Source organism: Cherax quadricarinatus, chromosome 73, assembly GCF_038502225.1.
Source record: "Cherax quadricarinatus isolate ZL_2023a chromosome 73, ASM3850222v1, whole genome shotgun sequence".
NCBI classification, from domain to species: Eukaryota; Metazoa; Arthropoda; class Malacostraca; order Decapoda; family Parastacidae; genus Cherax; species Cherax quadricarinatus.
In genome coordinates, this window is record NC_091364.1 from 21,749,358 (window position 1) to 21,893,536 (window position 144,179).

A 144,179-nucleotide genomic window follows, 5' to 3' on the forward strand; every position below is an offset into this window, starting at 1 on the left:
AGATTTATTGAGTCCATTTTAATATTTTTTTTTGATTGATTTATCATTTTGTTGTGTATTTTCCTGTTGCATTGAAAGTAAAGACAACTCACTGTGCCATTCATTCAATTTAAAGTAAAAGTTGAACAAATCAGTTTTGAGTAAAGTACAAGTTCTCTTGATTTTCAAAATGTTGTTTGTTAAGTTGCATATTTTTCTTGTGTGAGTTTCTTTACTTACTGTGTGACCTGTCAATTTTTAATTACTTATGCAGAATCGTTAAGCATTTTCTTCCCGTTTAAGCTTATTGTGTCATTCTCTCCATTTTTCTTGTCTTTATGTCCTTCAGTAAGTTCACTGAGATGTCCCAGTCACTTTTGAACATTCACTTAGTGTATCATTCCAGTCAAAGTCAATATGAATCAGTCCACAGTACCAACATATTTGGAGGATTTTGAGCACTTTTCACACAAACCTTTCTTTTTAGCTAATATACATGGATTTTCACACTTGAAATATATATTGACTCAATACTACACTAAAATGTCATATTTAAGTTACTTTCAGCATAAAATTCAATTCCATCAGCAATTCTGATAAAAAAGTTTGAAAATCCATGAATTTTTGCTAAAATATCAGGTTTGTCTGAAAAGTGTTCTAAATGCTAAAAATCGTCGAAATATGCAGTAAAACATCATTTTACCATATTTTTCGATTTTTTTAATGCTTTTGGTATTTTTAAAAAATATATGAAATATATGAAATGCTTGAAATATATGAAATAGCTGAAGCATTGAAAAAATCGAAAAATATGGTAAAATGATGTTTTACTGCATATTTCGACGATTTTTAGCATTTAGAACACTTTTCAGACAAACCTGATATTTTAGCTAAAATTCATGGATTTTCAAACTTTTTTATCAGAATTGCTGATGGAATTGAATTTTATGCTGTAAGTAACTTAAATATGAAATTTTAGTGTAGTATTGAGTCAAGTGTGAAAATCCATGTATTTTAGCTAAAAAGAAAGGTTTGTATGAAAAGTGCTCAAAATCTTTCAAATCGTCGAAATATGCAGTAAAACATCATTTTACCATATTTTTCGATTTTTTCAATGCTTCATGGTATTTCGTATATTTCAGGCATTTCATATATTTCATATATTTTTTAAAAATACCAAAAGCATTGAAAAAATCGAAAAATATGGTAAAATGATGTTTTACTGCATATTTCGACGATTTTTAGCATTTAGAACACTTTTCAGACAAACCTGATATTTTAGCTAAAATTCATGGATTTTCAAACTTTTTTATCAGAATTGCTGATGGAATTGAATTTTATGCTGAAAGTAACTTAAATATGACATTTTAGTGTAGTATTGAGTCAATATATACTTCAAGTGTGAAAATCCATGTATTTTAGCTAAAAAGAAAGGTTTGTGTGAAAAGTGCTCAAAATCCTCCAAATCGTCGAAATATGCAGTAAAACATCATTTTACCATATTTTTCGATTTTTTCAATGCTTTTGCTATTTTTAAAAAATATATGAAATATATGAAATGCTTGAAATATATGAAATAGCTGAAGCATTGAAAAAATCGAAAAATATGGTAAAATGATGTTTTACTGCATATTTCGACGATTTTTAGCATTTAGAACACTTTTCAGACAAACCTGATATTTTAGCTAAAATTCATGGATTTTCAAACTTTTTGATCAGAATTGCTAGAAGTGCTATTTCATATATTTCAAGCATTTCATATATTTCATATATTTTTTAAAAATACCAAAAGCATTGAAAAAATCGAAAAATATGGTAAAATGATGTTTTACTGCATATTTCGACGATTTCGAGCATTTAGAGCACTTCTAGCAATTCTGATAAAAAAGTTTGAAAATCCATGAATTTTAGCTAAAATATCAGATTTGTCTGAAAAGTGTTCTAAATGCTAAAAATCGTCGAAATATGCAGTAAAACATCATTTTACCATATTTTTCGATTTTTTCAATGCTTCAGCTATTTCATATATTTCAAGCATTTCATATATTTCATATATATTTTAAAAATACCAAAAGCATTGAAAAAAATCGAAAAATATAGTAAAATGATGTTTTACTGCATATTTCGACGATTTGGAGGATTTTGAGCACTTTTCACACAAACCTTTCTTTTTAGCTAAAATACATGGATTTTCACACTTGAAATATATATTGACTCAATACTACACTAAAATGTCATATTTAAGTTACTTTCAGCATAAAATTCAATTCCATCAGCAATTCTGATAAAAAAATTTGAAAATCCATGAATTTTAGCTAAAATATCAGATTTGTCTGAAAAGTGTTCTAAATGCTAAAAATCGTCGAAATATGCAGTAAAACATCATTTTACCATATTTTTCGATTTTTTCAATGCTTTTGGTATTTTTAAAAAATATATGAAATATATTAAATGCTTGAAATATATGAAATAGCTGAAGCATTGAAAAAATCGAAAAATATGGTAAAATGATGTTTTAATACATATTTCGACGATTTCGAGCATTTAGACCACATCTAGCAACTCTGATAAAAAAGTTTGAAAATCCATGAATTTTAGCTAAAATATCAGGTTTGTCTGTAAAGTGTTCTTAATGCTAAAAATCGTCGAAATATGCAGTAAAACATCATTTTACCATATTTTTCGATTTTTTCAATGCTTCAGCTATTTCATATATTTCAAGCATTTTATATATTTCATATATTTTTTAAAAATACCAAAAGCATTGAAAAAATCGAAAAATATGGTAAAATGATGTTTTACTGCATATTTCGACGATTTTTAGCATTTAGAACACTTTTCAGACAAACCTGATATTTTAGCTAAAATTCATGGATTTTCAAACTTTTTGATCAGAATTGCTAGAAGTGCTCTAAATGCTCGAAATCGTCGAAATATGCAGTAAAACATCATTTTACCATATTTTTCGATTTTTTCAATGCTTCAGGTATTTTTAAAAATAGCAAAAGCATTGAAAAAATCGAAAAATGTGGTAAAAATGATGTTTTACTGCATATTTCGAGGATTTGGAGCATTTTGTGCACTTTTCACACAAACCTTTCTTTTTAGCTAAAATGCATGGATTTTCACACTTGAAATATATATTGACTCCTGCCACTAACACCCTCTCACAACTTACCACCTGACTCCTTCCACTACTACCACCCTCTCACAACTTACCACCTGACTCCTGCCACTACTACCACCCTCTCACAACTTACCACCTGACTCCTGCCACAACTACCACCCTCTCACAACTTACCACCTGACTCGTGCCACTACTACCACCCTCTCACAACTTACCATCTGACTCCTGCCTCTACTTCCACCCTCACACAACTTACCACCTGACTCCTGCCACTACTACTACCACCCTCACACAACTTACCACCTGACTCCTGCCACTACTCCTACTACCACCCTAACACAACTTACCATCTGACTACTGTCACTACCACCCTCTTACAACTTACCACCTGACTCCTGCTACTACTACCACCTTCTCACAACTTAACACCTGACTCCTGCCTCTACTACCACCCTCTCACAACTTACCATCTGACTCCTGCTACTACTACCACCCTCTCACAACTTACCAACTGACTCCTGCCACTACTACCACCCCCTCACAACTTACCACCTGACTCCTGCCACTACTACCACCCTCTCTCAACTTACCATCTGACTCCTGCCACTACTACCACCCTCTCACAACTTACCACCAGACTCCTGCCACTACTACCTCCTTCTCACAACTTACCACCTGACTCCTGCCACTACTACCACCCTCTCACAACTTACCACCTGACTACTGCCACTAATACCACCCTCTCACAACTTACCACCTGTCTCCTGCCACTACTACTACCACCCTCTCACATCTTACCATCTGACTCCTGCCACTACTACCACCCTCTCACAACTTACCACCTGACTCCTGCCACTACTACCACCTTCTCACAACTTACCACCTGACTCCTGCTACTACTACCACCCTCTCACAACTTACCATCTGATGCCTGCCACTACTACCACCCTCTCACAACTTACCACTAGACTCCTGCCACTACTACCACACTCTCACAACTTACCATCTGATGCCTGTCACTACTACCACCCCTCTCACAACTTACCACCTGACTCCTGCCACTACTACCACCCTCTCACAACTTACCATCTGATGCCTGCCACTACTACCACCCTCTCACAACTTACCATCTGACTCCTGCCACTACTACCACCCTCTCACAACTTACCACCTGACTCCTGCTACTACTACTACTACCCTCTCACAACTTACCACCTGACTCCTGCCACTACTACCACCCTCTCACAACTTACCACCTGACTCCTGCTACTACTACCACCCTCTCACAACTTACCACCTGACTCCTGCCACTACTACCACCCTCTCACAACTTACCACCTGACTCCTGCTACTACTACTACTACCCTCTCACAACTTACCACCTGACTCCTGCCACTACTACCACCCTCTCACAACTTACCACCTGACTCCTGCCACTACTACTACTGTGGCATGCAAAGAGTACGTAACCTTTATTCGGCGCATGGACACACCCTCATTTACAGGTTATCTCCCCCAACCAGCGAACCAGGTTGCTAAGAGTTGATGATGGGGCCCCATCGTTCAACTAGTGACCAGGTTCTAGCCAATAAGAAGGTGGGATTGGCAATCGCAGAGGTTATGTGGATACCGCTCTCCTGTCTGCCCTTGTCATTCCCATTCTAGAGCTGGTTGAAGCACGGTCTGCTATCTTGTGGCTTCTATTTCTGCCTTGCTTACCGTGGAGTGCACTATATTTATCACTGTACATAGTGTACATATTGCTGTTCTAAATTGGTGAAGGATAATATAAGTCTAAACTTTTTCTACTGTGTTTATTTGCTCCCATTACACCTGGGATAACAGGCCATTTGAAATCCTAGGTTGTAATATGGGTAGCCTGTCCGAGAGCTGGACTTAGAGAAACGGTTGAGCTTAGGGTGAAGCTTGTAGCAGGAACATTGTGTAGCTTGCTGTTTCGCTTCGCTTTACAAATTTTGCGTGTCAGTTGCTTATGATCAGCCTTGCTATTGTGTGATCGTTCAGCAGCTCGCTACTAGCTTGTTCAGTGTGCTCGCTTCGCTACGGTCAATCTTGTGTGCAGTCGGCTTTGCTTGTATGCGTATTCTGCAATCGTACTGTGCATAGCTAAGCGTGTTCTGCAAATTAACGTGTTACGTTGGGGTATTCGTACTGTGCATAGCGAATAACTTATGCCACATAGACGAGTCAGACGCCTGGTGTCGGCATATACTTTGCATAACCTACCTAAATTGTCCCTACAGCGTTGTTGGCAAATGGCTCGTTCCATTGGCATTCCCTATAAACGCACTCTCACAGCTGCGCAACTGCGTTCACTTATTGCTGACAAACTTATTGAAGAAGAGATGGCACATCAAACTCCTCCCTCTACGGGAGCTGGGGCAAAAACTCTTATGTTCTCGCATGAGGAAGATGATACACCTACGGAGCAAAATGGTCAGTATGGTGCAGCTGGGTTGTCTCGAGGTGAATCAGCGTCGTTGGCACTTGAGCTGGCAAAAATCACGCTGGAGCAAACTAGGGAACAGAGAGCATTCGCAAGGGAAGAATTTGATAGGGAAAGAGAAAGGAGGCAGTTTTCGCATTCTGTAAACGATTTCAGTTTACAAAAAGCAGTACAGCTTGTTCCCCGCTTCAATGAGGCAGAACCAGAGCAATTTTTCGAAAGCTTCGAAAATCAGGCTCGAGCCTTCAGGTGGCCGGAACAGCACTGGGCAGCGTTGGTTCATACAGCATTATTGGGTAAGGCACAGGAATTTACGTCGGTATTAACTGACGCTGAATTCTCTGATTATCAAATAGTGAAGACCACAGTGTTGGGAGCATATACATGTATCCCAGCTAAATATCGTAAGACCTTCAAATTGAACAGGCGGCAGCTTGGTCAATCCCTGGTGGACTTTGTGAGACAGCAAACCAAAGCTTTTACCAGCTGGTATAAAGCGAGTGGTGTCTCTAACTTTGAGGAGCTGGTGCAGCTTATTCTGATTGATAACCTGCTGGAGTCTGTGGGACCAGAGGTTCGTGTCTTTCTGCAGGATCGTGACTTAACCACTGCATTGGAGGCGGCCAGGTTGGCTGATACCTTCGAAACGAACCGCTCCTTGTCCGAGCGGTCCCGTCTCTCTTTTCAACAGTCTGGCGTGAGCAGAGATCGACAACATTGGAGAATGAAGTGCCAGCCAGAGGGAGAGCGTCTACGTCATCCAACCAAGTCACCTGGTGAGCCACGCTTCTCAACATATGGTCCCCCTGCGGAGAGGCAAACTACTTATGGAGCATCTCGACAACAATATCCAGAGAGGCACCAGCCAGAACGACACCACTTGCAACGTCATCAGGGAGTAAAGGGCAAGCCTGTCGTCTGCTTCAGGTGTAATAAAGTAGGTCACATCAGTTCCAACTGCCCCCAAAAACCTCAACCCATCGGGAAAATCTCTAATATCCCTAGTAACATGTCCCCTAGAGAAGTAGAAAAAGGTATGGCCCCTTATTATTGCGAAAGTCTTATTTCCCTTCAGGAAAACTCAGAACCAACTAAAGTAAATACCTTTAGAGATACTGGAGCATATTGCTCACTTGTCAGAGAAGGAATATTACCCCTTTCAGAGAATACTTCCTTGAATTCCTCAGTTTTATTGGAAGCCTATGGAGGAGCTATATATTCTGTTCCTTTGCATAAAATTTATGTACAGTGCAAATATTACACTGGGTACTTGACTGTAGGTATCTCAAAAGGATTTCCCATGAAAAATGCCATGTTATTACTGGGTAATAACATTACTACTGTTACTTCGTGTCCTGAACCTATAATGATTAATGCTTCTCCAGTGTTGGCCATAACTCGGGCAACATCCCAAGGGTTGTCTGGGGAGAATGTTGACCTATCCTTGGACGACTCCGATCTCGGAATAGCCACGTTGTTTTATGAGACACACCGGCCGGAGTCTCGTAAATCAAGTGAACAGACCCCGATCAAGCCTTCCTATTCCCAGGTTGCAGGATTGCCAGATGTCTCTGTTTCCATGCCCGAGGGACTGTCCTTCCGGGAGGAACAACGAAAGGACCCTTCTTTAAAATTCGCTTTTCAGGCAGCCATGGGTAAATCCTCTTTGGGTCATCCAGTCAAGTATGAAGTTAAAAATGATTATTTGGTTTGCACTGAGACTGGTAAGGAGATAGAGGGCCGGCAATTATACGACAATTTAGTGGTTCCAACCAAGTATAGACCTCAGATATTAAATATAGCTCATAATACGTCATTAGGAGGTCACTTAGGAATTACAAAAACCTTGTATAGAATCACAAAAGAATTTTATTGGCCAAAATTAAAGAAAGATGTGAAGAATCATATTAGGTGTTGCCGAGAATGTCAGCAAGTTGGAAAACCTGGACATTCCATTAAACCTGCACCTCTCCAACCCATACCTGCTGATGGAGAACCTTTTGCAGATTTAATTATAGATTGTGTAGGTCCACTACCTAAGTCAAAGTCTGGAAATCAGTATTTATTTACAATTATGGATAAAGTAACCAGATATCCTGAAGCGATCCCAATGCGTAGTATCAATACTAAAGCTATTCTCAAAGCTTTAACAAAATTCATTTCTTGTTTTGGCATTCCTAAAACTATACAAAGTGATCAAGGTACTAACTTCACTGCCAAAGCATTTAGGAAAGTATTAACTAGGTTAGGGATAATTCACAACTTATCCACTGCCTATCACCCTCAGTCCCAAGGCGCCTTGGAAAGATTCCACCAAACATTAAAAACAATGATGAGAAGTTTTTGCATGCGCTTTCCGACAGATTGGGATGAATCTCTACCGTTGTTGCTGTTCTCAGTACGAGAAACGGTGCAAGAGTCTACAGGGTATAGTCCGTTTGAGCTGATCTTTGGGCACAATGTACGAGGTCCTCTTCGGGTGCTCAAAGAAGGATGGATGGGAGAAGACGTAAGCTCAGCACTCTACAACCCGTCTTCAAGGTTGCAGGTGGCACGTGAGTTAGCCACGGCTAACCTAAAGACAGCTCAAAGTAAGATGAAACAGAGGTATGACAGAAGTGCACAATTCCGCTCCTTCCATCCAGGAGACAAGGTGTTGGTGCAGGAACCTATACCTGGCCACACCTTGAAAGCTAGATTTACGGGACCTATGCAGATTGTAAGTAGATTATCTGATTTAAATTATGTGGTAGCTCCCATTGATAAGACCTCAAAAACAAAAACTTACCACATTAATCAAATCAAGGCCTTTCATACACCAGATAAAGTCCCAGTAATGACTCTGTCCTCTACCTCTGAGGACGACTCTGACTCTTTGCACTCTATCTCTGAAATTAATACTAAACTTTCAAATTCTGTCCTCCTCAAGGATCCTAGCCCGTTAATGGATGGATTATCTGAAATACAAGCAACAAATTTAACTGAGCTTCTACAGTCATATCCTAATATTTTTTCGGATGTGCCGAAAAAATGTACGTTAGGTTACCATGATGTAGATGTGGGAAAATCTAAACCAATTAAACTCTCCCCCTACAGAGCTAATCCTGAAAAGCAAAGGCTACTTCAGCAGGAAGTAGACTTCTTGTTAGAACATGGTTTAGTGGAGGAGTCATCTAGTCCATGGGCTTCACCGTGCATCCTAGTAAAAAAGGCTGATGGAGGGTTTCGTATGTGCACAGACTACCGTAAAGTGAACGAGGTCACAATTACAGATGCTTACCCTCTTCCTCGTCTGGATGACGTAATTGACTTTGTGGGTAAGGCTACTTTTGTGTCCAAATTAGATCTCCTTAAAGGTTACTATCAGGTACCTTTGACAGATAAGGCGAAGGAAATCTCTGCCTTCGTAATTCCAGGAGGTCATTATCAGTATACAGTTACCCCCTTCGGAATGAAAAATTCCCCCTCTTCATTCCAGAAACTCATCCATCAGGCTATTAAAGGACTTGAAGGCACGGCAGCATACCTAGATGATATTGTTGTGGTGTCTGATACTTGGGATCAACACTTACTTAGACTTAAAGCTCTGTTTGAGACCTTTAAGAATTCCCAATTAACAGTTAATTTATCTAAATCTTCCTTTGGCCAGGCCACTGTCACTTTTCTAGGCCATGAAGTAGGTAGTGGTAATGTTGCACCTAAACTTGCTAAAGTTCTTTCGATTAAAGAATATCCAGTTCCTCATGATAGGAAATCTCTTCAACGTTTCCTAGGCATGATAGGATTTTACAGAAGATTCTGTAAGAATTTCTCAGATATTGTAGCCCCTCTTACCTCTCTTACCAGTCATAAAGTTCCCTTTAATTGGACGTCAGATTGTAACACTGCTTTTAATAAAGCAAAAAGATTATTGTGCTCTGCACCCATTCTCCTGTCTCCAGACTTCTCCAAACCTTTTTCATTACAGGTTGATGCTTGTGAGTCTGGGGTTGGGGCGGTACTATTACAAATCGGGAACAAGGAGCTGCAGCCAATCGCATACTTTTCAGCTAAGTTCCAGCCACATCAGAGAGCTTACTCTACCATTGAAAAAGAAGCCCTCGCGCTGGTAATGGCTTTGGAGCATTTCGATGTTTATGTGGGCCAGACATCGCAGGTGGTCACAGTCTACAGTGATCACAACCCGTTAGTCTATCTCCAAGCCATGAAGAATCACAACACAAGGCTTATGCGTTGGACGCTCAGGCTGCAGCCCTACAATATAAAAATTAATTATATTGCCGGCAAAGAAAATGTGTTGGCAGACTCTTTGTCAAGAGTCTAGTTTAATATTTTATTTAGGTTAGGATGTATTTGTGGTAACCCCCCTTTCAAGCTCTTTTTTTTATCCCCTGATGTGGGGGTTTTTTTTAGTGAGGGGATACGGGCTACCGTCCGCTTGTATCTTGGACCTATGTTGGCCTATCTGACTGCTGTCTCACTCTGAGTTTAGGGTTTGGCTTTTGGTCACTAGGAAAGCTGAGCTCTATCTAAGAGTTGGATGGTGGAGAGGATAGGCGGTCCCATTATTTTGTGCCATGGCGGCACGGTTACCACTGGGAGGTGGCAGCCTAATCCTGAGCCTTCTCGGGGGTGGGGGTGTGGCATGCAAAGAGTACGTAACCTTTATTCAGCGCATGGACACACCCTCATTTACAGGTTATCTCCCCCAACCAGCGAACCAGGTTGCTAAGAGTTGATGATGGGGCCCCATCGTTCAACTAGTGACCAGGTTCTAGCCAATAAGAAGGTGGGATTGGCAATCGCAGAGGTTATGTGGATACCGCTCTCCTGTCTGCCCTTGTCATTCCCATTCTAGAGCTGGTTGAAGCACGGTCTGCTATCTTGTGGCTTCTATTTCTGCCTTGCTTACCGTGGAGTGCACTATATTTATCACTGTACATAGTGTACATATTGCTGTTCTAAATTGGTGAAGGATAATATAAGTCTAAACTTTTTCTACTGTGTTTATTTGCTCCCATTACACCTGGGATAACAGGCCATTTGAAATCCTAGGTTGTAATAACTACCCTCTCACAACTTACCACCTGACTCCTGCCACAACTACCACCCTCTCACAACTTACCACCTGACTCCTACCACTACTACCACCCTGTCACAACTTACCACCTGACTCCTGCCACTACTACTACCCTCTCACAACTTACCACCTGACTCCTGCCACAACTACCACCCTCTCACAACTTACCACCTGACTCCTGCCACTACTACCACCCTCTCACAACTTACCACCTGACTCCTGCCACTACTACCACCCTCTCACAACTTACCACCTGACTCCTGCCACTACTAGCACCCTCTCACAACTTACCACCTGACTCCTGCCACAACTACCACCCTCTCACAACTTACCACCTGACTCCTACCACTACTACCACCCTGTCACAACTTACCACCTGACTCCTGCCACTACTACTACCCTCTCACAACTTACCACCTGACTCCTGCCACAACTACCACCCTCTCACAACTTACCACCTGACTCCTGCCACTACTACCACCCTCTCACAACTTACCACCTGACTCCTGCCACTACTACCACCCTCTCACAACTTACCACCTGACTCCTGCCACTACTAGCACCCTCTCACAACTTACCACCTGACTCCTGCCACTACTACCACACTCTCACAACTTACCACCTGACTCCTGCCACTACTAGCACCCTCTCACAACTTACCACCTGACTCCTGCCACTACTACCACCCTCTCACAACTTACCACCTGACTCCTGCCACTACTACCACCCTCTCACAACTTACCACCTGACTCCTACCACTACTACCACCCTCTCACAACTTACCACCTGACTCCTGCCACTACTAGCACCCTCACACAACTTACCACCTGACTCCTACCACTACTACCACCCTCTCACAACTTACCACCTGACTCCTGCCACTACTAGCACCCTCACACAACTTACCACCTGACTCCTACCACTACTACCACCCTCTCACAACTTACCACCTGACTCCTGCCACTACTACCACCCTCTCACAACTTACCACCTGACTCCTGCCACTACTACCACCCTCTCACAACTTACCACCTGACTCCTGCCACTACTACCACCCTCTCACAACTTACCACCTGACTCCTGCCACTACAGATCACCACTGAAGAGCGAATATCACAGCCTGACTTCCTTTATTTTATGTGCCAGCTAATTAAGAAGTTTTAAACATGTTTATACTGTCATTTATTAAGTGCGCAATATTGCTGGGCCTAAAAAAAATACATAAGTAAAAATAATACAGTATTGTTTTACTTTACCTGTGTTTATCTTGACTGATGAATGACTGTTTTAGAAGGAGTAATTATGAGAGGAAGGATGAAGGAAATAGTGGAGCTGGTTGATCTAACACTCTCTCGGTATTCCACATAACTTTTTTACTATTTCTGAGCATTTCTAGCTATTGAAGTATAGTAAAACGATTCTGACTTCTTTTTTTCACTATCATTCCCCTTCGGGATCATTGTACTGTAATTAATAATTACATTAACAACAATAACACAAGCAAACAGTGTAAAAATTATCAGAATGTGACAATGAGACGTTGTTCACGAATGTCCCCTCAAGGAAGGTTCCTTAATGTTGGTGAGGGGCTCTTGATTTAGGGAATTGGATCTGTGCTCCAGTTCCCCGAATTAAGCCTGAATGCCTTCCACATCCCCCCCCAGGCGCTGTATAACCCTCCGGGTTTAGCGCTTCCCCTTGATTATAATAATAATAATGTTCACGAATGTCAACAGTTAGACTGAGCGAGGGTCACCTGATATGTACGTCAGTTGACGTGCGTGTCAGCTGACGTGCGTGTCAGTTGACGTGCGTGTCAGCTGACGTGCGTGTCAGCTGACGTGCGTGTCAGCTGACGTGCGTGTCAGCTGACGTGCGTGTCAGCTGACGTGCGTGTCAGTTGACGTGCGTGTCAGCTGACGTGCGTGTCAGTTGACGTGCGTGTCAGCTGACGTGCGTGTCAGCTGACGTGCGTGTCAGCTGACGTGCGTGTCAGCTGATGTGAGCCTCACCACAGGAACACTGCCCCAAATAATAATAATAATAATAATAATAATAATAATAATAATAATAATAATAATAATAATAACAATAATAATAATAATAATAATAATAATAATAATAATAATAATAATAATAATAATAATAATGATAATAATAATAATAATAATAATAATACCAATAATAATAATAATAATAATAATAATAATAATAACAATAATAATAATAATAATAATAATAATAATAATAATAATACCAATAATAATAATAATAATAATAATAATAATAATAACACCAATAATAATAATAATACCAATAATAATAATAATAATAATAATAATAATAATAATAATAATAACAATAATAATAATAATAATACCAATAATAATAATAATAATAATAATAATAATAATAATAATAATAATAATAATAATAATACCAATAATAATAATAATAATAATAATAATAATAATAATAATAATAATAATAATAATAATAACAATAATAATAACAATAATAATAATAATAATAATAATAATAATAATAATCATAATAATAATAATAATAATAATAATAATAATAATAATAATAATAATACCACCAATAATAATAATAATAATAATAATAATAATAATAATAATAATAATACCAATAATAATAATAATACCAATAATAATAATAATAATAATAATAATAATAATAATAATAACAATAATAATAATAATAATAATAATAACAATAATAATAATAATAATAATAATAATAATAATAATAAAAACAATAATAATAATAATAATAATAATAATAATAATAATAATAATAACAATAATAATAATAATAATAATAATAATAATAATAACAATAATAATAATAATAATAATAATAATAATAATAATAATAACAATAATAATAATAATAATAATAATAATAATAAAAATAATAATAATAATAATACCAATAATAATAATACCAATAATAATAATAATAATAATAACACCAATAATAATAATAATAATAATAATAATAATAATAATAATAATAATAATAATAATAACAATAATAATAATGATAATAATAATAACAATAATAATAATAATAATAATAATAATAATAATAATAACAATAATAATAATAATAATAATAATAATAATAATAATAATAATACCAATAATAATAATACCAATAATAATAATAATAATAATAACACCAATAATAATAATAATAATAATAATAATAATAATAATAATAATAATAATAATAACAATAATAATAATAATAATAATAATAATAATAATAATACCAATAATAATAATATTAATAATAATAATCAATAATAATAATAACAATAATAATAATAATAATAATAATAATACCAATAATAATAATAACAATAATAATAATAATAATAATAATAACAATAATAATAATAATAATAATAATAATAATAATAACAATAATAATAATAATAATAATAATAATAATAATAATAATAATAATAATAATAATAATAATAATAATAATAACAATAACAATAATAATAATAACAATAATAATAATAATAATAATAATAACAATAATAATAATAATAATAATAATAATAATAATAACAATAATAATAATAATAATAATAATAATAATAATAATAATAATAATAATAATAATAATAATACCAATAATAATAATAATAATAATAATAATAATAATAATAATAATAATAATAATAATAATAATAATAGTGGTAATAATCTACAAATACATGACACATACAGATCATAGCTGACATCAATGACATACTATAAAGTTCCTGGTTATAATTAACGTCCTTTTCCACATCTTGTCGGTATTATCGTACCATTTGTAGATTGTTTACTGTGCTCTGAGAAATTAAGTATATTAGAAGAAAGGACAAGCTCAGCAACAGGCCTATGGCCCATACTAGGCAGGTCTTTCTCAAACCAAAACCCAATAAAAAAATATATATGCCTAATCCATTATCAATTCATTATCAACTTCCTACTGCTTGAATTATTTCCATTAAATTTTCTAATAGATTCGTTTTTGATTTTTGTTCAGTGCCCATTATTAGCACGTACTCAAAATTTCAAGATTGAAGCCTTTCACCTCTGTGCCCAGACATACCTGGAGTCTACCTGGGGGGGTCATTCTGGGGGTCAACGCCCCCGAGGCCCGATCCATGACCAGGCCTCTTGGTGGATCAACCAGATTGTTATAAATGCCCTACCTGTGCGTTGCCATATAGTGGTAAATGTTTATGAAATGTTCGTATCATAAACATGAGCGTGATGAAGGAAAAACTGGAAAAATTAGTAGATGGATCTATAACTTTCTAACAAATAGAACACAAAGAATAACAGTAAACAGAGTGAAGTCTGAGGCAGCAACAGTGAAAAGTTGTGTTCCACAAGGCACAGTACTCCCTCCCATCCTGTTCCTCATCCTTATATCTGACATAGACAGAGATGTAAACCACAGCACTGTGTCTTCTTTGTAGATGACACCCGAATTTGCAGAGCGGTGTCATCCACTGATGATGACACTGCAAGACTCCAGGTGGACATCAACCAAATTTTTAAATGGGCCGCAGAAAACATCATGAAGTTCAATGAAGAGAAATTTCAGTTAACTCTATATGGAAAGCTCGAGGAAATTAATACTGTACCGGAGTATAAGACATATTCCAACCACACAATAGAGCGCAAAACTAATGTGAAGGACCTGGGAGTGATAATGTCAGAGGATCTCACTTTCAAAAGTCACAACAATGTATCTTCCACACCTGCTAGGAAAATGATAAGATGGATAATGAGAACCTTCAAAACTAGGGACGCCAAGCCCATGATGATTCTCTTCACATCACTTGTTCTCTCTAGGCTGGAATATTGCTGTACACTAATCTCCCCTTTCAAAGTAGGAAAAATTGCAGACTTAGAGAATGTACAGAGAACCTTCACGACACACATAAGTACAATAAGGCATCTAAATTACTGGGAACATTTGAAGTTCCTTGATTTGTATTCTTTGGAACGCATGCAAGAAAGGTACATGATAATATAGACTTGGAAAATCCTAGAGAGACTAGTCCCAAATTTGAACACGAAAATCACACCTTATGAAAGCAAAAGACTCGGAAAGAGATGCAACATTTTCCCAGTAAAAAGCAGGGGCACCACGATTACATAAAAGACAACACAATAAGTGTCAGGGCCCCAAGACTGTTCAACTGCCTCCCAGCATACATAAGGGGGATTACGAATAGACCCCTGGTTACCTCCAAGAAGGCACTGGACAGGCACCTCAAGTCAGTACCTGACCAGCCGGGCTGTGGTTCGTCAGTTTACGTGTGGCCAGCAGCAACAACCTGGTTGATCAGGCCCTGATCCACCTTGAGGCCTGGTCACGGACCGAGCCGCGGAGGCGTTGACCCCCGAACCCCCCTCAAGGTATACAGTGTGTGAGCTCTGTTCTCTGTCTTCCTGAAGCAGTGACTTGGTCTTACAATAACCGTTATTTAAAAATAAACTCCATTAAGTGTTGCAACCACTGTTTTAAGCAGGATGTTTGGTAGGATGTTTGGTGAGATGTAAGGAGGATGGATGTAGGTAGGATTTTTTGAGGAGACAGGCACTCTTGGTACCTAGTTTACCACATTTGTACAAGGTAACACTAACCACCTGATACATGCAGACGAACACCAGCACTAACAACAAACTGGGAGTGTGATATACACAGAGTATTCTTAATACTGTATACATCACACCCACACATCATACATCACACCCACACATCATACAGCACACCCACACATCATACATCACACCCACACATCATACATCACACCCACACATCATACATCACACCCACACATCATACATCACACCCACACATCATACATCACACCCACACATCATACATCACACCCACACATCATACAGCACACCCACACATCATACATCACACCCACACATCATACATCATACCCACACATCATACAGCACACCCACACATCATACATCACACCCACACATCATACATCACACCCACACATCATACATCACACCCACACATCATACATCACACCCACACATCATACAGCACACCCACACATCATACAGCACACCCACACATCATACATCACACCCACACATCATACATCACATCCACACATCATACATCACACCCACACGTCATACAGCACACCCACACATCATACATCACACCCACACATCATACATCACACACAAACATCATACATCACACCCACACATCATACATCACACCCACACATCATACAGCACACCCACACATCATACATCACACCCACACATCATACATCATACCCACACATCATACAGCACACCCACACATCATACATCACACCCACACATCATACATCACACCCACACATCATACATCACACCCACACATCATACATCACACCCACACATCATACAGCACACCCACACATCATACAGCACACCCACACATCATACATCACACCCACACATCATACATCACATCCACACATCATACATCACACCCACACGTCATACAGCACACCCACACATCATACATCACACCCACACATCATACATCACACACACACATCATACATCACACCCACACATCATACATCACACCCACACATCATACAGCACACCCACACATCATACATCACACACCACATACATCATACATCACACCCACACATCATACATCACACCCACACATCATACATCACACTCACACATCATACATCACACCCACACATCATACATCACACCCACACATCATACATCACACCCACACATCATACATCACACCCACACATCATACATCACACCCACACATCATACATCACACCCACACATCATACATCACACCCACACATCATACATCACACCCACACATCATACATCACACCCACACATCATACATCACACCCACACATCATACATCACACCCACACATCATACATCACACCCACACATCATACATCACACCCACACATCATACATCACACCCACACATCATACATCACACCCACACATCATACATCACACCCACACATCATACAGCACACCCACACATCATACATCACACCCACACATCATACATCACACCCACACATCATACATCACACCCACACATCATACATCACACCCACACATCATACATCACACCCACACATCATACATCACACCCACACATCATACAGCACACCCACACATCATACATCACACCCACACATCATACAGCACACCCACACATCATACATCACACCCACACATCATACATCACACCCACACATCATACATCACACCCACACATCATACATCACACCCACACATCATACATCACACCCACACATCATACATCACACCCACACATCATACATCACACCCACACATCATACATCACACCCACACATCATACATCACACCCACACATCATACATCACACCCACACATCATACATCACACCCACACATCATACATCACACCCACACATCATACATCACACCCACACATCATACATCACACCCACACATCATACATCACACCCACACATCATACATCACACCCACACATCATACATCACACCCACACATCATACATCACACCCACACATCATACATCACACCCACACATACATCACACCCACACATCATACATCACACCCACACATCATACAGCACACCCACACATCATACAGCACACCCACACATCATACATCACACCCACACATCATACAGCACACCCACACATCATACATACAGCACACCCACACCCACACATCATACATCACACCCACACATCATACATCACATCCACACATCATACATCACACCCACACATCATACAGCACACCCACACATCATACATCACACCCTCACATCATACAGCACACCCACACATCATACAGCACACACACACATCATACATACAGCACACCCACACATCATACATCACACCACACACATCATACATCACACCCACACATCATACATCACACACACACATCATACATAACACCCACACATCATACATCACACCCACACATCATACATCACACCCACACATCATACATCACACCCACACATACATACATCACACCCACACATCATACATCACACCCACACATCATACATCACAACCACACATCATACATACAGCACACCCACACATCATACATCACACCCACACATCATACAGCACACCCACACATCATACATCACACCCACACATCATACATCACATCCACAACATCATACATCACACCCACACATCATACAGCACACCCACACATCATACATCACACCCACACATCATACATCACATCCACACATCATACATCACACCCACACATCATACAGCACACCCACACATCATACATCACACCCACACATCATACATCACACACACACATCATACATCACACCCACACATCATACATCATACCCACACATCATACAGCACACCCACACATCATACATCACACCCACACATCATACATCACACCCACACATCATACATCACACCCACACATCATACATCACACCCACACATCATACATCACACCCACACATCATACATCACACCCACACATCATACATCACACCCACACATCATACAGCACACCCACACATCATACAGCACGCCCACACATCATACATCACACCCACACATCATACATCACACCCACACATCATACATCACACCCACACATCATACATCACACCCACACATCATACATCACACCCACACATCATACAGCACACCCACACATCATACATCACACCCACACATCATACAGCACACCCACACATCATACATCACACCCACACATCATACATCATACCCACACATCATACAGCACACCCACACATCATACATCACACCCACACATCATACATCACACCCACACATCATACATCACACCCACACATCATACATCACACCCACACATCATACATCACACCCACACATCATACATCACACCCACACATCATACATCACACCCACACATCATACAGCACACCCACACATCATACATCACACCCACACATCATACAGCACACCCACACATCATACATCACACCCACACATCATACATCATACCTACACATCATACAGCACACCCACACATCATACATCACACCCACACATCATACATCACTCCCACACATCATACATCACACCCACACATCATACATCACACCCACACATCATAAAGCACACCCACACATCATACATCACACCCACACATCATACATCACACCCACACATCATACATCACATCCACACATCATACATCACACCCACACATCATACAGCACACCCACACATCATACATCACACCCACACATCATACATCACACACACACATCATACATAACACCCACACATCATACATCACACCAAACACATCATACATCACACCCACACATCATACATCACACACACACATCATACATAACACCCACACATCATACATCACACCCACACATCATACATCACACCCACACATCATAGATCACACCCACACATCATACGTCACACCCACACATCATACATCACACCCACACATCATACATCACACCCACACATCATACATCACACCCACACATCATACATCACACCCACACATCAGACATCACACCCACACATCATACATCACATCCACACATCATACATCACACCCACACATCATACAGCACACCCACACATCATCCATCACACCCACACATCATACATCACACACACACATAATACATAACACCCACACATCATACATCACACCCACACATCATACATCACACACACACATCATACATCACACCCACACATCATATATCACACCCACACATCATACAGCACACCCACACATCATACATCACACCCACACATCATACATCACACCGACACATCGTACATCACACCCACACATCATACCTCACATCCACACATCATACATCACACACACACATCATACAGCACACCCACACATCATACATCACACCCACACATCATACATCACACACACACATCATACATAACACCCACACATCATACATCACACCCACACATCATACATCACACCCACACATCATACATCACACACACACATCATACATCACACCCACACATCATACATCACACGCACACATCATACAGCACACCCACACATCATACATCACACCCACACATCATACATCACACCCACACATCATACATCACATCCACACATCATACATCACACCCACACATCATACAGCACACCCACACATCATACATCACACCCACACATCATACATCACACACACACATCATACATAACACCCACACATCATACATCACACAGACACATCATACATAACACACACACATCATACATCACACCCACACATCATACATCACACCCACACATCATACAGCACACCCACACATCATACATCACACCCACACATCACACATCACACACACACATCATACATAACACCCACACATCATACATCACACCCACACATCATACATCACACACACACATCATACATCACACCCACACATCATACATCACACCCACACATCATACAGCACACCCACACATCATACATCACACCCACACATCATACATCACACCCACACATCATACATCACACCCACACATCATACATCACATCCACACATCATACATCACACCCACACATCATACAGCACACCCACACATCATGCATCACACCCACACATCATACATCACACACACACATCATACATAACACCCACACATCATACATCACACCAAACGCATCATACATCACACCCACACATCATACATCACACCCACACATCATACATCACACACACACATCATACATCACACCCACACATCATACAGCACACCCACACATCATACATCACACCCACACATAACACATCATACCCACACATCATACAGCACACCCACACATCATACATCACATCCACACATCATACATCACACCCACACATCATACATCACACCCACACATCATACATCACACCCACACATCATACAGCACACCCACACATCATACAGCACACCCACACATCATACATCACACCCACACGTCATACATCACATCCACACATCATACATCACACACACACATCATACATAACACCCACACATCATACATCACACCCACACATCATACATCACACCCACACATCATACATCACACCCACACATCATACATCACACCCACACATCATACATCACACCCACACATCATACATCACACCCACACATCATACATCACACCCACACATCATACATCACACCCACACATCACACATCACACCCACAAATCATACATCACATACACACATCATACATCACATACACACATCATACATCACATACACACATCATACATCACATACACACATCATACATCACATACACACATCATACATCACATACACACATCATACATCACATACACACATCATACATCACATACACACATCATGCATCACACCCACACATCATACATCACACCAAACACATCATACATCACATCCACACATCATACATCACATACACACATCATACATAACACCCACACATCATTCATCACACCCACACATCATACATCACACCCACACATCATACATCACACCCACACATCATACATCACACCCACACATCATACATCACACCCACACATCATATATCACACCCACACATCATACATCACACCCACACATCATACATCACACCCACACATCACACATCACACACACACATCATACATAACACCCACACATCATACATCACACCCACACATCATACATCACACACACACATCATACATCACACCCACACATCATACATCACACCCACACATCATACAGCACACCCACACATCATACATCACACCCACACATCATACATCACACCCACACATCATACATCACACCCACACATCATACATCACATCCACACATCATACATCACACCCACACATCATACAGCACACCCACACATCATGCATCACACCCACACATCATACGTCACACACACACATCATACATAACACCCACACATCATACATCACACCAAACGCATCATACATCACACCCACACATCATACATCACACCCACACATCATACATCACACACACACATCATACATCACACCCACACATCATACAGCACACCCACACATCATACATCACACCCACACATCACACATCATACCCACACATCATACAGCACACCCACACATCATACATCACACCCACACATCATACATCACAACCACACATCATACATCACAACCACACATCATACATCACACCCACACATCATACAGCACACCCACACATCATACAGCACACCCACGCATCATACATCACACCCACACATCATACATCACATCCACCCATCATACATCACACCCACACATCATACAGCACACCCACACATCATATATCACACCCACACATCATACATCACACACACACATCATACATAACACCCACACATCATACATCACACCCACACATCATACATCACACACACACATCATACATCCCACCCACACATCATACATCACACCCACACATCATACATCACACCCACACATCATACATCACACCCACACATCATATATCACACCCACACATCATACATCACACCCACACATCATACATCACACCCACACATCATACATCACACCCACAAATCATACATCACACCCACACATCATACATCACACCCACACATCATACATCACACCCACGCAACATCCAGCACACCCACACATCATACATCACACCCACACATCATACATCACACCCACACATCATACATCACACCCACACATCATACATCACACCCACACATCATACATCACACCCACTCATCATACAGCACACCCACACATCATACAGCACACCCACACATCATACATCACACCCACCCATCATACATCACACCCACACATCATACATCACACCCACACATCATACAGCACACCCACACATCATACAGCACACCCACACATCATACAGCACACCCACACATCATACATCACACCCACACATCATACATCACACCCACACATCATACATCACACCCACACATCATACAGCACACCCACACATCATACATCACACCCACACATCATACAGCACACCCACATCATACATCACACCCACACATCATACAGCACACCCACACATCATACAGCACACCCACACATCATACATCACACCCACACATCATACAGCACACCCACACATCATACAGCACACCCACACATCATACATCACACCCACACATCATACAGCACACCCACACATCATACAGCACACCCACACATCATACATCACACCCACACATCATACAGCACACCCACACATCATACAGCACACCCACACATCATACAGCACACCCACACATCATACATCACACCCACACATCATACAGCACACCCACACATCATACAGCACAACCACACATCATACATCACACCCACACATCATACAGCACACCCACACATCATACAGCACACCCACACATCATACGTCACACCCACACATCATACAGCACACCCACACATCATACATCACACCCACACATCATACAGCACACCCACACATCATACAGCACACCCACACATCATACAGCACACCCACACATCATACAGCACACCCACACATCATACAGCACACGCACACATCATACAGCACACCCACACATCATACAGCACACCCACACATCATACATCACACCCACACATCATACAGCACACCCACACATCATACAGCACACCCACACATCATACAGCACACCCACACATCATACATCACACCCACACATTATACAGCACACCCACACATCATACATCACACCCACACATCATACGTCACACCCACACATCATACAGCACACCCACACATCATACAGCACACCCACACATCATACAGCACACCCACACATCATACATCACACCCACACATCATACATCACACCCACACATCATACAGCACACCCACACATCATACATCACACCCACACATCATACAGCACACCCACACACTAGTAGAAAGTCAGCCACAGTGATGCAATATCTAACAACTTACAATTATTATTATTATAATCATGGGGAAGCGCTAAACCCGTAGGATATTACAGCGCCTGTGGAGGGGGGGGCGGAAGGTATTCAGGCTTATTTCAGGGAACTGGAGCACAGATCCAACTCCCTGGATCAAGAACCATACACCAGCATCAAGGAATCTCCCTTGAGGGATAACTTACAAGCAGGAGTTAAGTTCTTATGTTATTTAAGTTTAAAACTATTTTTAGGAAATTTTAATAGTTAACTTAGATTTTACACAACTTTAGAACAGTAATTATTCTCGCTCAACACTGATTTAATTCTAAAATTAAAATATTTTTTTTACGTGTTTAAAACTCCTTTTTTTTTTTAATTATTGCAACTTTGTGTCTCACAGTAATTATCCTAAAGTTTACTTGCACTAAAATTACCAGATATTCAGTAGCACAAGGAATAATATGGATGCTGTTCCACTTGTTCTGTACATTCCCGAATAATTCTCAGCAACACAAGATACCTGGAGTATACCTGCAGGGGATTTCGGGGGTCAACGCCCCCCCATGGCTCGGTCTGAGACCAGCCCTCCTGGTGGAGACAATATTGAGTCTACTTCACTTGTTTTATGCGATCAACTTGACGAAATTAAATGTTCTCTAAATAATTAACTTGGATCCCACGTTTTATCATTCGTCAGGCTTAATAAACCTGAGTCTGACCTCCTCTCTCACCTTCATATACATCAAACTATTGGATATCACCAATAAATCCCAAGTTTAACATATTAAAACTTTATTATACAAATATATAAAATACATATATACAAATGACTAGTAAAATATAACGTGACTGTGGTCATGTGACGTAACTGACCAACACTTTTTGGCACCACAGGACTATTTATGTATAGTAGGGCCCCACTTATACGGCAGGCAGGGTCCAGGCTACCGCCGTAAAGCGGGGCCCTGCTGTATATCACATATTAAGTTCCTGGGTCGCTGTGCCCTCAGACCAGTCTGAGGCCAGGCATTCTAAGAGATGAAGTTTTTCAATAGACGTTTGTAAAATTTATCTGTCATTTTTCATGATCAGGAGGAAGACAAGACTAGAAATCCTGCCAGAGTGCAAAATGTTTAAGTAGCTTCTGTTTTGCTTTCACAAGATATAGGGTTTTACCTGTCAGTATGGATATACTGCAGTAACAGTGTGTGCTGGAGTATGCTAGTGTGTGCTGGAGTATGTTGATGTATACTGGAGTATCTTGGTGTATACTGGAGTATATTTGTAAATACTGGTATGTACTGGAGAATGTTGGTGTGTTTTGGCATATACTGGAGTGTGTTGGTGTGAGCTGGTATGTACTAGAGTATGTTGGCATGTACTGGAGTATGTTAGTGTATACTGGAGTATGCTGGTGTATACTGGAGTACGCTGGTGTACACTGGAGTATGTTGGTTTGTACTGGAGTATACTGGTGTATACTGGAGTATATTGGTGTGAGCTGGTGACTACTGGAGCATGTTTGTGTGCACCAGAGTATGTTGGTGTATACTGGAGTATGTTGGTGTGTACTGGTGTGTGTTGGTGTGTATTGGATATGTTGATGTATTCTGGTGTGTACTGGAGTATGTTGATGTGTGCTGGTGTGTACTGTAGTACATTGGTGTGTACTGGAATATGTTGGTGTGTACTGGAATATGTTGGTGTGTACTGGAATATGTTGGTGTGTGCTGGAGTATGTTGGTGTGTACTGGAATATGTTGGTGTGTGCTGGTGTGTACTGGAGTATGTTGGTGTGTACTGGAATATGTTGGTGTATGCTGGTGTGTACTGGAGTATGTTGATGTGTGCTGGTATGTACTGGAGTATGTTGGTGTGTACTGGAATATGTTGGTGTATGCTGGTGTGTACTGGCATGAACTGGCAAACCTCTGATTGCTTTTTATAGTTATTCTAAGTACAAACGTCCTTGTTACTGTCTGATCATACAGACTGTTGCTGCCAGTGGAACAGTTTTGCAATTTACAATTATACAAACACTGAGAGTGTAAGTGTATCACTGTATTGTGTTTGAGGGTTTTCATGTAGTGTACCATTATAACTCTTTGGACGCTTACAGTGTACCATTAAATTGTGGTGGATAATCATAATGTACCAGTACAGAGTCGAGGTAGCTGCAGTCGCAGCAAGCAGCAAGGCTGCTCCTATATCTTGCCGTCCCCTGGGCCTATCCGAGCTCCAGTGATGGCCAAATTGCAAGTACTGCTGCAACAACATGCAAGGAGCCTATAGTGACATGAAAACTGACGGTGATGACAATGAAATGGACTAAATATGACAAAAGAGGAACCGGCATTCAAGTACCAGACCTGCTGCCAGACGTGAACCAGACATGAGACGTTTTCCACTACAATGAAATAACTGACCTCCATATCAACTGCACCAGTGTTCAACGGGAAGACAACATGGCAGAAAACCTGATCAACAAAACTCCAAGGAAATGACAGGTCTGTAGGATTTTTTTCCTCAGTGCCAAGCGAGGGAAAGAATTGAGCATTAAACATGGTTGACCAGCATCCAAACAGCCGCTACTGCCAGACGTACAACTAGCGAAGTGAAATTCTCATCTTTACTGACGTTCATCTGTACTGACAGTAGCATCATATCTGTACCACCATCATATCACCTGTACCAGTGCTAACAAGAGGGAAATACAGGAAACATCGTCAAATCAACAAAGAAAACTCCAAGGTTATAGGACGGTTATCCCTCAGTGACAGTCGTGGGAAAGAAGTGAATAGTTAAACAGTCAAGGTTAATGTTTTAGTAGCTGACCTATATTCAGCTGACCAGTGTACAGTGAGAGAATCATAGCAGAAAATGCCAAATATATCTATAAACTCAAGGAAAGTCAGGTTGTAGGTGGCATTTACTTCCCTCAGTGTTTTAAAAATGGCTGAGTCAGCAGAACAGGTCAGGCGATCAACACGACACAACCCCTGATAAATGGAATTGAGGGGGATTTGGAAGGATAAAACCATTGATTAAACTTTTCTGGTCTACCAAAATGGAAAGGAGTTAGAAGTTAATAGGTGAAACTGGACTGTGTAGTGAGGCGGGAAGGGGAGTGTGCAATAAGGGGTTAACTGAAAGGGGCATGTGAAGTTAAGGGAAAAGTGAGCAGTGAAGAGGGTTTTGAAGAAGAAAATTTACTAGTACTTCAGTGGTGATTGCTAAAGCAGATACTAGGATGTACTAGGTGACTGGAAAAGAGAAATAAATATTATTGTATATGAGTAAAAGAGGGAAGAGTGAAAATGGCAGGCATTAGGGGGGTACAGGCTGCCATAATTAAATTTATCTTTCTTCTTCAATTCCATGAAGAAAGAAATCAGTCATGGGGGCTGGAAAAGGTGAATGGAGTAACAGCACCCTGGACAGTAAAAGCCCAACAGTTGCCATCCTACCAGAAAAGTAAATGTCACTATCGCCGCAAGGTATGGCAACACTGCATACCCAAACAAAAACAGTGGCACACAGCTCTTATTGTAGCGCTCTTAAGTGGTGATATCCAAATTAATCCAGGACCTCAAACTATTGTGCAGAGGCAAAACAGACAGATAAATGACGGTGATAATGACGGTATAGTAGCTAGGAATGATAACCTTAACTCCATATGTAATGCATACATAGGTCAATGTGAGACAATACAGCCATTATTATCTCAAACACTAACAAACAGGTGCATACACTGTACTAAAGTACGCATGAAAAACAGAAAAGACACCTTATGTAAAATGTGTAAGCGGTGGGTGCATGATGGATGGATGTACAATTATAGTAACGGTGCCAGAATTCACTTTGTGTGTAACAAATGCACTTTGGCACAGTTACCCTTTAGCAGTGATGACATTGATTTACCTAATTTTAATACATATGACCCATTGCCATATATTGATGATTATAATTGTTTTATGAAAACAGGCTTCACTTTATTCATGTCAACGCAAGATCACTTCTTCCTAAATTAGCAGAGATTAGGATTCTAGCTAACAAAATTAGGGCGGCAGTTATAACCATCTCTGAATCCTGGTTGAATATGGTGACTGACGACGAGGTCAAAATAGAAGGTTACAATATAAAACGCTTAGATAGGAACAGAAAGGGTGGTGGAGTATGTGCCTACATTAGAAATAACTTAAATTACAACCCAAGACTTGATTTAAATAACAATAAACTGGAGATTCTATGGTTTGAAGTGCTGCTTCCCAAGACCAAACCCATCTTGGTAGGAACTAGTTACCGCCCTCCCACCCAGGACCAGTTCTTAGAAGACTTTTCCAAAGTCTTGTCCGGAGTTGAAAACAATTGCGAGACAATAATACTGGGAGACTTCAATATCTGTTTTCAGCAGCAAAATAACGGGCTATGCAAAAGGTATAAGCAAATTCAAGGTTTAAATAGTTACACTCAACTAATTAATACACCAATCCGGATCACACAGTTCTCAGCCACCCTAAATGACCCCATACTTTGTAACCGTGCTGAGAACATTAGTCAGTCAGGCATCATTACCACAGGTCTTAGTGATCATTTCATCATTTGCTGCACTAGGAAAATCACTAGGGATAGGATAGGCCTACACAGGACAATAAAAATAAGGTCAACTAGAAACTACAGTAAAGAAACACTGGTAAACAGGCTACACAATTGTGACTGGACAGAAATAACAAGTTGCAAGGACAAAAACAATGCCTGGGAAAAATTCAAAACAATGTTCACTACCATCCTTGATAATATTGCACCAGTTAAAGAGGTTAGGATTAAATGAAGAACTGAACCCTGGATGACTACTGAGATATTAGATAATATGAAATTCAGAGACCAGCTGCTAAAAAGATTTAAAGCAAACAGACAGGATATTGCAGCACTAAATGAATTCCAAAGGGTGAGGAACAGAGTGCAGAGACTTACAAAAGGAGCAAAGGCAAAGCACTATTGCTCAAAAATTGAAGAGTATAAGCATAACCCCAGAAAGCTCTGGCAACAACTAAAACAGTTGGGGTATAGCCATAAGCCAGTAGATAGGTCTAACATAGTACTCACTATCAATAACGAGGTATGCCACGAAACATCTAAGGTGGCAAATTGCTTTAATTCCTTCTACACATCTGTTGCATCAACACTAGTAAGTAAACTACCAGCTGCATCAAATACCTTTAACACAGACTGATAAGTTTCAAACATACTATACCAATAAAGGGGTAACCCCAAACAGTTGTCAACTAGTAAGTGTATCTCATGACTTTATTCAAAAAGAACTAAGCAGGTTAAACCCAACTAAGAGCACAGGCCCTGATAACATCCCGTCTAAGTTCCTAAAAGATGGTGCTTCTGAACTGGCAATCCCTATTGCTCACATAATAAATCTATCAATCACCACTAATACCATACTGGAGGGGTTCAAGGAGGCCAGAGTTACTCCTATCTTCAAGAAAAATAGTAGGTCTGATGTAAACAAATATAGGCCTGTTAGTATACTCAATATAATATCCAAAATTCTAGAGAGGGCAGTGTACTCTCAAGTAGTTAAGAACCTTAATGACAACAACATTCTCCATAGCTATCAATCGGGCTTTAGAAGATCTTACTCAACAGACACCTCCCTAATTAATCTGATGGATTACCTGAGAACTGAAATGTCAAAGGGGAACCTCATAGGTATGGTAACCTTAGGCCTGCAAAAGGCCTTCGATACTGTCAACCACAATATATTGTGTAAGAAACTTCAAGCCATTGATATAGGTTCTGTAGACTGGTTTAAGTCCTACCTTAGCAACAGGAGACAAATTGTCAAAATCAACAAAACGGAATCAGAACCCCTGCTGATAGCATGTGGAGTTCCCCAAGGTAGTATTCTGGGTACCTTATTATTCTTATGTTAGGTCAATGACATGCCTATCAGTGTCAAGTGCAAACTCCTACTGTATGCAGTGACAGTGCTCTGTTAGTGTCAGGTAAAGACCCACAAGATATAGCTAATGTTTTTAACACTGGAACTGGAGTCCTGCAGCAAATGGTTAGTAGACAACAAACTATCATTACACCTCGAGAAAACTGAAGCCATTCTCTTTGGCACGAAACATAAACTGAGAAGGGTAAATAATTTTAATGTCCAGTGTAATGGGGAGCCCATCACTTTGGTTTCATCAGTAAAATATCTGGGAATCCCCTTTGACCCATGCATGTCAGGAGAATTGATAGGGAACAGTGTAGTAAAGAAAGCGAATGCCAGACTGAAGTTCCTGTATAGACAAGCACAGTGTCTACCTACTGAGGCTCGCAGGACCCTATGTCTAGCCCTTATACAATGCCATATGGATTATGCTTGCTCTTCATGGTACTCTGCCTTTACAAAAAAAAACTGAAAGATAGACTGCAAATCACCCAGAACAAAATCGTAAGATTCATCCTGGGGCTGGGACCAAGAGAACATGTAGGCCAGGATGAACTACAGCAGTTGGATATGCTGAATGTTGAAGACAGAGTAAAACAACTGAAGCTAAATCATGTTTATAAAATTTCTCACAGTGTCCAGAATATCTTACTGTCAATTTTGTCAAGGTTGGGAACCAAAGCAATCATAGTACTAGGGGGAGAGAGCACAACTTTGTAGTACCCACAGGCTTCAAACACCTTTAATTGTACAGCAATAAAGGAATGGAACAGACTACCTGGACATGTCAAAGCCAGCCATAGCATGAACAAGTTCAAGAAGAATGCCAAAAGGTGTCTGATGAATGTAGCTACAGAAAGGGAGGGAATGATTTTCTATTTTTTAGCTAACATACGTGTAAATTTTACCTTATTCCTAGTAATGACCCTCGTATTGTAGATAGTCTTAATGACCTTGGTGTAGTAGTCTTTTTAGTATAATAAGATGTTATCTTCATTATAGAATAATGAGAAAATATTATAACCTTTATATTATAATAATAAGGTAAAAGGACCCCAATGGAAATAAGTCACTCTCTCTGACTTTTTTGTGTTATCCCAGGTTCTCTACACATATGCTGCTATGTATGATAATTCTATGTAACTGTATTTGTGTATACCTGAATAAACTTACTTACTTAGGATGGTCAAAATGAATTAGTACAAGGTCATGGACTGGAACAGTGTACCAGTACAGGGTCGTGGATAGTCACAGTGTGTGTGTACAATATCATGGAGTGTAATATAATGCAGCAGAACAACATTATGGATGATCATAATGTTGCAGTACATGGTTGTGGACGGTCATGTTGTACAGTACAGGGTTGTGGGTGGTCATGTGTACCAGCACACGACCGTGGACGGTCATATTGTACAGTACAGGGTCGTGGATGGGTGACCATCCACAACCCTGTCGTGGATGGTCATTGTACTACTGCAAGATCGTACATGGTCATGGTGTACCATTTGAAAGTTGTGGAGGATAAAAGTGTGCTATTATGGGGTCATAGAGTGAGCCATTATGTGGTAGCAAAGGACGGATGTTTACAATTATACATTGGAGGAGTGTGTAAGTGTATCATTGTATTAGGGTGGAAACATACCATTTTATGGTTATAGAGGGCAAAAGTGCACCATTATATGGTTGAGTAGGGTGGGAGTGTACCATTTTATGGTCAGAGAGGATGGATGTTAACAATCGTACAGCAAAGAAGAGTTTAACTGTATCATTATATAATGGTACAAAGTTGATCTGTACCAGTATATAGCAGTACAAAGTACCTGGTTTCAGTGTATCATTATATAACTGGTTGCCAAACTGGGCTTCAGTAACACTGGGGTTATGAGGATATACGCAAAACGTGATGCAAAAAATTTAGACTTACATTCAAATAGTGGCAACAGAATCAATGTTTGTCAAACCTCATTATTTAATGATAACACTATACTGTAATGTACGAGTACATAATATATTTCTATTAAAAGTCACGACACTGAAATAAGGTTTCAGTGAATACTTGACACATGAGCAAAAAATGTCTTCAGTGAAAACATTAAGATTGGAAATTACTGTATGATATAAATGTTTGGTAATGTGTCTTTGTGTTCTGGAGGGTACCAGGGTTACCTGATATCAGGTTAAGTACCTGCAGTTTTCTTACAAGGCGAAAATTGAAGGCAAAAACACAATTTTCTTCCTCTCCCTCCCTTAGCAAAACCTGAGGGAGTTGAAGAAGTCTTTTATTTACATTAGTAAGTCTTGCTGACATTATTGCTGAAGCAGTGACACCTATTTGTGTAAGCTCTGTGAATGTTACTTTTACTAGCTAAGCCTGAGTGACTCATTCTGAACAGGAAACAATGGAAGATCCATCCTCCAGTCTGGGACTTTGAGACCAACAGATTTTACCCAATAAGCTCTTTGGAAAACAAGTCAGACATTCAGTAATCTGAGGGGAAGTAAGGCTGTGATCTGATTACCAGTCACAGACCAGAGGTAGTGTTTCTTGTGTGTGCTACTACACTCCTATAAACCGGCTTTAATGCAAGTTAGGTAAAAGGACACATGTGCAACTGATGTGGCATTTTATTGCAATGTTTTCCTCTCCAAGAGCAATGTTTTGCTCTCCAGGACACATAAGCAACAAGTGTGACATTTTATTGTTGCCACAATAAAATGTCACACTAGTTGCTTATGTGTCCTTTTACCTAACATATTGTTGATAATTCTATTTTTATTACTTGATGTGAGGTGCTGAACTGCAGGTGTGATAGCCTAGTGTTGTTGGAGGGAGTGGAGGGCCAGGAGAGAGCTTTTTGCTGTACTTTTTAATACATACACAGATAGATTTAAAGGCAACTATACTATAATTAGCCCTCTTGTGCGTTCTGTCTATCTTTCCCATGTACATGACGTGGCACTAGTGTGTGTTGTTATGTTGGGGTTTAGCGGATGGTGGAGGGTGATAGTCAGCAAGGACTTGACGGCGGTCTAATCGCGTACTGAAGGAGAGGGAACCATCCCTGCCCTCAGAGGAAGCCCCCTGGGTGTACTGATCATAAGCGTGTTCCAAGGCAGCATCACATGGACGTTCATACTGCTCTGATTTGCTCTTTTTGTAAATCTGTGCTGAGGAAAATACCCTTCGGTCTCTGTATACATTGCTACTACCAGTTGGATCACCCAGGTCAAGGTCAGGGGGAGGTGGGTAAGATGGGGGTGGTGGGAGGAAGGCATTCCAATTGACTTGTACACCAGAGTCATCACTACACTGCCAATGTGCACTGGTGTTAAGATGAGGCGAGGCTGTTGTTAACAATGATGTGGTGGCATATGGTTCTGTTGATGTTATACTGAGTCGCTGCTGTTGCATCATCCGGGGTTCTGCATACTCATTTACCAGTTGGTCTGGACGCAGGAGTCGCGTTGATGACAAACTGGAATCCATGTCACTCTCTGAGGCCCGCCATGATTTGCGTTCACTGTACATATTGATGGAGTGGTGGTCAGGATAGATGGATGGATCCTGGTACACATTTGGAGTGTGGACTGGGTTACAACCAGGCACTTTGCGACGTAGTCGCCTCACATACAACAAAGTTGTAGCGCACACCATCAATACCAGTGGTATTAGCAGGTACATCAGCCACTCAAGTTGTGGTGATGCATATATCACAGTGCCATCACTGTGAGTGTTGATCTGAATACTGTGGGCATCATTTGGCCCAGCATCCAGCAAGACTGGACCACTGAAGGGCCCAGAACCTGCTGCTGTAAGAGCTGCCACACGCACAGTGTAGAGGCGGCCAGGCAGGAGACCATGAGCTTCCAGCCAGGGACTCTCCACCATCTCTGTTGTCTGACTACCATTGTGACTTATTGTTACCTGGTAACCCACCAGCTGCCCTCTGGCTTCCTCAGCACTTATACTTGACCACTTGATGAGTACAGAACCTTCCTTAAGCACTGTCACATGCACGTCTCCAGGCGCAGATGAAGGAACTGTCAATAGGAAAAGAAAATTAATTTTTACTCCAAACCAGCTAGTTTGTGGTGTGGCGTATGTTCATCCAGTGAGCTGCAGCACTGAGTCTATTGTGAATTTAATATCCACCCAGAAGCAGGGTATTCTAGAGCTCATGATACACAAAAGACCTAGGTACTAAGAGAGTTTAATAAAGGATTTTATAAGAAAAGGACAAATGTTCCTCAAATGTAAAACACTGGTATGTGATATAATGCAATTTTTTACATAGCAATGTACACATCTTGACAATAAGAAATATTTTAAAAATAAAAAAGGCCAGCAGTACAAGAAAACGAACAGGAAAATCAGAAAATTAGTTGATAACCAACCATCTTCTGGTGTCATAAGCGAGTGAACATTGGAAGGCGTTCCCTCTATGCTGTGCCAGAAGGGGACAATGAAGAAGGTGTAGTGAGTGTTGGCACTCAGGTGGTGCATGAGGTGGGAGGAAGATGAGGCACCCAGGACAGTGGCCACTTGAACAGTGCCAGTCTTGGACACAGCATACACCAGCACACCTTCCACAGACACATCTGCTGGGGCCAGGAAGTCCCACCTAAGCAGCACACTGTGAGGAGCAGTGATGGCAGCATCACTGAGGGAGATGATGGGGCGAGAGAGGCGGCGGTGAGCCTGGCGTACCTGGTCCACAGTAAGGCTGGGGTCATGGGGAAGCTTGGTAGTGACTGGGTCTGACCAGGGGCTGGGGAACGATGCTCCCCTGTTGTTGACAGCACGGACCAGGAAGGTGTAAGTGTGCCCTGGAGTGAGGTGGCTCACCACACATGACTCCTGCATCATGGCAGCATCAGCTACCCGCCATTCATCCCAACCTTGTCTCCAGTACTCTATGCGATACCACTGACCTGGGTCTTCACCCATTTGAGAATTGGGAAGCCAGCTTAGTTTCACTGATGTTTGGTTCATGGCCATAAGACGTGGCTTGGTGGGAGGTGCCGGCAGCAGCAGTGGTTCAGCAATATTAGCACTGTGTTCTACTCGAAGTACTGCTGCTTGTTCCACTGTGCCTGTGTCTGCAGTAGCTCGACAGGTGTAGATCCCTGAGTCATCAAGTTGCACATTCTTGAGGATGAGGGCACCATTGTTTGGGAGAGAGAATCGGTGATCAGCAGTGTGTTGTGATAGTTGACGGGGTGGCAGGTGGATAGCTGGACAGTACCACCAGGAGATAGTGACTTGAGCTGCCTCACTCACTACCTCACAGTGAAATGTTGCAGTACTCCCTGGTGTGGCCTTAACATCTCTGGGACCGACACCCATCACTGGTGGTGGAAGAGCTGACACCACCATCACCTCTGCTCTTCCACTTACACCTCCACCACTACTAACACCCCAGCAGTAATATGTGCCACTGTCTTCTGTTGTTGCATGTTCTAACCACAGAGTACGACCATCATCTGACACAGAGATGTGGTCATTACTTTGTCCAGGGGCAAGAACAGCAGTTCTGTCTGGTGTGGCGAGGCGCCACAGTACATAAGGCTGTGGCTTACCTTCCACACAGCACGAGACTTGTACTGTGTCTCCTGTCATTACCTGAAGGCGCTGCTGTCTTTGTGTTAGAGTAGGAGCACCTACGACAGTGACAGTAGCTTGGGCTGTTACTCTTCCTCCTTCACTTTCTGCTTCACAGACATATACACCAGAGTCAATGGGTGCCACCTGCTCCAGCACTAGTCGTTGATGCTGGGTATCTATCCTGGTGCGTCCCTGTGGCATCTTGCCCTCTAGTCGCTGCCAGGATACTGAAGGCATGGGAGACCCCCGCACCAGACACCTCAACTCCACCGTCACTCCTGAAGGAGCAGTCACGTTCAATGGCCGCTCTTCAAACCACGGCACAGCTGAGAATACAGAACTATTGTAAAAGTGAGTTGCTTGAATTCTCCTAAAAAATGTTTTTGCCAAATGTAAGATAATGTATTATTATTATTATTATTATTATTATTATTATTATTATTATTAAATGTTGAGGATGAATCACTAACTTTACTGATATAAAAATTAAATAGTGGGAAAAGTTGATTTTTTATCATAAGTTTTTTAATTCCTGACTGTGTGATACCAACTCTAATATTTAGATTTAAACATGAGGTTCATGAGCAGCATGTTATATGAAAAGGTGAAGACAAACATGTTATACTCATGACAGTGAGTTGTGTGGGTGTGGACAAGAACTTACTCATGACAGTGAGTTGTGTGGGTGTGGACTCCCTGGTACCAGCAGCATTGCTGGCTCTACACACATAGGTTGCGGAGTCTTCCTGGATGACCTTGTTGATGACCAGGTCACCTGCCTGAGAGACACTAAGATGGCTGCTATTGGTCACCTGGCGACCATCTCTCAGCCAGGTCAGGTCTGGCAGAGGAATGCCCTTGGGTGGTTGGCAGGGTAGGCAGACAGAGTCCCCAACACGAGTCTTCACTATGGGTTCTGCTTGTCTCTGAAAGTCATAGGCGAGGGTTGCAACAGTCAGTGTGGCATTTTGAGAGCGTGTAGCACCATAGCTGTTGGAAGCCACACACCAGTATGTGCCAGTGTCACTATCCTTCCTGGTGGTAGTGACACGGAGGAAGAAGAGGGAGCCAGCAGGCAGGAGGACACGGTGAGAGCGAGGATCTTGTGTAGAGGTGACCACCTCCTCACCATCACAGAACCACCTGATGCGTGCAGCACCAGCTGCAGCACAGTTGAGGGTGACAGGGTCGTTACGACGAGCAACTACACTGCTGGGATGTTCCTTGATTACTGGTGGCCCTTCTGCAAGATGATAACCATGTTAGTAATGACCTTCCTGTTCTAATTACCCTCCTGTCAAATTACTTAACTAAACATCTTTCATGTGAAGAGACACGAGATCATACATTCAAACATTAATGAGGAAACATTTCGCCATGACTGTGGGAGCCAATCGTGTTTATTTAGGGACAGATACACATAAGTACAATTATTATACATAGTGTAAATTACCCACCAGGATAACCCAAAAAAAAAAGTGTGACATATTTCCATTTTGGTCCTTGTAATATCTTATTTAAATTTTTTCATCTTAAATGCCTTAATTTGTGCATACATGTTTCTTTAAGCAACTTTTCGGCACCAAAATTTCAGCCATAAGGTGAAGACGATGGCAAGAATCTAAAGATTGTGGAAAATGAAAAAAAAATGGTTGGGACCTTTATTTAAAGAACATTCAACCCATCACTGGGCGTTTGTCATATAGGTTGAGCAAAGCATTGTTCAAGTAATGGTTTCCATTGTATTTATATTTTTTTTTCACCAGTTCAGCTAAAAACCTGATAAATGTTTGTCCTGTTAAATGGTAGGCTTTTTTTTTCTGTATTATGAAAATGTAAGATGACAGGTAAACATTATCTTTAATTTGATATAACTCTGATGAGTTCTGGGAGTCTTTCTGCTCCTGGAGCCCGGCCATAGACCAGACTCATCTGGTGCTAGCTTGATCAACCAGGCAGTTGTTGCTAGTGGCCTGGTGACCCACATATTCATCACAGCCTGGTTGATCTAACACCTGGTGAAGATACTTGTCCAGTTTCCTCTTGAAGGCTTCCACACTTGTTCCAGCTGTGTTTCTGATACCTTCTGGTAAGATGTTGAATAGTCTGGGACCTCCCCACCGCACCCCTGCTCCTCACTGGGTTTATTTTACACTTCCTCCTATATCTCTCACTCCAGTAAGCTGTTATGGCAGTGTGCAGAGTTGGGACCAGAACCTCGAGTTCTTTCCAGGTATATACATTATCTCCTCCTCTCCAGTGAGTAAATATTTAAGATTTTAAGGCATTCTCAGTAATTTAAATGCCTGAACGGGGCTGTCAACACTGAAAAATATTCCAAATGAGGGAGCACTAGCGACTTGCAGTGTCACCACTGGTATTATTTCCCTGGTTTCGAAGGTTCTCATTACCCTCCCCGCCATCCTCCTGGCTGTCCTCACTTTTGTCTTATTAGTTTTTTGAAAGGTCAGATGACATAATTATTCCCAAGTCTTTCACTTGTTAAGATAAGATAAGATTTTCTTTGGATTTTTAACCCCGGAGGGTTAGCTACCCAGGATAACCCAAGAAAGTCAGTACATCATCGAGGACTGTCAGTCTTATTCCCACTGGGGTCCTCAATCTTGAGGATGAGGAACAGCAGAGGTACCAGGACAGTGCCTTGGGGCACTGAGCTTTTGACCTCGCTGATGCTGGATCTTGTCCTGTTCACTACTACTTTTTGTGTTCTGTGTGTTAGGAAACCGAAAATCCAAATGCCTACCTTCCCCGTAATGCCCTTGGCCTTCATTGTGTGCGCTATCACTCCATGATCGCATTTGTCAAACGCCTTTGCAAAATCTGTGTAAATCACATCTGCGTTTTGGTCGTCTTCCAGTGCCTCCGTAATTCTGTCATAATGGTTCAGCAGCTGTGACATACATGATCGTCCTGCTCTAAAACCATGATGGTTCAGGTTATGTTGGTTGTGCTGCTCTATGAAATTTGTAACCTGCTGTCTCATCACTCTTTCGAAGATTTTTATGATGTGAGAGGTTAGGGCTACTGGTCTGTAATTTTTAGCTAGTGCTCTACTACCTCCCTTGTGCAAAGGAGCTATGTCTGCACTCTTTAAGGCCTCCAGTATTTCACCTCGATCTAAGCTCTTTCTCCAAAGAATACTGAGGGCTCGTGCTAGTGGTACTTTGCACTTCTTTATAAATAGAGCATTCCATGAAGCTGGTCCAGGTGCTGAGTGAGTGGGCATGTTTTCCATTTCTTTTTCGAAATCTATGGGATTTGTACTAATGTCAGTTAGTTGGTCTGTGCGGCCATCTTCTGGAGTGAAAAATATTTCTGCAGTTTCTACCTTGCTGTCATTTAGTGGGTTGCTGAACACCGGCTCATACTGTTCTTTTAGGATTTCACTCATTTCCTGTTCATCGTCAGTATATGAGTCTCCTCTCAGTAGTGGTCCAATTCTACAGGTAGTTCTTAGCCTGGATTTTGCGTAGGAATAGAAATATTTTGGGTTTCTTGCAATATCCTGTATGGCCCTTTGTTCCCTTTGTACTTCTTCTGTGAGGTATGACATCCTAAGTTTTTGCTCTAATTCAGTGATCTCTTTGTTAAGTCTATCTTTCCTCTGTTGTAGCATATTTGTGCTTTTAAGCAGTTCATTAACCTGTTTTCTTCTTCTGTACCATCTCCTGCACTCTCTCTCTATATCTGATCTTCCTCTGGGTTTCCTCAATGGTACATGTTTCATACATACTTTGTATGCTTCTGTATTCAGCTTCTCTAGGCACTGGTGGGGATTTAGGTCGCTCATGTCTGCCTCCCAGGGTGTGCCTGATAGCTCTTGGTTTATTTTTTCCAAGTTAATTCTATGGTTGTTACAATTAAACTTACTGAACATCCCATCTCTAACTTTAGAGATGCAGTTTCCTACCCCAGAGTTAATACTAGTTTGAACCTCTATGATGTTATGGTAAATCATTTCACCAGATATTGTGAGTTAGTGCCTATTGCAGATAAGACTGCTGAGACACTAGCTAAAGCATTTAAAGAACACATTATATGCAGGCATACCACTCCTAAGTCCCTAGTAACAGATAATGGAGGTTAATTCTGTAATGAGGTTCTTGAAAATTTGTGTACCTTGTACAAGATCTCTAAATCTACCATTGTTCCTCACCATCCTGCCAGCAATGGGTTAGCAGAACGAACAAATAAAGTACTAGATGTCTTGAGAGCCACTATCAATCCCAATAGTGAAACTTGGGAAGAAGTTATTCCTGATGTCTCATGAAATCGTAATGACACGATTGCAAACAAGCCATACCACGGGCGGGGATAGAACCCGCGATCACAGCCTCAAAACTCCAGACCATCGCGTTAGCCACTGGGCCACTGTGGCTAGCTGGTCCAGTGGCTAACACGAAGGTCTGGAGTTTTGAGGCTCTCTGATCGTGGGTTCTATCCCTGCCCGTGGTATGGTTTATTCCTGATGTGCAGTGTGCTATAAATTCTGCTTACAATGTTTCTATAGGTGACACTCCACATTATGTATTGTAAGGTGTAGATAAGCATTTGCCTTATGAGTTGTTATATTCTAACCCAAAACCAGATTACAACCCTGATGATTTCATAGCAACTCGTACCAGCTTAGCTTAAAGTGTTTTTAGAAGAGTACATGAAACACTTTATAAATCAACAGTAGAATTTACAAGAGTCACTAGTAGCCGAGCAAAGCCGACAAAAATCAAAGTAGGTTTGAGAGTTATGCTGACTAACTTTAACAAAACATCTGCAGTGCCTAAACTTGATCAAAAGTTTGTTGGTCTTTATCGAGTAGTTGAACATATCAATGACAATAAGTATAAGGTTAGAGAAATTAGTACTGGTCAGTATAAAGAATCACATTTAGATCATATGAAGTTAGTATGTGATGATACTGATGCTCCAACCCAGACTAATGTGACAGACACTGACAATCCTCCTGATTCTGTACCCTCTACCTCTAATACTCAGACGATCAACCTGAATGTCGTTATTCCCAGCATACATGACAGGTATTGAGAAATCCTCAAGCATCATTTGTAACTATCAATTCAGGTCTGCCTCAACCACAGCATGAGTTTGTCAGTACAACAGAGTTTGATCCTCCCAGAGATGATACCAATTGTGCATATGTAAATCTCACCCTAGCAGAGTTGGGGTTAAATGTAAATGACCTGTATAGATGATTAATATAGTTTACAATGTGTTACTATTGCTTGCTACAATATCAACTTATTAATATTCAAGAATTTCTTTTGTGTTCACGTTCTCTCCGAATTCTGAAATTTAACAGTCTAGATTTGAGTGCACCAAATCTGCCTTTCTGTTAAACACTTCTTTCTTTGTATACATTCCTTCCTCAGAATTCGTAGATCACATGAATACAGATCGAGCGATCAATTTTTTTTTTCACTTCTATTGTGTAATCCTAATATTGAGCCTCATTCTATGAATTGCGATATCATACCTTGTAATGCATTACAATAAGTTCCGTTACATTAGTTTCCATCCCAATATTCTCCTTATGTATGTTATTATGTTCAATTGTTGTGTACTCTGACACTGTATAGAATCAGCCCAAGCCATACACCTGTTGCCTCTAGTTTGTATTAGCCGTATGTCGGGACACCATACGTTAGCGTTGCCGAGCTCTCAGTAGTACCAGTTAATAGTAACCAGTTACCAGTAGTGTCAGTAGTAATGACTCACTGTAGTGTCAGTAGCAATGACTCACTACCAACCGTCTGTGTGAATCACTGACTGTTATTCACTGACCATTACCGCTGACCTAGTATGCTTTGAATGCCGCTCACCCTAGCTCTCAGTAGTACCAGTTATCTCAGTAGTACCAGTTAATAGTAACCAGTTACCAGTAGTGTCAGTAGTAATGACTCACTGTAATGTCAGTAATAATGACTCACCACCCACCGTCTGTGTGAATCACTGACAGTTACCGCTGACCTAGTATGTTTTGAATGCCACTCACCCTCAAGGCACTCATGGGCAGTTGAAGTATAGACAGGAGAGACGGCAGGTCAGGCATTGGTGCTCCCAATATATTCTATCTAATATATGTACTTAGCATCCTAAGTGAATGTTTATTACTCAATCCACGTTTCGAAACCCCAAGTGACACACATAGCTGCTGCTACTGCCACCACATAGCTGCTGCTACTGCCACCACATAGCTGCTGCTACTGCCACCACATAGCTGCTGCTACTGCCACAATATAGCTGCTGCTACTGCCACCACATAGCTGCTGCTACTGCCACCACATAGCTGCTGCTACTGCCACAATATAGCTGCTGCTACTGCCACCACATAGCTGCTGCTACTGCCACCACATAGCTGCTGCTACTGCCACAATATAGCTGCTGCTACTGCCACCACATAGCTGCAGCTACTGCCACCACATAGCTGCTGCTACTGCCACAATATAGCTGCTGCTACTGCCACCACATAGCTGCTGCTACTGCCACCACATAGCTGCTGCTACTACCACAATATAGCTGCTGCTACTGCCACCACATAGCTGCTGCTACTGCCACAATATAGCTGCTGCTACTGCCACCACATAGCTGCTGCTACTGCCACAATATAGCTGCTGCTACTGCCACAATATAGCTGCTGCTACTGCCACCACATAGCTGCTGCTACTGCCATTACATAGCTGCTGCTACTGCCACCACATAGATGCTGCTACTACCACCACATAGCTGATGCTGCTGCCATCACATAGCTGCTGCTACTGCCATCACATAACTGCTGCTACTGCCACCACATAGCTGCTGCTACTGCCATCACATAGCTGCTGCTACTGCCACCACATAGCTGCTGCTACTGCCATCATATAGCTGATGCTACTGCCACCACATAGCTGATGCTACTGCCACCACATAGCTGCTGCTACTGCCACCACATAGCTGCTGCTACTGCCATCATATAGCTGATGCTACTGCCATCACATAGCTGCTGCTACTGCCACCACATAGCTGCTGCTACTGCCACCACATAGCTGCTGCTACTGCCATCATATAGCTGATGCTACTGCCACCACATAGCTGATGCTACTGCCATCACATAGCTGGTGCTACTGCCATCATATAGCTACTGCTGCTATTGCCATCACATAGCTGCTGCTACTGCCACCACATAGCTGATGCTACTACCATCACATAGCTGGTGCTTCTGCCATCACATAGCTGCTGCTGCTATTGCCATCACATAGCTGCTGCTGCTATTGCCATCACATAGCTGCTGCTACTGCCACCACATAGCTGATGCTACTGCCATCACAGAGCTGGTGCTACTGACATCACATAGCTGCTGCTGCTACATCCATCACATAGCTGCTGCTACTGCCATCACATAGCTGATGTTACTGCCATCACATAGCTGCTGCTACTGCCATCACATAGCTGCTGCTACTGCCACCACATAGCCGATGCTACTGTTATCACATAGCTCGTGCTACTGCCATCACATAGCTGCAGCTACTGCCATCACATAGCTGATGCTACTGCTATCACATAACTGCTGCTACTGCCATCACATAGCTGCTGCTACTGCCATCACACAACTGCTAATACTGCCATCACATAGCTGCTGCTACTACCATCACGTAGCTGCTGCTACTGCCATGACATAGCTGATGCTACTGCCATCACATAGCTGCTGCTACTGCCATTGCATAGCTGCTACTACTGCCACAACACAGCTGCTGCTACTGCCATCACATAGCTGCTGCTACTGCCACCACATACCTGCTGCTACTGCCATCACATAGCTGATGCTACTGCTATCACATAGCTGATGCTACTGACATCACATAGCTGCTGCTACTGCCATCACATAGCTGCTGCTACTGCCATCACATAGCTGCTGCTACTGCAATCACATGACTGCTACTACTGCCATCTAATAGCTGATGCTACTGTCATCACATAGCTGATGCTACTGCCATCACATAGCTGATGCTACTGCCATCACATAGCTGCTGCTACTGCCACCACATTGCTGCTACTGCCATCACATAGCTGCTGCTACTGCCATCACATAGCTGATGCTACTGCCATCACATAGCTGCTGCTACTGCCATCGCATAGCTGCTACTACTGCCACCACATAGCTGCTGCTACTGCCATCACATAGCTGCTGCTACTGCCATCACACAGCTGCTGCTACTGCCATCCCATAGCTGATGCTACTGCCATCACATAGCTGATGCTACTGCCATCACATAGCTGCTGCTACTGCCATCACATAGCTGCTGCTGCTGCTATTGCCTTCTCATAGCTGATGCTGCCATCACATAGCTGCTGCTACTGCCATCACATAGCTGGTGCTACTACCATCACATAACTGCTGCTACTGCCATCACATAGCGGATGCTACTGCCATCATATAGCTGATGGTACTGCCATCACATAGCTGATGCTACTGCCATCACATAGCTGCTGCTACTGCCATCACATAGCTGATGCTACTGACATCACATAGCTGATGCTACTGCCATCACATAGCTGCTGCTAGTGCCATCACATAGCTACTTCTATCACATAGCTGCTGCTACTGACATCACATAGCTGATGCAACTGCCATCACATAGCTGCTGCTAGTGCCATCACATAGCTGCTGCTACTACCATCACATAACTGCTGCTACTGCCATCACATAGCTGCTGCTACTGCCATCACATAACTGCTACTACTGCCATCACATAGCTGCTGCTACTGCCATCACATAGCTGCTGCTACTGCCATCACATAGCTGCTGCTACTGCCATCACATAGCTGCTGCCACTGCCATCACATAGCTACTGCTACTGCCATTACATAGCTGATGCTACTGCCATCACATAGCTGATGCTACTGCCGTCACATAGCTGATGCTACTGCCATCACATAGCTGCTGCTACTGCGATCACATAGCTGCTGCTACTGCCATCACATAACTGCAGCTACTGCCATCACATAGCTGCTGCTCCTGCCATCACATAGCTGCTGCTACTGTCATAACATTGCTGCTGCTGCTGCCATCACACAGCTGCTGCTAGTGCCATCGCATAGCTGCTACTGCTGCCACCACATAGCTGCTGCTCCTTCCATCACATAGCTGCTGCAACTGCCATCACATAGCTGCTGCTACTGCCATCACATAGCTGCTGATACTGCCATCACATAGCTGCTGCTACTGCCATTGCATAGCTGCTACTACTGCCACAACACAGCTGCTGCTACTGCCATCACATAGCTGCTGCTACTGCCACCACATACCTGCTGCTACTGCCATCACATAGCTGATGCTACTGCTATCACATAGCTGATGCTACTGACATCACATAGCTGCTGCTACTGCCATCACATAGCTGCTGCTACTGCCATCACATAGCTGCTGCTACTGCAATCACATGACTGCTACTACTGCCATCTAATAGCTGATGCTACTGTCATCACATAGCTGATGCTACTGCCATCACATAGCTGATGCTACTGCCATCACATAGCTGCTGCTACTGCCATCACACAGCTGCTGCTAGTGCCATCGCATAGCTGCTACTGCTGCCACCACATAGCTGCTGCTCCTTCCATCACATAGCTGCTGCAACTGCCATCACATAGCTGCTGCTACTGCCATCACATAGCTGCTGATACTGCCATCACATAGCTGCTGCTACTGCCATTGCATAGCTGCTGCTATCACACAGCTGCTGCTACTGCCATTGCTATAGCTAGCTATGCTACTGCATCACATAGCATGCTACTGCCATCACATAGCTGCTACTGCCATCACATAGCTGCTGCTACTGCCACCACATTGCTGCTACTGCCATCACATAGCTGCTGCTACTGCCATCACATAGCTGATGCTACTGCCATCACATAGCTGCTGCTACTGCCATGGCATAGCTGCTACTACTGCCACCACATAGCTGCTGCTACTGCCATCACATAGCTGCTGCTACTGCCATCACACAGCTGCTGCTACTGCCATCCCATAGCTGATGCTACTGCCATCACATAGCTGATGCTACTGCCATCACATAGCTGCTGCTACTGCCATCACATAGCTGCTGCTGCTGCTATTGCCATCTCATAGCTGATGCTACTGCCATCACATAGCTGATGCTACTGCCATCACATAGCTGCTGCAACTGCCATCACATAGCTGCTGCTACTGCCATCACATAGCTGCTGCTACTGCCATCACATAGCTGCTGCTACTGCCATCACATAGCTGATGTTACTGCCATCACATAGCTGATGCTACTGCCATCACATAGCTGCTGCTACTGCCATCACATAACTACAGCTACTGCCATCACATAGCTGCTGCTACTGCCATCACATAGCTGATGCTACTGCCATCACATAGCTGATGCTACTGCCATCACATAGCTGCTGCTACTGCCATCACATAGCTACTGCCATCACATAGCTGCTGCTACTGCCATCACATAGCTGACGCAACTGCCATCACATAGCTGCTGCTAGTGCCATTACATAGCTGCTGCTACTGCCATCACATAACTGCTGCTACTGCCATTACATAGCTGCTGCTACTGCCATCACATAGCTGCTGCTACTGCCATCACATAACTGCTACTACTGCCATCACATAGCTGCTGCTACTGCCATCACATAGCTGGTGCAACTGCTGCTACTGCCATCACATAGCTGATGCTACTGCCATAACATAGCTGCTGCTACTGACATCACATAGCTGCTGCTAGTGCCATCGCATAGCTGCTACTACTGCCACCACATAGCTGCTGCTCCTTCCATCACATAGCTGCTGCTACTGCCATCACATAGCTGCTGATACTGCCATCACATAGCTGCTGATACTGCCATCACATAGCTGCTGCTACTGTCATCACATAGCTGCTGCTACTGCCATCACATTGCTGCTACTTCTGCTGCTGCTGATACTGCCACCACATAGCTGATGCTACTGCCATCACATAGCTGATGCTACTGCCATCACATAGCTGCTTGTACTGCCATCACATAGCTGCTGCTAGTGCCATCGCATAGCTTATACTACTGCCACCACATAGCTGCTGATCCTTCCATCACATAGCTGCTGCTACTGCCATCACATAGCTGCTGCTACTGCATCACATAGCTGCTGATACTGCCATCACATAGCTGCTGCTACTGTCATCACATAGCTGCTGCTACTGCCATCACATTGCTGCTACTACTGCTGATACTGCCATCACATAGCTGATGCTACTGCCATCACATAGCTGATGCTACCGCCATTACATAGCTGCTGCTACTGCCATCACATAGCTACTGCCATCACATAGCTGCTGCTGCTGCTATTGCCATCTCATATCTGATGCTATTGCCATCACATAGCTGTTGCTAGTGCCATCACATAGCTGGTGCTCCTGCCATCACATAGCTGGTGCTACTGCCATCACATAACTGCTGCTACTGCCATCACATAGGTGATGCTACTGCCATCACATAGATTGTGATGTAGTTCAGCTGGGCTTGTGAGGTCTCTGGGGATACCTAATTTAACCAATTATATGGTCACACCTTGCCTTGGCAAACGTCTGTAGCCACGCCCACGTCTGAGGTCTTTTGTTCTTGACGGCGTCAGACCTAGGTGTCAGGTCGTACACGTGGTTGTGGAGGGTGCTTGGACCACCATAAAAGCCCAAGGAAGAGCATGATCAGGAGATTCGTGCGGAGCTGCTGCTGGGGTGCAGAGCTCCTGAGCAGAGACTTCAAGCAGAGCTGCTGCTGGGGTGCAGGGCTCGGGAGAAGGCTGCTGAAGTCTCTGGAGGAGACTGTTGGAGGCATTGGGCAGAGTACTGGCTTGGCGCAGTATTCGTGCTGTATTGGTCTTGGGACCTGTGGCATAGTTCCTGTAGTGAACTGTCCTCTGTGCTATATTGTAAGTTATATTCATTTTCGTCAAGTTGATTGTATTTCCCTGTCTCACTGCTTATGTGTACCACCCCATTTATCTAAACCCCAATGCTGTACTCCTGTTCCCTAATATATTATTGTACAAGGACTTAATAATAAACTGTGTTTGAGTAGAATAGTAATATTCACTGTCCCCGTTCTTTTTTCTTTTATTTTATTATGTTTTATATATGCGTGAAGAATGGGCGAGGCATATGTTAGTGAGTAGTGTAGAGTTAATGAGAGTGTCGTGGTGGTCACCACTGACCTGTCATTACCTACCTACCTCCGCTAATCATCTCACTCCTACCACCTCGCCTGCCTCTCCCATGCCTACATAATCCTCTTACCCCCATATTCCCCTAATCATTACCCCCCTACATGACAAGCTGATGCTACTGCCATCACATAGCTGATGCTACTGCCATCACATAGTTGCTGCTACTGCCATCACATAACTGCAGCTACTGCCATCACATATCTGCTGCTCCTGCCATCACATAGCTGCTGCTAATGCCATAACATAGCTGCTGCTACTGCCATCACATAGCTGCTGCTAGTGCCATCGCATAGCTGCTACTACTGCCACCAGGGGCTCTGGTGGCCTGGTGGTTAATGCTCTCGCTTCACACGGCGAGGGCCTGGGTTCGATTCCCAGCCAGAGTAGAAACATTGGACGTGTTTCTTTCCACCTGTTGTCTATGTTCCCCATCAGTAAAATGGGTACCTGGGTGTTAGTCGACTGGTGTGGGTCGCATCCTGGGACACTGACCTAAGGAGGCCTGGTCACAGACCGGGCCGCGGGGGCGTTGACCCCCGGAACTCTCTCCAGGTAAACTCCAGGTAAACATAGCTGCTGCTCCTGCCATCATATAGCTGCTGCTACTGCCATCACATAGCTGCTGCTACTGCCATCACATAGCTGCTGATACTGCCATCACATAGCTGCTGCTACTGTCATCACATAGCTGCTGCTACTGCCATCACATTGCTGCTACTACTGCTGCTGCTGCTACTGTCATCACTTAGCTGCTGCTGCTGCCATCACATAGCTGCTGCTACTGCCATCACCTAGCTGCTTCTATTGCCATCACATAGCTACTGCTGCTACTGCCATCACCTAGCTGCTGCTACTGCTGCTGCTGATACTGCCATCACATAGCTGCTGCTGCTGCTACTACTGCCATCACATAGCTGCTGCTCCTACTGCCACCACCTAGCTGCTGCTGCTGATACTGCCATCACATAGCTGCTGCTGCTAATGCCATCACCTAGCTGCTGCTACTGCTGCTGCTACTACTACCATCATATAGCTGCTGCTGCTGCTACTGCCATCATATAGCTGCTGCTGCTACTGCCATCACCTAGCTGCTGCTACTGCCATCACCTAGCTGCGGCTACTGCTGCTGCTGATACTGCCATCACATTGCTGTTGCTGCTACTGCTAACACATAGATGCTGTTACTACTGCCATCACATAGCTGTTGCTACTGCTGCTGCTGCTGCTGCTGCTGCCGCTAAAGTTGTTGCTGCCACTGCTGCTGCTGTCGCTGCTGGTGCTGTCGCTGCTGGTGCTGGTGCTGCTGGTGCTTCTGTCACTGACGTTGCTGCTGCCGCTGCTGCTGCTGCCGCTGCTGCTACTGCTGCTGCTGCTACTGTCGCTGCTACTGTCGCTGCTGCTGTCGCTGCTGCTGCTGCTGCCGCTAAAACTGCTGCTGCTGCTGCCGCTAGAGCTGCTGCTGCCACTGCTGCTGCTGTCGCTGCTGGTGCTGCTGGTGCTTCTGTCGCTGACGTTGCTGCTGCCGCTGCAGCCACTGCTGCTACCGATGATGCTACCTGTGTCTCTGACATGTATTGTGTGCAAAGTCATGGAGAAGATTATCAGGAGGAGAGTGGTCGAACACCTGGAAAGGAACAAGATTATAAATGAAAACCAGCATGGGTTCATGGAAGGTAAATCTTGTATCACAAACCTCCTGGAGTTTTATGACAAGGTAACAGAAGTAAGACACGAGAGAGAGGGGTGGGTAGATTGCGTTTTCCTAGACTGCAGGAAGGCTTCTGACACAGTTCCCCACAAGAGATTAGTGCAGAAGCTTGAGGATCAGGCGCATGTAAAAGGGAGGGCACTGCAATGGATAAGGGAATACCTGGCAGGGAGGCAGCAACGAGTCATGGTACGTGAAGAGGTATCACAGCCTGTTACGAGCGGGGTCCCACAGGGGTCAGTTCTAGGACCAGTGCTATTTTTGATATATGTGAACCACATGATGGAAGGAATAGACTCTGAAGTGTCCCTGTTCGCAGATGACGTGAAGTTGATGAGAAGAATTAAATCGGACGAGGATGAGGCAGGACTGCAAAGAGACCTGGACAGGCTGGACATGTGGCCCAGTAACTGGCTTCTCGAATTCAATCCAGCCAAATGCAAAGTCATGAAGATTGGGGAGGGACAAAGAAGACCGCAGACAGAGTATAGGCTAGGTGGACAAAGACTACAGACCTCACTCAGGGAGAAAGACCTTGGGGTGACCATAACACCGAGCACATCACCGGAGGCACACATCAACCAAATAACCGCTGCAGCATATGGGCGCCTGGCAAACCTGAGAATAGCTTTCTTATACCTTAATAAGGAATCGTTCAAGACACTGTACACTGTATATGTTAGGCGAATACTGGAGTATGCAGCACCAGTCTGGAACCCACACCTGGTCAAGCACGTCAAGAAGTTAGAGAAAGTACAAAGGTTTGCAACAACGCTAGTCCCAGAGCTCAAGGGAATGTCGTACGAGGAAAGGTTAAGGGAAATCGGACTGACGACACTGGAGGACAGAAGGGTCAGGGGAGACATGATAACGACATACAAGATACTGTGGGGAATAGACAAGGTGGACAGAGATAGGATGTTCCAGAGAGGGGACACAGGGACAAGGGGTCACAACTGGAAGCTGAAGACTCAGACGAGTCACAGGGACGTTAGGAAGTATTTCTTCAGTCATAGAGTTGTCAGGAAGTGGAATAGCCTAGCAAGTGAGGTAGTGGAGGCAGGAACCATACATAGTTTTAAGAAGAGGTATGACAAAGCTCAGGAAGCAGAGAGAGAGAGGACCCAGTAGCGATCAGTGAAGAGGCGGGGCCAGGAGCTGAGTATCGACCCCTGCAACCACAATTAGTTGAATACAATTAGGTGAGTACATACACACACACACACACACACACACACACACACACACACACACGCACACGCACACACACGCACACACACACGCACACAAACGCACACACACGCACACACACACACGCACACACACACACACACACACACACGCACACACACACACTCACACACTCACACACACACACACACACACACACACACACACACACACACACACACACACACACTACAAAGAGATCTGGACAGGCTACAAGCCTGGTCCAGCAACTGGCTCCTTGAGTTTAACCCTGCCAAATGCAAAGTCATGAAGATTGGGGAAGGGCAAAGAAGACCGCAGACACAATATAGTTTAGATGGCCAAAGACTGCAAACCTCACTCAAGGAAAAAGATCTGGGGGTGAGCATAACACCGAGCATATCTCCCGAGGCGCACATCAATCAGATAACTGCTGCAGCATACGGGCGCCTGGCAAACCTACGGATAGCTTTCCGATACCTCAGTAAGGATTCGTTCAAGAGTCTGTATACCATTTACGTCAGGTCCATACTGGAGTATGCAGCACCAGTTTGGAATCCACACCTAGTCAAGCACGTCAGGAAATTAGAGAAAGTACAAAGGTTTGCAACAAGACTAGTCCCAGAGCTACGGGGATTGTCCTACGAAGAAAGGTTGAGGGAAATCGGCCTGACGACACTGGAGGACAGGAGGGTCATGGGAAACATGATAACAACATATAAAATACTGCGCGGAATAGACAAGGTGGACAAAGACGGGATGTTCCAGAGAAGGGACACAGACACAAGAGGTAAGAATTGGAAGTTGAAGACTCAGATGAATCAAAGGGATGTTAGGAAGTATTTCTTCAGTCATAGAGTAGTCAGGCCATGGAATAGCCTAGAAAGTGACGTAGTGGAGGCGGGAACCATACATAGTTTTAAGGCTAAGTATGATAAAGCTCATGGGGCAGGGAGAGAGAGGACCTAGCAACCCAAACCATGATCCTGCAGGAGAAAGCACAGCTGAGAGGCAGGCAGGAGTTCATGAGTGTGTACCTCGATCGAGACAGAACACAGGAGGAAAGGAAGACAATGAAAGAGAGAGTTCAAAAACGAAAGGAGAAATGGGAGGAAATGAAAAAAGAGAGCAGATTAACCCAGGAACAAGTTGAAGGACAAGCACACCCACCAGAAACACCTGCAGAAGGACCCCAGCCACGACACTCCCAATGCAACTGAACAATCCAAACCAACCATCACTCACCGATCCCTCTGTTCCCACCCCCTGCACCACAGTTACAGTATTAGAACAGAAGTTGAAGGTTTGGTACACAAATGCAGATGGATTAACGAATAAACATGAGGAATGGCAAGAAAGAATCAATAGGAAGTCCCCAGACATTATAGCAGTTACAGAAACAAAATTCACAGAGACAATAACAGATGCAATCTTCCCACCAAGATACTAGATCATGAGGAAAGATAGAAGGGGCAGAGGAGTAGGTGGGGTTGCTCTGCTCGTAAAAAAACAGATGGAAATTTGAGAAAATGGAAGGCACAGATGAGACGGGAGAAAGAGACTACATAGTAGGTACACTTCAGTCTGGGGAACACAAGGTGGTCATTGCAGTGATGTATAATCCACCACAGAACTGCAGGAGGCCAAGAGAGGAATATGAAGAGAGCAACAAAGCAATTGTGGACACACTTGCTGAGGTGGCAAGAAGAGCTCACTCCAGCAGAGCAAAGTTGCTGGTTAAGGGGGATTTCAACCACAGGGAGATTGACTGGGAAAACCTGGAGCCACACGGGGGTCCCGAAACATGGAGAGCCAAGATGTTGGATGTGGTGCTGGAAAACTTCATGCACCAACATGTTAAGGACACTACCAGAGTGAGAGGTGAGGATGAACCACCAAGATTGGACCTTGTGTTCACCCTGGGCAGTTCAGACATTGAGGACATCATGTATGAGAGTCCCCTAGGAGCTAGCGACCACATGGTTCTATGCTTTGAATATATAGTATAGCTGCAAGTGGAGAGAGTAACGGGAGTTGAATGGGAAAAGCCAGACTACAAAAGAGGGGACTACATAGGGTTGAGGAACTTCCTGCCGGAGGTCCCGTGGGACAGACAACTGGCAGGAAAGCCAGTAAACGAAATGATGGAATATGTAACAACAAAATGCAAGGAGGCAATGGAAAGGTTTATTCCCAAGGGCAACAGAAACAACGGGAAGGCCAGAACAAGCCCCTGGTTTACCCGGCGGTGTAAGGAGGCAAAAACAAATTGCAATAGAGAATGGAAAAAGTACAGAAGGCAGAGAACACACGAAAATAGGGAGATCAGTCGCAGAGCCAGGAACGAGTATGCACAGATAAGGAGGGAGGCCCAGCGACAGTATGAAAATGACATAGCATCGAAAATCAAGACTGACCCGAAACTGTTGTATAGCCACATCAGGAGGAAGACAACAGTCAAAGACCAGGTGATCAGATTAAGGACAGAAGGGAGGGAACTCACAAGAAATGATCAGGAGGTATGTGAGGAGCTAAACAGGAGATTTAAGGAAGTTTTTACAGTAGAGACAGGAAGGGCTGTGGGAAGACAACACAGAAGGGAACATCAAGAGGGAATATACCAACAAGTGTTGGATGACATACGAACAACCGAGGAGGAGGTGAAGAAGCTGCTAAGTGACCTTGATACCTCAAAGGCGATGGGACTGGACATCTCCCCATGGGTCTTTAGAGAAGGAGCAGAGATGCTGTGCATGCCTCTAACCACAATCTTCAACACATCCCTTGAAACTGGGCAACTACCTGAGAAATGGAAGACAGCAAATGTAGTCCCCATATTTAAGAAAGGAAACAGAAACGAGGTGCTAAACTACAGACCTGTGTCTCTGACATGTATTGTGTGCAAAGTCATGGAGAAGATTATCAGGAGGAGAGTGGTCGAACACCTGGAATGGAACAAGATTATAAATGAAAACCAGCATGGGTTCATGGAAGGCAAATCTTGTATCACAAACCTCCTGGAGTTTTATGACAAGGTAACAGAAGTAAGACACGAGAGAGAGGGGTGGGTTGATTGTGTTTTCCTAGACTGCAGGAAGGCCTTTGACACAGTTCCCCACAAGAGATTAGTGCAGAAGCTGGAGGATCAGGCTCATATAACAGGGAGGGCACTGCAATGGATCAGGGAATACCTGACAGGGAGGCAGCAACGAGTCATGGTACGTGAAGAGATATCACAGTGGGCGCCTGTGACGAGCGGGGTCCCACAGGGGTCAGTTCTAGGACCAGTGCTATTTTTGATATATCCGAACGACATGATGTAAGGAATAGACTCTGAAGTGTCCCTATTCGCAGGTGATGTGAAGTTGATGAGAAGAATTAAATTGGATGATGATGAGGCAGAACTGCAAAGAGACCTGGACAGGCTGGACATGTGGTCCAGAAACTGGCTTCTCGAATTCAATCCTGCCAAATGCAAAGTCATGAAGATTGGGGAGGGGCAAAGAAGACTGCAGACAGAGTATAGGCTAGGTGGACAAAGACTACAGACCTCACTCAGGGAGAAAGACCTCGGGGTGACCATAACACAGAGCACGTCACCGGAGGCACACATAAACCAAATAACTGCTGCAGCATAAGGGCGCCTGGCAAACCTGAGAATAGCATTCTGATACCTTAATAAGGAATCGTTCAAGACACTGTACACTGTGTATGTTAGGCCCATACTGGAGTATACAGCACCAGTCTGGAACCCACACCTGGTCAAGCACGTCAAGAAGTTAGAGAAAGTACAAAGGTACAGAAGGGTCAGGGGAGACATGATAACGACATACAAGATACTGCGGGGAATTGACAAGGTGGACAGAGATAGGATGTTCCAGACAGGGGACACAGGGACAAGGGGTCACAACTGGAAGCTGAAGACTCAGACGAGTCACAGGGACGTTAGGAAGTATTTCTTCAGTCATAGAGTTGTCAGCAAGTGGAATAACCTAGCAAGTGAAGTAGTGGAGGCAGGAACCATACATAGTTTTAAGAAGAGGTATGACAAAGCTCAGGAAGCAGAGAGAGAGAGGATCCAGTAGCGATCAGTGAAGAGGCGGGGCAGGAGCTGAGTCTCGACCCCTGCAACCACAATTAGGTGAGTACAATTAGGTGAGTACACACACACACACACACACACACACACGCACACACACGCACACACACGCACATACACGCACACACACACACACACACACACACACACACACACACACGCACACACATGCACACACACACATGCACACACACACACGCACATACACGCACACACACACACGCACACACACGCACATACACACACACACACACACACACACACACACACACACACACACACACACACACACACGCACATACACACACACACACACACACACACACACACACACACACACACACACACACACACAGGGAGATACTATGCATGTGCTGTATGACAGAAACATAACTAACTTTAACGAATAATCCGCACATAGTGTGACTTTGTAAATGGTTCAAGTCGGATCGAAACGTCGTCGTAAGCTCCTCTCTTCTATGTGCGGGCTATTTGTGTATTGTTCATAACTAACTTTCCTGCCCATAATGTAACTCAAAACAGGTGGGTAGAAGCAGTCTGTGATATAATGTAACTCAGAACAGCTGGGTAGCAGCAGTCTGTGATATAATGTAACTCAGAACAGCTGGGTAGCAGCAGTCTGTGATATAATGTAACTCAGAACAGCTGGGTAGCAGCAGTCTGTGATATAATGTAACTCAGAACAGCTGGGTAGCAGCAGTCTGTGATATAATGTAACTCAGAACAGCTGGGTAGCAGCAGTCTGTGATATAATGTAACTCAGAACAGCTGGGTAGCAGCAGTCTGTGATATAATGTAACTCAGAACAGCTGGGTAGCAGGAGTCTGTGATATAATGTAACTCAGAACAGCTGGGTAGCAGCAGTCTGTGATATAATGTAACTCAGAACAGCTGGGTAGCAGCAGTCTGTGATATAATGTAACTCAGAACAGCTGGGTAGCAGGAGTCTGTGATATAATGTAACTCAGAACAGCTGGGTAGCAGCAGTCTGTGATATAATGTAACTCAGAACAGCTGGGTAGCAGCAGTCTGTGATATAATGTAACTCAGAACAGCTGGGTAGCAGCAGTCTGTGATATAATGTAACTCAAAACAGCTGGGTAGCAGCAGTCTGTGATATAATGTAACTCAGAACAGCTGGGTAGCAGCAGTCTGTGATATAATGTAACTCAGAACAGCTGGGTAGCAGCAGTCTGTGATATAATGTAACTCAGAACAGCTGGGTAGCAGCAGTCTGTGATATAATGTAACTCAGAACAGCTGGGTAGCAGGAGTCTGTGATATAATGTAACTCAGAACAGCTGGGTAGCAGCAGTCTGTGATATAATGTAACTCAGAACAGCTGGGTAGCAGCAGTCTGTGACATAATGTAACTCAGAACAGCTGGGTAGCAGCAGTCTGTGATATAATGTAACTCAAAACAGCTGGGTAGCAGCAGTCTGTGATATAATGTAACTCAGAACAGCTGGGTAGCAGCAGTCTGTGATATAATGTAACTCAGAACAGCTGGGTAGCAGCAGTCTGTGATATAATCAGTATCGGCCACTAAAAAAAAAAAAAAACAGAATCGCACTCATCCCGGAGACCCAACCTACTTCCTGCCCTCCATCCTCTACCACCAGGGCTACCCTGGACCAGCTGCTGGATGGGACCACCCTGGGGGTGCAGCCCTCCATCCTCTACCACCAGGGCTACCCTGGACCAGCTGCTGGATGGGACCACCCTGGGGGTGCAGCCCTCCATCCTCTACCACCAGGGCTACCCTGGACCAGCTGCTGGATGGGACCACCCTGGGGGTGCAGCCCTCCATCCTCTACCACCAGGGCTACCCTGGACCAGCTGCTGGATGGGACCACCCTGGGGGTGCAGCCCTCCATCCTCTACCAACAGGGCTACCCTGGACCAGCTGCTGGATGGGACCACCCTGGGGGTGCAGCCCTCCATCCTCTACCACCAGGGCTACCCTGGACCAGCTGCTGGATGGGACCACCCTGGGGGTGCAGCCCTCCATCCTCTACCACCAGGGCTACCCTGGACCAGCTGCTGGATAGGACCACCCTGGGGGTGCAGCCCTCCATCCTCTACCACCAGGGCTACCCTGGACCAGCTGCTGGATGGGACCACCCTGGGGGTGCAGCCCTCCATCCTCTACCACCAGGGCTACCCTGGACCAGCTGCTGGATGGGACCACCCTGGGGGTGCAGCCCTCCATCCTCTACCAACAGGGCTACCCTGGACCAGCTGCTGGATGGGACCACCCTGGGGGGTGCAGCCCTCCATCCTCTACCACCAGGGCTACCCTGGACCAGCTGCTGGATGGGACCACCCTGGGGGTGGCAGCTGGGTAAATAACAGATGGTAAATAACTGAAGCTACGCTGTTGGTTGTCACTTCATCGGTATTTGATACAGTTCGTTTTGTGATGTATTTCGTATCCTCTTTTTCTGAACGTTCTTTTTTAGACATCCTGTAGACGGTACTGACCAGACACATGCATGTGTGTGTGTGTGTGTGTGTGTGTATGTGTGTGTGTGTGTATGTGTGTGTGTGTGTGTGTGTGTGTGTGTGTGTGTGTGTGTGTGTACTCACCTAGTTGTGGTTGCAGGGGTCGAAATGTAGCTCCTGGCTGCTACTAGGTCACTCTTCCTCCTCCATGAGCTTTGTCATACCTCTTTTTAATGCTATGTATTGATCCTGCCTCCACTACATCACTTCCCAGATTATTCCACTTCCTGACAACTCTGCAATTGAAGAAATATTTCCCAAACATCGCTGTGATTCATCAGAGTCTTCAACTTCCAATTGTGTCCCCTTGTTGCTGTCCCATCTCTGGAACATCTTGTCTCTGTCCAACTTGTCAATTCCTCCTTTTTCCTTGAGTGAGATTTGCAGTCTTTGGCCACCTAGCCCATATTCTGTCTGCGGTCTTCTTTGCCCTTCCCCGATCTTCATGGGTTTACATTTGGCGGGATTAAATTCAGCGAGCCAGTTGTTGGACCAGGCTTTCAACCGATTTAAATCTCTTCATTAGTTTCACATCATCTGCAAACACGGACACTTCTGAGTCTATACTTTCCGTCATGTCATTCACATATACCAAAAACAGCATTGGTCCTAATAATGATGCCTGTGGGACCCCGCTCATCATAGGCGCCTACTCTGACACCTTGTCACATACCATGACTAGTTGTTGTTTCCCGGTCAGGTATTCTCTGATCCACTGCAGTAACCTTCCTGTAATGCGTGCCTGATACTCTAGCTCTTGCACTAATCTCTTGTGAGGAACTTTGCCGAAGACCTTCCTGCAGGCAAAGAAAATACAGTTTACCCAACCCTCTCTCTCCTGTCTTACTGCATTTACCTTCTCATAAAACTCCAGTAGGTTTGAGACACAGGATTTTCCTCCCCTGAATTCGTTGTCAGTATAGCTACTGAATCCCCTTACATGTGTTGTATAGCTTAGCTGAGTATTATAGTACCATCCATGTGCTTTATATAGAAGATCCTTATTAGGCCTAGTGACTGTATGACGTCAAGGGATGCGAATGAGTGAGTGGTACGCGCTACCTTGCTCTCACTCCACGCATAGACATACAGCAGGCAAGAAGGCAGGCTGGGCCCTTCCCTTACCACAGTCTGACAATATATAGCGTTACCATCCACAAGTGAACAACCATCATATCTCCTTCCGAACCCCCACGACAAATTGGTGACAGGAGGGCCTGTAATTCTGACAATTACAGCAATTTCTGGAGATAAATATCTACTGAGCTGCTAGGCCTGCCGAGAAGGGTAACTCTCGACAACCCCAAGCCAGCTACCCCAAGCAAGCTTTTACCAGCTCTCTACACTATTCACTGGTCAGTCTCTGTGTATTAGTGTTTTTCTGCTTATTTGCATGACTCCCGAGGGGTTGACCCGAGTTTGCAAAGTAAGCCAAGCTACTAGCCAGTCTGTGGTGGGGGAGTCAGTCAGAACAAGTCAGTCAGCCCAAGCCTTACACAATCCAACCTTGCCTGCCAAGCCAGCTTTCCACCCCTGCTGTGCTCATCGTTAGAAGTTATCAAGCCATTCTGTGTGAAGGGTTAAGCCAAGCCAGCCAGCAACTAACCCAGGTGACTAACCCAGTACTCAAGCAAGCCACATGGGTACAGTCTTCTTCGCTTTGTGCTTCAAGTTCTAGCCATTCTGAGTGCTTTATCATCCCTGTGGTGTTGTGGTATTTCGTGGGTTTGTTTTAAGCCAGCCCGGCTTAGAATATTTTTGTGCCTAGTGTGGGTGTCCCCAGTGAGGCTTATGCCGTTCATCCCATAGTCCCAGTCACCACACGGTGTGTCGCCACCGCCCTGCCTCACCCACTCACCCAACCACTACCACTGTTTTTGTACTCTTATTATGGGTTCTAGCACCATAGTTTAAGGACCACATAGGGGGTCAAGAGCCAGAGTGTGTTTTTTTGTCAGTGGCACCATCGTTAAAAGCCTCCTGTGTGGGTCCATCGTCGATTTAAGCGCAAATTCTATGATCGAGTGTGAAGAGAAGTCAGCGAACACAGCCAGTCACGAGACCATAGCCACCATCCTCCACCTCCATCCTCCATCCCACTTCAGTCAACAACGTCGCTACAGCAATAATATTTTTCATAGACACATTTGCTAGTGTTGAGACATTCTTTTTGTGTTTCCAGTGATTTCTTAGTGACATTCAGTGACTCGATTAGACTCAGTGTTTATTATATACTGCTTGTAATATTTTTTTTCTCTTCTTAATTCAGCATTAATTTTCGTGCATTATTTTATGTCTGTTGTGTTCTTTTTTTTTATACTTGAAGTACCTTAGTGTTTTTTCCTTGTTGTGTGCAACATAAGCAATATAGAATTTGTGTTACTCTTCACAATTATCTTGTGTTCACAGTATTGCAATGAAGTAATTCAGCAATTTATTACCTTGTATTCTGCATCACAACTCAATGTTGTCTGTTATATTTTTCTCCCAGTATTTGTGTATTCTTTTTTTTCATTCATTTGCTATTTTATTTTTCTCTGTGTTGAACATTCTTGTGTTAATTCTTTTCATTCAGCCAGTGTCTAATTTGTCTTATTTCCACAGACAATAGTGCAATTGTGCAAGCAAGAAATTATTTTCCAAATTTTCACACCTCAGGTTTCATTGCAAGAAAATTCTAGTATTGTGTTTATATTGATGTGTTGTGTTCTGCATCACTGTAAGTGTTCAAACCTTTTGTTCTGTGTTTTTGCACCTATTATTTTTCATGTTTCATTGAACAAATTCACTCTTAGTGCAATTTTTAAGTTGTTCATTTAAAGTAAATTGTTCTTTGTTTGTTCAGTAAGTGTTGCTTAAGCTGCAGTTAAGTGTTAAAGTGTTCAATCAGTTCATTCCTTGCTATATTTTCTTTTCTTGTAAACTGTATTTTCTTGTGTGTGTAAATTTTTATTATTGCACAGTGACTCATTTTGCAATAATTCTTGTGTAAACATTGTATTGCCATTAAAATTTTTCTTGCAGAAATTCTATAGTGTGCAGTACTTTTGATTAGCAATTATTTGCAATATTGCTACAGTTTATTTCAGTGCAGTTTCATATGCTCTTTTCTGTGCATAATATTTTATTCTTTGTGTGCCATTTTATTTTATTTTTAGTGAATTGTTTCCCAGTCTGTTTTAATTTTGCACAAGATTTGTTGATCCCATTTACCATTTTATTGTTGAATTCCCTTATTGCATTGAGAGTAAAGACAACTCACTGTGCTATTAACTCATTTTAAAGTAAAGTTGAGCAAATTAGATTTGACTAAAGTACAATTTCTCTTGATTTTCAAAGTGTTGCTTATTCAGTTGAGTATTTTCTTTTGCGAGTGTGAGTTTCCTTGCTTACAGTGTGACCTGTCAATTTTTATTTACTTATGCAGATTAGTTAAGCATTTTCTTCCCATTTAAGCTTACTGTGTTATATATTCTCTTTTTTCTTCTTGCCTTTATGTCCTTGAGTAAGTTCCCTGAGAAGATGTCCCAGTCACTTTTGAATGTTCACTTAGTGTATCATGCCAGTCAAAGTCAATATGAATCAGTCCACAGTACCAATATTCCCTTACTGATTGAAAGACAATACCTAGCCCTTGAGCAATGTGTTTGTTCTCACAGCTGGTATCTGAGATTTGTTAGTGCTGCGAAATGTGAAGCTCAGATTAAGCTCCTATAGATTCGTTCATTACTTATTAATGTAGCCGAGCAGCCAGGCACTAGTAAGACTGTCACTCCTGTCTGGACTCCAGCCACAATATCATGCATGCAGGATAGTGTACAGTTACCTTGGGTTTCAGAGGAACCTCAGACAACCCTGGGTGCTGAGACTACTATCCTTGCGATGGCGACTTGTTCAAGTATTCGTTCCTTCCCAGGGGACGCTTTGAGAAGAACTTTACTTGCAACGAGTTATGCCATCTCTTGCTGATGCCACAAGACGTTGCGGAAAGACGTTTCTGTGGCTAGTGTACTCACTTGAGTGTTATTATTGTCAGTGGAACGCCTTCCATCTGAACAAAGAACTAATGGAAAAATAAATAGATAAAGAAATGACTAGGAAAAATAAGAATGACGACTTTTGAGGATTTTACTTAAAATTTAAATATAATAAAAAAAATGGCCTTCGGTTCTTGTAGTTGGGCAGGAGTAGGTAAGGCCCTGGACAAATCTTCTGATATTAAAGATAATGTAGGTTATCCTGGGTGGATGGTGATAGTCCGATGTTTTGGAATCTCCTACCACTTGGTTGGAGCACCACAAGTAGAATAAATAAGGGCCTGTAGTAGTCTAATAATTGTTAATAAGTTCCATTAACAAATGTCTTGCTCCTTTATCTGGCGTCTACCCTGGATGACCTCACCAGGAACAGAGCTGATTAGGAGAAGAGTGGAGGTGAAGTCACTCTCCAAACTTCAACCCACACCAGGTAAGGCCAGTACTACCAAGAGTAGAAATTTGAACAAATCAGAAACCAAGAACTAGTTTCGCCCCAGCCCACCAGAGGGGGGGGGGGCACGACGTAACTCGCTAATGGTTCCTGGTTGCCTGAACAACCTTAACCCCACTCACGTCTACTTCTCCCTCACAATACCCCCTTCCAAAACTTATGGACGGAGTCAATACGTCAACGAACAGAGGGAAAAGAACTATGTACAACCTCGGCTCAGCCAATCCGAAAAGTGGTTTTCAGAGCCAGAAATGTATACGACTTTAAACTTATAGGGCTGAATAGCCAGAGCCCATCTGAAGAGTCTGCTATTTGACCCTTTAAAGTTCTCTAAGTACATCAGTGGCTTGTGATCTGTTTCAAGCACAAAGGGTTTTCCATATAGGTAATATTTGAATCTGCTTATACCCCATACTAATGCGTAACATTCTTTCTCCACAGTGGAGTATCTTTCTTCTTTGGGCAGCTGGACGCATAGTCAAAGTTAAAATATATTTATGACCTAATGAACAAGGAGTGATAGGATAAACTATATCTACTGCAACCCTTGCAAAAGGGACTGAGAAAATTGGCATCTTTACCATAGGAACTCTCCTTGTTCTTCCCTTTTGTGTGGAAAACTGACATACGTGACATGATCTACAGTACTTATAGATGTCGGAGGACATACTAGGCCAGAAATATAGGTCCTTGATCTTATTATAGGTTTTCCTATGTGAAAAATGGCCAGAGACTGGTAGGTCATGAGAAATCTTTAAAATAGTTTCCCAGCAATCCTGCGGAATGACTAACAGGCTTTGACCAACGTCATTGGGTTTGTCCGCAGACACTATAGTCTTGTATAAAAGATCGTGTTTGAACTCAAACTTGTAAAAAAATTTCTTTCTCTGTATCACATTGGCATTTAAAGCTAACTTCCGAGATTCCTCTAAGGAAGGACAAGTCTTTTGAAGACCCTCTAAATCTATGTGAGACAGCTCAATTGATTTTCCTTTGGAAAGAACTAATGGGTGGATAGGTTTTACCTTAGACTGTGCTCTGGTAAGGACGTTAATCGTGTCCTGTTGTTGAAAAGATTGTGCCACATGTAGTTTTCCACTGGTGTCTGTGTTGTCCAGTTTTAGTGACTGACTTACTAAAGGTGTTACCGGAGTTCCGTAAGTAACAGCTCTCTGATTTAAGTTATCCAACTGAATCTCTTCTGGAGCTATCTGTGAAGAAACAGAAGTATTAGGTTCTAACCCTTCCTTGGAAACTCCAAATTCCAAACAGCCCTTTTCAGATGGGAAAGTAGCCCCTTGTATGTTCCCAACTAAAACAGAACATGAGGTTATCGGGGCAACTACGGCATCTACCCATCCTGAGAACCATTTGCAGCTTATGAAACATCTGACTGTTGGAAAAGAATTGCTTCTTCCTAAATAGTCAGTTAATTTAGTGGACTTACAACGTGATGAATCTAGGTTAGGGAAAAGCTTACTTGAGATAACAATACAGGAACATTCAGTGTCTCTAAGAATGGTTGACACATTCATGCCATTGACTGTACCTTCACTAAAAGGTGCGTTTATGTTAGATTCAGTGAAACACTTACCGATATTTTCACCTTTTCTCTTAGGACAGTCGGGCCGTCTATGGCCCCATTCATTACAGTTGAAACACTTTATTGCGAAAGCCGTGGAATTCTTTGGTACGGAGGGTTTGGATCCCTCAGATTGCTTAGGCACAACAGACTTATATCTGCTACGCTCTTTAGGGTAGTTATTATGAGCACACACACATATATCAGCAGCTTGTGCCATTTCCGCAGCTGTATGAATGTTTCTTTCTTTAATGAATATTCGTAAATCAGAGTTTACAGAAGAAAGGAATTGATCTCTTACCATCAGGTCTCATAAAGATTCGAAATTGTGGCCGACCTCAGCACTATCAATCTACGAATCAAATAACCTGAAAAGTGTTGTTAAGAATTGCATATAATTTTGGTTTGGAGTTATTGTAATGTGTCTAAACTCCGACCTGTAATGATGAGTGTTTTTTTTTTTGAAAGCCTGAAGTATAGCTTTCTTCAGCAGGCTATAACTAGAAATAACATCAGAGGGTAGAGTGGAATAGACATTTAATGCTGAACCTGACAGTAGTAAGCCAAGCCTAGTAGCCCAAGAATCTGATGGCCAGTTACTCTCGAATCGAGTAATATATGCCGCTATGTCATCTTGTTCTGAAAAAGGTGGAATCTGTGGGATGCTAATATTTGGTTCTTGGGAAGGGTATTCTAGTACCCCTTCATCTATTTTCTGCTTAGATAGTTCTATCTTCTTGGCATCTAATTCCAACCTTGACTGTTCTAACTCCCTCTGCTTAGCCTGTTCTTCAATTTCCTTCATTTTGAAGGCTACCTCTCTCGCCTGAACTCTTTCTTCTCTAGCTATCCTTTCCTGTTCTAGTTTATCCTCTCGAGCTAGTCTTTCCTGTTCCTTTCTCTTCTCGAGCTAGTCTTTCCTGTTCCTTTTTCTCCTCTCGAGCTAGCCTTTCCTGTTCCTTTTTCTCTTCAATAGCCATTTTAGCAGTAATATAATTATCAAGGTTCTGTCCTGTAAATCCCATTTCCTTTCCAGCTTTCAACCAGAAATCTAAAGAATCCATCTTGAATAAAGAAATATTACGCACCCAACTTCAACTGTCTTAATTAAAACTAACAGGAACGTCTGTTACAAAAGAGGGATACAGTCCGCACACTTTAAACTTCCCAAGGTAGAAAATGAACTAAATATTTCACCCTGGAAGAATATACTTGTGGGCTCAATAGCCTTCACTAAGCAAAATACACACGGTTCACACAGGAGGGGTTATTATCAAAGTTCCCCAGGACCAACAAATAGGTAAACTTCTAAACTGAACCTTAGAACCAAACAACGGTAAGTCAACCAGACTATCAGTAATGACTTGACACCTCAACTAACTCACCCTTTTCTATCTTAAATGTTATACTCACAACCAGTTGAACCATCAGGACGATGTCGCTTCAAGAGTCGCATCCTGGCAAGGTCGCCATTGTCAGTGGAACGCCTTCCATCTGAACAGAAAACTAATGGAAAAATAAATAAAGAAACGACTAGGAAAAATAAGAATAATGACTTTTGAGGATTTTACTTAAAATTTAAATATAATAAAAAATGGCCTTCGGTTCTTGTAGTTGGGCAGGAGTAGGTAAGGCCCTGGACAAATCTTCTGATATTAAAGATAATGTAGGTTATCCTGGGTGGATGGTGATAGTCCGATGTTTTGGAATCTCCTACCACTTGGTTGGAACACCACAAGTAGAATAAATAAGGGCTGGTAGTAGTCTAATAATTGTTAATAAGTTCCATTAACAAATGTCTTGCTCCTTTATCTGGCATCTACCCAGGATGACCACACCAGGAACAGAGCTGATTAGGAGAAGAGTGGAGGTGAAGTCACTCTCCAAACTTCAACCCACACCAGGTAAGGCCAGTACTACCAAGAGTAGAAATTTGAACAAATCAGACACCAAGAACTAGTTTCGCCCCAGCCCGCCAGAGGAAGGGGGGGCGACGTAACTCGCTAATGGTTCCTGGTTGCCTGAACAACCTTAACCCCACTCACGCCTACTTTTCCCTCACAGTTATCCCTTGTGTTCCAGATGGTGATCCCATCCTAGTTGACAGTAATTCGTGCAATGTAAGAAGTTATTTCTCGAGTAACTTTCACATGTTATTAACGTTTGTAAGTGTAGTTTCTTTATACTTGATACCTCATGTCACTGTGTGTGACTCAGATTGAATATCTGTATTGTTGACCATGTTCATTTCTTTTCCCTTTGCTTGCAGTGAGAGATAGTAGATTCATTCTCCCTTCCTCATATTGCGTGTTATAGCGTTATTTTTTTCAACTGGGGAGAGTCATCCACTCCACCGAGTTTGTTCATTCCTCCAGTAAGAAAGAACCGATCCCTTGTGTTCTGGTGTGATTCGATTCCTGCTCCAGGAAGATCTTATTCTGACTGTGAAACCACCAGCAACCATTAGTGACTTTGTAATGAGCCAAGAATTACTGTATCGAACAGTCGAGTTGAATACTCCTAGCAGAAGAGTTAGTAATTCCACAGTCACTAGTGAATGTAGCTGTAACTTTTGTAGATACTCGTTCAGATTGTCCTCAGTCAAGGCATGTGTTAGCCATCACAGAATAGTTTGATCCACTCAAAGATGATATCCATTCTGCATACGTAAACCTTACCCTCGCAGAATTGGGTTTAAATGTAAACAGCCTGTATAATTAGATGTCCGAGATGAATAAAATTATCAACTGTGTGTTTCGTTATTAGCTGATCAGTTTGTCAGAATTTTTTGTGTTCACATTCCCTTCGAATTCTGAGAATTTAGCAATACTAATCTGTGTGCACCAGATTTTGCTGTTAATTACTTGCACTTTGTAAATGTATATTTATTCTTCCTCAGAATCCGTAGAGTGCATGAATACAGATCGATCAATCAATTCCATCCTATATTATACCATGATTTGTTCTTATAATTTGTAATGCATTACGTTAAAACTCATTACGTTAACACCCATTACGTTAAAACTCATGATGTTAACATCCATTATGATACCATCCATTAGTTCTAAGTTATATATGTCTTTGTTATTGTATAGAATCAGCCCAGAACCACCTGCCTGTTCAGCCTATAGCATAGTATTGTATGTCGAGATGACATACGTAACATGACTGAGCTGTCAGTATAGCTACTGAATCCCCTTACATGTGTTGTAGAGCTTAGCTGAGTATTACAGTACCATCCATGTGCTTTATATAGAAGATCCTTATTAGGCCTAGTGACTGATGTCACGGGATGCGCATGAGTGAGTGGTACGTGCTACCTCGCTCTCACTCCACGCTTAGACATACAGCAGGCAAGAAGGCAGGTTGGGCCCTTCCCTTACCACAGTCTGACAATATATAGCGTTACCATCCACAAGTGTGTTTATCTTCAACCATCATATCTCCTTCCAAACCCCCACGACACCGTTCTAGGTGCTCCACCACTCTCCTCTTGATAAGCTTCTACACGACTTTGCGTACTATACACGTCAGTGACACTTGTCTGTAGATTAGTGCCTAGTATCTCTCTCCTTTCTTAAAAATGGGGACAACATTTGCCTTTTTCCACACCTTAGATATTTGCCCAGTTGCAATGGATGTGTTGAAAATTGTTGTTAGTGGCACACACAGCCTCTCTGCTCCCTCTCTAAGGACCCGTGGAGAGATGTCCGGTCCCACCAACTTTGAGATATCAAGTTCGTTTATCAGCTTCACCTCCTCCTCCTCGGTTGTGTATATCTCATCCAGCACTTGTTGGCATATCCCTTGTTGGTGTACCCTCCTGTTGGTGTACCCTCCTGTTGGTGTACCCTCCTATTGGTGTACCCTCCTTTCTGTCTCCATTGTAAAGACTTCCTTAAATCTCACGCTGAGATCCTCGCATATTTCTTAGTCGTTTGTTGTGAGCTCCCCAGCTTCCATCCTCATCCTGATTACCTGTTCCTTGACTGTTGTCTTTCTCCTGATGTGGCTATACAACAGCTTCGCATAAACCAAGGGCTCGTTCTGGTCTTCTCATTATTTCTATTGCCCTTGGGAACAAACCTCTCCTCTGCCTCCTTGCATTTTGTTGTCACATAGTCCATCATTTCGTTTCCCGATTTTCCTGCCAATTCACTTTCCCACTAACCCTTCTGCAGGAAGTTCCTCATGCCTGTATAGTCCCCCCTTCTGTAGTTTGGCTTTTCCCATCCTTCTCCTGTTACCCTCTCCAACTGTAACTCTATGTATTCAGGGCTCAAAACCACGTGATCACAAGCTCCAATTGCCCTTTCATATATAGTGTCTTAAATGTCCGAGCTACTCAGGGTGAACATGAGGTCCAGTCTTGCTGGTTCATCCTCCCCTCTCTCTCTGGTAGTGTCCCTAACATGTTGATGCATGAGGTTGTGTATGGCTGTTTCTGTGTGTGGTGTGTGTACTCGCCTAATTCTCACCTAATTGTGGTTTCAGGAGGCATCATAGCTCATGGCCCTGCCTCTTCATTGATCGCCATTAGGTCCACTCTCTCCTTGCTCCATGAGCTTTATTATACCTCTTGTTAAAGCTATGTATGGTATCTACCTCCACTATGTCACTTTCCAGACACATGTTTCCATTTCCTGACAATTCTATAGCTGAAGAAATACTTCCCTGTGACTCATCTGAATCTTGAACTTCCAGTTGGGACACATTGTTACTGTGTCACATGTCAAACATTCTGTCCATAGAGACCTTGTCAATCCCTCTCAGTATTTTATATGTCCTTATCATGTCTCCCCTATTCCTCCTGTCTTCCAGTGTTGTCAGGATGAATTCCCTTAACCTCTCCTCGTAGGACTAACTCTTCAGCTCCAGGATTAGTCTCATTGCAAACCTTTGGACTTTCTCTAATTTCTTGACGTGCTAGAGAGTGTGGATTCCATACTGGTGTTGTATACTCCAATATAGGCCTGACGTACACGGTATACATTGTCATGGATGACCTTGTACTTGTACATGTACTTGTAGAAAAAAAATTATTATAATTATTATTATTATTATTATTATTATTATTATTAAAGATGTCAAAATACTATTCTCAGGTTTGCCAGGTACCCGTATGTTGCAGCTGTTATGTGGCTGTGTGTGTGTGTGTGTGTGTGTGTGTGTGTGTGTGTGTGTGTGTGTGTGTGTGTGTGTATGTGTGTGTGTGTATGTGTGTGTGTGTATGTATGTGTGTATGTGTGTGTGTGTGTGTGTATGTGAGTGTGTGTGTGTGTGTGTGTATGTGTGTGTGTGTGTGTGTGTGTGTGTGTATGTGTAATCACCTATTTGTAATCACCTATTTGTGGTTGCAGGGGTCGAGTCACAGCTCCTGGCCCCGCCTCTTCGCTGATTGTTACTAGGTCCTCTCTCTCCCTGCTCCATGAGCTTTATCATACCTCGCCTTAAAACTATGTATGGTTCCCGCCTCCACTACGTCACTTTCTAGGCTATTCCACGGCCTGACTACTCTATGACTGAAGAAATACTTCCTAACATCCCTTTGATTCATCTGTGTGTGTGTGTGTGTGTGTGTGTATGTGTGTGTGTGTGTGTGTGTGTGTATGTGTATGTGTGTGTGTGTGTGTGTGTGTGTGTGTGTATGTGTGTGTGTGTATGTGTATGTATGTGTGTGTATGTGTATGTGTATGTATGTGTGTGTATGTGTGTGTGTGTGTGTTTGTGTGTGTGTATGTATGTATGTGTGTGTGTGTGTGAGAGAGAGGGGTGGGTGGATTGCATATTCTTGGACTGCAAGAAGGCGTTTGACACAGTTCCACACAAGAGATTGGTGCAAAAACTGGAGGACCAAGCAGGGATAACAGGGAAGGCACTACAATGGATCAGGGAATACTTGTCAGGAAGACAGCAGCGAGTCATGGTACGTGGCGAGGTGTCAGAGTGGGCACCTGTGACCAGCGGGGTCCCACAGGGGTCAGTCCTAGGACCAGTGCTGTTTCTGGTATTTGTGAACGACATGACGGAAGGAATAGACTCTGAGGTGTCCCTGTTTGCAGATGACGTGAAGTTGATGAGAAGAATTCACTCGATCGAAGACCAGGCAGAACTACAAAGGGATCTGGACAGGCTGCAGACCTGGTCCAGCAATTGGCTCCTGGAGTTCAATCCCACCAAGTGCAAAGTCATGAAGATTGGGGAAGGGCAAAGAAGACCGCAGACGGAGTACAGTCTTGGGGGCCAGAGACTACAAACCTCACTCAAGGAAAAAGATCTTGGGGTGAGTATAACACCAGGCACATCTCCTGAAGCGCACATCAACCAAATAACTGCTGCAGCATATGGGCGCCTAGCAAACCTCATAACAGCATTCCGACATCTTAATAAGGAATCATTCAGGACCCTGTACACCATGTACGTTAGGCCCATATTGGAGTATGCGGCACCAGTTTGGAACCCACACCTAGCCACGCACGTAAAGAAACTAGAGAAAGTGCAAAGGTTTGCAACAAGACTAGTCCCAGAGCTAAGAGGTATGTCCTACGAGGAGAGGTTAAGGGAAATCAACCTGACGACACTGGAGGACAGGAGAGATAGGGGGGACATGATAACGACATACAAAATACTGAGAGGAATTGACAAGGTGGACAAAGACAGGATGTTCCAGAGACTGGACACAGTAACATGGTGACACAGTTGGAAGTTGAAGACGCAGATGAATCACAGGGATGTTAGGATGTATTTCTTCAGCCACAGAGTAGTCAGTAAGTGGAATAGTTTGGGAAGCGATGTAGTGGAGGCAGGATCCATACATAGCTTTAAGCAGAGGTATGATAAAGCTCACGGCTCAGGGAGAGTGACCTAGTAGCGATCAGTGAAGAGGCGGGGCCAGGAGCTCGGACTCGACCCCCGCAACCTCAACTAGGTGAGTCAACTAGGTGAGTACACACACACACACACACACACACACACACATATGCACGCACACACACACACACACATACACACACACACACACATACACACACACACACACATACATACACACACACATACATACACACACACACACACACACACACACACACACACACACACACACACACACATACGCGTGGGTCCGTGGGGTGCAGACGTGCATAACATGGCTCTGAGAACCCTAGTGTTTTTAAGGCATGCAGTAACTGCTAGCAGTAATCAGTGGTAGTGACATCATCAGTGAACAATAATACGAGTGATAACTAAAGTTATTAGTTAAAAATAGTCGAGAGGTAGCTGAAATTATCAATATTTCAAAGTGCCAAGCCATTGTGGGTCTACTAGACGCTGTTGCCACACAGATTCAAACATACAAAGATCAAAGTGAGTGTGGAAGCGGCTGTTCAAGAATTATCAGCGTTTGGCTAACAAGTGAAATGTGGGGTACCATACAGTGAGAGTGAAAAAGTTAATAAGCAAAAGGGGAAAGGAAAAATAAAATATATAACAAGGGAAGGTGGCAGCAGTAGGCCTGCTGAAGCAGTGACGTCACGACAAGTTGTGTGCCATTATACATATAAAGTGAAGTGTATATCATGTGAAGTGTATACTATCATAAGTGAAAAGTGAAATCGCGTGAGGAACGAGGGATGTATGAGCACGTGGTTATAATCAACATGGGTGAAGGATCTCCAAAATAGGGATTTAAGGCCTACGTACGACGGCTTTGTCATCAGCATCTGGCAACTTGTCACGACCATTGCCAGCGCAAGTATCACTCACCTATTTTGCGGTTTGCATGTTGCAGGCTTGTTCTGGCCTTGCATCACTGTTAGATACTGGTCACTCACTCCTGCAAGCTATTACAGTAGTTATTAGTAGTAAGAATACTTAGGAAGCTAGAAAGTCCTCTCTCAATGTGAACAAGGAATAGGATAATAACCAGCAATAATTGATACTTAAATCCAGAAAGGGCAATAAGTGGAGAGAGTAGCATTTCTAGGAAAGACAGTTGGAACAGAGAGGTATAACGGATCTTTAAACCACACCATCTACACCCCCTAACCATCCCTCCGTCACACACACACACACACACACACAAGGGCAGACACTCATAGAAGCTTTAGACCCTAGTAGCAATTTCCACTTTTTATAACCCAGAATTACTGGTATGCATTAACAGTATCTCCCCCTCATACCTCCCCCATACACACGAACACACACATATACACACATACACACACAGCTTTTAAGGGCAACATTGTAAGTAGGTGGGGTCAAGTCCCAGGTGGGTGGGGGTCAGGTCACAAGAAGTTGCGGCCAGTCAAGGACCACTGACACACACACACACACACACACACACAACACACACATACAACACACACACACAACACACACACACACACACACACGACACACACACAACACACACACAATGCACACACACAATGCACACACACACACACACACACACACACAAACACACACACACAACACACACACAACACACACATCACACACAACACACAACACACACATCACACACACACACACAACACACACACACACACACACACACACACACACACACAACACACTCACAACACACACTCACAACATACACACACAACACACACACATTGCCAGACTCACACATACACTCCCCCCTCCCCCACCGACATCTCACTCCTTCACCTGATCCCTCCCCTCCCTCTTTCACCCTCCCCCTCCCCACCTCTCCCTCCTTCCCCCTCTCCCTCTCCCACTCACCCACTTGCTTCTCTCTCCTTCCCACTTCCCCTCCCCACTACTCTCCCACATAGCCACAGTTCCTCCTCTACCTCCCCCCCCCCACACTCTGACATACAAAATACTAACCTAACATACAGAATTACATAGGTTTCCCACTCTGAGGCAATCAGGATAAAACAAAAATGGGTTGCCAGAGAGCAACAAAAAAAAACCAAGGGACAGGAGGAGGAAACTGCAAAGGAAGATTGGGCAGCAGAGCTCACAAAAAGGGAACATGAATGGGAAAAGAAACTAGAAGAACTTATCATGAGAATGGAAGAGAGGATAGACATGGAAAGCAGGAAGTGGGAGGTGCAAGTCAAAGCAGCAGAGGCCAGGATACAGAGTTTAGAAGAGGAACTGAAAAATCTGAAACAGCCTAAAGAACTCAAGAACATTTTGGCATTGACAACAGAGGCTGCTACCTCAGTCACAAATAAGGGGACTGTAGGGAAAGAAGGAGCAAAACTGCATGTAGAAGCTCAATCAGTGGAGACTGTAGTAAATGAAACAGCTAAGCTATATGTGGAGGCCCTAACAGACCACAGCAGAGCCCAGGGAAAGCCAAGAAGGGAAAATGACAGGCCACTGAGCCCAAGTACATTAGCTAGTGAAACTGAAGAAAGGAAAGCTGCAATGGAGGAAATCAAATTGAATGAGGGGATACACAGGGATATGCAGTGGGAGAATGAAAGGGTGAGGTCAGTCTTTGTGTATGGGCTACAGGAAGTTGAAGGGGAAACATATGAAGCAAGAAAACAAGGGGGAAAAAAGCAATTGAAAGCATCATGAAAGCAATAGGAGAAGACAACATGACCCAGCTGGAAAATTTTCGGAGAATAGGGGGGGTTTGTAAAAAAACAGAACCCGGCCAGTGAAAGTGACCTTCAAGGCAGAATCGACTCGGAACAGGATCCTGCAGGAGAAAGCATGATTAAGGGACATGCCAGCATACAGGAAGGTGTATCTCGACCGCGACAGAACACAAGCAGAAAGGCAGAAACTGAGAGAGATGGTACAAAGGTGAAAGGAGGAAAGAGAGGGGATAGAGAAGACAGACAGGAGATCTCAGACACAGGAAGATCAAATACAGCCTCCCTCACAACTTCTTATAGAAGCCTCCCAACCAGGTCAACCCCAGTGAAACCAAACACTCTAAACCAAAACACCCATGCCACATCCAATGGCCCCACCCACTGCATTACAAACTCCACCCCCACAGCAACCACCCATAGTTCCTTATCAGGTCTCCCACTTCCCCAACCCCAATACACCTCCCAGACCACAATCTTAGAAAAGAAGTTGAAGGTGTGGTATACAAATGCAGATGGAATAACAAATAAGTATGAGGAGTGACACGAAAGAATCAAGGAGACATCTCCAGACATAATAGCACTCACAACAACAAAGCTCACCAGAATAATAACAGATTCAATCTTTTCATCCGGATATCAAATCCGGATGAAAGGGAGAGGAGAGGGGGAGGAGGAGTTGCGCTGCTCATTAAAAAACAGTGGGGGGTTGAGAAAATGGAAGGAATGGATGACACGGGCAAAAGGGACTACTTAGTAGGAACAATCCAGTCAGAGGGACATAAGGTGATAATTGCAGTAATGTACAACCCACCACAGAACTGCAGGAGGCCAAGAGAAGAATACGATGAGAGCAACAGAGCAATGGTCGACACACTAGCCGAGGTGGCCAGGAGAGCACACATGGGGGGAGCAAAGTTACTAGTTATGGGTGATTTCAATCACAAGGAGATTGACTGGGAAAACCTGGAGCCCCATGGAGGTCCCAAAACATGGAGAGCCAAGATGATGGATGTGGTACTGGAAAACCTCATGCATCAACATGTTAGAGACACTACCAGAGAGAGAGGAGAGGATGAACCAGCAAGACTGGACCTTGTATTCACCTTGAGTAGTTCTGACATCGAGGATATCATGTATGAAAGGCCCCTGGGAGCTAATGATCATGTGGTTCTGTGCTTCGACTACATAGTTGAGCTCCAAGTGGAGAGAGCAGCAGGAATAGGGTGGGAAAAAACAAACTACAAAAGGGGGAACTACTCAGGCTTGAAGAACTTCTTTCAAGACATTCAGTGGGAGAGGGAACTGACAGGATCTTAATACTTGGGAATTCTTCGCTTGCCTAACCCTTGGGCATGACCTACTTCCACATTGAACAAATGTGACACCACCTACGACTGCTGCACCTCTCCTGCCATACGGTTTATAAGCTACTTCTCCGCTCATCTGCCGTATTCTATTCAAGATTGATGGACTGACCACATCGACTCAAGGTTGAGGGACTGATTACCTCATTCTCCTCCTGTTCTTCAAGTTTCTCCTATGTATGGACTGATGAAGCCACTGTGTGGCGAAACGTTTCCTCAGTAAAGATACCCAAGAGTTGCACATGTGTCTAATTTAACAACATGTCGGTTCTATGAACCATTCATCTACAAGGTGACAGAAGTAAGACAAGAGAGAGAGGGGTGGATCGACTGCATTTTTTTGGACTGCAAGAAGGCCTTCGACACAGTTCCTCACAAGAGGTTACTGCAAAAGCTAGAGAATCAGGCACACATAACAGGAAAGGCACTGCAATGGATCAGAGAATACCTGACAGGGAGGCAACAACGAGTCATGGTACATGACGAGGTGTCAGAGTGGGCACCTATGACAAGCGGGGTTCCACAGGGGTCATTCCTAGGACCTGTGCTGTTCTTGGTATATGTGAATGACATAACGGTAGGGGTAGACTCAGAAGTGTCCTTGTTTGCAGATGATGTGAAGTTAATGAGAAGAATCAAATCGGATGAGGATCAGGCAGGACTACAAAGAGACCTGGACAGGCTACAAGCCTGGTCCAGCAACTGGCTCCTTGAGTTTAACCCTGCCAAATGCAAAGTCACGAAGATTGGGGAAGGGCAAAGAAGACCGCAGACACAGTATAGTTTAGATGGCCAAAGTCTGCAAACCTCACTCAAGGAAAAAGATCTGGGGGTGAGTATAACACCGAGCATATCTCCTGAGGCGCACATCAATCAGATAACTGCTGCAGCATACGGGCGCCTGGCAAACCTACGGATAGTGTTCCCATACCTGAGTAAGGATTCGTTCAAGACTCTGTAAACCATTTACGTCAGGCCCATACTGGAGTATGCAGCACCAGTTTGGAATCCACACCTAGTCAAGCACGTCATGAAATTAGAGAAAGTGCAAAGGTTTGCAACAAGACTAGTCCCAGAGCTACGGGGATTGTCCTACGAAGAAAGGTTATCCTGAGTGAATAACCCTCCCTACCCTGGGTTATTCTGTGTGGTTAACCCTCCCTACCCTGAATTATCCTGAGTGAATAACCCTCCCTACCCTAGGTTATTCTGGGTGGTTAACCCTCCCTACCCTGAGTTATCCTGAGTGAATAACCCTCCCTACCCTGGGTTATCCTGGGTGGTTAACCCTCCCTACCCTGGGTTATCCTGGGTAGTTAACCCCCAATACCCTGGGTTATCCTGGGTGGTTAACGCTCCCTACCCTGGGTTATCCTGTGTGGTTAACCCTCCCTACCCTCGGGTATCCTGGGTGGTTAACCCTCCCTACCCTGGGTTATCCTGGGTGGCTAACCCTCCCTACCCTGGGTTATCCTGGGTGGTTAACCCTCCCTACCCTGGGTTATCCTGGGTGGTTAACCCTCCCTACCCTGGGTTATCCTGGGTGGTTAACCCTCCCTACCCTGGGTTATCCTGGGTGGTTAACCCTCCCTACCCTGAGTTATCCTGGGTGGTTAACCCTCCCTACCCTGAGTTATCCTGAGTGAATAACCCTCCCTACCCTGGGTTATTCTGGGTGGTTAACCCTCCCTACCCTTAATTATCCTGAGTGAATAACCCTCCCTACCCTGGGTTATTCTGGGTGGTTAACCCTCCCTACCCTGAGTTCCTGAGTGAATACCCCTCCCTACCCTGGGTTATCCTGGGTGGTTAACCCTCCCTACCCTGGGTTATTCTGGGTGGTTAACCCTCCCTACCCTGAGTTATCCTGAGTGAATAACCCTCCCTACCCTGGGTTATCCTGGGTGGTTAACCCTCCCTACCCTGGGTTATCCTGGGTGGTTAACCCTCCCTACCCTGAGTTATCCTGAGTGAATAATCCTCCCTACCCTGGGTTATCCTGGGTGGTTAACCCTCCCTACCCTGGGTTATCCTGGGTGGTTAACCCTCCCTACCCTGGGTTATCCTGAGTGGTTAACCCTCCCTACCCTGAGTTATCCTGAGTGAGTAACCCTCCCTACCCTGGGTTATTCTGGGTGGTTAACCCTCCCTACCCTGGGTTATTCTGGGTGGTTAACCCTCCCTACCCTTAATTATCCTGAGTGAATAACCCTCCCTACCCTGGGTTATTCTGGGTGGTTAACCCTCCCTACCCTGAGTTATCCTGAGTGAATACCCCTCCCTACCCTGGGTTATCCTGGGTGGTTAACCCTCCCTACCCTGGGTTATTCTGGGTGGTTAACCCTCCCTACCCTGGGTTATCCTGGGTGGTTAACCCTCCCTACCCTGAGTTATCCTGAGTGAATAATCCTCCCTACCCTGGGTTATCCTGGGTGGTTAACCCTCCCTACCCTGGGTTATCCTGGGTGGTTAACCCTCCCTACCCTGAGTTATCCTGAGTGAATACCCCTCCCTACCCTGGGTTATCCTGGGTGGTTAACCCTCCCTACCCTGGGTTATTCTAGGTGGTTAACCCTCCCTATCCTGAGTTATCCTGAGTGAATAACCCTCCCTACCCTGGGTTATCCTGGGTGGTTAACCCTCCCTACCCTGGGTTATCCTGGGTGGTTAACCCTCCCTACCCTGGGTTATCCTGGGTGGTTAACCCTCCCTACCCTGAGTTATCCTGAGTGAATAATCCTCCCTACCCTGGGTTATCCTGGGTGGTTAACCCTCCCTACCCTGAGTTATCCTGAGTGAATAACCCTCCCTACCCTGGGTTATCCTGGGTGGTTAACCCTCCCTACCCTGAGTTATCCTGAGTGAATAACCCTCCCTACCCTGGGTTATCCTGGGTGGTTAACCCTCCCTACCCTGAGTTATCCTGAGTGAATAACCCTCCCTACCCTGGGTTATCCTGGGTGGTTAACCCTCCCTACCCTGAGTTATCCTGAGTGAATAACCCTCCCTACCCTGGGTTATCCTGGGTGGTTAACCCTCCCTACCCTGAGTTATCCTGAGTGAATAACCCTCCCTACCCTGGGTTATCCTGGGTGGTTAACCCTCCCTACCCTGGGTTATCCTGGGTGGTTAACCCTCCCTACCCTGAGTTATCCTGAGTGAATAACCCTCCCTACCCTGGGTTATCCTGGGTGGTTAACCCTCCCTACCCTGAGTTATCCTGAGTGAATAACACTCCCTACCCTGGGTTATCCTGGGTGGTTAACCCTCCCTACCCTGGGTTATCCTGGGTGGTTAACCCTCCCTACCCTGGGTTATCCTGAGTGAATAACCCTCCCTACCCTGGGTTATCCTGGGTGGTTAACCCTCCCTACCCTGAGTTATCCTGAGTGAATAACCCTCCCTACCCTGAGTTATCCTGAGTGAAAAACCCACCCTACCCTGAGTTATCCTGAGTGAATAACCCTCCCTACCCTGAGTTATCCTGAGTGAATAACCCTCCCTACCCTGAGTTATCCTGAGTGAATAACACTCCCTACCCTGGGTTATCCTGGGTGGTTAACCCTCCCTACCCTGAGTTATCCTGAGTGAATAACCCTCCCTACCCTGAGTTATCCTGAGTGAATAACCCTCCCTACCCTGGGTTATCCTGGGTGGTTAACCCTCCCTACCCTGGGTTATCCTGGGTGGCTATCCCTTTCTACCCCAGATTAAAAATCTCAACAAATCTTGTGTTATCAGTCTTCATAAACTTCCTACCAACACGTTTTACAAAACTGTTTCTGTCCTCATTTTATAAATATTGTAGCAGCAGAAATTAATGAAGTATACTTGTACTTGACAGTTAGAAGACTTTTCTGATATAAACAACTCTTACATAAACTACAGGGAAATATTGCCCAAGTGTTGGATCAAGCAAGTTGTGATGGTAATGTAAGCCAGAGGGTCGCTAACAACAACAGAATGACATATCAAACAGTCAACAATGTTAGTAAATTTATTTAGGTACAAGTACACATAAATACAGTTACACAAATAATCACACTTGGTAACCTACTAGGATAACCTCAAAAAAGTCAAAGTGACTGGTATCCAGCAGAGCCTGTCGACTGGATAGCTGCCAGAAATACTTTGCAAATTGACTTGACTGTTAAGCCTGTTGAATTAACAACTGGAACACGTGCAGGACTGGATACTCTAAATGAATTTTGTCTCAAGCTGCTCAGAAAATATGCCACCCAGCGGAGTGATCCTAATGTGAATGCATTAATCTCTCTCCTTGACTCCACTTTGGTCAGGTATTAGCACAGAGACGCATCCTGGAGACTACAGAGATGTAATATATACAACAGCCGGAAGTGCAACAGCTGCAACAACTGGTGAAGGATCTGTTGCAAGAACATATATATATAGCAGTGTTGCTGGTACACCAGTGTGATCTTGACAACCAGGTGTGGGTTTATCAGTGTTGCTGGTCCACCAGTGTGATCTTGACAACCAGGTGTGGGTTTATCAGTGTTGCTGGTCCACCAGTGTGATCTTGACAACCAGGTGTGGGTTTATCAGTGTTGCTGGTCCACCAGTGTGATCTTGACAACCAGGTGTAGGTTTATCAGTATTGCTGGTCCATCAGTAAGCCACAGCACCGTGTATTCCTTTGCAGATGACACACGAATCTGCTTGACAGTGTCCTCCATTGCAGACACTGCAAGGCTCCAGGTGGACATCAACCAAATCTTTCAGTGGGCTGCAGAAAACAATATGAAGTTCAACGATGAGAAATTTTAATTACTCCGATATGGTACACGTGAGGAAATTAAAACTTCATCAGAGTATAAAACATATTCCAGGCACACAATAGAGCGAAAAACTAACGTCAAAGAAATGGGAGTGATCATGTCGGAGGATCTCACCTTCAAGGACCATAACATTGTATCAATCGCATCTGCTAGAATAATGACAGGATGAATAATGAGAACCTTCAAAACTTGGGAGGCCAAGCCCATGATGACACTCTTCAGGTCGTTTGTTCTATCTAGGCTGGAATATTGCTGCACACTAACAGCATCTTTCAAGGTAGATGAAATTGCTGACCTAGAAAATGTACAGAGAACCTTCACGGCGCACATAACGGAGATAAAACACCTGGAATGCAGGCGGGAAAGATACATGATTATATACACCTGGAAAATCTTAGAGGGACTGATACCAAACTTGCACACGAAAATTACTCTCTACGAAAGCAAAAGATTCGGCAGACGATGCAACATCCAGCCAATGAAAAGCAGGGGCTCCACTAGCACGTTAAGAGACAACACAATAAGTGTCAGGGGCCCAAGACTGTTCAACTGCCTCCCAGCATACATAAGGGGGATTGCCAATAGACCCCTGGCTGTCTTCAAGCAGGCACTGGACAAGCATCTAAAGTCGGTACCTGACCAACCGAGCTGTGGGTCGTACGTTGGATTGCGTGCAGCCAGCAGTAACAGCCTGGTTGATTAGGCCATGATCCACCAAGAGGACTGGTCACAGACCGGGCCGCGGGGGCGTTGACCCCCGGAACTTTCTCCAGGTAAACTTCAGGTAAACCAGTGGGGTCTTGTTAGGTAACACACATTTGCTGGTACACCAGTGTGATCTTGACAACCAGGTGTGGGTTTATCAGTGTTGCTGGTCCACCAGTGTGATCTTGATAACCAGGAGTGTGTTTATCAGTGTTGCTGGTCCACCAGTGTGGTCTTGAAAACCAGGTGTGTGTTTATCAGTGTTGCTGGTCCACCAGTGTGGTTTCGACAACCAGGTACTCACCTAGTTGAGGTTGCAGGGGTCGAGTCCAAGCTCCTGGCCCCGCCTCTTCATTGGTCGCTACTAGGTCACTCTCCCTGAACCATGAGCTTTATCATACCTCTCCTTAAAGCTATGTATTGATCCTGCCTCCACTACATCGCTTCCCAAACTATTCCACTTCCTGACTTGCCCATGCCTCGCTCTCACTCACACAGCGGCCTAGCAGCAAGACACAAGTACTAGTAGCTCTCTCTCGTGGGATAGCCCTCCCGGGCCATGGGCACAACACAAGCCTGTGTACCCACCACGACATTGTCAATAAACTAAGAAGCCTCCGAAGAGATGTATCATTTACACCCCGCTACCATACTACCAAACAAACTCGTTATACTATCTCTCCTGTCCTCCAATGTCGTCAGGTTGATTTCCCTTAAACTCTCCTCGTAGGACGTACCTCTTAGCTCTGGGACTAGTCCTGTTACAAACCTTTGCACTTTCTCTAGTTTCTTTACGTGCTTGGCTAGGCGTGGGTTCCAGACTGGTGCCGCATACTCCAATATGGGCCTAACGTACACGGTGTACAGGGTCCTGAACGATTCCTTATTAAGAAGCAGGAATGCTGTTCTGAAGTTTGCTAGGCGCCCATATGCTGCAGCAGTTATTTGGTTGATGTGCGCTTCAGGAGATGTGCCTGGTGTTATACTCACCCCAAGATCTTTTTCCTTGAGTGAGGTTTGTAGTCTCTGGCTCCCTAGACTTTATTCCGTCTGCGGTCTTCTTTGCCCTTCCCCAATCTTCATGGCTTTGCACTTGGTGGGATTGAACTCCAGGAGCCAATTGCTGGACCAGGTCTGCAGCCTGTCCAGATCCCTTTGTAGTTCTGCCTGGTCTTCGATCGAATGAATTCTTCTCATCAACTTCACGTCATCTGCAAACAGGGACACTTCGGAGTCTATTCCTTCCGTCATGTCGTTCACAAATACCAGAAACAGCACTGGTCCTAGGACTGACCCCTGTGGGACCCCGCTGGTCACAGGTGCCCACTCTGACACCTCGCCACGTACCATGACTCGCTGCTGTCTTCCTGACAAGTATTCCCTGATCCATTGTATGTGTTTATCAGTGTTGCTGATCCACGAGTGTGGTCTTGACAACCTGGTGTGTGTTTATCAGTGTTGCTGATCCACCAGTGTGGTCTTGACAACCTGGTGTGTGTTTATCAGTGTTGCTGATCCACCAGTGTGGTCTTGACAACCTGGTGTGTGTTTTTCAGTGTTGCTGATCCACCAGTGTGGTCTTGACAACCTGGTGTGTGTTTATCAGTGTTGATGATCCACCAGTGTGGTCTTGACAACCAGGTGTGTTTACACTTCCAGCCAAGTTTGTAGTTACGAATCCCTGACGTTTACTCTCTGCCTGACTTGTTTGTGTTATTCTGGTGGTAATTTACACTGTTTATGATAATTGTACTTGTGTGTAGCTATACATAAATAAACTTGCTTACCTTCGTCTTATTAACATGTGTTCTTCAGCCTTCATCTCAACCTGTCACTGAGACTATGTTATTTTTCATTAATTACAATAAATTATTTGTGTTCCCTTGAGTTCCTTCAGCAGTTACGCCATCTGAACCCACTCTAGTGAACAGAATACTGGGCGGGGATTCGAAATGTGGTCCTTGTGCATACCAGGCCTAACGGTATATCCTCAACCACGAAGCTTACATTAGAATGATTTTCCAACCCGCACATGTTTGACTAGATTATATCAGCGACGCAAAAGGTGATCCAACTTTCTCATGCCACAGACCAAGAAGTTTTTATGGTACCTTTGATATACTTCTGATGAGTTTCTAGAGTTTTTCTGCTCCCAGAGCCCGGCCTTGGGCCAGGCTCCGAGTCTGGTGTTTGTCAATTCTTAAATCCCTGAAAGCCAGATAGTCTATAAGAACAAATATTCTAGTTTTCCCTGACAGTTCTTTAATAAGACTAATCTTGGATTTATTGATCGTCTATCTTTAAAGGTTTGTGAGTGAACACGAATTGAAATAATTCACATTGTCTGACTTTTTTGGGTTATCCTTGTAATAATTTACATAAAAATAGGTTGGACAAATATAGACTGGATATTTTTATGTTACCCGAGTAATAGCTTTTATATCCTTTAACTCATGTACGAATTAATTGATCTACCATATTGTATTACTACTATCACTACTTTTGTCACTACTACTACTACTACCACTACTACTACTACTACTACTGCTGCTACTACTACTACTACCACCACCACTAGTATTGCACCTCACTCTGAGCCTATATATACCCTCTGTGTCCATGTATTGTTTGTAATGGCTTGATAAAGCTCCTGGAGAGCGAAACGTTGCCACAATAAAATGTCACATTAGTTGCACTTGTGTCCTTCTACTTTACATATTGTCGGTAATTCTACCAACTTTATTACAATAGTTTACATATATTAAGTAGGACTCCAGGTGGACATCAACCAAATCTTCAAATGGGCCGCAGAAAACAATATGAAGTTCAGGGAAGAGAAATTTCAATTACTCCAATATGGAAAACTGGAGGAAATTAAAGCTATATAAGAGTATAGAACGAATTCCAACCACACAATAGACTGAAAAACTAATGTGAGTGATAACGTCAGAGGATGTCACTCTCAAAGACCACAACAATGTATCTACCAGAGTTGCTAGAAAATTGATGGTATGGATAATGAGAACCTTCAAAACTAAGGACGCCAAGCCTGTGATGATTCTCTTTAAATCTGTTATCTCTAAGCTGAAATACTGCTGTACACTAACTGCCCTTTCAAGGCAGGAGAAGTTGCTGACCTGAAGAATGTACAGAGAACTTTCAAGGCACACATAAGTATGATAAAGCGCCTAAATTACTGGGAACGATTGAAGTCCCTTGATTCATATTCCCTGGAATGCAGGAGAGAGAGATACGTGATAATATACACTTGGAAAAATCTAGAGGGATTAGTATCAAATATGCACACGAAAGTCACTCCCTACGAAAGCAAAAGTCTCGGCAGGAGATGCAACATCCCCTAATGAAAAGCAGGGGCACCACGAGTACACTGAGGGACAACACAGTAAGTGTAAGGAGCCCAAGACTGTTCAACTGCCTCCCAGCACATAGAAGGCACTAGACAGGCATCTTAAGTCAGTACCTGACTAACTGGGCTGAGGTTTGTACGTCAGTTTGCGTGCGGCCAGCATTAACAGCCTGGTTGATCAGATCATGATCCACCATCAGGCCTGGTCTCAGACCGAGCCGCGGATGCGTTGACCCCCAAAACCCTCTCCAGGTAAACGTAGCATCATATCTGTGAATTACCCAGGGACGAGGCAGTAAGAAGAGAGGAAGACTGGCTCCCACATACCCGACTCCCCAGGTCAGCCACAACACAACACACTACTACACCCGACTCCCCAGGTCAACCACAACACAACACACTACTACACCCGACTCCCCAGGTCAGCCACAACACAACACACTACTACACCTGGACTCCCCAGGTCAGCCACAACACAACACACTACTACACCTGGACTCCCCAGGTCAGCCACAACACAACACACTACTACACCTGGACTCCCCAGGTCAGCCACAACACAACACACTACTACACCTGGACTTCCCAGGTCAGCCACAACACAACACACTACTACACCTGGACTCCCCAGGTCAGCCACAACAAAACACACTACTACACCTGGAATCCCCAGGTCAGCCACAACACAACACACTACTACACCTGGACTCCCCAGGTCAGCCACAACACAACACACTACTACACCTGGACTCCCCAGGTCAGCCACAACACAACACACTACTACACCTGGAATCCCCAGGTCAGCCACAACACAACACACTACTACACCTGGACTCTCCAGGCCAGCCACAACACAACACACTACTACACCTGGACTCCCCAGGTCAGCCACAACAACACACTACTACATCCGACTCCCCAGGTCAGCCACAACACAAAACACTTCTACACATGGACTCCCCTGGTCAGCCACAACACAACACACTACTACACCTGGACTCACCAGGTCAACCACAACACAACACACTACTACACCTGGACTCCCCAGGTCAGCCACAACACAACACACTACTGCACCTGGACTCTCCAGGTCAGCCACAACACAACACACTACTACACCTGGACTCACCAGGTCAACCACAACACAACACACTACTACACCTGGACTCCCCAGGTCAGCCACAACACAACACACTACTACACCTGGACTCCCCAGGTCAGCCACAACATAACACACTACTACACCTGGACTCCCCAGGTCCGCCACAACACAACACACTACTACACCTGGACTCCCCAGGTCAGCCACAACACAACACACTACTACACCTGAACTCCCCAGGTCAGCCACAACACAACACACTACTACACCTGGACTCCCCAGGTCAGCCACAACACAACACACTACTACACCTGGACTCCCCAGGTCAGCCACAACACAAAACACTACTTCAGCTGGACTCCCCAGGTCAGCCACAACACAACACACTACTACACCCGACTCCCCAGGTCAGCCACAACACAACACACTACTACACCTGGACTCCCCAGGTCAGCCACAACACAACACACTACTACACCTGGACTCCCCAGGTCAGCCACAACACAACACACTACTACACCTGGACTCCCCAGGTCAGTCACAACACAACACACTACTACACCTGGACTCCCCAGGTCAGCCACAACACAACACACTACTACACCCGTCTCCCCAGGTCAGCCACAACACAAAACACTACTACACCTGGACTCCCCAGGTCAGTCACAACACAACACACTACTACACCTGGACTCCCCAGGTCAGCCACAACACAACACACTACTACACCCGACTCCCCAGGTCAGTCACAACACAACACACTACTACACCTGGACTCCCCAGGTCAGCCACAACACAACACACTACTACACCTGGACTTCCCAGGTCAGCCACAACACAACACACTACTACACCTGGACTCCCCAGGTCAGCCACAACACAACACACTACTACACCTGGACTCACCAGGTCAGCCACAACACAACACACTACTACACCTGGACTCCCCAGGTCCGCCACAACACAACACACTACTACACCTGGACTCCCCAGGTCAGCCACAACACAACACACTACTGCACCTGGACTCCCCAGGTCAGCCACAACACAACACACTACTACACCTGGACTCCCCAGGTCCGCCACAACACAACACACTACTACACCTGGACTCCCCAGGTCTGCCACAACACAACACACTACTACACCTGGACTCCCCAGGTCAGCCACAACACAACACACTACTACACCTGGACTCGCCAGGTCAGCCACAACACAGCACACTACTACACCTGGACTCCCCAGGTCAGCCACAACACAACACACTACTACACCTGGACTCCCCAGGTCAGCCACAACATAACACACTACTACACCTGGACTCTCCAGGTCCGCCACAACACAACACACTACTACACCTGGACTCCCCAGGTCTGCCACAACACAACACACTACTACACCTGGACTCCCCAGGTCAGCCACAACACAACACACTACTACACCTGGACTCCCCAGGTCAGCCACAACACAACACACTACTACACCTGGACTCCCCAGGTCTGCCACAACACAACACACTACTACACCTGGACTCCCCAGGTCAGCCACAACACAACACACTACTACACCTGGACTCCCCAGGTCTGCCACAACACAACACACTACTACACCTGGACTCCCCAGGTCAGCCACAACACAACACACTACTACACCTGGACTCCCCAGATCAGCCACAACACAACACGCTACTACACCTGGACTCCCCAGGTCAGCCACAACACAACACACTACTACACCTGGACTCCCCAGGTCAGCGACAACACAACACACTACTACACCTGGACTCCCCAGGTCAGCCACAACACAACACACTACTACACCTGGACTCTCCAGGTCAGCCACAACACAACACACTACTACACCTGGACTCTCCAGGTCAGCCACAACACAACACACTACTACACCTGGACTCCCCAGGTCAGCCACAACACATGACAATGTTGACATAGCTCCTGGCACCAGGTCGGCTTATTTCTACTGTATCTTACAGCTAGCCTTTAAGTAATAACAATGGAATTAAATCACTTGGACCGTTTTTTTGCTTTATTCTGGTGTGTAATTTACATATGTGTTACTATGTACAAGTGAGTAATTTGTGTAAATACTTAAATGAGTAAGTAAGCGATTCAGCAAATAAGGAAGAGAATAAGTAAGCTTATTTATTTACAGGTCCACATAATTAGTTACACAGACTTAGGTGACTACAATCATCTTACATAATAAAGCATCAATTTATTCTGGAAAACAAACTGGTTTCGAACAAGGAAACTTACTGCGACCAGCCGGAGCTCGAACTTTGGGGTCCAGTCACTGGACCCATTATGTACCTTTGTAATCTTTTGACTACCGCCCACAGGATGGGTATGGGGTGCATAAAGATATTAAACTAAAGTGTGTGTGTGTGTGTGTGTGTGTGTGTGTGTGTGTGTGTGTGTGTGTGTGTGTGTGTGTGTGTGTGTGTGTGTGTGTGTGTGGTGTGTGTGACTCAACAATCAATATTTGCACCAATAACTCATTACAGTTGTGACCGGGTGTGGAAGTGTGAATTGCTCATTACTCTATAATTTGTTCATGATTGTAGCCAAAGTATAAACGTAAGTAACCATTCTACAGAATTCATTACCTTTGTAATTTGTGATCTCATTACCTTTGTACCTAGTTCAGCTATCAAAACTTTGGGGGCCCAGTCCCTGGACCCATTACGTACCTCTGTAATCTGTAAATACCTTTGTAACTTGTCATGATTGTGACCAGACTTACCTGGAGTTCATTACATTTGTAAATTGTGAGTTCATTACCTTTGTAAATTGTGAGTTCATTACCTTTGTAAATTGTGAGTTCATTACCTCTGTAACTTGCTCAGCTATCAAAACTTTGGAGTCCAGTCCCTGGACCAATTATGTACCTCTGTAATCTTTTGACTACCGCCCACAGGATGGGTATGGGGTGCATAATAAACATATTAAACTAACCTGAGTAAGCCACCCTGGAAGCTAGTAACATGTGTGTAAATTACCTAGGATAACATTTGTAAATTACCTAGGATAACGTGTAAATTACCTTGGATAACGTGTGTAAATTACCTAGGATTTATTTATTTATTTATTTATTTAGTAATTTTAGCATACATACAGAGGTACAAAAAATACAGGTAAGAGCAGCATGCCAAAGCCACTTATATGCATAGCATTACGGGCTGGCTTAAAATTAACTTAAGATTAACTAAGCAATGATGAAATCAGTGATAAAACATTATTGTAAACAGATAACAATAAAGCACAAATGAGTATTACAAAGACAGGTCATATGGTTGCATGCATTGTTGTACATTCAGTCGAATGGAGTATTCTGTTAGGTAGTGTATTTAAAAAATTACAAAGTTAGATTGGGTTTTAGGTTTAACATTTATGTGATATAATTGTGAGAAACATTTAAGATATACAAATTATAAGGTTCAGTTATTCAGTGTTTATTTGGTTTTGGGTGAGTAAGTGATCTTTGAGAAGAGACTTGAATTTATAAACAGGTTGTGTTTCTTTTATATTTACAGGTAATGAATTCCAGATTTTAGGGCCTTTTATGTGCATTGAGTTTTTGCATAGCGTGAGATGGACACGAGGAACATCAAAGAGTGATCTGTGCCTTGTGTTATGGTCATGTGTTCTGTTGAGGTTGGCAAGGAGATGTTTGAGGGGAGGGTTAATATCAGAGTTAAGTGTTCTATGTATGTAGTAGGTGCAGTAATAAGTATGGATGTTTTGTATTGTGAGTAGGTTTAGAGTTCTGAATATTGGTGGAGTGTGCTGCCTGTAGTGAGAATTTGTTATTATTCTAACTGCAGCCTTTTGTTGGGTAATTAGTGGTCTGAGATGGTTAGTTGTTGTTGAGCCCCATGCACAAATTCCATAGGTGAGATAGGGGTAAATAAGAGAGTGATATAGGGCCAGGAGGGCTGACTGTGGAGCATAGTACCGTATCTTCGATAGTATGCCTACAGTCTTGGAAATTTTCTTAGAAATTTGTTGTATATGTGTATGAAATTTGAGTCTATTATCAAGGTGGATTCCTAAGAATTTTCCCTCTGTTAGCTTTGTGATAGGTGATCCGTTTATCATTATGTTAAGAGGTACATCTGTAACTCTGTTACCAAACTGAATGAAGTTGGTTTTGTCAATGTTTAGTGTAAGTTTGTTAGTCCTCATCCAGGTAGATATTTTCTGTAATTCGGTATTTACAGTACTGGCTAGCGTGATTGGGCTCGGGTGAGAGAAGACGTATGTAGTGTCATTTGCAAATAGTGTGGGTTTGAGTAATTGCGAAGCATTTGGTAGGTCATTTATGTATAGGAGAAAGAGAAGAGGGCCAAGGACACTTCCCTGTGGGACACCAACTGTAATTGGTTGTGCGGAAGAGCTTGACCCATTTGCGTACACATATTGGCTTCTGTTGCTGAGGTAAGACTTGAGGTAGTTGAGGGAGTGCCCTCTTATACCATAGTGTGACAATTTTACGTGGAGCAAGTCATGGTCAACTGTATCAAAAGCTTTACGTAAGTCAATGAAGATCCCCAGTGGGACTTCTTTTTTCTCTATTGCAGTGTATATATGTTCTAGCATGTGTATAATAGCATCATTAGTATTTTTATTAGGCCTGAATCCAAATTGGCAAGGGTTGAGAATGTTTTGGGAGATGAGGTAGGAGTAGATTCGTTTATGAATTAATTTTTCGAAGATTTTTGAGAGAGGGTGTAAATTGGAAATTGGCCTATAGTTATTCAACTCAGTAAATTACGTAGGATAACGTGTGTAAATTACCTAGGATAACGTAAATTATCTAGGATAACGTATGTAAATTACCTAGGATAACATGAGTAAATTACCCATTTTTTCTAGTACATGTTCCAGTCGTTTAATAAAGCTAAAATCCTCTCTGAAAAATCTTAGGAATATTACCTCAGCTTATTTTATTGTATATTACGTAATACTTTAAATATAATGTTGTATAATAGAGGTGTGAGCCTTACCTTGGTGTGCCCAGGTTACTTCCAGTAACAACATAACCAACATTGTAACATCCATGTCGACTTAGTCCTCTAACATTTCCATCCCTGAAGGTCGGGTCTTTAGACCTGCTTGCAGTCCCGGTCTTAGACCTCTCTGGAGATGTGCGGGTTATTTGTGTATCTCTATGGAGGCCTGGTCTTAGATCTCTCTGGAGGCCGGGTCTTAGGCCGGGTCTTAGGCCGGGTCTTAGGCCTGTTTTCAAGGTCTGTCTCCACAAGATCCTCACTAACTTAAACAGGATAAATCAGTAACTTCGGGAAAGGCGGTGAATATTTATAACAAAAAATATACTACAAAAAATGTCTTAGTTCCAAGTTCCTTTGAGATTTAATTATCCGTCTACAGTACACTAGCACTCCTACTATCTCACAGTACACTAGCACTCCTACTATCTCACAGTACACTAGCACTCCTACTATCTCACAGTACACTAGCACTCCTACTATCTCACAGTACACTAGCACTCCTACTATCTCACAGTACACTAGCACTCCTACTATCTCACAGTACACTAGCACTCCTACTATCTCACAGTACACTAGCACTCCTACTATCTCACAGTACACTAGCACTCCTACTATCTCACAGTACACTAGCACTCCTACTATCTCACAGTACACTAGCACTCCTACTATCTCACAGTACACTAGCACTCCTACTATCTCACAGTACACTAGCACTCCTACTATCTCACAGTACACTAGCACTCCTACTATCTCACAGTACACTAGCACTCCTACTATCTCACAGTACACTAGCACTCCTACTATCTCACAGTACACTAGCACTCCTACTATCTCACAGTACACTAGCACTCCTACTATCTCACAGTACACTAGCACTCCTACTATCTCACAGTACACTAGCACTCCTAAGATAAGATAAGATTTCGTTCGGATTTTTAACCCCGGAGGGTTAGCCACCCAGGATAACCCAAGAAAGTCAGTGCGTCATCGAGGACTGTCTAACTTATTTCCATTGGGGTCCTCAATCTTGTCCCCCAGGATGCGACCCACACCAGTCGACTAACACCCAGGTACCTATTTGCTGCTAGGTGAACAGGACAATAGGTGTAAGGAAACGTGTCGAAATGTTTCCACCTGCCGGGAATCGAACCCGGGCCCTCCGTGTGTGAAGCGGGAGTTTTAGCAACCAGGCCACCGGGCCACCCTACTATCTCACAGTACACTAGCACTCCTACTATCTCAGAGTACACTAGCACTCCTACTATCTCACAGTACACTAGCACTCCTACTATCTCACAGTACACTAGCACTCCTACTACCTCACAGTACACTAGCACTCCTACTATCTCACAGTACACTAGCACTCCTACTATCTCACAGTACACTAGCACTCCTACTATCTCACAGTACACTAGCACTCCTACTATCTCACAGTACACTAGCACTCCTACTATCTCACAGTACACTAGCACTCCTACTATCTCACAGTACACTAGCACTCCTACTATCTCACAGTACACTAGCACTCCTACTATCTCACAGTACACTAGCACTCCTACTATCTCACAGTACACTAGCACTCCTACTATCTCACAGTACACTAGCACTTCTACTATCTCACAGTACACTAGCACTCCTACTATCTCACAGTACACTAGCACTCCTACTATCTCACAGTACACTAGCACTCCTACTATCTCACAGTACACTAGCACTCCTACTATCTCACAGTACACTAGCACTCCTACTATCTCACAGTACACTAGCACTCCTACTATCTCACAGTACACTAGCACTCCTACTATCTCACAGTACACTAGCACTCCTACTATCTCACAGTACACTAGCACTCCTACTATCTCACAGTACACTAGCACTCATACTATCTCACAGTACACTAGCACTCCTACTATCTCACAGTACACTAGCACTCCTACTATCTCACAGTACACTAGCACTCCTACTATCTCACAGTACACTAGCACTCCTACTATCTCACAGTACACTAGCACTCCTACTATCTCACAGTACACTAGCACTCCTACTATCTCACAGTACACTAGCACTCCTACTATCTCACAGTACAGTAGCACTCCTACTATCTCACAGTACACTAGCACTCCTACTATCTCACAGTACACTAGCACTCCTACTATCTCACAGTACACTAGCACTCCTACTATCTCACAGTACACTAGCACTCCTACTATCTCACAGTACACTAGCACTCCTACTATCTCACAGTACACTAGCACTCCTACTATCTCACAGTACACTAGCACTCCTACTCACAGTACTCTAGCACTCCTACTATCTCACAGTACACTAGCACTCCTACTATCTCACAGTACACTAGCACTCCTACTATCTCACAGTACACCAGCACTCCTACTATCTCACAGTACACTAGCACTCCTACTATCTCACAGTACACTAGCACTCCTACTATCTCACAGTACACTAGCACTCCTACTATCTCACAGTACACTAGCACTCCTACTATCTCACAGTACACTAGCACTCCCACTATCTCACAGTTCACTAGCACTCCTACTATCTCACAGTACACTAGCACTCCTACTATCTCACAGTACACTAGCACTCCTATCTCACAGTACACTAGCACTCCTATCTCACAGTACACTAGCACTCCTATCTCACAGTACACTAGCATTCCTACTATCTCACAGTACACTAGCACTCCTACTATCTCACAGTACACTAGCACTCCTATCTCACAGTACACTAGAACTCCTACTATCTCACAGTACACTAGCACTCCTACTATCTCACAGTACACTAGCACTCCTACTATCTCACAGTACACTAGCACTCCTACTATCTCACAGTACACTAGCACTCCTACTATCTCAGAGTACACTAGCACTCCTACTATCTCACAGTACACTAGCACTCCTACTATCTCACAGTACACTAGCACTCCTACTATCTCACAGTACACTAGAACTCCTACTATCTCACAGTACACTAGCACTCCTACTATCTCACAGTACACTAGCACTCCTACTATCTCACAGTACACTAGAACTCCTACTATCTCACAGTACACTAGCACTCCTACTATCTCACAGTACACTAGCACTCCTACTATCTCACAGTACACTAGAACTCCTACTATCTCACAGTACACTAGCACTCCTACTATCTCACAGTACACTAGCACTCCTACTATCTCACAGTACACTAGCACTCCTACTATCTCACAGTACACTAGCACTCCTACTATCTCACAGTACACTAGCACTCCTACTATCTCACAGTACACTAGCACTCCTACTATCTCACAGTACACTAGCACTCCTACTATCTCACAGTACACTAGAACTCCTACTATCTCGCAGTACACTACCACCCCTACTATCTCGCAGTACACTAGCACTCCTACTATCTCACAGTACACTAGAACTCCTACTATCTCACAGTACACTAGCACTCCTACTATCTCACAGTACACTAGCACTCCTACTATCTCACAGTACACTAGAACTCCTACTATCTCACAGTACACTAGCACTCCTACTATCTCACAGTACACTAACACTCCTATCTCACAGTACACTAGCACTCCTACTATCTCACAGTACACTAGCACTCCTACTATCTCACAGTACACTAGCACTCCTACTATCTCACAGTACACTAGCACTCCTACTATCTCACAGTACACTAGCACTCCTACTATCTCACAGTACACTAGCACTCCTACTATCTCACAGTACACTAGCACTCCTACTATCTCACAGTACACTAGCACTCCTACTATCTCACAGTACACTAGCACTCCTACTATCTCACAGTACACTAGCACTCCTACTATCTCACAGTACACTAGCACTCCTACTATCTCACAGTACACTAGCACTCCTACTATCTCACAGTACACTAGCACTCCTACTATCTCACAGTACACTAGCACTCCTACTATCTCACAGTACACTAGCACTCCTACTATCTCACAGTACACTAGCACTCCTACTATCTCACAGTACACTAGCACTCCTACTATTTCACAGTACACTAGCACTCCTACTATTTCACAGTACAGTAGCACTCCTACTATCTCACAGTTCAGTAGCACTCCTATCTCACAGTTCACTAGCACTCCTACTATCTCACAGTACACTAGCACTCCTACTATCTCACAGTACACTAGCACTCCTACTATCTCACAGTACACTAGCACTCCTACTATCTCACAGTACACTAGCACTCCTACTATCTCACAGTACACTAGCACTCCTACTATCTCACAGTACACTAGCACTCCTACTATCTCACAGTACACTAGCACTCCTACTATCTCACAGTACACTAGCACTCCTACTATCTCACAGTACACTAGCACTCCTACTATCTCACAGTACACTAGCACTCCTACTATCTCACAGTACACTAGCACTCCTACTATCTCACAGTACACTAGCACTCCTACTATCTCACAGTACAGTAGCACTCCTACTATCTCACAGTACACTAGCACTCCTACTATCTCACAGTACACTAGCACTCCTACTATCTCACAGTACACTAGCACTCCTACTATCTCACAGTACACTAGCACTCCTACTCACAGTACTCTAGCACTCCTACTATCTCACAGTACACTAGCACTCCTACTATCTCACAGTACACTAGCACTCCTACTATCTCACAGTACACCAGCACTCCTACTATCTCACAGTACACTAGCACTCCTACTATCTCACAGTACACTAGCACTCCTACTATCTCACAGTACACTAGCACTCCTACTATCTCACAGTTCACTAGCACTCCTACTGTTCACTGGAGGGATATGGGACGCATAGTATCCTAGCCATTACTGTGCACAGGATGGATATTTATATCACAGTAAACTAGCCTCTGTCTTCAAAAGGGTGGATATAGTGTGCACATCCAGTTGTAAATACGTTATCCTACACTTTCATGAGTTATCCACGTTTAACAACCTCTGGACGTTGATCACTAAAAAAATCGGCTTCAAAATTCTCCATAATCGCAGCGACAAAAAATCTCGCTTCAAAAGATTCCAGTGGAACAAATTTCTCTCAGTTCTCCAGAGAATGTGAAGATATTCACTGTGAAGGACGGTACGTAGCCACACTAGTCCGTGTCTTGACTCACACTGTGGTAGTGATGGTTGTTATGGTGGGTGGCAGCTTAGGGCGGAGTCAACCCAAGTTGGGCGGGACTTAGCACCACACCAAATCCCTTCTCCAGGGAGTTTTCACGGTTTTCACTCAGTTTTTCACGGTTTTCACTCAGTTTTCACGGTTTTCACTCAGTTTTCACGGTTTTCACTCAGTTTTCACAAAGTTATACATCACAGGCCTGGTCATGGACCGGGCCGCAGGAGCGTCGACCCCCGGAACACACCTTCAGGTATACTCCAAGTAGACTCCAGGTATACTCCAGGCATACTCCAGGTATATTCATGTATACCCCAGATATATAGTCTCTGTACAGTAAATTTTCATACACTTTTCACACAGTTAATCTTTAAGTTGTCAAGCGTCGCAATATGGCTGTAAAAACGTGAGTTTTTAAACGTTATCAAACAAGACAAGCAGATGGTTGCTTATTGGCGCTTAAATAAACTTTTTTTTCTGGTTTACGTCATCTTCTAAAACTAATCTAACATTACCAAACTTAGCCTAACCTAGCATAGCCTACTGTCACTACCCTGGCTCCGTTGATAGCGTCCTTATCCCTGTGGCTTCACACACGGAGGACCCGGGTTCGATTCCCGGCGGGTGGAAACATTTCGACGCGTTTCCTTATACCTGTTGTCCTGTTCACCTACCAGCAAATAGGTACCTGGGTGTTAGTCAACTGGTGTGGGTGGCATCCTGGGGGACAAGATTGAGGACCACAATGGAAATAAGACAGTCCTCGATGACGCACTGACTTTCTTGGGTTATACTGGGTGGCTAACCCTCCGGGGTTAAAAATCCGAACGAAATCTTATCACTAAAGGGTCCGAGATCGATCCTCGGCGGTGAAACGTTGGGCTTGTTCCCTTACACCTGTTGTTCCTGTTCACCTTGCAGTAAGTAGGTACCTGGGTGTTAATCAACTTGTGTGGGTGGTATCCTGGGAGACAAGATTAACCTAAGTTGCAGGAATTGCTCTACGTAACCAGGAGCTTGCTACTTATGTGCTGAAAATGAGACATCTATTAAGTAAAGATATCTCCAGAGAATACTAGAAGGTCAACTTATTGATCCCCCTCTAGTATCTAGCCTGTTCCTGGTTATGTGGCAGTTTGTTAAAGTGTATTCTAGTCCAGTTATCCCGTAAATCAGGTGGCTTCTCAATAGCACTTTCTGGATCACAACTGGATAAATACAGACCAACCAAATAAAAGTTGAGATCTTTAATAACATAGGTGTCTAGGTGGTAATAATTACAGTTAATGTAGTTTTAATAATTAAGGAGATATACTCCAAAACAACTCTTGGAGTATAACTGTATATATAATCATATGGCTATACAATACTTTTCTTAATATTTATCATTTGGTACGTTGTTATAATGAGATGTCTTCATAGGTACAAGAGTTATATTGTGTAAATGGCCAGTGTGTGCTCAGTTTGACTCATTTTAGAATGTGACTGACAACAAGTCCCTAAATAAGCTAATTTCTGGACCATCGAGGCAATCAAATAGCTTGTTTGAACAATATGACGACCCATTCGCCAAACAAAAAAGATATCACGACATAGCGAAATAAAATTAGCAAAATCAGATGAACCCCAACTCCCACCAACAGAAACAGCAAACAGACTCAATGATTTCTTCTCCACTATAGGTCAAAACCTTGCCAATAAAATCCCAAGCTCAGATACACCACCAAATGACTACCTCACTGGCAACTACCCGAACACACTGTTCCTAGCTCCGACTAACCCATACGAAGTCTCCCTTATTATCAACGCACTGAAAAACAAGGCAGGAGATTTAAATACCTTACCACCCTTTATATACAAAAAAGCGTCACAAGTGCTATCACCAATCATTGCAACACTCTTTAACAAATCCATTGAATCCTCCACCTTCCCTACAGTTCTCAAAATAGCAAGGGTCATCCCGATCCATAAAGGAGGAGACCAAACAGAGTTGAATAACTATAGGCCAATATCCAATTTACACCCTCTCTCAAAAATCTTCGAAAAATTAATTCATAAACGAATCTACTCCTACCTCATCTCCCAAAACATTCTCAACCCCTGCCAATTTGGATCCAGGCCTAATAAAAATACTAATGATGCTATTATACACATGCTAGAACATATATACACTGCAATAGAGAAAAAAGAAGTCCCACTGGGGATCTTCATTGACTTACGTAAAGCTTTTGATACAGTTGACCATGACTTGCTCCACGTAAAATTGTCACACTATGGTATTAGAGGGCACTCCCTCAACTACCTCAAGTCTTTCCTCAGCAACAGAAGCCAATATGTGTATGCAAATGGGGCAAGCTCTTCCGCACAACCAATTACAGTTGGTGTCCCACAGGGAAGTGTCCTTGGCCCTCTTCTCTTTCTCCTATACATAAATGACCTACCAAATGCTTCGCAATTACTCAAACCCACACTTTTTGCAGATAACACTACATACGTCTTCTCTCACCCGAGCCCAGTCACGCTAGCCAATACTGTAAATACCGAATTACAGAAAATATCTACCTGGATGAGGACTAACAAACTTACACTAAACATTGACAAAACCTACTTCATTCAGTTTGGTAACAGAGCTACAGATGTACCTCTTAACATAATGATAAACGGATCACCTATCACAAAGCTAACAGAGGGAAAATTCTTAGGAATCCACCTTGATAATAGACTCAAATTTCATACACATATACAACAAATTTCTAAGAAAATTTCCAAGACTGTAGGCATACTATCGAAGATACGGTACTATGTTCCACAGTCAGCCCTCCTGGCCCTATATCACTCTTATTTACCCCTATCTCACCTATGGAATTTGTGCATGGGGCTCAACAACAATTAACCATCTCAGACCACTAATTACCCAAGAAAAGGCTGCAGTTAGAATGATAACAAATTCTCACTACAGGCAACACACTCCACCAATATTTAAAACACTCAACCTACTCACCATACAAAACATCCATACTTATTATTGCACCTATTACATACATAGAACACTTAACTCTGATATTAACCCTCCCCTCAAACATCTCCTTGCCAACCTCAACAGAACACATGACCATAACACAAGGCACAGATCACTCTTTGATGTTCCTCATGTCCATCTCACGCTATGCAAAAACTCAATGCACATAAAAGGCCCTAAAATCTGGAATTCATTACCTGTAAATATAAAAGAAACACTACCTGTTTATAAATTCAAGTCTCTTCTCAAAGATCACTTACTCACTCAAAACCAAATAAATACTGAATAACTGAACCTTATAAATTGTATATCCTATATGTTACTCACAATTATATCACACAAATGTTAAACCTAGGACCCAATCTAACTTTATTATTTTTTAAATACACTACCTAACAGAATACTCCATACGACTGAATGTACAGCAATGCATGCAACCATATGACCTGTCTTTGTAATACTCATTTGTGCTTTATAGTTATCTGTTTACAATAATGTTTTATCACTGATTACATCATTGCTTAGTTAATCTTAAGTTAATTTTAAGCCAGCCCGTAATGCTATGCATATAAGTGGCTTTGGCATGCTGCTCTTACCTGTATTTTTTGTACCTCTGTTTGTATGCTTAAATTACTAAATAAAAAAAAACAAAAAAAACAGCAGTAATGTTGGAAGCAGCAGTGAACAGCACAATGTCAGGTAAGGAATCAAAGAGACCAGCTGGTCTGGATTCCTTGCCCATTACAAAAGCATAAAACTCCCTTATTACTTAAACTGAGTTCAGCAATTCCAATTTCCCGACTACGACAGTGCCTAATGATGCCTGTACAGTTGTAGGTCGAGAACAACTTGGGGTCAGAGATACAGAGTGTCTCACCACACACAACCTCAGAAAACATGAAATATCACTAAGTCTAAATAATGATCTGTGAACTGAAGTGCACAGAGTTCCGAGATGTGTGTCCCGGCTCACCAACACAGACATACTCTATCAAAAACAAAGTCTAAATAACTTGAGCTGAGGAAGAACAGCATTCTCTCAGAGCAGGGAAAGATGTTTCCTGGTTACCTGGAGGTTATTCCGGGGATCAACGCCCCCGCGGCCCGGTCCACGACCAGGCCTCCCGGTGGATCAGGGCTTGAGCAACCTTCCTCAACAAGGAACAGCAAGAGAGAGAGAGAGAGAGAGAGAGAGAGAGAGAGAAAGAGAGAGAGAGAGAAGAGCAGTGCCTGCAGATGCAGCATCAGGTTGGGCACTATCTTGAGTCTGGCACAAGCTGTCAAATAATCAAGCAGGCAGGTTGAAAGTGCTGACAGCACATCAAAACTCCAACAACGAGCACTATCATACGTGCAGTTATTACATTCTACCTACATATACATGCTAACAATATATGCTAACAATATATGCTAACAATATATGCTAACAATATAAGACAAATAATATTAATCATGAAATTTTCATTTTAGCTATTAATGAAAACATCAGCAATACAAAATTATCCGAAAAAGTAATATATGAAAAATATTTATTGCGTCCCTTTTTCTTGCCACCAGCCCGTTGCCAGGTGGCAAACCTCTCGCTTCACACAGTGAGCCTTCAGATTCGATTCCCAGAAAAAGTGGCAACATAGGGGCGTTTTTCCTTATGCCGGTTGTCTCGATTGTCCATGTTCATCCATCAGTAAAATAGGTACCTGGGTGTTAGTGGACTGGTGTGGGTCGCATCCTGGGACAAAACTGACCTAATTTGCGGGAAATGCTCAGCATAACAAGAGGCTTTCTATATAGTAGTATGTTATTGATGTCAGCTATGGTCTGTATACCTTGTACAGGTACTTGTATACCTTGTACATGTACTTCTATACCTTGTACATATCCTTGTATACCTCGTACATGTACTTGTATACCTTGTACATGTACTTGTATACCTTGTACACATGTATACCTTGTACATGTACTTGTATACCTTGTACATGTACTTGTATACCTTGTACATGTACTTGTATACCTTGTACATGTACTTGTATACCTTGTACATGTACTTGTGCACCTTGTACATGTACTGGTATACCTTGTACATGTATACCTTGAACATGCACTGGTATACCTTGTACATGTACTGGTATACCTTGTACATGTACTGGTATACCTTGTACATGTACTTGTATATCTTGTACATGTACTGGTATACCTTGTACACGTACTGGTATACCTTGTACATGTACTTGTATACCTTGTACATGTACTTGTACACCTTGTACATGTACTTGTATACCTTGTACATGTACTTGTATACCTTGTACATGTACTTGTACACCTTGTACATGTACTTGTATACCATGTACATGTACTTGTATACCTTGTACATGTACTTGCATACCTTGCACATGTACTTGTATACCTTGTACATGTACTTGTACATCTTGTACATGTACTTGTATACCATGTACATGTACTTGTATACCTAGTACATGTACTTGTATACCTTGTACATGTACTTGTATACCTTGCACAAGTACTTGTACACCTTGTACATGAACTTGTATACCTTGTACATGTACTTGTATACCTTGTACATGTACTTGTATACCTTGTACATGTACTTGTATACCTTGTACATGTACTTGTACACCTTGTACATGTACTTGTATACCTTGTACATGTACTGGTATACCTTGTACATGTACTGGTATACCTTGTACATGTACTGGTATACCTTGTACATGTACTGGTATACCTTGTACATGTACTGGTATACCTTGTACATGTACTGGTATACCTTGTACATGTACTTGTACACCTTGTACATGTACTTGTACACCTTGTACATGTACTTGTATACCTTGTACATGTACTGGTATACCTTGTACATGTACTGGCATACCTTGTACATGTACTGGTATACCTTGTACATGTACTGGTATACCTTGTACATGTACTGGTATACCTTGTACATGTACTTGTACACCTTGTACATGTACTTGTATACCTTGTACATGTACTTGTATACCTTGTACATGTACTTGTACACCTTGTACATGTACTTCTATACCTTGTACATGTACTGGTATACCTTGTACATGTACTGGTATACCTTGTACATGTACTGGTATACCTTGTACATGTACTTGTACACCTTGTACATGTACTTGTATACCTTGTACATGTACTTGTATACCTTGTACATGTTTACCTGGAGAGAGTTTCGGGGGTCAACGCCCCCGCGGCCCGGTCTGTGACCAGGCCTCCTGGTGGATCAGCGCCTGATCAACCAGGCTGTTGCTGCTGGCTGCACGCAAACCAACGTACGAGCCACAGCCCGGCTAATCAGGAACTGACTTTAGGTGCTTGTCCAGTGCCAGCTTGAAGACTGCCAGGGGTCTGTTGGTAATCCCCCTTATGTGTGCTGGGAGGCAGTTGAACAGTCTCGGGCCCCTGACACTTATTGTATGGTCTCTTAACGTGCTAGTGACACCCCTGCTTTTCATTGGGGGGATGGTGCATCGTCTGCCAAGTCTTTTGCTTTCGTAGTGAGTGATTTTCGTGTGCAAGTTCGGTACTAGTCCCTCTAGGATTTTCCAGGTGTATATAATCATGTATCTCTCCCTCCTGCGTTCCAGGGAATACAGGTTTAGAAACCTCAAGCGCTCCCAGTAATTGAGGTGTTTTATCTCCGTTATGCGCGCCGTGAAAGTTCTCTGTACATTTTCTAGGTCGGCAATTTCACCTGCCTTGAAAGGTGCTGTTAGAGTGCAGCAATATTCCAGCCTAGATAGAACAAGTGACCTGAAGAGTGTCATCATGGGCTTGGCCTCCCTAGTTTTGAAGGTTCTCATTATCCATCCTGTCATTTTTCTAGCAGATGCGATTGATACAATGTTATGGTCCTTGAAGGTGAGATCCTCCGACATAATCACTCCCAGGTCTTTGACGTTGGTGTTTCGCTCTATTTCGTGGCCAGAATTTGTTTTGTACTCTGATGAAGATTTAATTTCCTCATGTTTACCATATCTGAGTAATTGAAATTTCTCATCGTTGAACTTCATATTGTTTTCTGCAGCCCACTGAAAGATTTGGTTGATGTCCGCCTGGAGCCTTGCAGTGTCTGCAATGGAAGACACTGTCATGCAGATTCGGGTGTCATCTGCAAAGGAAGACACGGTGCTGTGGCTGACATCCTTGTCTATGTCGGATATGAGGATGAGGAACAAGATGGGAGCTAGTACTGTGCCTTGTGGAACAGAGCTTTTCACCGTAGCTGCCTCGGACTTTACTCTGTTGACGACTACTCTCTGTGTTCTGTTAGTGAGGAAATTATAGATCCATCGACCGACTTTTCCTGTTATTCTTTTAGCGCGCATTTTGTGCGCTATTACGCCATGGTCACACTTGTCGAAGGCTTTTGCAAAGTCTGTATATATTACATCTGCATTCTTTTTGTCTTCTAGTGCATTTAGGACCTTGTCGTAGTGATCCAGTAGCTGAGACAGACAGGAGCGACCTGTTCTAAACCCATGTTGCCCTTGGTTGTGTAACTGATGGGTTTCTAGATGGGTGGTGATCTTGCTTCTTAGGACCCTTTCAAAGATTTTTATGATATGGGATGTTAGTGCTATTGGTCTGTAGTTCTTTGCTGTTGCTTTACTGCCCCCTTTGTGGAGTGGGGCTATGTCTGTTGTTTTTAGTAACTGAGGGACGACCCCCGTGTCCATGCTCCCTCTCCATAGGATGGAAAAGGCTCGTGATAGGGGCTTCTTGCAGTTCTTGATGAACACAGAGTTCCATGAGTCTGGCCCTGGGGCAGAGTGCATGGGCATGTCATTTATCGCCTGTTCGAAGTCATTTGGCGTCAGGATAACATCGGATAGGCTTGTGTTAATCAAATTTTGTGGCTCTCTCATAAAAAATTCATTTTGATCTTCGACTCTCAGTCTGGTTAGCGGCTTGCTAAAAACTGAGTCATATTGGGACTTGAGTAGCTCACTCATTTCCTTGCTGTCATCTGTGTAGGACCCATCTTGTTTAAGTAGGGGCCCAATACTGGGCGTTGTTCTCGATTTTGATTTGGCATAGGAGAAGAAATACTTTGGGTTTCTTTCGATTTCATTTATAGCTTTTAGTTCTTCCCGCGATTCCTGACTCCTAAAGGATTCTTTTAGCTTAAGTTCGATGCTTGCTATTTCTCTGACCAGTGTCTCCCTGCGCATTTCAGATATATTGACCTCTTTTAGCCGCTCTGTTATTCTTTTCCGTCGCCTGTAAAGGGAGCGCCTGTCTCTTTCTATTTTACATCTACTCCTCCTTTTTCTTAGAGGAATAAGCCTTGTGCATACAACGAGTGCCACCGAGTTAATCTGTTCTAGGCATAAGTTTGGGTCTGTGTTGCTTAGTATATCTTCCCAGCTTATATCGGTTAGGACTTGGTTTACTTGGTCCCACTTTATGTTTTTGTTATTGAAGTTGAATTTGGTGAATGCTCCCTCATGACTAGTCTCATTTTGTCGGTCTGGGGCTCCTCGCATACATGTCTGAACCTCAATTATGTTGTGATCTGAGTATATTGTTTTTGATATGGTGACATTTCTTATCAGATCATCATTGTTAGTGAATATGAGGTCTAGTGTATTCTCCAGTCTAGTAGGCTCTATTATTTGCTGGTTTAAATTGAATTTTGTGCAGAGATTTAAAAGCTCGTGTGAGTGTGAGTTTTCATCAGAGCTGCCTCCTGGTGTTATTACTGCAACAATATTATTTGCTATATTCCTCCATTTTAGGTGCCTTAAGTTGAAATCCCCCAGGAGCAAGATGTTGGGTGCAGGAGCTGGAAGATTTTCCAGACAGTGGTCAATTTTTAACAGCTGTTCCTGGAATTGCTGGGATGTTGCATCCGGAGGCTTGTAGACTACCACAATGACTAGGTTTTGGTTCTCGACCTTTACTGCTAAAACTTCCACTACGTCATTTGAGGCATTAAGCAGTTCTGTGCAAACAAGTGACTCTGCAATGTACAGGCCAACCCCTCCCTTTTGCCTGTTCACTCTGTCACATCTGTATAGGTTGTAACCTGGGATCCATATTTCATTGTCCAAGTGATCCTTTATGTGGGTCTCAGTGAAAGCCGCGAACATTGCCTTTGCCTCTGCAAGCAGTCCACGGATGAAAGGTATTTTGTTGTTTGTTGCTGGCTTTAGACCCTGTATATTTGCAAAGAAGAATGTTATCGGACTGGTGGTATTGTTGGTACTGGTATACCTTGTACATGTACTGGTATACCTTGTACATGTACTGGTATACCTTGTACATGTACTGGTATACCTTGTACATGTACTGGTATACCTTGTACATGTACTTGTACACCTTGTACATGTACTTGTACACCTTGTACATGTACTTGTATACCTTGTACATGTACTGGTATACCTTGTACATGTACTGGCATACCTTGTACATGTACTGGTATACCTTGTACATGTACTGGTATACCTTGTACATGTACTGGTATACCTTGTACATGTACTTGTACACCTTGTACATGTACTTGTATACCTTGTACATGTACTTGTATACCTTGTACATGTACTGGTATACCTTGTACATGTACTTGTATATCTTGTACATGTACTGGTATATCTTGTACATGTACTGGTATACCTTGTACATGTACTTGTATACCTTGTACATGTACTTGTACACCTTGTACATGTACTTGTATACCTTGTACATGTACTTGTATACCTTGTACATGTACTGGTATACCTTGTACATGTACTGGTATACCTTGTACATGTACTGGTATAACTTGTACATGTACTTGTATATCTTGTACATGTACTGGTATACCTTGTACATGTACTGGTATACCTTGTACATGTACTTGAATACCTTGTACATGTAATTGTACACCTTGTACATGTACTTGTATACCTTGTACATGTACTTGTATACCTTGTACATGTACTTGTGCACCTTGTACATGTACTTGTATACCATGTACATGTACTTGTATACCTTGTACATGTACTTGCATACCTTGCACATGTACTTGTATACCTTGTACATGTACTTGTACATCTTGTACATGTACTTGTATACCATGTACATGTACTTGTATACCTAGTACATGTACTTGTATACCTTGTACATGTACTTGTATACCTTGCACATGTACTTGTACACCTTGTACATGAACTTGTATACCTTGTACATGTACTTGTATACCTTGTACATGTACTTGTATACCTTGTACATGTACTTGTATACCTTGTACATGTACTTGTACACCTTGTACATGTACTTGTATACCTTGTACATGTACTGGTATACCTTGTACATGTACTTGTATACCTTGTACATGTACTGGTATACCTTGTACATGTACTGGTATACCTTGTACATGTACTGGTATGCCTTGTACATGTACTGGTATACCTTGTACATGTACTTGTACACCTTGTACATGTACTTGTACACCTTGTACATGTACTTGTATACCTTGTACATGTACTGGTATACCTTGTACATGTACTGGCATACCTTGTACATGTACTGGTATACCTTGTACATGTACTGGTATACCTTGTACATGTACTTGTACACCTTGTACATTTACTTGTATACCTTTTACATGTACTGGTATACCTTGTGCATGTACTTGTATACCTTGTACATGTACTTCTACACATTGTACATATACTTGGATACCTTGTACATGTACTGGTATACCTTGTACATGTACTGGTATACATTGTACATGTACTGGTATACCTTGTACATGTACTTGTATACCTTGTACATATACTTGTATACCTTGTACATGTACTTGTATACCTTGTACATGTACTTGCATACCTTGTACATGTACTTGTATACCTTGTACATGTACTTGTATACCTTGTACATGTACTTGTATACCTTGTAAATGTACTGGTATTCCTTGTACATGTACTGGTATACCTTGTACATGTACTGGTATACCTTGTACATGTACTGGTATACCTTGTACATGTACTGGTATACCTTGTACATGTACTTGTACACCTTGTACATGTACTTTTATACCTTGTACATGTACTTGTATACCTTGTACATGTACTTGTACACCTTGTACATGTACTTGTATACCTTGTACATGTACTTGTATACCTTGTACATGTACTGGTATACCTTGTACATGTACTGGCATACCTTGTACATGTACTGGTGTACCTTGTACATGTACTGGTATACCTTGTACATGTACTGGTATACCTTGTACATGTACTTGTACACCTTGTACATGTACTTGTATACCTTGTACATGTACTTGTATACCTTGTACATGTACTTGTACACCTTGTACATGTACTTGTATACCTTGTACATGTACTGGTATACCTTGTACATGTACTGGTATACCTTGTACATGTACTGGTATACCTTGTACATGTACTGGTATACCTTGTACATGTACTGGTATACCTTGTACATGTACTTGTACACCTTGTACATGTACTTGTACACCTTGTAGATGTACTTGTATACCTTGTACATGTATTGGTATACCTTGTACATGTACTGGTATACCTTGTACATGTACTGGTATACCTTGTACATGTACTGGTATACCTTGTACATGTACTTGTACACCTTGTACATGTACTTTTATACCTTGTACATGTACTTGTATACCTTGTACATGTACTTGTACACCTTGTACATGTACTTGTATACCTTGTACATGTACTTGTATATCTTGTACATGTACTTGTATACCTTGTACATGTACTTGTACACCTTGTACATGTACTTGTATATCTTGTACATGTACTTGTATACCTTGTACATGTACTTGTACACCTTGTACATGTACTTGTATACCTTGTACATGTACTTGTATACCTTGTACATGTACTTGTACACCTTGTACATGTACTTGTATATCTTGTACATGTACTTGTATACCTTGTACATGTACTTGTACACCTTGTACATGTACTTGTATACCTTGTACATGTACTTGTACACCTTGTACATGTACTTGTACACCTTGTACATGTACTGGTAGTAAATGAAGATATGATGAAGAAGAGGCATGAGAGGGCACACGCAGCCAAAAGAGGGAAAACCTCAGTAGAAGCCAACATAGAGGAGCTGAGTCTTGACCTGTGAAGCCACAAACAAAGGGACTGTCTAAGAGCAACATTCTTGGAATGTTTGTCAGACAAAGTCAAGAATGTGGAGGTTATTCCTGAGGTCAGAAGATTCCATTCTCAACGTTGTTTTACACCATTATATAGTTAATGGTCTGAAAGTGATAATCATAATAATAACACCATTATTATTATTATTATTATTATTATTATTATTATTATTATTATTATTATTATTATTATTATTATTATTATTATTATTGATAAAAATAATAACATAAACAATAATAATAATAATAATAATAATAATAATAATAATAATAATAATAATAATAATAACTATTATTATTATTATTATTATTACTATAAAATAAAAATAATAATAATAAAAAAAAGGCACAATACCGCGACTGGAACGATACACAAATAACCCGTTTCGGTCCGAATTGGAACATTTACAAAGTCACACTAACCAGAAGTACGAACGAACGAACGAAAGTTCAGGTAAGATCCCAAATGGGATGAGCGGGGAAGACGGGACAGACGAAGAATAGTGCTGGAGAGGAGTGCCCCTCAAGGAAGGTTCCTTGATGTTGGTGAGGGGCTCTTGATTTAGGGAATTGGATCTGTGCTCCAGTTCCCCGAATTAAGCCTGAATGCCTTCCACATCCCCCCCCCAGGCGCTGTATAATCCTCCGGGTTTAGCGCTTCCCCCTTGATTATAATAATAATAATAATGGAGAGGAGTGTTCTTAGTCGTAGAAATAGAGCCAGGGCTTAACCCAGCAGCGACGGCGATCGTGGGACAGCGCCCTCGTGTGTGTATGTGCGCGCGCGCGCTAGTGTGGGTGTATGATCCACTTAATATTTGTATTTATAACTCATTACAATTGTGACCAGGTGTGGACGTATCAGTGGTTCATTACTTTGTAATTTGTTCATGACTGTAACCATGTATAGGAGTGAAGCTGATTCATTACCTCTGTAACTTGCCATGATTAGTGACCAGATCTACCTGGAGTTCATTACCTTTGTAACTAGTTCAGCTATCATAACTTTGGGGTCCAGTCACTGGACCCATTATGTACCTTTGTAATCTTTTGACTACCGCCCACAGGATGGGTATGGGGTGCATAAAGATATTAAACTAAAAGTGTGTGTGTGTGTGTGTGTGTGTGTGTGTGTGTGTGTGTGTGTGTGTGTGTGTGTGTGACTCAACAATCAATATTTGCACCAATAACTCATTACAGTTGTGACCGGGTGTGGAAGTGTGAATTGCTCATTACTCTATAATTTGTTCATGATTGTAGCCAAAGTATAAACGTAAGTAACCATTCTACAGAATTCATTACCTTTGTAACTTGTGAGCTCATTACCTTTGTACCTAGTTCAGCTATCAAAACTTTGGGGGCCCAGTCCCTGGACCCATTACGTACCTCTGTAATCTGTAAATACCTTTGTAACTTGTCATGATTGTGACCAGACTTACCTGGAGTTCATTACCTTTGTAAATTGTGAGTTCATTACCTTTGTAAATTGTGAGTTCATTACCTTTGTAAATTATGAGTTCATTACCTCTGTAACTTGCTCAGCTATCAAAACTTTGGAGTCCAGTCCCTGGACCAATTATGTACCTCTGTAATATTTTGACTACCGCCCACAGGATGGGTATGGGGTGCATAATAAACATATTAAACTAACGTGGGACAGATATTGAGAAGAGAAATTCAGGCTCTTCTGTTGGGACTCCGGTGGGGTGAGCGGGGAGGAAGCGACATGCGACGTTTAGAGATAGAGAGGAGTGTAGAACTGAGCCAAAAGCTAAGGCGAACGTGGGTCAGAGAATGGTACCTGTCATAGAAGGTACCTCTAGGAAAATCCAAGGTTAGTTGTAAATAGGGTTAGGAGCAGGATCATGCAAGGAGTAGAAAAGGTTGTGTTGGTTTGTGGGTCTGTGAATGTCTTCGTCAAGGAGAGAGGTCCAGTAGTGGAGCAGGACGGCTATATATAGGCAGGAAGAGGTAGTGGTGGTGGTGGTGGTGGTAGTAGTAGTAGTAGTAGTAGTAGTAGTAGTGGTAGTAGTGGGGAACTAAGGAGGAGGAGCCAGTCAAATATAAAGAAAGGGGAGCACTGCAAGGGAGCTTGGTGCTCACAGAGGGAGAGCAAGTGCACAGTGGTGGGGGGAAGGGGAAATGATGAAATAAATAATGAAGGAACAGAAACACGCGACAGAAGAAAGACAAAAAAAAAAAAAGAGGAAAGGGGAAGAGGGAGAAGAAGAAAAATGAGGAATCAGGTTAAGTCACGGGTGTTCTGAAGTTTGGAGCATTTTACAATGTAGTGGGAGGGAAGGCATCTACAGAGATGAAGCCACGACTAAGATTAATACAAGGAAAGTTGTGTATTAGAGAGGATTCAACAAGACAGTGACTGTTAAAGTTGGAAGTAGGGAAGACAGTTTTAGGAGAAGGCCGTACCATGAGAATAAAATTCCAAGGCTGTTACTCTGACTATTTCACACTAAATGCCGGAGTACCCCAGGGATCCCCCCCAGTACCAACAATACCACCAGTCCGATAACATTCTTCTTTGCAAATATACAGGGTCTAAAGCCAGCAACAAACAACAAAATACCTTTCATCCGTGGACTGCTTGCAGAGGCAAAGGCAATGTTCGCGGCTTTCACTGAGACCCACATAAAGGATCACTTGGACAACGAAATATGGATCCCAGGTTACAACCTATACAGATGTGACAGAGTGAACAGGCAAAAGGGGGGGGGTTGGCCTGTACATTGCAGAGTCACTTGTTTGCACAGAACTGCTTAATGCCTCAAATGACGTAGTGGAAGTTTTAGCAGTAAAGGTCGAGAACCAAAACCTAGTCATTGTGGTAGTCTACAAGCCTCCGGATGCAACATCCCAGCAATTCCAGGAACAGCTGTTAAAAATTGACCACTGTCTGGAAAATCTTCCAGCTCCTGCACCCAACATCTTGCTCCTGGGGGATTTCAACTTAAGGCACCTAAAATGGAGGAATATAGCAAATAATATTGTTGCAGTAATAACACCAGGAGGCAGCTCTGATGAAAACTCACACTCACACGAGCTTTTAAATCTCTGCACAAAATTTAATTTAAACCAGCAAATAATAGAGCCTACTAGACTGGAGAATACACTAGACCTCATCTTCACTAACAATGATGATCTGATAAGAAATGTCACCATATCAAAAACAATATACTCAGATCACAACATAATTGAGGTTCAGACATGTATGCGTGGAGCCCCAGACCGACAAAATGAGACTAGTCACGAGGGAGCATTCACCAAATTCAACTTCAATAACAAAAACATAAAGTGGGACCAAGTAAACCAAGTCCTAACCGATATAAGCTGGGAAGATATACTAAGCAACACAGACCCAAACTTATGCCTAGAACAGATTAACTCGGTGGCACTCGATGTATGCACAAGGCTTATTCCTCTAAGAAAAAGGAGGAGTAGATGTAAAATAGAAAGAGACAGGCGCTCCCTTTACAGGCGACGGAAAAGAATAACAGAGCGGCTAAAAGAGGTCAATATATCTGAAATGCGCAGGGAGACACTGGTCAGAGAAATAGCAAGCATCGAACTTAAGCTAAAAGAATCCTTTAGGAGTCAGGAATCGTGGGAAGAACTAAAAGCCATAAATGAAATCGAAAGAAACCCAAAGTATTTCTTCTCCTATGCCAAATCAAAATCGAGAACAACGTCCAGTATTGGGCCCCTACTTAAACAAGATGGGTCCTACACAGATGACAACAAGGAAATGAGTGAGCTACTCAAGTCCCAATATGACTCAGTTTTTAGCAAGCCGCTAACCAGACTGAGAGTCGAAGATCAAAATGAATTTTTTATGAGAGAGCCACAAAATTTGATTAACACAAGCCTATCCGATGTTATCCTGACGCCAAATGACTTCGAACAGGCGATAAATGACATGCCCATGCACTCTGCCCCAGGGCCAGACTCATGGAACTCTGTGTTCATCAAGAACTGCAAGAAGCCCCTATCACGAGCCTTTTCCATCCTATGGAGAGGGAGCATGGACACGGGGGTCGTCCCTCAGTTACTAAAAACAACAGACATAGCCCCACTCCACAAAGGGGGCAGTAAAGCAACAGCAAAGAACTACAGACCAATAGCACTAACATCCCATATCATAAAAATCTTTGAAAGGGTCCTAAGAAGCAAGATCACCACCCATCTAGAAACCCATCAGTTACACAACCCAGGGCAACATGGGTTTAGAACAGGTCGCTCCTGTCTGTCTCAACTACTGGATCACTACGACAAGGTCCTAAATGCACTAGAAGACAAAAAGAATGCAGATGTAATATATACAGACTTTGCAAAAGCCTTCGACAAGTGTGACCATGGCGTAATAGCGCACAAAATGCGCGCTAAAGGAATAACAGGAAAAGTCGGTCGATGGATCTATAATTTCCTCACTAACAGAACACAGAGAGTAGTCGTCAACAGAGTAAAGTCCGAGGCAGCTACGGTGAAAAGCTCTGTTCCACAAGGCACAGTACTAGCTCCCATCTTGTTCCTCATCCTCATATCCGACATAGACAAGGATGTCAGCCACAGCACCGTGTCTTCCTTTGCAGATGACACCCGAATCTGCATGACAGTGTCTTCCATTGCAGACACTGCAAGGCTCCAGGCGGACATCAACCAAATCTTTCAGTGGGCTGCAGAAAACAATATGAAGTTCAACGATGAGAAATTTCAATTACTCAGATATGGTAAACATGAGGAAATTAAATCTTCATCAGAGTACAAAACAAATTCTGGCCACAAAATAGAGCGAAACACCAACGTCAAAGACCTGGGAGTGATTATGTCGGAAGATCTCACCTTCAAGGACCATAACATTGTATCAATCGCATCTGCTAGAAAAATGACAGGATGGATAATGAGAACCTTCAAAACTAGGGAGGCCAAGCCCATGATGACACTCTTCAGGTCACTTGTTCTATCTAGGCTGGAATATTGCTGCACTCTAACAGCACCTTTCAAGGCAGGTGAAATTGCCGACCTAGAAAATGTACAGAGAACTTTCACGGCGCGCATAACGGAGATAAAACACCTCAATTACTGGGAGCGCTTGAGGTTTCTAAACCTGTATTCCCTGGAACGCAGGAGGGAGAGATACATGATTATATACACCTGGAAAATCCTAGAGGGACTAGTACCGAACTTGCACACGAAAATCACTCACTACGAAAGCAAAAGACTTGGCAGACGATGCACCATCCCCCCAATGAAAAGCAGGGGTGTCACTAGCACGTTAAGAGACCATACAATAAGTGTCAGGGGCCCGAGACTGTTCAACTGCCTCCCAGCACACATAAGGGGGATTACCAACAGACCCCTGGCAGTCTTCAAGCTGGCACTGGACAAGCACCTAAAGTCAGTTCCTGATCAGCCGGGCTGTGGCTCGTACGTTGGTTTGCGTGCAGCCAGCAGCAACAGCCTGGTTGATCAGGCGCTGATCCACCAGGAGGCCTGGTCACAGACCGGGCCGCGGGGGCGTTGACCCCCGAAACTCTCTCCAGGTAAACTCCAGGTCTCCCCTACCCTCTACATTTTATACACTAACGACATTCCAACACCTGTATACCACAACTCCATCACACTAGCCTATGCAGACGACATTACACAACTTATCACTCATGCCAATATAGATACACTCACACACAAAACACAAAATGAGGTCGACAGGATAGCCATCTTGGGAACAAAAATGGAGGATCAAAACCAATGCAGCTAAATCCAGCATTACGTATTTTAACTACAGGAAACGTGATCCTCCATTACCTGTCGAGCTCAGAACAGCTGACACCCGCACTTACATCCCCATCACACAATCTGTCACTGTCCTTGGCGCTAATCTTGACTACCTTCTTCGCTTACACGGACACATTCACTCAAGACATGCAATAGCTAGTAAGGCCCTTGCGGGCCTCTACAAGCTGAAACACGCCTCTCAACGCACCAAACTACACCTCTACAAATCCCTTATACGTCCTCTGATAACTTACTCTCCTCTAGCCCTCTCTCTTGCAGCAAAAACAAACTTACTTAAACTGCAGCGTGTCCAGAACAAGGCGCTGCGCTGGGTGCTTGATGTCAGATGGGAGGACTTCGCCACATGCGAGTCTCTACATGCTGAATCTGTACTGGAAGACGCTCAGTGACAGACAAACTTGAGGCACGACATGAATACTGGACCTCTCTCCTTGACGAAGAAATTCGCAGACGCACAAACCAACACAACCTTTTCCACTCCTTGCGTGATCCAGCTCCTAACCCTATTTACAAATAACCTTGGATTCGCTGACAGGTCCCTTCTATGACAGGTACCATTCTCTGACCCACGTTCACCTTAGCTTTTGGGTTAAGACATGGCTCAGTTCTACACTCCTCTCTAGCGCTAAACGTCGCATGTCGCTTCCTCCCCGCTCACCCCACCGGAGTCCCAACAGAAGAGCCTGAATTTCTCTTCTCAATATCTGTCCCACGATCGCCTTCGCTGCTGGGTTAAGCCCTGGCTCTATTTCTACGGCTAAGAACACTCCTCTCCAGCACTATTCTTCGTCTGTCCCGTCTTCCCCGCTCATCCCATTTGGGATCTTACCTGAACTTTCGTTCGTATGTCTGGTTAGTGTGACTTTGTAAATGGTCTAAGTCGGACCGAAACGTCGGGTTATTTGTGCATCATTCCAGTCGCGGTATTGTGCCCTTTTTTTATTATTATTGTTATTTTTATTTTATAATAATAATAATAATAATAATAATAATAATAATAATAATAATAATAATAATAATAATAATAATAATAATAATAATAATAATAATAATTATTATTATTATTATTATAATTATTATGGTTTATGTTATTATTTTTATCATCAATAATAATAATAATAATAATAATAATAATAATAATAATAATAATAATAATAATAATAATGGTGTTATTATTATGATTATCACTTTCAGACCATTAACTATATAATGGTGTAAAACAACGTTGAGAATGGAATCTTCTGACCTCAGGAATAACCTCCACATTCTTGACTTTGTCTGACAAACATTCCAAGAATGTTGCTCTTAGACAGTCCCTTTGTTTGTGGCTTCACAGGTCAAGACTCAGCTCCTCTATGTTGGCTTCTACTGAGGTTTTCCCTCTTTTGGCTGCGTGTGCCCTCTCATGCCTCTTCTTCATCATATCTTCATTTACTACCAGTACATGTACAAGGTGTACAAGTACATGTACAAGGTGTACAAGTACATGTACAAGGTATACAAGTACATGTACTAGGTATACAAGTACATGTACATGGTATACAAGTACATGTACAAGGTATACAAGTACATGTACTAGGTATACAAGTACATGTACATGGTATACAAGTACATGTACAAGGTATACAAGTACATGTACTAGGTATACAAGTACATGTACATGGTATACAAGTACATGTACAAGGTATACAAGTACATGTACAAGGTATACAAGTACATGTACTAGGTATACAAGTACATGTACATGGTATACAAGTACATGTACAAGGTATACAAGTACATGTACAAGGTATACAAGTACATGTACAAGGTGTTCAAGTACATGTACAAGGTATACAAGTACATGTACAAAGTATACCAGTACATGTACAAGGTATACCAGTGCATGTACAAGGTATACCAGTGCATGTACAAGGTATACCATTACATGTACAAGGTATACATGTACAAGGTATACCAGTACATGCATAAGGTATACATGTACAAGGTATACCAGTACATGTACAAGGTATACAAGTACATATACAAGGTATACCAGTACATGTACAAGGTATACAAGTACATGTACAAGGTATACAAGTACATGCACAAGGTATACCAGTACATGTACAAGGTATACAAGTACATGTACAAGGTATACAGACCATGGCTGACATCAATAACATACTACTATACAGAAAGCCGCTTGTTATGCTGAACATTTCCCGCAAATTAGGTCAGTTTTGTCCCAGGATGCGACACCAGTCCACTAACACCCAGGTACCTATTTCACTGACAGGGAACATAGACAACTGGTGTAAGGAAACACGCCCAATGCTTCTACCCTTGCGGGGAATCGGACCCGACCCCACGCCGTGTGAACCAACAGTTTTAGCCACCAGGCCACGATGTGACACCCGCAAACCAGAACTCCTAAATCTTTTTCGCAATCAGTAATATTGAGATCTACATTATTTACTTTATATGTGGCATAGTTATTTTCCTGTTCAACTTTTAGAACTTTGCATCTATCTTACTGCATCTGCCACTTCTCCGACCACTGCATCTGTCTGTCTTATTGCATCTGCCACTTCTCCGACCACTGCATCTGTCTATCTTACTGTGTCAGCATAGTTGCTGATCCCCTTATATGTGTTGTATAGCGTATTATAGTACCATCCATATGCTTTATATAGAAGATCCCTTAGGCCTGTGACTGCATGACATCATGGGGTACAGCTTGAGGCAGTGAGACGAGCTACCTCTGTCTCACTCGACGGTCCACCTATGAACAGGCAAGAACACGGCAGGCCTGGGCTCCCACCTCTCATCACAGTCTGACAATACATAGTGTTACCATCCAACAAGTGTGACTACCCTCAACCCTCGTTATCTCCTACCAAACCCCACATGACAAATTGATGGCAATGGAGGGCCTGTAATTCTGACAATTACAGAGATTTCTGGAGATAAATTTCTACTGAGATGGTCGCCATCTTGTGACTAGGCCTGCCGAGCAGGGTAACGCTCGACTTACCTCAAGCCAGCCAGCTACCCAGACCAAGCTTCTACCAGCCTCTACAATATTCACTGGTCAGTCTTTGTATTAGTGTTTATCTGCTTATTTGCATCACTCCCGAGGGGTTGACCCTAGTTTGCAAAATAAGCCAGCAACCAGTCTGTGGTGAGGGAGTCAGTCCAGCCTAGCCTACTCCATCCAGCTTTGCCTGCCAAGCCAGCTTTCCACCCCTGCTGTGCTCATTGTGAGAAGTTATCAAGCCATTCTGTGTGAAGGGTTAAGATAAGCCAGCAAGCAACTAACCCAGGTGTCTTAATCCAGTACTCAAGCAAGCCACATGGGTACAGTCTTCCTCATCACTTGTGCTTCAAGCTCCAAGCCATTCTGAGTGCTTTTTCATCCCTGTGGTGTTTTGGTAATTCATGGGTTTGTTTTTTAGCCAGCCGGCTTAGAAATATTTTTGCGCCAGTGAGGGTGTCCCCAGTAAGGCTTACGCCGTTCATCCCATAGGCCCACTCACCACGTGTGTCTCACCGCTGCCCGGCCTCAGCCCTGCTTCAGCCCACTCACCCAACCACTACCACTGTGTTATTGTACTCTTATTACGGGTCCTAGCACCATATTTTAAGGACCACATAGGGGGTCAAGAGCTAGAGTGTGTCTTTCATCAGTGGCGCCACCGTTGAAAGCCTCCTGTGTGAAGTCTATCGTCGATGTAAGTGCAATTCTACGATCACGTGTGTAGAGGACAGTAGCCAGCCGCAAGATGACATAAACATCCTCCACCACCATCCACCACCATCTACCTAATTCTTCACCAAGTCGCTACAGTGATAATATTTTTCATAGAGACATTTGCGAGTGTTGAGAAATTTCTTTTTGTGTTTCCAGTGACTTCTTAGTGACATTCAGTAACTCTCGATTAGACTCAGTGTTTATTATATACTGTTTGCAATATTTTTTTTATCTTCTTAATTCAGTGTTAATTTCCGTGCTATTATTTTATGTCTGTTGTGTTGTGTTTCTTTTTTATACACTTGAAGTAAGTACCTTAGTGTTTTTCCTTTGTTGTGTGTGCAACATATAAGCAGTATAGAATTTGTGTTTCCACTTCACAATCACCTTGTGTTCACAGTATTCCAGTGAATTAATTCAGTAATTTATTACCTTGTATTCTGCATCACAACTCAGTGTTGTCTGTTATATTTTCCTGCCAGCATTTGTGTATTCTTGTTTTGTTCTCTCTGTGTGTTGAACATTTTTGTGTTAATTCTTTTCATTCAGCCAGTGTCTAATTTGTCTTATTTTCACAGACAATAGTGCCATTATTTTGTGCAAGCAAGAAATTATTTTTCAAACTTTTCACACATCAAGTTTCATAACAAGAAAATTCTAGTATTGTGTTTATATTGATGTGTTGTGTTCTGCATCACTGTAAGTGCTCAAACCTTTTGTTCTGTGTTTTTGCACCTATTATTTTTCATGTTTCATTGAACAAATTCACTCTTTGTGCAATTTTTAAGTTGTTCATTTAAAGTAAATCATTCTTTGTTTGTTCAGTAAGTGTTGCTTAAGCTGCAGTTAAGTGTTAAAGTGTTCCCTCAGTTCATTCCTTGCTATATTTTCTTTTAATCTTGTAAACTGTATTTTCTTGTGTGAGTAATTTTTTTTTGTTATTGCACATTGACTCATTTTGCAATTATTCTTGTGCAAGTATTGTGCTGTCATTAAAATTTTCTTTCAGAAATTTTATGTAGTGTTGTGCAGTACTTTTGATTAGCAATTGTTATTTGCAGTATTGCTACAGTTTATTTCAGTGCAGTTTCTTATGCTCTGTTCTGTGCATAATATTTTATTCTTTGTGTGCCATTTTATTTTCTTTTTAGTGAATTCTTTCCCAGTTTGTTTTAATTTTGCACAAGCTTTACTGAGTCCAATTTAACATTTTTTGATTGATTCATCATTTTATTGTTGAATTTCCCTATTGCATTGAGATTAAAGACAACTCACTGTGCCATTAATCCAATTTAAAGTAAAATTTGAGTAAATTAGATTTGAGTAAAGTACAAGTTCTCTTGATTTTCAAAGTGTTGTTTATTCAGTTGAGTATTTTCTTGTGTGAGTTTCCTTGCTTACTGTGTGTCCTGTCAATTTTTAATTACTTATGCAGAATAGTTAAGCATTTTCTTCCCATTTAAGTTCACTGTGTTGTGTGTTCCTCAGTTACATTTTCTTTTATTCTTTCTATTTTTTTTTTTTTGCCTTATGCCCTTGAGTAAGTTCCCTGAGAACATGTCCCAGTCACTTTTGAATGTTCACTTAGTGTATCATGCCAGTCAAAGTCAATATGAATCAGTCCACAGTACCAATATTCCCTTACTGACTGAAAGACAATACCTAGCCCTTGAGCAATGTGTTTGTTCTCACAGCTTGTATCTGAGATTTGTTAAAGTGCTGCGAATGTGAAGTTCAGATTAAGTTCCTATAGATTTGTTCATTACTTATTAACGTAGCCGAGTGGTCAGGCACTAGTAATACTGTCACTCCTGTTTGGACTCCAGCCACAATATCGTGCACGCAGGATAGTGCTGAGACTACTATCCTTGCGATGGCGACTTGTTCAAGTACTCGTTTCTTCCCAGGGGATGCTTTGAGAAGAACTTTACTTGCAACGAGTTATGCCATCTCTTGCTGATGCCACAAGCCGTTGCAGAAAGACGTTTCTGTGGCTAGTGTGCTCACTTGAGTGTTGTTGTTGTCCCTTGTGTTTCAGATGGTGATCCCATCTTAGTTGACAGTAATTCATGCAATGTAAGAAGTTATTTCTTTAGTAACTTTCACATGCTGTTAACGTTTGTAAGTGAAGTTTATAGTTGATACCTCGTGTCACTGTGTGCGACTCAGATTGAATATTAGCATTGTTGACCGTGTTCATTTCTTTTCCCCTGTGCTTGCAGTGAGAAATAGTAGATTCCTTCTCCCTTGCTCATATTGGATGTTATAGCGTTATTTTTTTCAACCGGGGAGAGTCATCCACTCCACCGAGTTTGTTCATTCCTCCAGTAAGAAAGAACCGATCCCTTGTGTTCTGGTGATTCGATTCCTGCTCCAGGAAGATCTTATTCTGACTGTGTAGCCACCAGCACCCATTAATGACTTTGTAATGAGCCAAAAATTACTGTATCGAACAGTCGAGTTGAGTATTCCTAGCAGAAGAGTTAGTAATTCCACAGTCACTAGTGAATGTAGCTGTATCTTTTGTAGATACTCATTCAGATCATCCATGTAGCTGTATCTTTTGTAGATACTCGTTCATATCTCCCTCAGTCAAGGCATGTGTTAGCCTTTGCAGAGGAATTCGATCCTCCCAGAGATGGTAACCATTCTGCATATGTAAACCTCACCCTCACAGAATTGGGTTTAAATGTACATAGTCTGTATAACTAGTTGTCCGAGATGAAGGAAATTGTCAACTGTTTGTTATTAACTGATCAGTTTGTCAGAATTTTTGTGTTCACGTTCTCTCCGAGTTCTGAGAATTTATGATCTGTGTGCACCAGATGCCTTTGCTGCTAATTTCACCTTGTATATATATATGTTTATTTCCTCAGAATCTGTAGAGTGCATGAATACAGATCAATCGATCAATTCCATCCCATATTGTACCATGATTTGTTCTTATAAGTCGTAATGCATTACAATGAAACTCATTACGTTAAAAGTGATTACGTTAACACCCATTACGTAAAACTCATTTTGTTAACATCCAGTATGATACCATCCATTAGTTCTAAGTTATATATGAATTTGTTATTGTATAGAATCAGCCCAGAACCACCTGCCTGTTCAGCCTATAGCATAGTAGTGTATGTCGAGACGACATACGTAACATGACCAAGCTGTCAGCATAGTTGCTGATCCCCTTATATGTGTTGTATAGCGTATTATAGTACCATCCATGTGCTTTATATAGAAGATCCCTTAGGCCTGTGACTGTATGACATCACGGGGTACAGCTTGAGGCAGTGAGACGAGCTACCTCGGTCTCACTCGATGGACCACCTACAAACAGGCAAGAACACGGCAGGCCTGGGTTCCCACCTCTCATCACAGTCTGACAATACATAGTGTTACCATCCAACAAGTATGTCTACCTTCAACCCTCGTTATCTCCTACCGAACCCCACACGACAACTGCATCTGCCACTTCTCCAACCACTGCATCTATCTTACTGCATCTGCCACTTCTCCGACCACTGCATCTGTCTATCTTACTGCATCTGCCACTTCTCCGACTACTGCATCTGTCTATCTTACTGCATCTGCCACTTCTCCGACCACTGGATCTGTCTATCTTACTGCATCTGCCACTTCTCCGACCACTGCATCTGTCTATCTTACTGCATCTGCCTCTTCTCCGACCACTGCATCTGTCTATCTTACTGCATCTGCCACTTCTCCGACCACTGCATCTGTCTATTCAAATCTTCTACCACTTACACCACCAACAACACCACAGCACCACCACTTACAGCACCAACAACACCAATTACAACAGCAACACAGCGCCAACAACAACAGCCACACAGCATCAGCAACAAGACAGTATCAACAACAACAGCCACACAGAACCAACATCAAGACAGCATCAACAACAACAGCAACACAGCATCAACAACAAGACGTCACCAAGACACAGTATCACAGCACCAGCAACAAGACAGCATCAACAACAACAGCCACACAGCAACAACAACAAGACAGCAACAAGAACAAGACAGCATCAACAACAACAGCCACACAGCAACAACAACATGACAGCATCAACAACAACAACCACACAGCACCAAAAACAAGACAGCATCAAGACACAGCAACAACAACAAGACAGTATCAACAACAACAGCCACACAGCAACAACAACAAGACAGCATCAACAACAACAGCCACACAGCAACAACAACAAGACAGCATCAACAACAACAACCACACAGCACCAACAACAAGACAGCATCAAGACACAGCAACAACAACAAGACAGCATCAAGACACAGCAACAACAACAAGACAGTATCAACAACAACAGCCACACAGCAACAACAACAAGACAGCATCAACAACAACAGCCACACAGCAACAACAACAAGACAGTATCAACAACAACAGCCACACAGCAACAACAACAAGACAGTATCAACAACAACAGCCACACAGCAACAACAACAAGACAGCATCAACAACAACAACCACACAGCACGAACAAGACAGCATCAAGACACAGCACCAACAACAAGACAGCATCAACAACAACAACCACACAGCACCAACAACAAGACAGCATCAACAACAACAGCCACACAGCACGAACAAGACAGCATCAAGACACAGCACCAACAACAAGACAGCATCAACAACAACAGCCACACAGCACGAACAAGACAGCATCAAGACACAGCAACACAGCACCAACAACAACACAGCATCAACAACAAGACGTCACCAAAATACAGTATCACAGCACCAACATCAAGACAGCATTAACAATAACAGCAACACAGCATCAACAACAAGACAACACCAAGACACAGCATCACATCACCAACAATACCAAGACACAACATCAAAGCACCAACAACAAAACAGCATCAAGACAGCAACACAGCACCAACAGCAAGACAGCATCAACAGCAAGACAGCATCAACAGCAACACAGCACCAACAATAAGACAGCATCAAGACACAGCAACACAGCACCAGCAAAAAGACAACATCAACACAGCAACACAGCGTCATGCAGTGCTGGTCATGCTCTGTTCTCACTACCGGAAGCCAGTACAACTTTTTGCCAACAAATTTGCATGAAATGAGGCACAGCCCCACTCTCTTCCTTCCTCCTAAAATAATCTTCTTTACCATAACACAGACGATGTTTCGACTCGTGATGAACCATCATCAATACATGACTGAAAATTATCTTATACACAAATACACGTTGTGTTGAAGGTACGTTAAGTTTTGTATGGTTATGTATTCTAACTCCTCAACCAATTCGACTCCTTAATCTAACCTGGTAAAACCCTTGTGTGAGAAAGAGAGAACGAGAGAGAGAGAGAGAGAGAGAGAGAGAGAGAGAGAGAGAGAGAGAGAGAGAGAGAGAGAGAGAGAGAGAGAGAGAGAGAGAGAGAGAGAGAGAAAGAGAGAATCCTGAAGCATCTTGGAAGTCTATTGTATTATCTGTGTCAGTAACTGATGTTAAATGATGCTCACTTCCGCCTTCCACCCCTCAACTGCGCTTCTTAATAAGTCATCCTTCAAGGTGCGGCGTCGCAGCAGCGCAAGACGCACACACGATAAACAACTTGCGCCCAAGACCACAGTGCTCGCTGATCAAGACTACCAGGAAAGACACAGGTAAATCACAGGTAAGAAAAAACAAGTGATAAGCCAAGAAAAAACACTCAGAATAACAAGTGCCTTTGTCTTTACAAGTGCGTCTTGTATCCTGTTTACTGGCGCACACACAGTCACCACAACACCGTTGTTCCTCATGCCTCCACCCGCCTTCTTATCATGAATAATTAGACAAATGTACAACATCTGGATATCTTAATTATAGATGTTTCGCCATCCAATGGCTTTATCAGTACAAATTCAAGGACATAACTGGACGACAGTAGAGCTATATATTACAACAGATGAGGTAATCAGTCCCTCAGCCTTGGAGTTGATGTGAAGAGCACAGCCCTGCTATCCCAAGCAAGAAAATTAATAAGCAAGCAAGGAAACCAGTAAGTTTATTTAGGTACGGGTACACATAAGTACAATTATCTAATATAGTAACATAAGTGTAAATCACCACCAAAACAGCCCAAAAAAGTCAGTGACTTATTTCCATGGAGTTCCTTGATGTACCGCCGCCACCACCACTCTTATATTGCACCGTCAACCATACACCGCCGCTGTTATCTTACACCGTCAACCACAACGCCAGATCACAATTACAACATGGGGAGAGAGAGACAGAGACAGAGCACAAAAAACATTACTGTGGGAGTGTGTGTACATGGAGAGGGAATTAGACCTCCCAGTTAGTTGTGATGATACGTGAATATTAATAATATAAAATTCCGACAGGCTGATAAGACACATGTGCAGGAGTTACGTATCTTTATATGGTCACACTTGTCAAAGGCTTTTGCAGAGTCTGGGTATACTACATTTGCGTTTTGTTTGTCTTCTAGAGCATCCAGGACCTTGTCATAGTAGTCCAGTAGTTGGGACAGACAAGAGCGACCTGGTCTAAACCCATGTTGCCCTGGGTTGTGTAACTACCTGGAGGCTACCTGGAGGGTATTCCAGGGATCAACGTCCCCGCGGCCCGGTCCACGACCAGGCCTCCCGGTGGATCAGGGCCTGATCAACGAGGCTGTTACTGCTGGCCGCACGTAATCCAACGTACGAACCACAGCCCGGCTGATCAGGCACCGTCTTTAGGTATCTGTCCAGCTCCCTCTTGAAGGCAATCAGGGGTCTTCCCGTAATGCCCCTTATTGCTGGTGAGAGGCTGTTGAACAGTCTTGGGCCCTGGACACTTATTGTGTTTTCTCTTAGTGTACCAGTGACGCCCCTACTTTTCAATGGGGGTATGTTGCATCGCCTGCCAAGTCTTTTGCTTTCGTATGGAGTGATTCCTGTGTGCATATTAGGGACCAGTCCCTCCAGAATCTTCCAGGTGTAGATTAAGATATCTCTCTCGCCTGCGCTCTAGTGAGTACAAGTCAAGTGCTTCCAGGCGCTCCCAGTAGTTAAGGTGTTTGATGGAACTTATATGTGCAGTAAAGGTTCTCTGTACATTCTCTAGCTCTGCAATTTCACCTGCCTTGAATGGGGATGTTAATGTACAGCAGTATTCCAGCCTAGAAAGAATAAGTGATTTAAAAAGGATCATCATTGGCTTAGCATCTCTTGTCTTGAATGTTCTCATTATCCATCCTATCAGCATCCTCGCTGATGTGATAGTGGCATTGTTGTGGTCCTTGAAGGTGAGGTTTTCGGACATTACCACACCCAGGTCCTTCACATTACTTTTCTGCTCTATTGTGTGATTGGAGTTTGTAGTATACTCTGTTCTAGTTATTATTTCCTCCAGTTTTCCATAACGGAGTAGTTGGAATTTGTCTTCATTGAACATCATATTGTTCTCTGTTGCCCATTGGAAAACTTGGTTTATATCTTCTTGGAGCTTTGCCGTGTCCTCAATAGAAGACACTCTCATGCAGATCCTAGTATCGTCTGCAAAAGATGATACAGTGCTGTGGTTTACATCTCTGTCTATGTCTGATATGAGAATAAGGAACAGGATGGGTGCGAGTACTGTGCCTTGTGGGACAGAGCTCTTCACTATGGCAGCATCTGATTTAACTCTGTTTACCACTACTCTTTGAGTTTGATTGGTTAGAAAGTTGAAGATCCATCTGCCTACTTTGCCGGTTATCCCTTTAGCACGCATTTTGTGTGCTATTACACCATGGTCGCACTTGTCAAAGGCTTTTGCAAAGTCTGTGTATACTACATCCGCATTTTGTTTGTTTTCCAGTGCATCCAAGACCATATCACAGTGGTCAAGCAGTTGTGAAAGGCAAGAGCGACCTGCTCTGAAGCCATGTTGCCCTTGGTTGTGCAATTTTTGGGAGTCTAGGTGGTTTGCTATCCTGCTTCTTAGAACTCTTTCAAAGATTTTTATGATGTGGGACGTTAAAGCTATTGGTCTATAGTTCTTAGCTACTGCTTTGCTGCCACCTTTATGGAGTGGGGCTATATCTGCTGTTTTTAGTGACTGTGGAATCTCGCCTGTGTCTAAGCTCCTTCTCCATAGCATACTTAGGGCCCGTGAGAGGGGTTTCTTGCAGTTTTTAATGAACACCGAGTTCCACGAGTCTGGGCCTGGGGCTGAGTGCATGGGCATGTCGTCGATGGCTTTCTCAAAGTCTAGTGGAGTTAAAGTTATGTCATAAATCTGGCCTACATTGGCAGGGTTTTGAGGCTCATTCATGAAAAAATTGTTTGGATCGTCTGTCTTTAAACTGATTAGTGGCTCGCTGAACACTGAGTCATACTGCAATTTCAGTATCTCGCTCATTTCTTTGTTGTCGTCAGTGTAGGATCCATCTTGTCTGAGCAGGGGCCCTATACTAGAAGTGGTTTTTGACTTGTTTTTGGCGTATGAAAAGAAATATTTCGAATTTCTTTCAATTTCATTAATCGCTTTTAGCTCCTCTTGTCTCTCCTGGATCCTGTATGAGTCCTTTAACTTCAGCTCAATATTTTCCACTTCCCTGGTTAGCACTACCTTCCGTGTATCAGATAATCTGGCATTCTTGAGGAGCTCAATGGTTCTTCGTCTTCTCCTGTAGAGGAAGCGTCTCTCTCTCTCCAGTTTACTTCTTCTTTTCTTTTGTCTTATAGGAATATACCTTGAACATACTTCAGCTACCAGGAGGGTGATCTTTTCGAGGCATTGGTTAGGGTCCATGTAATTTAAGATATCCTCCCAGCATGTTTCATTTAGGGCATAGTTTATCTGATCCCAGATGATGTTCTTATTGTTGAAGTTGAATTTGGTAAAGGTACCCTCATAACTGAATGCATTGTGCCGATCAAGACTCCTGTGCATGCAAGTCTGGACTTCGATTAGATTGTGATCAGAATTTGTTGTGTTTGATATTGTTATATTCCTTACCAGGTCCTCATTATTTGTGAAAATAAGGTCCAGTGTGTTCTCCAATCTTGTTGGCTCCACTATTTGCTGACTTAGGGTGTGTTTGTTGCAGAAATTCAGCAGCTCCTGCGTGTGTGACCTTTCATCTGAGCTACCTCCAGGGATTATTTCTGCTACGACATTATTTGCTATATTCTTCCATTTTGTATGTCTTAGATTGAAGTCACCAAGCAGCAAGATATCTGGGGATGGGGCTGGAAAGTTGTCCAGACAGGAGTCGATTTTTGAAAGTTGTTCTTTGAACTGTTGGGAAGTTTCATCCGGTGGCTTATATACAAGTACAATGACTAAGTTTTGGTTCTCGATTTTTATTGTCAGAACTTCAACTACGTCATTTGTGGTGTTCAGTATCTCTGTGCAAATGAGGGACTCTTTGACTAGTATCTAATTAAAAAGTGTGCATGTTATGTAGACTGATGGAGAGGGGAGGATACATGCGGTTCTGAACTGTAGTGTCAACACTCCTTTGACAAGACTGTGATGGTGAAAACATTTTCTTTTTTTTGGTCACCTGCCTCGGTGGGAGACTACTGTGTTAAAAATAATACTAAGCTTATATAATTTTTTTTCTTAAAGCTAGTCAATCTTTCTTAGAGAAAATTTGAATTAATTTGTGACTTTATTGATTACAATTTATTCTTTTTGGAGAAAAGGGAAAAAATTGATGTACTGGTTTTCCTGGAGTAATATCTGAAATTTTAATATTAGTTTCTATGTGATGACTGAAGAATGCATTCTGACTCCATCGTCAACGCTAATTAACTGCATTAACTTGTGCTGCACTCTGCACTATTCCAACAGCGTTCACTGAGGTACAGTGGGCTGGGGTTATGGAAGACGGGGACAGGTTGAATCGTGCAGCTATCAAAATGCATCCAGTATTGTATTTTATTTTAGTTGTGTGTGTGGGTAGGTAGTATTATGCATGTTGTAGGTTGCTGCAGCAGCAGTTATCAGTACCTGGCGAGTACTGACCTGTGGCCATGTATAACCTGGTGGAGGTTGCTGCAGCAGCAGTTGTCAGTACCTGGCGAGTACTGACCTGTGGCCATGTATAACCTGGTGGAGGTTGCTGCAGCAGCAGCTATCAGTACCTGGCGAGTACTGACCTGTGGCCATGTATAACCTGGTGGAGGTTGCTGCAGCAGCAGTTATCAGTACCTGGCGAGTACTGACCTGTGGCCATGTATAACCTGTTGGAGGTTGCTGCAGCAGCAGTTATCAGTACCTGGCGAGTACTGACCTGTGGCCATGCATAACCTGGTGGAGGCTGCTGCAGCAGCAGTTATCAGTACCTGGCGAGTACTGATCTGTGGCCATGTATAACCTGGTGGAGGTTGCTGCAGCAGCAGCTATCAGTACTTGGCGAGTACTGACCTGTGGCCATGTATAACCTGGTGGTGGTTGCTGCAGCAGCAGTTATCAGTACCTGGCGAGTACTGACCTGTGGCCATGTATAACCTGGTGGAGGTTGCTGCAGCAGCAGTTATCAGTACCTGGCGAGTACTGACCTGTGGCCATGTATAACCTGGTAGAGGTTGCTGCAGCAGCAGTTATCAGTACCTGGCGAGTACTGACCTGTGGCCATGTATAACCTGGTGGAGGTTACTGCAGCAGCAGTTATCAGTACCTGGCGAGTACTGACCTGTGGCCATGTATAACTGTTGGAGGTTGCTGCAGCAGCAGTTATCAGTACCTGGCGAGTACTGACCTGTGGCCATGTATAACCTGTTGGAGGTTGCTGCAGCAGCAGTTATCAGTACCTGGCGAGTACTGACCTGTGGCCATGTATAACCTGGTGGAGGTTGCTGCAGCAGCAGTTGTCAGTACCTGGCGAGTACTGACCTGTGGCCATGTATAACCTGGTGGAGGTTGCTGCAGCAGCAGTTATCAGTACCTGGCGAGTACTGACCTGTGGCCATGTATAACCTGGTGGAGGGTGCTGCAGCAGCAGTTATCAGTACCTGGCGAGTACTGACCTGTGGCCATGTATAACCTGTTGGAGGTTGCTGCAGCAGCAGTTATCAGTACCTGGCGAGTACTGACCTGTGGCCATGTGTAACCTGTTGGAGGTTGCTGCAGCAGCAGTTATCAGTACCTAGCGAGTGCTGACCTGTGGCCATGTATAACCTGGTGGAGGTTGCTGCAGCAGCAGTTATCAGTACCTGGCGAGTACTGACCTGTGGCCATGTGTAACCTGTTGGAGGTTGCTGCAGCAGCAGTTATCAGTACCTGGTGAGTACTGACCTGTGGCCATGTATAACCTGGTGGAGGTTGCTGCAGCAGCAGTTATCAGCACCTGGCGAGTACTGACCTGTGGCCATGTATAACCTGGTGGAGGTTGCTGCAGCAGCAGTTATCAGTACCTGGCGAGTACTGACCTGTGGCCATGTATAACCTGGTGGAGGTTGCTGCAGCAGCAGTTATCAGTACCTGGCGAGTACTGACCTGCGGCCATGTATAACCTGGTGGAGGTTGCTGCAGCAGCAGTTATCAGTACTTGGCGAGTACTGACCTGTGGCCATGTATAACCTGTTGGAGGTTGCTGCAGCAGCAGCTATCAGTACCTGGCGAGTACTGACCTGTGGCCATGTATAACCTGGTGGAGGTTGCTGCAGCAGCAGTTATCAGTACCTGGAGAGTACTGACCTGTGGCCATGTATAACCTGGTGGAGGTTGCTGCAGCAGCAGTTATCAGTACCTGGCGAGTACTTACCTGCGGCCATGTATAACCTGGTGGAGGTTGCTGCAGCAGCAGTTATCAGTACCTGGCGAGTGCTGACCTGTGGCCATGTATAACCTGGTGGAGGTTGCTGCAGCAGCAGTTATCAGTACCTGGCGAGTACTGACCTGTGGCCATGTATAACCTGGTGGAGGTTGCTGCAGCAGCAGTTATCAGTACCTGGCGAGTACTGACCTGTGGCCATGTATAACCTGTTGGAGGTTGGTGCAGCAGCAGTTATCAGTACCTGGCGAGTGCTGACCTGTGGCCATGTATAACCTGGTGGAGGTTGCTGCAGCAGCAGTTATCAGTACCTGGCGAGTACTGACCTGTGGCCATGTATAACCTGGTGGAGGTTGCTGCAGCAGCAGTTATCAGTACCTGGCGAGTACTGACCTGTGGCCATGTATAACCTGTTGGAGGTTGCTGCAGCAGCAGTTATCAGTACCTGGCGAGTACTGACCTGTGGCCATGTATAACCTGGTGGAGGTTGCTGCAGCAGCAGTTATCAGTACCTGGCGAGTACTGACCTGTGGCCATGTATAACCTGGTGGAGGGTGCTGCAGCAGCAGTTATCAGTACCTGGCGAGTACTGACCTGTGGCCATGTATAACCTGTTGGAGGTTGCTGCAGCAGCAGTTATCAGTACCTGGCGAGTACTGACCTGTGGCCATGTGTAACCTGTTGGAGGTTGCTGCAGCAGCAGTTATCAGTACCTAGCGAGTGCTGACCTGTGGCCATGTATAACCTGGTGGAGGTTGCTGCAGCAGCAGTTATCAGTACCTGGCGAGTACTGACCTGTGGCCATGTGTAACCTGTTGGAGGTTGCTGCAGCAGCAGTTATCAGTACCTGGTGAGTACTGACCTGTGGCCATGTATAACCTGGTTGAGGTTGCTGCAGCAGCAGTTATCAGCACCTGGCGAGTACTGACCTGTGGCCATGTATAACCTGGTGGAGGTTGCTGCAGCAGCAGTTATCAGTACCTGGCGAGTACTGACCTGTGGCCATGTATAACCTGGTGGAGGTTGCTGCAGCAGCAGTTGTCAGTACCTGGCGAGTACTGACCTGTGGCCATGTACAACCTGGTGGAGGTTGCTGCAGCAGCAGTTATCAGTACCTGGCGAGTACTGACCTGTGGTCATGTATAACCTGGTGGAGGTTGCTGCAGCAGCAGTTATCAGTACCTGGCGAGTACTGACCTGTGGCCATGTATAACCTGGTGGAGGTTGCTGCAGCAGCAGTTATCAGTACCTGGCGAGTACTGACCTGCGGCCATGTATAACCTGGTGGAGGTTGCTGCAGCAGCAGTTATCAGTACTTGGCGAGTACTGACCTGTGGCCATGTATAACCTGTTGGAGGTTGCTGCAGCAGCAGTTATCAGTACCTGGCGAGTACTGACCTGTGGCCATGTATAACCTGGTGGAGGTTGCTGCAGCAGCAGTTATCAGTACCTGGAGAGTACTGACCTGTGGCCATGTATAACCTGGTGGAGGTTGCTGCAGCAGCAGTTATCAGTACCTGGCGAGTACTGACCTGTGGCCATGTATAACCTGGTGGAGATTGCTGCAGCAGCAGTTATCAGTACCTGGCGAGTACTGACTTGTGGCCATGTATAACCTGACTTATCACTGGTACGTTTCTCTCTCGTGCAGTCATTTTGACTGGTTCACTTTTGTGACTCAGAGATGATAAGATGCCTCAGTGTGAGACATTCTCTCTCTCTCTCTCTCTCTCTCTCTCTCTCTCTCTCTCTCTCTCTCTCTCTCTCTCTCACCTACGCTGGGGACACTCAGTGACAGCAACAATAATGACGGTTATTTAACATATGTTGCGGCCCCTGCCAAACTAGCGGTTAAATAGTTAACCTGCCGGCCGGCAGTACCACTGGGTGCGTCATCAAACCCAATGTGGGGGCTGCTGAGCCGGCCTTAGAGCAGTAAGAGCCTGAGTGCCTCACGGTACACACCTAAGCAGTAGGTACCTGACCACCGAAGGGTACACGTCTACTGGCTTTAGTAACAGTATGTACCAGAGCGCCTCGCTGTACACACCTAAGCAGTAGGTACCTGACCACCGAAGGGTACACGTCTACTGGCTTTAGTAACAGTATGTACCAGAGCGCCTCGCTGTACACACCTAAGCAGTAGGTACCTGACCACCGAAGGGTACACGTCTACTGGCTTTAGTAACAGTATGTACCAGAGCGCCTCGCTGTACACACCTAAGCAGTAGGTACCTGACCACCGAAGGGTACACGTCTACTGGCTTTAGAAATATTATGTACCTGAGCGCCTCGCTGTACACACCTAAGCAGTAGGTACCTGACCACCGAAGGGTACACGTCTACTGGCTTCAACATTAAGTACCTGAACTCCTCAGGGTACACGTCTATGCAGTAGGTACCTGACCACCGAATCGTACCTATCTACTGGCGTTAGAAGAACCGCTCACCGCAGCTCACTGAGTCTGTTGGCCTCAGTTACTTGACGGCCGCATTCAGTGAGCTTGCAGTATGGTGTTCGGCTAGCGGTGTGTCAACCGCCTTTGGAGAGGATTTACTGGACTACCGGTGATGTCTGTGGACTCACCGTCTACGTTGATCAACTGTGGGCCGGAGTCGTCAGATGCTGTTTAGTGGGACATTACATGAAGAAAAGGTTGGAGTGTTACACTGAACTGGGCCAGGACCGTAGTGTGACACTGAGGGACGTACGATGGAGTGGAACACTGAGATATGCACAGGACCGTAGTGGAACACTGAGATGAAAAGGGTGTCGTGGGACACTGAAGATGGCCTGGTTGTAGTGTACACTGAACAGTGTCGTGTGACTGACTTCGTGTCGTGAGAGGCAGTTGATTGTAATTTATTATTATAAAAATGTTATTTATAATTTATTATTTTAGCATAGAGATATATATATATAGTGACACAGTAGTGTCAAGAATTGTACCCTGTGTAGGGTTATTTATTAATATTTTAGTAAAATGCTGATTATAATTTATTATAGTAACATGTACATATTATTATTATATCATAGTTCAAATACCTCTAGACCAAAGATAGTTGATTTTTATATATTAAAGATTAATTTATTAATGTGTGTATTTATGTATCCCGAACTCTTTATTATAAAAGAAGTAAATCTAATACCATCTTCTTTTAAAAATTACTTTTTTTGTAATATATGGGGGCCTGTCCGGGAGGATAATGATTATCTAGAATGATTTCTGGACGATCATATCCGGGATGACGGTTCGGGATACATATTACATTGATCTTTGTGTGTCGGTCCTTTTGTGGTGGGGGTGTTGCGGCCCCTGCCAAACTAGCGGTTAAATAGTTAACCTGCCGGCCGGCAGTACCACTGGGTGCGTCATCAAACCCAATGTGGGGGCTGCTGAGCCGGCCTTAGAGCAGTAAGAGCCTGAGTGCCTCACGGTACACACCTAAGCAGTAGGTACCTGACCACCGAAGGGTACACGTCTACTGGCTTTAGTAACAGTATGTACCAGAGCGCCTCGCTGTACACACCTAAGCAGTAGGTACCTGACCACCGAAGGGTACACGTCTACTGGCTTTAGTAACAGTATGTACCAGAGCGCCTCGCTGTACACACCTAAGCAGTAGGTACCTGACCACCGAAGGGTACACGTCTACTGGCTTTAGTAACAGTATGTACCAGAGCGCCTCGCTGTACACACCTAAGCAGTAGGTACCTGACCACCGAAGGGTACACGTCTACTGGCTTTAGAAATATTATGTACCTGAGCGCCTCGCTGTACACACCTAAGCAGTAGGTACCTGACCACCGAAGGGTACACGTCTACTGGCTTCAACATTAAGTACCTGAACTCCTCAGGGTACACGTCTATGCAGTAGGTACCTGACCACCGAATCGTACCTATCTACTGGCGTTAGAAGAACCGCTCACCGCAGCTCACTGAGTCTGTTGGCCTCAGTTACTTGACGGCCGCATTCAGTGAGCTTGCAGTATGGTGTTCGGCTAGCGGTGTGTCAACCGCCTTTGGAGAGGATTTACTGGACTACCGGTGATGTCTGTGGACTCACCGTCTACGTTGATCAACTGTGGGCCGGAGTCGTCAGATGCTGTTTAGTGGGACATTACATGAAGAAAAGGTTGGAGTGTTACACTGAACTGGGCCAGGACCGTAGTGTGACACTGAGGGACGTACGATGGAGTGGAACACTGAGATATGCACAGGACCGTAGTGGAACACTGAGATGAAAAGGGTGTCGTGGGACACTGAAGATGGCCTGGTTGTAGTGTACACTGAACAGTGTCGTGTGACTGACTTCGTGTCGTGAGAGGCAGTTGATTGTAATTTATTATTATAAAAATGTTATTTATAATTTATTATTTTAGCATAGAGATATATATATATAGTGACACAGTAGTGTCAAGAATTGTACCCTGTGTAGGGTTATTTATTAATATTTTAGTAAAATGCTGATTATAATTTATTATAGTAACATGTACATATTATTATTATATCATAGTTCAAATACCTCTAGACCAAAGATAGTTGATTTTTATATATTAAAGATTAATTTATTAATGTGTGTATTTATGTATCCCGAACTCTTTATTACAAAAGAAGTAAATCTAATACCATCTTCTTTTAAAAATTACTTTTTTTGTAATAACATACAAAGCAAAACATTAAAATATATGGGAGGTTTTATCCAGCCAGATGAATTATTATCTTCCTCTAGGGAAAAGCAAAATGCTAACCCACATGGGGTAAGGGTGAAAATCCTTCTTTAGAAGGTTGTAAAATGTTTACTACCGTAGGCACAACGTAAATGCCCATCCACCAAGGGAAATATAAGCATAAGAAACAGTGGCTGCATGGATGAAGAACAACTTGATTTGCATGGGAATGTAAGCCTTATGGCCTTAGTGGTAAATGCCCATCTTTCAAGGTAGTTATTGGTGGGAACCTGAACTGGGTTGGTGGTCGACCTCAACTGAGAGTAAGTGTCAACACTCTAACCTGGAGTTGTTGTTCCTTGTTTTGTTTATGTCCACGAGTAAGTGTGGACCAGCGTGTCGGTCTTGTGATTACTTGAAACTACAAGTTTGTTCCCCGAGGACTGTGTCACAAGGTTTGTTCCTTGAGTACTGTGTCACAAGGTTTGTTCCTTGAGTACTGTGTCACAAGGTTTGTTCCCCGAGGACTGTGTCACAAGGTTTGTTCCTTGAGTACTCTGTCACAAGGTTTGTTCCTTGAGTACTCTGTCACAAGGTTTGTTCCTTGAGTACTGTGTCACAAGGTTTGTTCCTTGAGTACTATGTCACAAGCTTTGTTCCTTGAGTACTGTGTCACAAGGTTTATTCCTCGAGGACTGTGTCACAAGGTTTGTTCCTTGAGTACTGTGTCACAAGGTTTGTTCCTTGAGTACTCTGTCACAAGGTTTGTTCCTTGAGTACTGTGTCACAAGGTTTGTTCCTTGAGTACTATGTCACAAGCTTTGTTCCTTGAGGACTGTGTCACAAGGTTTGTTCCTCGGGGAACTGTGCCACAAGAGACTATGGCGATAAACGGTGATTCTTTCCAGATCTCTTGCTCTCTCTAGGCTGGAATATTGTTCTCTCTAGGCTGGAATATTGTTCTCTCTAGGCTGGAATATTGTTCTCTCTAGGCTGGAATATTGGTGTACATTAACGATCCCTTTCAAGGTAGAAGAAAGCGCAGCCCTGATGTATAATAAAGCGCTTCAGTTACTGGGAGCTGTTGAAGCCTCTTGACCTGTACTTCTTGTATTGCAGGCGACAAAGATACATCATAATTTACACCTGGAAAATCCAAAGGGACTACTTTCAAATGTACTCACGGAAATCACTCGCTACTAAATAAGACTGGTCAGGCGATGCATGATGCTTCCTAGTGAACAGAAGGGGCCCCATGAATACACCAACAGACAACGTAAGACTATTCAACTGCCCCCCAGCATACAAAAGAGGGATTACCAATACTCCCTTGGGAAATGGACAGAGACCTACAGTCACTACCTGACCAGCTGGGCAGTGGTTCGTCCGTCGGTTTGCGTGTAGTCAGCAGTAACAGCCTAGTTGATCAGGCCCTGATCCAATGCGAGGGTTAGTCATGGCCCTGGCCGCAGGGGTGTTGACCCCTGGAACACCAGACATATGCAAGAGTTATGTATCTTTATTCCGAGACGTAATAGACTTCTTCAGTCAAATGCAGAGGAGGGAACACGACGATATCTTAGTACAGAAAATACCTTCGATAATTTTTTTGGCTGACTGCAAGTTACAAGTGAGAAGAGATGGGTCTGAGAGGGACCCACCCTCTCAGTGATTACACTCTTACTTCTGCTAGTGGATTCCACCTCTCCTGTCGCCAAGATCATCTGCGCCTCACCTTTTACACTATGTAAGTCTCTATATAGTTACTTCATCTTCACATTGTTCCAGGTATGGATCAAATCTCTTCTCCAGGCTGAGGGACTGACCACCTCAAAACGTCTTCAAGGATGATGGACTGCTGACATCGTCTTTACATCTCTACTGCTTCTGCTGCCGCCCTTGTACTCGCTTTAAAAAGCTGCATATGAATGGTATTCAGTACCACTGGTGTTCGATCCCTTGCAAGGGTACAAACATTGGATGTGAGTAGTACTGAAGGCAGCTGAGCGGTCCCTGCAGCTGAGCGGTCTCCTTTTCCTGAGCGGTCCCTGCGGCTGTACGGCTGTACGGTTTCCTTTCCTGAGCGGTCCCTCCTCTGAGCAGACTCCTTCCGCGCCCGCGCGCCCGCGCGCCCGCCCGACCGGAGCCCAGCCCGCGCGCCTGCTCTCGCGCCCGCCCGCGCCTTCTGCAGCATCGTCCGGATCGCCCCCGCTCCCCGAATTTTTATCCGATTTTTTTCAAATTTTTTTTGAATTTCATTTTCTTGTGCTCTCCATCTCCTCGGATCAAATTTTTTGGATTCCCCCTATGGGGTTTTGAATTTCTTGTGCTCTCCATCTCCTTGGATCAAGTTTTTGGGTTTCCTCCTATGGGTACCCCTCCCACCACACTTCCACCTCAAATATTCCTGCTCCATCTCCTCGGATCAACACCCTCTCAACCATATATTTCTCCTTCACTTCCTTGGATTCCCCCCTATGGGGTTTCAAATTTCTTATGATCTCCTCGGATCAAGTTTTTCCCGATATCAATAATACGAAGATTTTCCCCCCACACCACCCCCATTCCAAAATTTCTGCTCCAACTCCTTGGATCAAGTTTTTCCTGATATCAATAATGCAAAGACTCCACTTCCTCGAATCAAGTTTTTTGGATTCACCCCTCTGGGGGTAAGCATTCAAAATGGACTCCCACTTGCATCCCAAATTCCCTGCTCCAATTCCTCGGATCAAGTTTTTCTCGATATCAATAATACAAAGATTTCCCCCACCATCCACTTCTACCCCAAGTATTTCTCCTCCATCTCCTTGGATCAAGTTTTTCTCGATAATACAAAGACTCCATCTCCTTGGATCAAGATTTTTGGATTCCCCCCTCTAGGGGTAAGCATTCAAATGAACTCCTCCTATGGAGCATGGTACTTTCTCTTACTACAGGTCTAAACAAGTGTGACGTCACCCCACCTGTGTTTACTCGGTGGTCAGTGACATCACGTGATGACCTCACACACGCACAGGCAGAATCTTGTCGACTTCCCCCTATGTCAGTGACGTCACATGATGACCACACACACACACACAGGCAGAATCTTGTCGACTTCCCCCTATGTCAGTGACGTCACATGATGACCACACACACACACAGGCAGAATCTTGTCAACTTCCCCCTATGTCAGTGACATCACATGATGACCACACACAGGCTGAATCTTGTCGAGCAGACAATAAGTTAAAATGCAGGATAACACTATTTATTATACAACTAATGCATTTCATATACATCCAACAAAAAAATTCATTGAAAAAAAAGGTACAATTCATTGACTAAAATCAACATATTTTTCTCTTGAAGAAATTCTGTGCATTTTGTTCTGGATCTTCTTCGTCGTCACCATCTCAGTATTACACATTTCATATACAACATAGGGAAAACATTACACATTTTCACTCTTAACCCACGATAACCCAAATACTTTCACATTTTTTCGTTAATACCCACATCATTCCAAAATTTCTTTACAAAATACAACAAAAGATTCACTCTCCTCAAGTCTAGACATTTTTCTCATTTTAACTATTTCATCAGAAAAAGTCACCACAACACTTACAACTTATAACCACTTTTCGATAAATTCACTAGTCACAATTTTACATATTACGAAGTTAATACACACACACACACACACACACACACACACACACACACACACATACACACACACATACACACACACACCTCACATTACTTTGAACACCTTCAAAACACTCTCATAAATCATTTGAATATTCACAAAAGCACCTTTGAACATTTCCAAACAACACTAAAACATTTACAATACAACATTTTGAATACTCCCAAATAAGATTTGACATCTCTAATTTATCTACACTTACATATTTCATTAAATTACAACTCATCCCCCAAACTCCTCCCTCATTCTCCAGATTTTTACAACAGTATCACAAAAGCTAACTCAGACACTTTACTTTGAACAACACCAAAAACACCATCAATTACCTTTGAATACTCCAAACACATCATTCGAACACCCCCAAATCACCACTGAATACTCCCAGAACACCTTCATAAATACTCTTGCACATCATTTGAACACCTTTAAAAACACCTTTGAATAGTCTCAAACACCACTTGAGTACTCCCAAATACACCACTGAACACTACTAAAACACCACTGAATACAGTCAAAACACCACCAAAATCACCATAAACTAAAATCAACATCACAGACTAACACCCATTTTCACACAAATCCTCTCAAATCACTATAACCAAGACGATTACCAATTTCTATGATTACACTCACCTCCAACTAAGATATAACATGAGCGCAAAAAACACGAACACAAACCAAACACACACGAACACTTACAACAGAATCACCTCTTTTTCGGTATCTCTAGTTCGACAACAACGCCCACAACCCACATCACCCACATCCCACAACACCCACAACCCACATCACCCACACCCCACAACACCCACAACAACAACCCACAACTTATAACCACTTTTCAGCATCTCTAGTTCGACATCACCCACAACCCACAACACCCACAACAACAACCCACTTATAACATCTTTTTTTGGTATCTCTAGTTCGACAACAATACCCACAACCCTCATCACTTACCAATTTATTCACAATTTTTCCTCTTTCGATTCAATTTTTTTCCCCTTCTTTTTACTGAATCTTAAATGTAATGCACATTCCTCCCTACATAACTAAAATTCTAATAAAATCCTCTCCATACCCATCTCCTTGTATCCACATAAATTGATATTATACTCACAACAACTAATCATCTCACTACCCAACTACTGCGGCATGTTTCTACACCCTCCAATCTTTTCCAATGCATCATAACTTTTCACTTCTATAATTTTTTTTAAATAATCATACATTACCTTCATTTTCAGTAAAATCCCACCATATTTCATTAAATTTCTAATACAACCCTCCCCATACCCCTCTCCATCTCACCCACATTTTCTTCACATCCACTCACTCGTCTCCCAACACACCTCTTCAGAACAAACACAAAAATCACATTTCACATCCACAAATGCATCTCATCACTCATCTCAAATCCACTGAAATCACTGTAACCAAGATAGTCACAAAATTCTTTGACCACCTAGCACACACAGACAACTCACTTTACTTTGAACACTACCAAAAACACCATCAATTACCATTGAATACTCCAAAAACATCATTCAAACACCCCCAAAACACCACTGAATACTACCCAAACAATACTAAAAATCACCAGAAACTAAGATAGACACTACCAGCTAATACCCATTTTATAGAAATCCCCACATTCCTCCCTACACTCACTAAATTTATAATAAAATCCATCTCCTCAAATCCACATAGTTTAATATTATACTCATAACCCACAATTTTTTCTCCTTTTAAGAACATTTCCAAAATACGTTGGAGCACATTCAAAAATATATTGGAACACTTCCAAAATACATTAGAGTACTCCAGAATTACTTTGACCGACTCCATTTTTTGGATATTTCCAAATTAGTTTTGGAGACTTTATCTTAAAATCGAACATTATTTTCTTGTTAGTAAACACACTCAATGGTAGTAATATTTACTCGATTTCCGGATAGAAACACAATCCTCACTCTGAGAGACTCCTTGAGCTTATATGGCTTACCCCAAAGTATTGCGTCATGATTTTTGTACAATCCCCTCCGGCGACGCCATGAAATGGTCTTCACACCCAAGGTAGAAAATCACATACATTCGCTGCCTGACTACGGTGGAGTGAGGTTGTGCCCAGCACCCCTCTGCTGTTTTTCAGGCGAGCTACCACAGTACATCAACAACCATTGAGTAGTGTGGACGTGCGCTGCTCATTTTGGGATATCAAAATGGCTGAACATACAGTACGGAGAGTAAATACTATCTGCATAGAGCTGGTTCGTGGTACGTTAAGTGGAGATACGATGAACGTACTTCTCCCTAACATCATCAGGGACACATATGGTATCCCCAACGAGGAATTATATGGCGTCGCTCTTAATGGTTTGTCAAGAATCTTCGTGAAATTTCTGAGAGCCGGCTTCTACACAAGAATTGTCGAGCAGTACCAGGAACAACGCATGAGTGTGAATTCAGCGATGGATGTTGTGTTACATGATGTTTCTAAGTACTACACATGGGTGAAGGTACGGAATGTACCCTTCGAGGCTACGGCGTATGGACTACAGGAGTTTTTTCGCAGTTATGGGACAGTGCATTCTGCAACCATGGGGGTATGGAGGGATGGTCCGTATGAAGGAATGCCAGAAGGTTCTTACACCCTTAAAATGTCTTTAACAAGGCCTATACCATCCTATGTAACGATGACCGGTTGTAGAACACAGGTTTATGTGTACTATGCGGGTCAGAGAAAAACATGTCGTCTGTGCAGCTCTTATGAGCACATGGCAGCCCAGTGTCCTAGGAGGCAGGCTCCTCGAATTCTGGAAACGCCGATTGTGATTCAACAGTCGTGTGATTTGGTGCCTGGCTCTGTTGCCTCTGGAGGCCGGAGGCCAGATCTCTGGAGCAAGGAGGTCGACCGGGAGGTGGCGGAGGAGGAGACGTGTGTCACTATCCCAGGGGAGTCGGGGGAGTCGAAGGTGTTATCTGAGGAGTCTTTAGTCCAGGAAGCTTCGACTCAGGAGGGTTTACTGGCAGATGTCATCAAGGATTTTTTGGATGGGGATGAGCCCGGTGTAGAAGGTGTCCTCAGTTTATGTGAAGTTGGAGAGCTGGAGGGACAACAAATTGTGGAGAAAGACTTGAGTAAGAAAAGGCTGGAGTGTGTGGTGGCCGTGGAGGTACACCAGGAGGATTCGTCTGAGGGTGAGATGTGTGTAAGTGGAAGTTCTAGAAAAAGAACTGCGGCATCAGAGATAGACGAGGTTATTACCCCGGGGCAGAGGCCGGGGAAGAAGTCATGGGCAGCGGTTGTGGAGCCGATGCCTCATAGTGCTAGAGGTGCGCCTGAGTTGCACAGTGGGAGAGGGAGGGGGGAGGTGACTGCACAGGATAACTCGAGTGGTAAAGGAATACGTAATGTGAAAAGTGCAGCGAGTAAATCCCAGCGGCATAGGGGAAAGCCGCCACTTCTATAATTTTCAGAAGTGTCACGCTTAATGTCAATGGACTTAAGACTGAGGTTAAGAAAGTTTGGTTGGAGTGGTTTTTACGGCGGTTTGATGTAGATATTTGCTTTTTGCAAGAGCATAATCATAGGGCTGGTTGTGTGTTGCGGTTAAAAGGATATCGGATGTATGTTACCAGTGGTTTGCAATTGAAAGGTGGGGTAGCAGTGGCGATAAAGGAGACCAGCCCCTTGCGTGTCATCGGCTGGGAAGAGGGGGGGGGGTGGGAGGGTCGTGAGGGTGGATGGTGTCTGGGGTGAGAGTCGAGCTAGTTTTGTAGGAGTTTACATGCCAGCAACTAGCAATACCAGGGTAAAAGTAGATTTTGTCAGAGAGGTATTGCTGTATCACTTGAGAGGTTTGCCTGCTATAACAGTAATAGGTGGTGATTGGAATTGTGTGATTAGGAGTGGTGATGTCGAACCGAGAGGGGCGGGTTGTGTGCTGAGTGTGCTGAGGGATGTATTGCGAGATATTGGGGTTGTTGATGTGGTGGGGAGGGGGGGATACCTAGTGGAGCACACGTTCGTCCGTAGGGGATATGAAGCGCGATTGGACAGAATTTATATTAAACAGGGTATAGATGTTGTGAGGGTGCAAACCTTCGATGTGGGGTTTTCGGATCACAGGGCGGTAATAGCAGATTTGATGTGGGATGGAGTGGTGCGTATTTATTCTGGGTACTGGAAATTAAATGTAAGGCTTCTTAAGGAGGAGGAGGAGGAGGGGCCTTTTTTCAGTGATTGGTGGTTGCCTTTTTGGGAGGCTAGGGACAGGGAGATAGATCTGTTAGATTGGTGGGAAATGCAGGCAAAACCGGGAATAGCGAATTTTTTTAAGGTTAGGGGACGGGAAGAGGCGAGGTGGCGTTTTGGGTTGCAAAATTATCTGGAGGGACAGTTGCAAGATTGTTATGTTGGGGGAGGTGGTAGGAGGGATGACATGGACAGTCTGCGGAGCAGGATCGCTGAATTACACAATGATAGGTTTGATGCAATTAGGGTTAGGGCGGGGTTAGAGGATGTATTGTGGGGTGATAAGCCGTCTGGGTTTGTTTTACGTAAATTTAGGGACCGACAGAGTGTAACCACCATTCTACAATTGGAGACAAGCCCTGGGGTGGGAGGGTATCCAGTGGGTCGAGTCCTATCCAATACTGAAAGTATGAGTCTCTATGCTGATAGTTGGTTTAGGGAGAAATGGAGTTGGAGGGAGGGGGGTTCCTGGGAGGGTATTTTTGAAGGGGGGTTCCATAGCATTTTAAGTGAGCAGGATAGAGTGGGGTTGGAGGTTGGTATAAGTGAGGTTGAGGTGGAAGAGGCAGTTTTCGGGATGAGTACCGGGAAAACACCAGGGATAGACGGTATACCAAATGATTTTTATAGAGCACATTGGGGGTGTATTAGACAGTGCTTTGTTAGGCTATTGGATCATATGTTAACTAGTGGGAAGTTGGGCACATCGCAAAGTACGGGTGTCATAGTTTTGGTGCCAAAGAAGAGGGGGGGTAGAGAGTTGAGTGCTTACCGAGCAATATCTTTGATGTGTGCAGATTACAAGGTTTTTGCGAAAATTTTGGGTAATAGACTGAAGAAGGTCATGGGGTCGGTGATACATGGGGGACAATTTGGTATCCCGGGGAGGAGTATGCGGGTAGGTCATGGACGTATTCGGGATTTCCTTGAGGGTAGTAGTAAGGGAGGTATTCTAGGTCTGGATTGGGAGAAAGCTTATGATTATGTGGATAGGGACTTTTTGTTTGAGAGTATGGTGAGAATGGGTTTTGGAGGGAGGGTGGTTGGATGGGTGAGGACATTGTATGAGAATGCATCGATGAGAGTACAGGTAAATGGTAGGTTGGGTAGTTCAGTAAGCATGGGGAGGGGTTTAAGGCAGGGGTGTCCACTCTCCCAAATACTCTTTGCATGTATGCAGAATCCTTTCTATGTTCTGGTTGATGGTGGGATGGGAAGGATGGGGGAGAGAGGTGGATTTTGTGGGAATATTGTTGGTTATGTAGATGATACAACTGTTTTACTTAATGAGATAGAAGATTTACGTAAAGTGGGAAGGGTAATTGAGATTTTTGGGAATGCTACTGGGATGAGAGTTAATAAGCAGAAATCACGGTTGTTGGAGGTAGGCAATTGGGTAGGAGGGACCTTGGGGGAGGAGTTTGGCTGGATAACTGTAGATAGGCTAAAGATTTGTGGGATTTTGTATTTAGCAGATGTACAGGAGAGCAGGAGGGTTAATTCAGAAATGGTAATGGACAGAGCTTTGAGTAGGCTCAGGAGTCAAAGGGCCGGGGATGTAACCTTGCATCAAAGGGTTGTGGTGGTAAATACGCTGATTTATAGTAAGGTGTGGGGAGTGGCGGAAATTTACCCCTTAAGAAGTCAGGATATTATGGAATTACAAAGAAGAGCCTTAAGGTATGTGTGGGGTTTTGGGAGGGCGTGGTTGGGTAAAGATGTGGTAATGACTGCGGTAAGACAGGGAGGATTGGGATTGATGGCATTAGGGTCTAGGGTGAAGGCGCTATATGTGAAGCAGAGGTATATTCGGGCAGCGGGGGAAAGGGGTCTTCGGGTGGGGGAGGTGATGGGGGATATCCGCAAATGGTGGGGTGGCAGGGACTTAGTGGAGTGTGAAGATATGTTGCGGTTTATGTTAAAGGTACGCAATGTTAAAAAACTCAAGGTAAAACGGTTAGTGGGTGTGGGTCGTCGTCAGGAATCAATGCAAGGGATGGCAGTGTATCCCACATATGATTGGAGAGTGATATGGGTGGAATTTAGTAAATTAAGAATACCGGCAAGAGCGAGGGAATTAGTTTATAGATTTCTTATGGGGACGTTAGCATCGAAAGAGGTGCTAAGACGAATGGGTTTTGTGAGAGAGGCATCATGCGGGTTTTGTGGGGAAGTTGAAACGGCTTTTCATGTAGTATATTTTTGTTCTGCTTTGGAGGTGGTAAGATTGTGGTTGAAGAGGGTTTTCTTTTTATTGGGGGGGGGACAGATATCAACCCTCAGGGCTTTAATGTTAGATATGGGAGGGGTACCCAAAGAGGTGGGGAGGGCTATCAGATACGTAATAGTTGATTACTTGCATGTTTCTTGGGGGATGAGGGAGGTGGAGGGAAACATTAGGATAAAAGCGTTGGCGGCGTGTTTTTATAGGACAGCATGTAGGAACAAACAATTATATGGGGGAAGGTGGGTAATTAGTTTTCCGGAGGGATATCGTAAGCTTACTGTTGAACGTCTACTCCGTTTGGTGACGGGGTGAGAGGCAAGGGGTTGGTCTCTTCAGTGGTGTGTCCTCTTGGAGTGATTGGAAGCCTGATGAGGAAGGTTGATTGGTTTGCAAGGTGGTAGATGTGGGTAAAGTTTTTTTTGCAGGGAGCCGTCGGGGGCTCCGGGGTATGTAGACCTTTATGAATTTTGTAAAATCACAGAGTCAAAAGTAGTATGTGATTTTCTGTTTTTTCTCTT

At 43.4% G+C, this 144,179-nt stretch overlaps 1 protein-coding gene across 4 annotated transcripts; it reads right to left on the bottom strand.

The window, feature by feature from the left end:
- Positions 1-25,595: 25,595 nt before the first annotated feature.
- Positions 25,596-95,307, bottom strand: LOC128701162 (roundabout homolog 2-like). 4 transcript variants are annotated; one of them, XM_070100637.1, is made up of 5 exons: positions 95,255-95,307; positions 90,149-90,417; positions 37,004-37,582; positions 35,130-36,665; positions 25,596-34,775 (listed from the first exon to the last, which is right to left on the bottom strand). In XM_070100637.1, exons 2-5 carry the CDS (start codon positions 90,201-90,203, stop codon positions 33,694-33,696), a joined length of 3,252 nt encoding a protein of 1,083 aa, XP_069956738.1. In that variant the 5' UTR covers positions 90,204-90,417; positions 95,255-95,307; the 3' UTR covers positions 25,596-33,693. The 4 variants fall into 4 exon arrangements, with proteins under 4 accessions (XP_069956738.1, XP_069956737.1, XP_069956739.1 ...); XM_070100636.1 differs by having other exon boundaries at positions 90,149-90,413; positions 95,255-95,295; XM_070100638.1 differs by having other exon boundaries at positions 90,149-90,413; positions 95,125-95,257.
- Positions 95,308-144,179: the final 48,872 nt, after the last annotated feature.

Coding starts and splice junctions, on each gene's coding strand:
- LOC128701162 (XM_070100637.1), bottom strand. CDS start 90,203: ATGGATGTTACAATGTTGGTTATGTTGTTACTGGAAGTAACCTGGGCA. Junction 37,583..90,148: donor AGTAACCTGGGCACACCAAG/GTAAGGCTCACA, acceptor ATCATCTTGCAG/AAGGGCCACCAGTAATCAAG. Junction 34,776..35,129: donor GCTTATGACACCAGAAGATG/GTTGGTTATCAA, acceptor TCCTATTGACAG/TTCCTTCATCTGCGCCTGGA.